The 139,305-nt window shown below is 48.0% G+C and overlaps 2 protein-coding genes and 1 long non-coding RNA gene across 3 annotated transcripts in view; 2 read left to right on the top strand and 1 right to left on the bottom strand.

Annotated features, from left to right (window-relative positions):
- The window catches only part of CNRIP1 (cannabinoid receptor interacting protein 1), an 11,403-nt gene extending 2,714 nt beyond the window's left edge, over window positions 1-8,689 (bottom strand). Inside the window, exons 1-2 of the mRNA XM_065589675.1 lie at window positions 7,790-8,689; window positions 5,644-5,788 (exon numbers count right to left, since the gene is read on the bottom strand). Of these exons, the coding sequence (XP_065445747.1) occupies window positions 5,644-5,788; window positions 7,790-7,968 (324 nt within the window). The 5' untranslated portion in view covers window positions 7,969-8,689. The remainder of the gene's footprint in view (window positions 1-5,643; window positions 5,789-7,789) is intronic.
- A 26,425-nt stretch (window positions 8,690-35,114) lies between these two features.
- On the top strand, window positions 35,115-59,079 carry PLEK (pleckstrin). The gene is made up of 9 exons (XM_008173641.4): window positions 35,115-35,265; window positions 39,852-40,007; window positions 45,454-45,635; window positions 48,946-49,037; window positions 49,874-50,058; window positions 51,963-52,067; window positions 55,145-55,228; window positions 57,549-57,618; window positions 58,565-59,079. The coding sequence occupies exons 1-9, from the start codon at window positions 35,218-35,220 to the stop codon at window positions 58,702-58,704; spliced, it is 1,062 nt and encodes a 353-aa protein (XP_008171863.2). The 5' UTR covers window positions 35,115-35,217; the 3' UTR covers window positions 58,705-59,079.
- A 4,954-nt stretch (window positions 59,080-64,033) lies between these two features.
- Window positions 64,034-85,556, top strand: LOC135982548 (uncharacterized). Its single transcript, XR_010599947.1, has 3 exons — window positions 64,034-64,174; window positions 83,439-83,508; window positions 85,079-85,556. It is a non-coding gene; the product is annotated as an uncharacterized LOC135982548 (long non-coding RNA).
- Window positions 85,557-139,305: the final 53,749 nt, after the last annotated feature.

Genomic DNA, 139,305 nt, shown 5'->3' with positions numbered 1-139,305 from the left:
GTTTGTACACGCCAGCTCCAGGCTCAACAGAGCATTATATTGGTGTATGTTCTATTTGCAGGAGACTAACCGCTGAAGTCAGTACTACTGCAATGGAATAAGTATTACTATGTTTTTAGTGTTCCTTTTAAAATATTCCTATTGCTCATTTTAATAATGACTCTTCTCCATGTGACGGTTTTCATTGCAATCATACATTCAGGAGCTGACCTTTGATCATCCACATACTGTATTCACCACTGGAAAGTCATCATGTAAATCCCTTTTCAGAATGACTCTTTCAGCCAGCCTGAAGAAGCAGAAGCTTCCGTGTCTACACCTGACCGATTACAGCTTATTTCCCGGTTGGGCGGTTATTTTGCTTCTGCCTGCTGAGCAGTTAGTAAGCTGCCACTGCCTAACCTAAGGGACACATTTATTACCTCACCCACCTTGTTGCTGCGGAAGGGACACCTTTTCAAAAGAACTCTGCACCCAGCAATGCCCATTGGTAATTAGAATTTGTCATGATCATAATGGGAGCTACTGGGTTCTGAGTTCTTTTGACAATCGGACTTCAGTCATGGGTGTCGCCTTAATATCTGCACTATTACAGGAAGTCACAGAAAACAGTTACTGAGAATCTGAAGTTACTGTAGCAGCTCTCCCACACTCTCCCCAGTGGCTGTGTTCATTTCCAAGGAACGGACATGGTTTCAGCTACCCAGCCTGGGGGCCACTTGTAACCCAAAGCAGTAGAGGCTGAGAGTGCTGTGTAAGCACCATGCTTAGCCCTGGGGAAAAGGACTGCCTCCTCCTGCTCAAGGAACCCCACTTACCAACCCAGGAATGGCATTGCTAGTGGAGGGAAGTGTCAGCCATCCTCATCTGAGAGGATAGTTAATCTGATGGAGAGCCTTGTGCAATGCACTAAAGGAGTTTGCATGTGTATTTGGGGGAGCAGAGAATGGTGGTGGGGGATGTCTGTGAACTTCCTTGGAGAAAAAAGTCAGTTGTAATACTGTTGATAGGATTAGATGGGATAGGCCAGGAAATAAGTGATGGGGGTATCGACTTCATAGCAACTGTATAGAAAAGCTGGACTGGAGAGATGTACAGGGAAAAGAATCCCTCCCCCCAACCCAAACCCTGCAGAACTACCCTGAATAGTCCTTATGATCTTAATGCAGCCCCACTGTGGGATTCCTGGGGAAGGATAGGATGATCTGTGGACGTTTTGGCCATGCTGTGCCCCAACCCAATGCGTAAGCACAGGCAGCACCATCTAGGTGGCTGAGCAATCCCTACATGGTTCCCCTAAAGTCCCATCACCCTGCAGAAGAACTACCCCAGTTCCACCACCTAGGGACTCTCCAGGACTGCATGGTTAATAGTGGTAGCTAAAGTAAACTTAGAATCAGAAGGTCTTTTCCCTCTCTTGCAGGTATGTGCCATAGTTCTTTATGCAATCACCCATCCATGTGCTACAGGGCTCAGTAGTTAGTTATTCCCTCAATCCCTCTAGCTACCAACAATTAACAAGAGTTTAAGAAGTCACGTAACTGAAATTCGATATATTGTGCTCAAGAAATAACTTCTTGTTACCTGTTCTGAAAAAGGTTATCTTGGCTGATAAATTACTAGGAATTTTCTGGCTTTTACCCATTCAAATGCTAGTTTATGACTTGAGGCCCAGTCCTGCTCTCTTTATTCAAGCAAAACTGACTGCTTTCAATGAAAGTTTAGCTTGGAGTAAGGACTCTAGGATTAATCCCTTACAAGGTATCTTCCTTTCCTAGTGTGCATCAGAACATGACTTGTCTGCTGTAGAATTGGAAGAGCAGGGTAACCATCCACACAGGGATAAAAAAGGGTGGGGGTCGGAGGGTGGGAAAGAAATTAAAGCTGTATACAAGAAGGCCAATTTCTAAAACCTAGACATTTAAATTGGGCTCTATATACTGCTTAAGCACGCAAATGGACACAAAGTAGTTTTTAGATTGGACTGTCTAAAGTTAAGTGCCTAAATCTCTTAAAGATCTACATACCTTTAAGCAACTACATGCTGATTTAAACACCTAATTCCATGTTTAGATACCTATATTGAATACTTAGAAGCCTAAATACAGATTTAAGTACCCACATTTGAAAGACTGAGCTCTTTAGACCAAATCCTGAGAGGTGTTGAATAGCTGCTTACCAATTTCAAATCCTGTTGACTTCACAGTATCTCAGGATTTGATTCTAAAGCTGCTGTTTGAACAAATATTGTTATTGCTTCATTTCAGTACCAAAAATCAGCCTTCAGAAGCCTGGGCCTCCTATGGGTTCATGTTAAAATATGTCCAAAGGAAAAATAAACTACTGGATTTTCAGGGCTCACAGACGTGCTGTGCTGTAGGAGTGAAAACTTCATGGCTAGCAGAATGGAGATACTTTATTCGGTGAAGTTTGATTCTTCTAAAGCATCATTTTCTCCACATTCTCTAAGGGGACACAGCAGAACACGACTGCTACACCTACTGATGGAATTTAGTGGACATTGCCTTTGTAACTTGTACAGAAAATAATCTTGCATCTTAATCTTACACCTTTGAAAAGAAAATACATTCTCAGAATTCAGAAATGATGCTGGGCATTTGCTTTTCATGGGTAAATTCTCATATTAAGCAGGCAGTGGTATGTTGCAGTGATGAATATGGTACAAAGCACTTAAGGGCTAATGAAATTGCCCAGGAAAATAAAAGTGTATCTGCTATTACCTCTCATTATAAGGAGGTATCTCAAGTTAGGATATAGACCACCGATGTTAAGTTACACATGTTGTAGTTATGTGTAAACTATTTACAGTGGTGGCACGATTCTTAAATTACTCAATCTTTTTAGTATGTCACACTAGTAAATAAAAAAAAGTACTTGAAGTCTTAAAAATTTAAACGGGAAACTACTTAATTTAGTACAGTGTTCTGATAAGTGATTTCTTTGAGTGGGACCTATACACCATAAATGGAAAGATTTTACTCTTTAGATGACTACATATATCAAATGAGTGTGTCTATATATAAATATAAATTCCTCTAAACAGATTTTCAAGGTAATCACAAATCAATATTTAAAACCACTTTGAAAACATTTCAATCATTATTGACATGAATTGACGGGGTGGAACCCCTGCGGATAGGGATTGCCATAGTAATGATAAGTGCAACAGAAAATGTAGCCTGAGCACACATCAGGATAGCAAGGGCAGAACCGCAGCTAGAAGTACAGAGAAGAGCAGAAATCTAACACTCTGCGCCAGATCCTCAGCTGGTGTCCATGGAGCTATGGGCAATTTCTTCCAGCTAAGGTTCTGCCCCCTCCCCATCTTTATAGAGGTAAACAGTGAATACCAAGAAGACTCCACCACACAAATGTCTAGAAACCATATAGAACTTTTTCTGAAGAGACCTGTGGAAATCTACTGCTTCTCTGATCTTCCTACATTAAACTGACAATATACCTGCTCCCATCGTCATTATTTCACATTTAATTAACTCTTAAGGGTTCAGTCTTCTCATCCATCTGAGCAAGTAGTTGGAAATTTTACATTCCTTTGCAGTTTTCCTTTCAAACCAAGGTGAACTCAAAAAAGTCATGTGAAAGGTTTAATAAGCACTCAGTCAGGTTCTTTAGGAGGAAAAGTGTATGGATTTTTATTTACTGCACAAGCACTCCATTGATTCTGAGTTAGCTCGGGCTTCAGGAAACATCTAGTTCACACTGGGTGTGCGAAGAGGCTTAACAAAATCATTAGCATGCTCACTCCCATACTCTCATTAATGGTAGTAGTAACTAGATATTCTTAAGGAATGAAGTTGGCTTCTGATTTGTAATAGTTTTAGCTTTCCCTTAATAGTCTATCAACTTTGAAGCGTGCTGCTTTACCCCAAATGCAGTGTAGAACAGAAGTGTCAGGATGCCTCAGTGGGATTTTTTCCTATGCACAATAAAATATTACAGCTAGGAAGCAACGTTGTTGGAAACCTATTGGTTGAATTCTGCTTTGCTGCTTACAACGCATGTACACTTTGCAGCCAGAGAAGGGAGTGCTTTGAAAGATTTAGAAGTGATCTATTCAGACAATTCCAAAGCCATGTATATGGTCTCCTGCCCCAAATTCTTCATCTGGAAATTGCTGGCTAGGTGAAAGGCCCCTTTGGGAACGGTGCCTAGCTAGGGAAGGAAGCTATGGAGCATTGTCAGATCCCCATAGATGTCTGAACAAGAATATTTAACAATTAGGCTGGTCAGACCTCAAGGTTTCCCAAAATCTTTAAATGACATCTCTTCGTCCCCTGCCCCCAATTGCTTAGCAAATTTCAGTCTGAGCAAAAAAACCTGAGAGACGAAGCCTGAAATGGAAGTGTCTACCACATTCCATATCCTGCCATTATAACTGTTAATGGTGATTTTCCATTTGCACTACTGGGACTATAAAATGTTACTATGTGATCACGGCAAACTCTTCATATATGGTTTTTAGAAGTGTAACATGTTTAATATGACTGTCTTTGGTCTTGAAGCAATTACAACATGCATAATAGCACTCCTTTCCCTAGGCTTTTTATGTTACTGTGCTTGGATAATATTGGTGGGGCTGGTAACACCACCTATTATGAAGGTTGCCCAACACTTTCCATTATTAGACCCTGTGTTTAATTGCTCACAACTTTCCCAAACTTTAACAATTGCTTTATAGGAGTGGCAAAATATTTACTCTACAAGTCTGTATTTTATAGACTAGCAAGATATTACTTGAAATATAAAGCCTCTCAAGGAATACATTATTTTGACTCAATTTGTTTATATCTAGGCGTCCAGTCCCACAGCCTTTAGATATGCAAAACGTAAGGGTAGCAGGATTGGGCCCAGAAGAGCAAAATAAAGCCCCCATCCTGCAGTCACATACAGCACATGCTTAATTTGATGGGTTTTGTTTGTTTGTTTGTTTTTTGTTTTTTGTTTTGTTTTTTTTGGTAGTTCCATTGGCTTCAGAGGGAGAAATGCCATAAAGTTAAGCCAGTGCGTAAATGTTTTCAGCACTGGCACCTAAGAACCTGAGTGCAAGGCGAGAACCCCATTGACCTCAGTAGGTGGAGGGGCTGGGTCCTCTCTGTGGATCTGAGAATTACTTAGAAGAATAAAATTGATTTTCCTTAAAAACAAACGAGTATTTGTTATACCAGTGTCCACACGGAACATAGAGGGAAGGTGTGGCATGCTATTTGAAACATGGTTTGTTAAGTTGGGGGCACTTTAACTCAGGAGCAGCTCCGTGAATTGAGCAATGCAGGGGGTCAGATAAGGTCATCCCTTTGCAGTACTTCTCAGTGAGACTTGCAGGTTACTGTGGCGAAAGTAACAGTGATTTCAGTGTGTGGTTCTGCTATGGCCTCTTTCACATTTTGCAAGGATATTATACGCAACATCTTAAAGTCTACACTTTAAAATAAACAATGACTGAGCTTTACAACAACGAATCCTTTCTATGTTTTCCCATTTACCAGCTGCCAGAATCTCACCCTCCCCAGATCTGATTCAGTTCTTGACTCCATTATCTCCCTTGCCTCTGTACGCACTATAGTGTCCAGCATGTGCTGCCCATGCTCAGAGGGATGGTACCTGTATGTTGACCTGTAAAGGCTGTCTTTGCCCACTTTTGGTGTGAGGCACTCCTTCTGTATCGTAGATTCCTGTGTAACAGACGACCTGGGGATCTCTTGATTTCTCTTCCAGGGGGATGTTCACTCCTCCTATACCCATAGTCCTGAAATAGACAGGCCTGAAGCAGTTTGAAACAACCCTTGACCCCAAAACAATTACAAACACAAACCCTGGACACTTGCTTTTATCACTCAAACTGATGAAATCAACATGAAGGTGGAGTGCTGTGGAAGCAGAGAAAGAACTGACAGGAAGGGGATGCAATGCATGACAGTTCGTTAGCAAGAGTCAGGCTAACTGTAACCCTAATAACGCGAGATTTGTAGAAGCGAGGAATGTGTGAGGCGAGTGGGAAAGAACTGTGTGAGAAGTTGTTGCGACCTTGTGTAGATAATGTGTAGATAATATGGAATGTAGACTAAGAGTCTACATTAGTGAGCAAAACAAAATATCAGAATGACCTATGTATAAACAAAATGCAGCTGTTGCTCAGTATTGCCTGTAACAAAAGGTATAAATGCTTGCTGTAATTGTTTACCTGTTGAGAGACCTGTTTAGCTCTCTCCCTCTATGCAATTGATAGAGAGATAATAAAGTATCTGATTTGCTGTACCCAAACAAAAAGTGAGAACTCTGTTATTCTCTGACAGTGCCCAGAAACTGCACAGACACAGTCTGGGAGGAGTGGGGTCACTCATGGGCTTTTACAGAGATTATATTCCATACAGGAAAGCACAGAGACGCTTGTACCTCCTGTCTCTGCAGAGGCCTGTTTTATGGCATTCTTAATAATAAGAATAAAAAAATTGTGCGGCTGACTCATTTTGGCTGATGGTGCCTGATTTGGCAGGCTGAGTAGTAACCCGGAGAAGAGACATGGAGTATAATTCAAAGGTGAATTATTACAGCTGGGCGTTTTCCATTTTAATGGGCTTTTCAGCGTGAGGATCGCTTTTCCTGGATAGCTGTGCTTGTCCAGCCAGAGGCAGCGCCCACTCCCCAGCCCCCAACACACATCCCTTCTTCCTTCCCACTCCTCCACCATTGGTGAGCAAAGGACTGTAGGGCTAGTAGAACCGCTTCTCCTTCCAGATCAAACACCGGGAAAACCCCAGGAGGGAGAAGTGGTGCAAGCCTGGGAGGCTTCTTAATTGGGCTGATGTCGAGGAAGCTGCACCGTGAGGGTGGGGCGGGAATTCTCCTTCCCTATCTAAGGAAGGAAGATGTATCTCTTCGGAAAGAAAATACACACACACACCCTTTGCAGCGATCCACTGTAATTACACACACACACACACCCTTTACAGCGATCCACTGTAATTACACACACACACACACCCTTTGCAGCGATCCACTGTAGTAACAAACACACACACACACTTTGCAGAGATCCTCTGTAATTACACACACACACACACACACACAGCCTTTGCAGCGATCCACTGTAACTACACACACACACACACAGCCTTTGCAGTGATCCACTGTAATTACACACACACACACACACACACACAGCCTTTGCAGCGATCCACTAATTACACACACACACACACACACACACACAGCCTTTGCAGCGATCCACTGTAATTACACACACACACAGCCTTTGCAGCGATCCACTGTAACTACACACACACACACACAGCCTTTGCAGTGATCCACTGTAATTACACACACACACACACACACACACAGCCTTTGCAGCGATCCACTAATTACACACACACACACACACAGCCTTTGCAGCGATCCACTGTAATTACACACACACACACACACACACACAACCTTTGCAGCGATCCACTGTAACTACACACACACACACACAGCCTTTGCAGCGATCCACTGTAATTACACACACACACACACACAGCCTTTGCAGCGATCCGCTGTAATTACAAAGGGAGGATGCTGAGGTTGCAGCCGGGGAGAGAAGCGCCCACCCAGACACAGGGCCCTCCAAGTAAAGGAGGGGACGACAATGGAAATCCTGCGCTGTCAGCTTGCCAGGAAAAAAATATCCGCCTTCTACAAATAGCCAGTGGGCAGGGGAGGGAGGGAGGCCGGGAGCAGCGACAGACCCGCAGTGCGGCGCACTTACGTGGCATGCACGACCCCTGGCTTCAGCACCACCTCGACCGTGTACTTGGCCCCTGTCAGGAATTTGATGGTCCTGTTCTGGTCGAACCGCTGCCCGTCCACCTTGAAATAGACCGGCCCGTCGTTCGGCTGGATTTTCAGGGAGACGTTGATTTTCACCAGCTTGGGGATCTCGCCCATGGTGTCCCAGCAGGGGCCGTGCGGCTGCCCGGGACTGGAGCGAGCGAGCGGGGGATGGAGGGAGAGAGAGAGGAAGAGGGGAAAGCAGGAGGAAGAGGAGGGGCCGCGTCAGACCCGAGCCAGCCCAGCCCTTCCCAAAAGCAGCTGATGAATTTTTCTAATGGGGGGGGGGGGAAGCATCTGCGCTGAGGCTCCCCCCCCTCGCCCCTCCGCCCTTCCCTTCTCCCAGCCGGATCCCGGCGCCGCGCAACGGGGGCATTTGCAGCTGGTCACATTTCAGCCCCTTTCCAGGGAATTAAACCGGCCCTGATTGCACCCGCCGTAATCCACATTTCCTGCGGGAGGGGCCAGGCCGCCCTCGCCCAGCGAGCAGCAGCCGGCGCGGCAGGAGATCGGGAATGGCACAGAGGGAGAGTGAAACCGGAGCGGAAATGGGGGAGCAAAGGGAACGGCTCCGCGCAGGGTTTGTGATTCCCTAAAGCAGAGCGGGCCTCCTCCAAACTGCAAAGCGTGCGAGCAGCTGATGCTTTCTGTATTACATCCACACACAGAGGCTGCGTGTGCTCCGTTTCCCTAGTGCTGGAAAGGACTCCAGAGATGATCCATGCACCATATTAATGGCACCCACGTATCTCCAGCTTCCCTGGAGGACGGTGATTAACCCTGGGGAAACAATCTAGCCCAGACACAACAAGACCAGGTCACACACGACAAAGAGAACGGGGAGGGGTGGGGGAGGGCTTAAAGGGACTGGACTAATTCAGAGGAGGTCTTTTTACCCTTCAAAATCGGGCGGGAGCCCTTTTCAAGTGAGGGGAGCTAGTTTAATTGATGAGACTTTTAAATCTAGTTCCACTGCTACAGCATTAACTGAGTATTAGGTCTAGTACAAACTGCACTTCCTGACTAATTCCTACTCTGGTACAGTCAACTGAGTATTGGCTACTTTATCTTATGAATATCTTATCAGGAGAGGAAAGATTCCAAAGTATGAATGCAGTGCTTCTGATCTTACTGCCCCGGCTAACTCCCTTATAGTTAGATTTCTCACTCACTTGGATGCTGGGGGATCTAGCTGTGTCCAATCAATAGGTAAAGCGTCCCTCTTAAATCATCTGCAGGCAGAAAAGAGCATTTGAATTCTACAATAAAGCTAGTTTGGGGCTTGAAGGTGTTTATATGCATGTGTGCGTGTTGGGGGGACTGTTTGTACAAGATAAAAAAAAGACTGGGTCATGATTTGTGCTTGGCATAGTTAATAATCTTGGGGATCCCAAATGAGGCCTAGGACTGGGGTAATAGTGGTTTCTACTTTCCACTTTCCAGACTGTTACTCGGTACCCAGCAAAGGGATGTCTAGCTATATAGTTCAGTGCTGGCTATAGGGCAGTGGCTCTGCAGGGGGAGCTGGGACCTGCTTTCAGCACCATTGCAGCGGACAGTTACCGGCAGCAGGTCTGCACCTGGGAAAACTTGGCTGATTTTACACAAATTGTGTCCATGCAGCGATTTAGACGTTTTAACCCCTCTGGCTCTGGGCCCTGAAGTCCTAGTCTTTCCTCCACTAAAACTCCCCCTGAGTGAGAATGGATCAAAAACATCAAGGTTGGGCCTATGAAACAATTGTTATTTTGTCTCCTTAGACTGAAAACAAGCCAAAGCAGGACTGCAAGCAAGACACAAGAAGGGTTTATTTGTGGCGTTGGTGTTTGGATAGCCCCCTTTCCTCTCCAGCTGGGTAATAGGTGTAACTTCAGGTGTTTGACAGCGCCTGCCCCTCTTTTAGAGATGTGACTTCATGTGGAGTTTGCATCACATGTGATGCAGCGTGGGAACAATGCACTTGGTCACCCATTCAGCAATGTAGACTCTGGCTGCAGAAAGCCAGGCCCAGCATCTGCTGCTATCCCCATCCACACTAAGACTTCCAGACCAATTTCCCGTGTGATGTGGATTCCTTTCATCTGATCTCCAGGGGACTGGGGGAGCTAATCAGCAGGCAAGCCAGGCAGAACCACGAACTTCCAGCAGCCACGCAATACATTGTTGCATATGCACTTTTATTGAACTGAGAGATCTGTAGAAGTGTAAGGATAATCTATAGAAGTATAAGGATGATCAAATGCCACAACTCATTCTCTCCAGTAGCAAAATGCAACACTGGAAAGTTTGATGAAGGTAGTAGTGCTGCATGAGGCCCAACTCTTCGTATAGCCAATGATGCCTCAAGAAGGTGCATTGTTACCATGGCAATTTACCAGGCCCAGGAGTCACTTGGCAAGGGCGTGACTGTGGTAACCACTGCTTGGTGAGGACATGGCAGGATTGTAGTAGCTAAGCCTGGGCTACAGGGGGTTTGCAGGGGGGTGGGGATGTGGCCTATGTGTTACCTGCACACATTAGGGCACCCCACCTTTTCCCAGTCTGTAGGGCTCCTCGAAAAGCACCTACCCTTACCCAATCCATAGGGCTCAGGGTGTAACTAACCTGGTCAATTTAAGTACCCACAACCTTTCCCAATACGTAGGGCTCTGAGTGTATACTGCTTCTGCAGGTCTGCAGGACCTTTTACCAGTGAAAGAACCTTACACAGTAATTTACTACATAACCTCTATTTATTAACCATCACCAAAAACAGACTGCACACGCTACACATACAGTGCTCACCACTCCCAATAAGACAGATGAATTTTTCTTGATGGCCAGTCAGGATCAGGTCCATCTGGAGGACTCCAGTTTCTGCACTGGCAGCTCTGATCTTTGAGGCTGTGTCCTGGAGTTGGTTCCCAAAGAACTTCCTTTTGGACCCCAGTTTATATAGTGACATTTGAGTCCTTTTTAGTTATACCTTAACCAATTATTATACTAAAATTCTACTAACCAATCCTAACATAGTGTAACAAAATTCTCTAACCAATTATATCCCACTACCCTAATTAACTTACACCAAGTCAAACTAATTATACAGCAGACAAACAATTAAAGAACCAGATAGAGACCACACAGATAAACAATAGGGAAGTGGGGACCATAATGATAAAACAATAAAGAAATGAGGCTTTCACAACCACAACTATTGATAAGTGATTTCTTGACAGACAGAATGCTATCAAACTAAGTTTTTTTTAAACCATCTTAAGATCTGTTTCTTTATCTGGTGATAGTGGGTGCCATTGGGCGGGGTCTCTTTCTTAACAATATTACATTGTTTTAATGTAATTTAGATGGAATGTGAGGATGTGACTTCCTGCTTCTCAGCTAATGGCCGCTGCTTGGCTGCTATTTTAATCTGGCTGCAGACGAAGGCCTTAGGCTTTAGGCCTTACAATATGTCTGCAGACAAAGGCCTTATCCTTACATATGCCCTGCACCTCCCCAGCCCTTCCCCCATGGCGTGGGCTGTGTGTGCAAGGAACTTCTGCCAAGCCCCAGGCCCAGCTCATGCACCACTCCCTGCACTAGCTCAGCTAGCAGTGATGGTGGGAGCTTCAGCTCCTGGGTTCACTTGCCACATCTTCACAATAAATAAGGCTATGCTATTAATAGCTATTCAATTATACAGTGGGTAGGGTGGAAATAACTGTTTTGTAGTTTGGGCCTCATCTGTCAAAAAGACCACCACTGGACTTTGGTGAACTGTGAGAGAATCTGCGACTGACTGTAGTGTGGGAGGCCTCACCCCCAAGCTGTCTGACACGACTGGTGAGTAGCCATTATACCGGAAAGCCTCCAGTGCTTTGTCTTAGCTCACATCTTTAAAGAGCTGTAGGTAGATGGGCTTCCAACAAGGCACCCTATGACTCTTGCACTGAACTGGAGTACAAGGTCAAGAGAGTCTTTCTGACTCATGCTCCAGCAACCCATCAGAACAAGCACACCAAGCCAATCAGTCAGAAGGGCCCCTTGCTCAAAGCAGAATAGAGACAGATGGAAGAAGAGATGCTTGAAGACAAGATGCATGCTTGTGTGGTGGGGTATAAAAACATCACACAGGAACTGAAGGGGTTAGGGAGCAACTCTGGGCCCAGGTGACCCTGCCCATCCCCATCTGCAGAACATGCTCCAGCTGGAGGTGGAGCTTAAAAGGGAGCTAGACAACTCACAAGGGGCTGTGGTAGGGCAGGGCGAAGGGTCTATCCTAAGTGCTCTGGAAGAAGGATGCTGCAGAAGCCTTTCTCAGGGAGCAGGCACCTGCCTGCTGAGCCCCAAGGGGCTGAAGGTTCAGTTACTCTCTGTTTTGTTACTACTTTGTCTCATGATGTAAGATATTGGCAAGGTAATGAGTGGTAGGAAGAGGGAGAGGGAGGCAGCCTTAAGGCACTCCCATGTGTGGCCATTGTTGCCTCTTACAGGGCCCTAGGCCAGAGCTTGGTGGAGTGGGAAGGCCTGGACTCCCCTACCAACCACCCTTATTATGAAAAGCATGAAAATCCTCACTTCCAAACTCCCTCTTGGGAAGCTAGGGGAGGGAAAAAACTCTGTAAACTCTGCAACTGGGACTGGACATAGGCAGGGGCCAAAAGACAGACTGAAGTTCCCCCTAGTTGTGAGGGTATAGGACCCAATATGTTCCTTGGGACTCTGTTACTCCACGGAGGGATAAGGCTAATTGGTGACCTGACCAGAGGATTGAGTCAACACCCACCAAAAGCCAGACCACTGCAGGGCGTGACAATGGCCAGTGAGAGACATTGGAGGTGGGGAAAGTAGCGACCTAGTGTTCTAACCACTAGGCAATGTTGCCAATGAGCACTGCCCATAACAGCTTGTGTGCCCCTTTCCACACTGTGCATGCTTCAAGAATTTAGGAAATAATTTTGTAATCCAGTACACTCCCAATTCTACATAAAGGGCCAACTTCTTGCGCCGTTGAGGTCAATGGCAGAATTCCCATTGACTTCAGTGGCTCCAGGACTTAGCGCCACATTTCTTTTAGGAAGCTGTGTGTATAGATAAATACTTAAAAATTCTGTTAACACAAGACACATAGGAATTGTCATACCAGCTCAGGCCAATAGACTCTCTAGTGCAGTGGTCCCCAACCTTTTTTGTCTGGGAGGTGCCAGATGACAAGCCACCGTGGATCATGGCCGGCGGACAAGCATCTGCCAAAATGCTGCAGAGAAGTGGCAACATCAATAGGCGTCGCCGCCGAAAATCAGCGGCATTTCAGCAGCGACGCCTCTGGATGACGCTGCTTGTCGGCGGCATTTCGGCGGATGCTTGTCCGCCGGCCAGTACGCAGGAGCACATAGATGCCCCGGCGGGCGCCATGGCACCCGCGGGCACCGCATTGGGGACCACTGCTCTAGTGCAATATCCTACTTCCAACAGTGGCCAGTATCAGATGATTCAGAGAAAGACGCAAGAAACCCTGAAACTAGCAGATGAGCATAATCTGCCTCTATGAAGGTCTCCTCCTAATCACTAATAGTTAGAGATTGCCTGAAGCAGAAGGTTTTATATCCCTTCCAATTTTTTGGTTAGCATTTACTATTGTGACTCTGAATATTCTTGCATCTGTATAATTGTCCAGTCTGTCAAACAGAGGGTACTGTAGTGGGTTCAAGTGGTTCCTCCTTGTCAGGCTCAGTGGGAGGCCACTCCGCCTCACTATGCCACCTAGTGGCTCACAGCCAATTGACAAAGGATTAGCATGGTATGTGTCAGTAAAGAATCTAGGGCCCTGGCCCCTTGGGGCAGGGCAGGGGCAATTAGAGTCTTTAGCCCAGGTCCTTGGCTGGGGCAGGTACAAACACAGTCTGGCTCTAGCTCTCTGGGCAGGCAGAGCAGTAGCAGTCTATTGTGTAGCTCCCTGGCTGGGGCAGACAGCAAACACAGTTAATCCATGGCCTAAGGTGGGTAGGCTGCCACCCCAGGAGTGAGATCAGCAGCAGGAGGTAGGGGGACCTGGGCCCACCCTACTCCACTGGCTCCCAGCTCAGGGCCGTATCAGTGGCAAGTGGCTCCACCACTGGGTTAGCAGGGCTCCTACCAAAACACGCTGGCTGTGGTTTCAGCAACACAACCAGACTAATGTCTGGTTTCCCTGGTCTACTTCCTATCCCTTCTTGTTTATAGGGTCCTGTGGCTCATGGGTCCTCGATCTCCTCGGGGTACTTGGCAGCCAGCAGTCCCGGCAGCTCCTTGGGGTACTCATCTGGTGACAGTCTCAGTAGCTCCCCTCTCTCAGGGTTGTCCTTCAAGGATTGGCACTGCTTTGTCCTTGGTCCAGGAGCTGGCAGCAAGGCAGAGGCATCTGACTTCTTCCCTGGCTCTGGCCCAACTGAGCTAGAGGCCTCGCCTCTTATATTTCCTGTTATGCCCCTCTGCTTCCAGCGTGTGTGTGTGTGTGTGGGGGGGGGGGGAGGGGATTGGGACTGGTCTGGCTCCACCCACCAGGGGGTGGAGAGTGATTCCTCCCTGTCAGCCTTGCAGTGAGGCCACTCCACCTCACTACAGTACATTAATGGCATAGCTCATGAGTAACAGCCATGAAAATTTTTCAGCCTATTCACCTATTTTAGCACTAAAATATATCCTCTTTCTATTTTTAAGGCTTGCCTGCTCACATTCCAGTGCAATGTAGCACCAGGCAAACAGAAGATCAAATAAACTGTGTCCCTTTGTGTGTCTAATTTATTTAGCAAAGTGTTTTCATTGTAGTATCCTTGGAGAACAACAAGAAAGGGTATTGCTGAACACCTGAACAGATACAATGAAGATCTTACAGTCACATGTGACCACCATACAATACACTTCTGCATCACATAATGTCATGTACAGTTCTAGGTGTGTGTTCTGAGTTTCCATAGAGAAGAGATGAATGGGGCAACTCACACCTCTCAGAGCTTATTGCCACATTCAATTACACTAGCAGCACTGCAGTCGACAAATGACTGTCACAGACAGCAAGAGCTCCAACATGGGGAAGTTGTTACATGGTGAAACAATGGCATCTCACAATGGACAGTTAGAAGACTATAGAGCAAGCTAAAAAGGGGGAAAGGTTGGTTTATCCTAAGTATAATGTGGTAAGAGGGCACAGATATTCCTATGGATATTAAGGAAGGTCTTGGTGAAAAAGCATTTTAAGAGTGTGGGATTTCCAAAAGTGCTCAGCGTTGGCCTAACTCAGCCCCCTTTTGAGTCAATGTAAATCTCCCATTTATGTCAATGGGAGAGGTTTAGCCAACACTGAATAATCTTGGAAATGCCATTCTAACTATATGAAATGCATCTTTTTTTTCAGGTAGGGGATTAGAGTAATATGATAACAGTTATTACGATCAAATCTTCTGCTATATCCCCACACCAATATTTTATAGCTCTACAGAAAAGAGACCTAGGGAGAACACTCTTTCCTGTCTCATTTGCCCATTGTAATATGAGTCTCTGTTTTCAGAGTTCTCTGCATGGGATTTCATGCATTTTGAGGATTGCAGAAAGTTTTGGTTGTAGCGAGTTACACTCTTGTGGGATTAAATGTAATTAGGGTAAAAAAAATACAGTAACCTTATGTTAGAGAGCTGGAAAGAGTGTGACCTCAAAATGGGGTATCTAATAATGGCTGCCCTCAGGAATCAATTATAACTGTCTCTAGAACTGGCCATATCATGTTGTGGTAAATTGTGTGAAATGGACAGCATTGATTGGAACTGGTTTCCTTACTAAATGATAGGTCAGATCTATAAGTTAAGCCTGAGGACAGTTTTTCATGTTATTTCTGTATGAATGAGCATCGTCTATAGCCGTAGTTAGGGCTGTGATTTTTGTCCTGTCCTTTTAGGAAAAGTCATGGGGAAATATGGCAAAAGTCATGGGAATGTATTAAGAAAATATAGAATGGACATGTTTAACAGCCAACATATTTATTTTTTCCATTTTGATTATAAAATGAAAAGTGCCAGTGATGTTAGAGCCATTTTAATTTAGAAGTTGCCTTATTATCTTGCTAATCTACCTATTTTATCTTGGAAAACTCCCAATCCTTTATGGAATTAAAGCTGTCACAGTGTCCACACGTCCAGTTCTGCTCAGTCTACTGATTGTTCTTCATCTGTAGATCAGAGTTTCATTTTGCCTTTCTCAAGGCGCTCTGCGAAGTTAATGTGGCTGTTACCATCCCAGCATTCACTCACAAGAATTACCCAAATGTCAAATGTTATGGCTGTTCGTGTTATAAACAGGACAACAATCTGGCCCACACCCATTAATTAACAACCTGCTCCACATATCCTAACAAAGCAAAATATCTGCAGAAACAGGGATCCTATGGTTCTTATCACCAGTAGAAGAGGCACAGTATGCATGAATACCACCCTTTTGGGCCTCTTTTAGGCATAATAGGCTAATACACATGCAAATACTGGCCAAAAGCGGCTGAGAAGCGTGTAAGAGGGGAGAGAAGTCTTCATGGTATCCCATTGGAACCCATAAAACCCCTCCTGGTGAATGCTGTGTGGATGTGCTCATCAAGTTATGGGGGAGGTGTGGCTGGGCAGGACCAAAGAAGACCCATTCTATGCAGCATCAGCACACAGCAAACTCACAGGGAGATACTCATGTGACACATGGATGTGGTCCATATTAGCTCCCATGGGATCCCACTCTGCACCCTGATGGAGTGGGGAGTTTGGCCCAGATGCGGCAGGAAGACCATAGCCTTGTAGCACTTGTGCATCTTTTAATACCCTGAGATCTCTGTATTTAGAGGGCCATGCCACACTCCCAACATAGCCCTGTAAGCTTGGCTTCTCCCTGACCTCATGATGCAGCAAAAACGCCAGTAGTCTCCAAACACCTGACTCCCCTGTATCTTTGCCTTCCCCACCCAGGAGCATTTCAATTTTATCACACATATAGTTATGTATTTCTGGAGGGCTCAGTACTTGTTCCAGTCAATGCATCAGTCCTGTGGCATACAGCTGCAAGAAGTAAAAATAGCGATCATGCAGGGGGCCCAGAACGAAACAGCCGTATTCATACACTGTCTGCCCTGCAGCTCAAACTACTGACAATTCCAAGGCGATAGTCAGCGACGTGGCTAATACCGATAATAACCATTTTTCTTATCTTAATTTTTTTTTAAGGATTTGGGAAAGCGTTTTGTTTTTATTTGAATCAGTGAAGGCAGCGCCAAAATCCCATGCTTTCAAAAAACAGCGCTATGTGAAATGCTGAGTTAGCACCTGACACGGGGCTGGTTAATGCTGTACATTCCTTTGAGGTCTTTCGCTTCTGCTTTTAGACAGTGAGGTGGCTGTTTCATTGTAATATTACTTGTTTCTTTTATTTAACACCTAGACAAACAATGTATTGACATTTTTTCTGTCTACACAGTAACTTGAATAAATAGTGTTTGATGGGTAACTCCCCTTAAGTGTAGTTTGATTTGCCTGAGTGCTGTAGGCATCTAATAGAGCACCCCAGCTGTGTTGCTGAATGGACGAGGTATATCTTCATGCCAATGGTACTTGCGGCAGGTGCGGTGGAGGGCTGCCGTGAAAGAGTTAATGTTGGCAGTGCTGTTGGTGCAACATCAGAGATTACATGCAGCTTTCTTGGGTATGAGGCGTTAATGCAGAGAATCTAATGCTGGGTTATAGGGTGGTGGCAGAAATGTAATAGCCCATGTTGGAGTATGTACCTCATCAGGCCCTGTAGGGGTTAATGTGGGCCCGAGAGGCCCATTTACATTCCTGGTAGCACCTCTGTGTGTGTGTGTGTGTGTGTGTGTGTGTGTGTGTGTGTGTGTGTGTGTGTGAGAGAGAGAGAGAGAGAGAGAGAGAGAGAGAGAGAGTGAGTAAGTGAGAGTGAGAGTGAGAGAGAGAGAGAGAGAGAGAGAGAGAGAGAGAGCAAGTACCAGACTTACCTGATCATGACTCATGAGGCCCAGCTGGGCGGGAGCAGTCTGGTTAGTATAAAGCCAGGAAGTTGAGAGCAGAAGAGGGCTCCAGAGAGGGAATCTGCCTTCACTCTCTAGGAACAGAGAGGTGGGTAGGAGGAAACCCAAGGGAAGAATAAGCCATGGGATCCTAGCCCTGAAAGAAGGATCAACCCAGAGAAGTTATGGGGGAGAAAGGCTGGCTAGGAAGAAGTCCAGGGAAACAGCAGCAGGGAGGGGTTCCTGATATAGAAGAAGGGCTGGAGAGGGGAACTGATGAGAGGGCATGGTAGACCAGGCAGCCTGGAGGAACTAGTGCACTGGGTAACGGAACAACAGAAGGAGTAACCAAAAATCCTTCAAGAGTTTCAGCAGACCCAGCTACAAAAGAAACAGTCCTTGTTATCCTGACAGCCAGCAGTTTCGGTCGGCAAGGTGGTTGGAGGGGACACAATTTTGGGGCAAAGGTTCTAAGTCATCAGATTGGGCCGCAAGGTGGCTGAGGCCAGGTGACTGAGGAACTAGGGAAATCATGCACTCTATTATGCTTGAGCAACTGCTACAAAGTCTCCCTGGGGGGCACTAGGGTTTGGGTGTGGCGACACCAACATGTTATGTTAGAAGCAGCCAAAGGCATTCCAGGCACTCCTCCTGCAGATCCTAGAGAACCAAAAGAGGCAGTGGGAGACAGTTATATCTGCAGGTGCAACTGGCAAGGCTGGAAGAGCGGCAGCAATATTTGCTTGGGATTCTGCAGAAAGAAATCATCAGAGGTCACAGGACAGGTGAGAAAAGGAGGTTCAGGGGCCAGGAGGCCTGAGATCCAGCCAAGAGGGTGTTATGCCTGTGGGAGGGGACACCTGAAGACAGCATGTCCCTATATGCATTGCAACACATAGGCTTGCCCTGGGGGACAGAACAGGGGGAAATCAGCCCGTTGTCAAAACGTGGATGGGAGGGTCCCTCTCTTGCTAGTAGGGAAGTAGGACATTGAAAAAGGTATTGCCCTCACAGGGTGGTGAACCACACCCAGAGAAAGGGCAACAACCTCAGCAATGAGGACAAATGGAGGAGGTGTCCTGTGGAACAAGTACAGTGGCTGCAGGAAAAGCCAAAATGGCAGCAAGTTGGGGATGGTCAGACCCTTGCCTCAACTGGTATTAATCATGACACATGGGAGCCATTTTCCTTTAGGGAATGGAAGGAATGCCTGGAAACCCAAATGCCCAGAAAGGGCAGGACCAGGGTGGGTGAGGTGTCAAGGAATAGATCAAGAAGCCGAAGGGAGGCTAGAGAAAAAAGAAATGGGACATAGTTGATGGGAAACAAGCCAAGAACTCAAAGACCTGGGAGAAGACCCCAAGGTAGTGGGGAAAGAAAAGGATGCAAAAATAGAACAGGATTTATTGGAGAAAGAAGGCATAAGGGGATGTAAACAGCATAAGGGCTAGAGAAGCCCAGGATGTCCAGGAGGTGAGATCTCTTCCCACTCTTGCCCTATGCCTAGGGAGAAGGTAAAAGCCTTAGAATGTGGGGGGACAAGGACTGGTATAGTACATTGTAAATAAAGTGCCCAGTGCTGATCCTATGCAGGAGTACGTGAGGACTGTTTGTAGCGAGGAATCAGGTGAAAGAGGCCCATCTTGTGACAGCACCCCATCTGAAAACACATGGTTTATCACATGCTCATGTGTTTGCAAGATTGGGCCCTGAAGTGGCATTAGGAATATAGTCTTCCGATTAAATCCTCCGGTAACTAGCCTTCGGCAGGTTTGCTTTTGCAGGTGCAGGAGACCACATTATGAGCCGGTTTGAGCCTGTAGCTTCAACCCTATGTAGGGGAGGTGAGACACAGCTGAGCCACCTGATGAGGAGCTTTGCGACCCTGAATCACGATCGCTTGCCTGCTCCTCTCTTACTGAGTGTGGGGATGGGGAGAGCAGTGTAAGTTACTGAAGTCTTTTCCTGGTACGGCTCACTTCCCCCTCTGCTGCCTGGCGTGTAGGGTGGGGGAGTCCTGGCTGCACCTGTTCTCTGCCCCCGTGTTTGCAGCCCTGCTTCCCCCCATGCCCAGAGCTGCAATCCAGGCAGCCCCAACACAGCGTCCCCTTACATCCCTCTCTGGCCACCTTAGGGCTGGGGACAATCTAGTTCTCCATGAACAGTTTAACGAGTCAGCCAAAAAAATCACTTGTTTGAAGTGCTGTTGCCTGTGTGGTAATGGGATATAAATAGACCCAAACTGCTCCCTCTGGAGCAGCAGACCTAGAAAGCAACACTGGAAGAGGAAAAGAAGTATTTGTGAGCTTCTGGGGGTGAACTACAACCAATGCAGAGAAAAGAAATGGAAAGCAATTGGGCACTTCCTCCTAATATTAGATGAATGCAATTTTATGCTTAAACAGTTTAAGTTATTTTTTGTTTTGGGTCATGAAAGTCTGAATCCCAGACTTACCGGGAACCCCGGTTAATGTCGCGATATCAATAACTGTGACGGTGGCAGGGTTTCCCTGGTGATTATATCTCCCTCCAGGTGTCTAAGGGTTTGTTGAGCAATTAGTAAGAGGTTGAAACTGCTTGGTTTAGTGGTTACAGAAGAACACAAATGCAGTAATCCACTGCAAAACTCTTCTGCTGTTCATTAAAAATCCTTTACACATATCAGGAAACAAATACTAAACTCATGAGCAGCCTGAAGAGGAATTGTTTCTAGAAATACAGCAACATTCTGGGCTTTTAGTCGTGACTCACCCAGTCCTGAGTCCTGGTCTACACTTACATATTAGATCGCTCTGACTACATTGCTCAGGGCTATGAAAAATGTCATGCCCTGTGTGACCTACTTACGTCCTCCTAACCCCCACTGTAGACCCAGCTAGGTCAGGGGAGAATTATTGTGTTAACCTAGCGACTCTCTCTTGGGGAGGTGGATTAACTACGTTGATGGAAAATCCCCTTCTGTTCATGTAGGAAGCATCTACTCAACACGGCAATAGTGGCAGGGGTGTAGCTATGCTGCTGTAGCCACTGTTGTGTAGATGTACCCTGAGTCAACAGGAGTAGACACTGAGAACTGAACTGCCCCCTCCTGGGAGAGAACTGGTGGGAAGGCTGTTTGTGGGGAGGAACATGTTGGTAGATTCCCCTCTCCGAGTTCTGCATAAATGGTTCCATGGGGGAGAAGATGTTTGTCTCTCCAACTCCCAGTGCTCCAAGCTGTTGGTCCAGTCCTCCAACACCAGAACCTGCAGGAAACACAGCCATGTGGGAGGAACGCAACCCTCTGACTGTATGACAGCTCTTGGTCCCTGCGGCTTGGCTGTGGGACTCCAAGGCAGCTGCACTGAGAGTACTCCCTTGTCTGCTGCTGCTCCTATAAGCCCTCTTCCTCCCCATAAAAAGGGTTGCTCTGCATAACACCAGCCCTGCACTGGCCTGTTCCCATTCAGCAGAGGTTTTCCATTTCCCACCCTCTCAACCTGCATGAACCCTGGGCAGGGGTGTGACGTTATCCGATTAAAATATGGCCATATAGATCATTGTTGCAACCACTGTTATATATTTGCAGCAAATATTGTGCAAAGGTTATCGAGTGAGGTGTCTGTGAAAAGGTTATGATTGCTGGTTATGATTATGCTATCTGTACGCATATATCATTTTTGTATGTGACATTATAAGTATTGGAATATCCACCAGCTTTATGGGGATTGTCTGCCCCACTCTTTGCAGTTCACCCTAATTGAGTGACCACAGCCATCCCCCACTGGGACACCGGTCACAGCCAGATATGCCATGTAAGATATCTGCAAAAATGTTATAATTTGCTAGCTATGATAGTCTTGTTTATATGTTTGTATCACCTTTGTATTATGAGTTATAGATATGTATGAATGTCTTATTTCAAACTTGTGCTATGCTTCTGGGGGACACCCCCAGACAGTTTGGCATCAGCACTGCCTAGCCCGCTTGATGGCACATTAAGGACCGTCAGCTATACAACTGACCCATTGAGAGAAGGCAGATACACCTTATGACGCAGCAAGGCATGCAGGCACATGCCCGTGGATAGAACTCTAATACCTTTTCTTCACTTGCAAGTTTAGAGCGCATTAAATCAGCCCCCGGCGCCCTAACTCCTGAGGTGTCCACACTGGCAAGGCACGTAGAGCGCCCGGACTCCACGGCTGGAGCGCTCCTGGTAATCCACCTCCACAAGAAACGTAAAGCTTGCTGCGCCCCAGCTGGAGCGCCGTGGTGCCAGTGAGGACGCCTTGGTCTATTAATGTTCTCTGATCAGCCTCCAGAAGTGTCCCACAATGCCTGTTCTAGCCACTCTGGTCATCACTTTGAACTCTACTGCCCTGCCCTCAGGTGACCAACCGTCAGACCCACCTTTTAAATTCTCTGGGAATTTTGAAATTTCCCTTCCTATTTGCTCATCCAGGTGTGGAGTGCTCTCAGCGAATCTTTCCAGGTGACCATGCCTCCATGCGCCAGTATAGAGCAATGACGAGGTGCTGGACCTCATCAGTGTTTGGGGGGAGGAAGCTGTCCAGTCCCAGCTGCGCTCCAGCCCTAGGAATTATGATACCTATGGGCAGATATCAAGGGCCATGATGGAAAGGGGCCATGACTGGACGCAGTGCAGTGCAGGGTTAAAGTGAAGGAGCTGCGCAATGCCTACCGCAAAGCGCGGGAGGCAAACCGCTGCTCCAGTGCTGCCCCCACAACCTGCCGTTTCTACAAAGAGCTGGACATGATACTTGGGGGCAACCCCACCTCCACTCCGAAGACCACCATGGACACTTCAGAAGCCGTAGCAACACAGAGTTCAACAAGGCAGGAGGAGGAAAGTGGGAGCGAGGGTGCTGAGGAGGAGGGTGGCCCAGAGCCAGAGGACGGCCCAGCATCCCTAGATGCATGCAGCCAGGAGCTGTTTTCAAGCCAAGAGGAAGGTAGGCAGTCGCAGCGGATGGTGCTTGGGGAAGAACAAACAGCAAAGGAGGTGCCCGGTAAGTGGCTTTTATTTTGGGAAGGTAGTTGTTTGGTATGGGCTCTTGGGGCGAGGAGGATTAGGGCTGCGTGCATGCCTAGATGCAGAATAGGGTGTTGATGTGCTCTCTCACATCACGGTAATCGGCCTCAGTGATCTCTTCAAAGATCTCATGCAGAAGCTGGGCAATCCGCTTGCGCAGGTTCCTTGGCAGAGCTACTGTGCTCCTTGTCCCACTAAGGCTAACATGTCCGCGCCACTGTGCCATGAGGGGCGAGAGGACCATTGCTGCACACAGGCAAGTGGCATAAGGGCCAGGGCGGAAGCCGCATTGTAGTAGAAGACCCTCCTTTGCTTCCCAGGTCACCCTCAGCAGCAAGATACCTTCCAGGACTAACTCATCCTGTGGAAAATGTGGGGACAGTGTTCCGTATAGGGCCCCCCTGCCGCTGTTGGCTCTCCCCCAGGCACAAAACCATCCCCAGAGGACACTACGGCCCTGAAACAATCATTCCCCCTTGCCCCTGTGCTTACTCACCATTTGGGGCTCCTGTGGGTTACGTGCGCTCGTTTTGAGACCGGTACTTTCTGCTATTGTGTACACTGTACTGGTCTTTAAGTACGGCCGAATCATTGCTCTGTATAGTGTGAACAATGCTGCCTCTGTTAAGTGTTGCAGTTTGGCTTTACAGATGCAACCTTGAGATCCCAGCCGTCCTTGTTATCAACGGCCGAAAGACTACAAAGAATCAGGAAGTGTACCAAAGAGGACCTGCTGCATGAAATCATGAAATCATGCAGCAGTCCCTTACTGAAAATCAAAAAGTACAGGAGCAGCGGGAGACTGATAGGAGGCTCCGCCAGCAGAATGCAGATTGCTGACACCAAAGCCCGGAGCGTCTCATAAGCATTATGGAGCGCCAAGTGGACTCGATACAGGCACTCGGACCAGATCGGCGCCTCCCCCCCCCACAGCTCTTGTCTCAAAAATCTTTCCCTTGTGCCCCCATGTCATCACGAACCCACTTCCCCCAACATCTGGTTTCTTACCGCCACCAGCTGCCTCCAACCCCTGTAGCTTCACTACCCAGCCCTGCAAACTATGACCCTTACCCACTGCACTCAACCCCCATCACCATGCATTTTAGCCAGCCTGAAGTGCCGCACTCATTGTGCGGCACTCCAGACAGGAAGGCTGAATATGATAACAAGACATATGAAAATCTGTGATTGTCCCATTCCCCACCCCACCCCCTTCCCTCCTCCCACACAGCACAGATGTGTCATGCCCTTTCTGTTTCCACAGCAGTTGTGTTTCTTTTCAATAAATGAATTTTTTGGCTTTGAAAACATTCTTTATTGCATTAAGTAAAAGATACTGTAGCCCAGGAAATCAACAGACACGGCAAGTCAGTGCATCATACGTAGCAAACACAGATGCCTACTAGCATTGGAGCCACTGCACTTCACTCCCTTGCAGGGCACCGGACATTACTGGTGGCTTTCAGCCTCAAATTGCTCCCTCAAGGCATCCCTAATACTTACAGCCCCGAGCTGGGCCCCTCTAATAGCCCTGCTCTCTGGCTGTTCAAATTCAGCCTCCAGGTGTTGAACCTCCATGGTCTATGCCTGAGTGAAGCTTTCATCCTTCCCTGCACAAATGTTATGGAGGGTACAGAACGAGGCTATAACTGTGGGGATGTTGTCATCGGCCAGGTCCAGCTTCCCATACAGACAGTGCCAGCGGCCCTTTAAATGGCCAAAAGCACATTCCACAGTCATTCTGCACAGACTCAGTCTGTTGTTGAAATGTTCCTTGCTGCTGTCAAGGCTCCCTGTGTAGATTTTCATGAGCCACGGCATTAAAGGGTAAGCGGGGTCTCCAAGGATCACAATGGGCATTTTGACTTCCCCTATGGTGATCTTCTGTTCTGGAAAGAAAGCCCCGGCTTGCAGCTTCCTGAACAGGCCAGTGATCCGAAAGATGTGTGCATCATGCACCTTTCCAGACCAGCCTGCATTAATGTCCATGAAATGCCCACGGTGATCCACAAGTGCCTGGAGAACCATAGAGAAATACCCCTTCCTATTTATGTACTCGGAGGCTAGGTGGGCAGGTGCCAGAATTGGAATATGCGTCCCATCTATCACCATCTATCACCCCTCTGCAGTTAGGGAAACTTTCCCACTCTGAATTGGTTAGTGATTGATTGGTAGCTGTCTGGAGTTGCCAGCTTCCAGATTGCAATAGGTACCCACTTCTCCACCGTCAGGGCAGCTCTCAATCTCGTGTCCTTGCGCCGCAGGGTGGGGGCGAGCTCAGCACACAGTCCCATGAATGTGGCTTTCCTCATCCGAAAGTTCTGTAGCCACTGCTCGTCATCCTAGACTTGCATGACGATGTGATCCCACCACTCAGTGCTTGTTTCCCGAGCCCAAAAGCAGCGTTCCACTTGTGATGAGTTGAATCACAGAAACCCCCTGGGAGCTGCTACCTGTTGTGCCAAGACTACTTCTGCCCCTGCTTTCCTGCACTGGCAGCTTAGGACTTCCGTACCCTGCCCGGTTTGAGCCAGACCCGCTAGCCTGCTGCAAACCCAGACCCAGGTCTGAACCACGTCCCCTAACAGCTGTAGGCTTACCTGAAAGCAGCTTACAGAAGTGTTCTTGTCTTTAACACTCAGATGCCCAACTCCCAGTGGGGTCTAAACCCAAATAAATCCGTTTTACTCATAAATTATTCGCCCTCTATAACACTCAGAGAGAGATATGCACAGCTGTTTGCCCCCCCCTTCCCACAGGTATTAATACATACTCTGAGCTAATTAATAAGTAAAAAGTGTTTTTATTAAACACAGAAAGTAGGATTTATGTGGTTTCAAATAGTAACAGACAGAACAAAGTGAATTACCAAGTAAAATAAAATAAAACACTCAAGTCTATGTCTAATACAGTAAGAAACTGAATACAGATAAGTTCTCCCCCAGAGAGATATTTCAGTAAGTCTCTTTCACAGACTGGACATCTTCCTCGTCTGGGCACAGTCTTTTCCTCTGGTACAGCCCTTGTTCCAGCTCAAGTGGTAGCTAGGGGATTTCTCATGACTGCAGCCTCCTTTGTTCTGTTCCACCCATTTATATATCTTTTGCATGAGGTGGGAATCCTTTGTCCCTCTGGGTTCTCCCCCCTCCCCCTTCTCAATGGAAAAGCACTAGGTTAAAGATGGATTCCAGTTCAGGTGACATGATCACATGTCACTGTAAGACTTCATTACCCACTTGCCAGCACACACGTATACAGGAAGATTTACAGGTAAAACAGAGCCATCTGCAGTCAATTGTCCTGGTAAATGGGAGTCATCAAGATTCCAAACCACCATTAATGGCCCACATGTTGCATAATTACAATAGGCCCTCAGAGTTATATTTCCTATTTCTAGTTTCAGATACAAGAGTGGTACATTTATACAAATAGGATGATCACACTCAGTAGATTATAAGCTTTGTAATGATACCTTACAAGAGACCTTTTGCATGAAGCACATTCCAGTTACATTAGCATATTTTCATAAAATCATATAGAATGCAACATCACACCACTGTGGTAAGCATGTCCGCGAACGCCACAAGCAATCTCGTGCCGTATGCGTTATGCGAGTCGATATCATTGTTGGACTCCTCACTGTCAGTTTGTAGCTTAAGGAGTAACTTGACTGCAATTTGTGACGTGCTGGCGAGACCCATCAGCACATTCCTCACAAGTTCAGGATCCATTCCCACAGACTGAAAGGGAAGACAGAGTGCGCAGTACAAAAATTGTTGAAAGATGGCGCCAAATGTGGATGGAAGCACAGGGATTGCTGGGATGCGAAACGATGCATCACGGGGCATTGGGACAGGACCCAGAATGCCCCGCATCCCCCACCCCTTCCCACAAGCCACAGTGCCAGAATGGGAAGAGGCGCTCTGTAGGATAGCTGCCCATAATGCACCGCTCCCAATGCCGCTGCAAGTGCCACAAATGTGTCCACGCCACTGCGCTTGCAGCTGAAAGTGTGAACACATGGCAGCGCTTTCCCTGCTGCGGTCTCCGAGGGCTGGTTTAACTCAAAGCGCTCTACATCTGCAAGTGTAGCCATGCTCTAAGGCTTCCAATCCATGTGCTGGGCAGCTTGTGTTTGAAACAAAGGAAGCACCGACCACATGGCAAAAGACTATAAAAGGCAACTGCATCGTCTCCATTTGGTCTTCAGTCCTGCTTCTTACCTCTGGAGGAAGGAACCTTGCTACAAACTGAAGCTGTGAACAATGGACTGAATGACCCATCCAAGCTGTGGATGTACTCCAGAGACTTGACTTAAGCCAGCAGTTTATTCCACACTACAAGCCTGAACCAAGAACTTTCCCATTACTGTATGTAATTGATTCCTTTAACCACTTTTAACTTTCTTTCTTTCTTTCTTCCTTCCTTTCTTTCTTTCTATAAATAAATCTTTAGATTTTAGATACTAAAGGATTGTCATCAGCATGTTTTTGGGTAAGATCTGAGTTATATATTGACCTGGGTGTGTGGCTGGTCCTTTGGGATCAGAAGAACCTATTATTTGATGAGACTGGTTGTAAAGAACGACTCATCTCTGAATCCAGTGTTTTTGGTGGTGATATAAGAACTGGAATGCCTGAGGAAACTGCCTTTATGTTTTCTTGTTAGCCAGTGTGGTGAAACAGAAGTTCATTTTTGTGGCTGGTTTGGTACCTCTTATAAAAGAATAACCACCAGTTCTGGGTTGTGTTTGCCCTATTTCTCAGCAGTTCGTCCTGAATTTGGCATTCTCTGCTGTGACCCACTAAGGCACGGTTACATTGTACTCCCTTGTCTGCTGCTGCTCCTGTAAGCCCTCCTTCCCGTCATAAAAAGGGTTTCTCTGCATAACAGCCTTACCCTGGCCTGTTCCCATTCAGCAGAGGCCTTCCCATTTCCCACCCTCTCAACCTGCATGAACCGTGGGCAGGGGTCAAACTGGGAAAAAGACTATAATGGCGATGCTCTGCCAAGCTGTGCCCACGTGTGCTGCCAAAATGGGGCATCGTGACAGTAGACTGGGCAGATCTGTGAAACCGCCTCTCCTTTCTTACCGGCTTTCCGGGCTAATGAAATAACTCACAATGTTGCCATTTACACTGGCATCTGCATGACTATTTTGCTGATGTGAATGGGGCAATCCACATCTCTCAGAGTTGTTAGCCATGCTCAGGCAGACACTGCTGCATTGGTTACACTTGGGGCACATTTCTGAAGCATTCTTTACAAGCAGAACAGCTACTGACTTATCAGGTTTTCTAATGAAGGCTGAGATTCTGGAGCAGCCAAGGCAGCTTGGGAAGAGACACTGGTACCCTGCACACTGGCTCAATGCAAGTCCTCATCCTGATGCCACATGTGGCCTGCTGAGATGTCCATGGAAAATGGGAGATGGTGCCAGGGAGACAGCCAGCTCCTTTGTGATCCAAGTGCAAAGGGTACGCTCTGGTCTCAAGGAAGGATTTTAGGAGTTGGTCCTCTCTTATAATGGTAGCATCTCTGCTTTAGTCTTCTAGGTCACTTAATTATTGATCCAGTGTAGAGATTGATTGACTGATTGATTGATTAAACACATTGCTTCAGTTTCTTAGAAGAATTAAGGCTTAGTTTGACACTATTTTTTGCTCCCCTCTTAAAAATAGTGAAGGAGGCAGAACTGGAGTGGACTTTGGCTTTGGCTAGGGTTACCATACGTCCAGTTTTTCCCAGACATTTCCTCTGTTTTGATCCCCACCCTCGGTCTGGACGGATTTTTTAAATAAGAGGAAATGTCCAGGATTTTTGCAGAGCGGACATTGCAGGCTCCGTGTCCTGATTGATTCCTGGAGCATGTTTTCCACTGCATGCCAGATGGTGAAGACTGGACATGCAGAAGGTACCTAATTAAAAGCACTAAATTTGGGAATAAAAAACGTCAGTCACAGGTTTTTTGATATGCCCTGAAGTTTGTCAGAGATTTATTTGCAAAAACTTTCTGGTAAGGGCGAGTCAGCTGTCTTGCTGAATACAACATTAAATATTATGGAATAGATGATGCAGCTCTTCTCTGTTTTACATTTTCTTAATCAGTATTTCTAAGCTGATTTTACATTTTAAATGTACTCTTAAACCTTCATAGAGTAATTATTCCAGATTACTACATATTTAACTCACTGAAACAAAGACATTATTTTCAGGGCCGGCTCTAGGATTTTTGCCGCCCAAAGCAAAAACAATTTTGGCCGCCCCCCCCCCCCGCTTCTTTAATTACCCCACCCCCGGCCTCGCCTCAACTCCGCCCCTTCCCCAAATCCCCAGCCCTGCCTCCTCCCCCCAGGCTCTCAAGTCTGGGAGGGAGGGGGAGCAGCGACGCGCGAAACAGCTGTTTCGCGCGCCGCAGCCACTCGGGATCTCCCCCTCCCTCCCAGGGTTGAGAGCCTGGGAGGGAGGGGGAGACTCCGAGTGGCCGCGGCGCGGGTGCCGCTTCTCCCCCTCCCTCCCAGGCTCCCAAGCCTGGGAGGGAGGGGGAGCAGCGGCACGCGAAACCGCCGCTCGGGATCTCCCCCTCCCTCCCAGGTTTGAGAGCCTGGGAGGGAGGGGGAGACCCAGAGCCGCCGCGGCACGTGAAACAGCTGATTCGCGCGAATCAGCTGTTTTGCGTGCGGTGGCAGCAGCAGCGGAGGTGAGCTAGGGCGGCCGGGGCACATTTTTAGGGGCGGCATTCTGGCGCCGGCCATGCCGCCCCTAAAAATGTGCCGCCCCAAGCACCAGCTTGTTTTGCTGGTGCCTAGAGCCGGCCCTGATTATTTTAAATTAATCAGTCACAGAGGTTTAGTATGGTTTCAGAGTAGCAGCCATGTTAGTTTAGTATGTTCATTGCTTTTAGTAAAAGGGAACACTAATTTACTTTGTGTGATCTCCATAACAATAGACATGTTTGAAATTTCACCAACTTCAAAGATTTTAGGCATAACAAAGGATTTTATATCTTGCTAGGTACTGATTTTGCTGGAGGGTTCTCTTAAAACTAGTTCATCAGATAGTCAGAAGTAAAGAAAGGAAACTCTTTGTCCAGATATCTGAAAGGAAAGGGGTGTTGTTCCTTTAAGGGCTCTCTTCAATGGTGGGGAGGTGAGGGGATCAGGGAGGGGAGAAAGGGATGGACAGAAAGGACAGGAAGACTTTGGAAGCAAGTTTTTTTTACAATAGTAATTAAAATTAAAATGTGTATTTTAGATAAGGGTGGTCTTTTGAAGGATTCATTAAAAAAACGATATGTCTGAAGATCCAAGCATTTAAGGCTAAAGATGACTGCGCATCTAAAAATCTATGCAAGGATTTTTTAGAGATGTGATTTTATAATCTTCACCAACTCACTAATGAAATATTTTTAAAGCAAATTTTAAACTAAGGTCCTGTGGACTAACATGTTCTGAGTAAATATTACGGTAATGCACAGCTGTTTTTGTCAGTAAATTCAGAAACTGGCAGTATATACCTGGGGGTTGGCAAATGCCTGTTAAATGGCTTCATTACCACTTGAGAGGCTCTTTAACAGTTTCAATGTTGTGCTAATAGGTCTGGCAGGCTGGAGGCTTTTTCACTTTTAAGTTACTAGATCCCTGCAAGGACAACAAGACTCCATTCTGGGGGTCAGGAGGTGAATCCATCCCTCAGAGGTGGGCAGGTGCTGGGTGGAAATGCTGCTGGTTCCAGGTGCCCTTAATTCCCCGATTCCTTGGCGCATTTGAGTCTCTGACAGGTTCTCGTTCCCTTGCAGCAGGAGGATGTCACAGCCAAATTGATGTACCAGCTCCGCATCATCTGGCACTTGCACCAGGTGCCTGAGACACTGCAGGGGCTGTGCCTCTGAGGCCACCAGCAACTCCCACTCCCTGCTGCAGGTACTGCTCTGGCTCACTGTAAATGGGGAGCTAGTGGAAGGGGAAATGGAGTTCTCTGGCACTCACTAAAAGTGAAAGTGGTGGATTCTCCATCTCTTGATGTCATTGAATTAAGACTAGATGCCTTTCTGGAATGTGTTTGCTGAAAAAGTAACCATTGTGCTATACAGGAAGCCTGTGATATTCAGGGGGTTAGATTAGATGCTCTAAAGGTCTCTTCTGGCCATAAAGTCTACTAATTTCGGAAAAACTGAGTGTAGCATTGGGAGCAGCCTCTGATGTTTTACTGTCTAGCCGGCTTGCTTCCTAGAATGAACACGCATTGAGTGGGGTGATCTACAGGGAATAGCTCAAACCTTCAATGTGTCTGGCCAGCGGCAGGACATTAGCACTTCAAGGGAGGGTTGTGTGTGTGGCAGTGACATCACAAAGGCCTTTTGCAGGACCTCAGTCTATTGGTCAAAGGTGGGGGGAGGTGGTGACCTCACAGAAAGATGCTGACATCAGCCAGGCAGGACAGGGGCACAGGGCCAGGGAAACCTCAGAGACCCCTGTGGCTTTGCTTCAGCAAGTCTCCTTCTCGAGGTCTCTCTTTGAGGACTGAGAGAGTATTAGGGTTCATGTACATGAGCGCGAGGAGGAGCCTCTTTTGAGTTTTCTCCTTTCCTTTTACTGATTTTACTAGAAAACAGACATCCCTGTTTAGAAGGTAAGAGCCTCCGAGAGGTTTGGAACCTGTTCAGTCTGATCCACCTGGTGCCAGCTGAATTCTAGGCATGGAAAACACTAGTTTAAGGTGGCAGAATTTTATTACCCCCCCTGGGATTTTGTCCCGTAGAATCACTGGGGACATTAGGGTTTGTCCTTTTTGTTTTACCTTTTCCTCCATCCCTCCTTCCTTTCTCTTCATCTCTAACTTCTTTTGTCCTTTCTCCTGTTCCCCTCCCATCACCAGGAGGTGTGAGTGTGTGTGTGTGTGTGTTGCTGTGGGTGCTCTGCATCTCCCATTGTGGGAGGTCCATCCAAAAATGTTGGGCTGAAATAGTGCTCGGACAGTGATCCTCACCGTTGACCTGGGCCATCCTTTGGGCTCTCTGGTGAGAATTCTCAGCCTCCCGCCCCTCAGTCTCTACCCTGATTGGCTGAGCAAGGGGTTATTGACAGGGAGGAGACTCAGGTCCTTGTTGTTCTCTTTTAAGACCAAGTAAATGAGTCATAACCAGTCATATGGTTGATGAATTTTGCTGCTTCTCTGCAATAATTGTCTCTGAGCAGTTCATGAACTGTTGTTGGTCTGGAGCTCATTTGAGAGTCCCTGCAGCAGCCACCTGTGGGAGCCTGCAGGAAGGGTCAGAACAGGGATAGGAAGAGCTGGGAGGGTGGACACTAAGACCCAATGGTGTCCCAAATTTTCAAGTGCCCTACACAGCTGCATATTCTGCATATGTCTAAGGACGGCCCTGATTCCAAGGTCTTGAGCCATAACAGAACAGGTCTTTCTGCTGCTTATTACAAACTTTACCAGAGCGTCTGAACTCTTAGAAGGTCCCTTTTCACAGGTGTGTGACCTTCAGAGACAGACCTAAACAAGCTGAGCTTCCAAGGCCTCTTGCCACTTTGCCAGCTCCTGCACACAGAGGGCAGGAACTTCCAGTGATGAAGACAGCAGGACCGTTTCCCACCTCAGGAGTGCCAGGTTCTCCTTTATGGGTGGGAGGAGAACGACAGGCCTTTCTTTCGTCGGGTGAATGCAGACAATAGAGCTAACTGTCACATACCCCTCTTCTGCCAGCCTGTAGAAGCAAGGTAGTCTGGGTTACAAGTCAAGGGGAAGCTCCAGAGGGAAGCCATATTTGAAAGAAGTAGCAGAAAGACCCAGGAGATTATATTGGCTCTAGTGATGGGGTGTACCTTCATGGGCCTCTGCTGGAGGCTCCACTGCTTCGCTACACCCCAACCCGGGAAACAACTTTCTAAGAGTTAAAGAGACCAGCACTTGGGCACTTGGAGTTAAAGAGCAGCACTAGAGAGGCAATTTTGGTCTTTCAGCAGCCATAAGGGCTGGAGATCAGATTTTGCTGATCTCTGGTCAAGGCCCAGCAGGCTGAGATAAAAATAGCTGCCTTCCAGTAGCAAGGCAATTCTGGAAGCATAGAGATGGGATGCTCCCTATGCTGTAGTCAAAGGGCTTATTTCAGGCCACAATCAGCAGCAGAAGTTCAAGAAGAACCCGGCTGATTTTATTCTAGAAAGGGAATTAAGTCCCACAAGGGAAGGAAACTGCTATTCATCTATAACTGGCCCTGAAGGATAAGGAACTTCTATTTATTATACCCTGGAAGAGGTTTGAAGTGTATGACTCAACCAGAGGGCTGAGCCACAGAAGACTCACAGAGGTTGAGTGACAGCCTGCAGAGGGTGCTGAGAGCAGCAGAGAGTGGAAGCACTGCGCTCAACCACCAGGGGGCACTCAAGGGGGTGAGTGCAACTCAGCACAGCGTCATTACCGCATCACTGAAATTAGGGGGCCTGGGAGGGGCCTGTTTATTTGAACTTAACTGAACCTGAAAAACCCCCAGTTGTAAGGACTCATAATATTATCAGTGCAGTTGTATATTAAAATATATTACAAAGTTATTGTATTTGTGCAGCAGGAGAACTGGAAATTGTGCATTGTTTTTAGAAAGTTTTTTTGTAGCTTCCCAATGGCCAAATGAATCAGTGTTTTGTTTTAGAATAACAACAGGCTGGGGTCTAAGGCCCAAGTTTGAATCAAGTTCCTTGTGTCACAAACGTAATCAGATTTTTATAAAAATCTGAGTGAAATATGAGACAGACTGAGAGCTCTAGAGGCCAAAGCCTTTGCACTGGATGAAATTCACCTGTGTTGAGAAAGGATTTCTGTAACGTGTAAGCCTTTCGCTGCCCAGAGCAGGGGAGAGCTACAGACACAGGAGCCACTCATTGGCCATCTCCAGTGCACAATTACAATTTAAAAGCAAGTGGAGCCCTGCCCCCTAGTGCTTACAATCTAAACAGACAAAGGGTGGGAGGGGAAACAAAGAATCAGGGAGCAGAACTGACTGGCCCAAGCTCACAGTGCAGGAAAGCAGTGGCGCTGGGAACAGAACCCACTAAACCACGTTGCCTCTCGGAGAAAGGGGTCTCCATGGTGGTGCTGTTTGGTTCAGGGCAGAGGCACCAGTAGGGGTGGGCCAGGGATGGGGTCTTGGTTTATGCAGATTCAGTGGTTCCGTCACATTATGTAAGTAGGGCAAAAGGCTGCAGCTGCTAACTCCAGTTGGAGTCGGTGTTTTGTGGGGGCTGTGCAACCACTTACCTGTACATTCAATGAAACCTGAAGGGACCTTGTTATCAGTTTGAAATCTGGGTTATTTAAAATAAATGAGATTAACGTGGTTGCAGCTGCTACATTTGCCCACTGCATGTGCTTTCAACTTCTGTGCCCGAACAATCCCTTCCCCACCCATTGTTTTTACATGTTTTTCTCTCCCCTGTTGCTGGCGAAAGACACACAAACAGCAGCAGAAGCTGATCGATTGACTCAATATGGGAAATTGGGAAAGTGGCTGTACGTCAAGTGCTGTCAAGGGCATGATGCAAACAACAGGAAAATGATGTTTTCTTCTAAGCCAATTCATATGTAGTCATCTGAGTGGTGTTACTTGTAACAGTGACTAATTAAGTTTCAAATAATGTGTGTGATTGTTTTTTTAAACTGCGTGCCTTTAAAAACGTATGTGATCACCAACCCCAATGGCAAACTATAGCACTTTTCCATCAACAATAACAACCATTTATTGTAAAAATCAGATTGCTTCTGACATCAGGAGAGGGCACTTTCTCATTAAACTAGATAAGTTGTGCTTATTGCCAAATGTACACTTGTCTTTGTAAAACCCAATGAATCGACATTAAAACAGAGCTAATAACATGGTAAGTTATTCATAAGATCCTTTTGTCCTACATTAAACAGTGACATGGTACATTGCCTAGTTCATTGTTATAGTACAGAGTCATATACCCTCAAACGGGGCATGAGCATGCAGACAAATTTCAAATCTTTGGATCTGTGTTTAGAATGTTCTATCCATTTTATAGGATTTTTCCTCTGTTTGGGAGCATTTTACTGCATTTGGACTTTTGATAGATCTGCTCTCTACAGTATTGCAAAGAAGACCTATAAATAAACACACAGTTCTGCATTTCCCTATTCTAATCTCTTGACCCATAAGAGGAAATAGACTTGTTTTCATGTGATTAACAGACAGAGGAACTTACGACAAGTGACACAGCTGTAGAAAAGGCAGCCCACAGGAGCCTTTATAGTCAAACACGTTGCAACTGCCAGCGGTGTCAGTACTGAAAAACGGATTGGCTTGAGCATGGAGAGAGAACCAAAGCGAATAAGAGAAGGCTATCTGGTTAAGAAGGTAGGTGGGCAATTCTAAACAGGCAACGGGCAAATGTTAGGGCTGACACCAATTGAGCAGATGGGGAAACTTAATTTTGCTTTTAAAAAAAATGTTTTCCGTATTATTTTTCATGAAAAATGCAAACAAGTGATCAACCAATTCCTCTAGCAGGGCATTAATTCAGCATTACTTACTTGTAACTATGTAGTAGCAACTGTATCGTCTCAGCCTACTGTAAAGTACGACAAACTCATTAATATGCATTTTATATGTATTAATGGAGCATTCTAAACACAGATCCAAAAAAAATTTGGCTGAATGCTCATGCCCAGTTTGAGGGCATATGACTCTGTACTATGAGAATGAACTCGGCAAGGTACCATGTCATTGTTTAGTGTAAGACAAAAAGATCTTATGAACAACTGTCCATGTCATTACCTCTCTTACAGTGCTGATTTTTTGGGCTTTGCATTGGGTTTAACCTCAAGTACACCCTGAGGTTAAAAGTTTTTCTGGGAAAGTGGACTCCTTTGTTACAAAGAAAAAAAATGTAATGAAATGAACATACCCCACTGAGTCAAGTAAATGGGCTTCATGTGGGAAACTTTTTGGGGAGCCGGTGAGATTGGACCCATTCCCCACCCCAGCCTCAGCAGAGCAACTGGTCTGAAATAGCAGCTGCTGCTCCTCTGAGCAGGGATTCTTGGCCATGGAATCCACATCATAAGGGCAGACCTCTGCTAAAGTGCCCTTGCGAGATCAGACTAACTTAAAGCAGTTTAGTTAAGCAACTGTGACCTCCTAAGAAACTCTGGCTAGAGGATCTCTGCCCTATGGAGCATCTCGGCTCCACAGGTCTTCAACCCAGGAGAAGAACTTGGGTCTGGTGGAGCCCCTAATCTGTGTGGGACCAGAGCTCTGCTCCTGGTGAACTGAGCTGCCTGGATGCTTCTTCTCCACCTCTCACCTTGGCTCTTTCATTTTTGTTGTAAATGTAAGAAAGTAAATACCTAAAGCAACCTTAAAGTGGCACTGTTAAAATCCTAAGGAGGCAGGGGGCCAGGTTCATTGCTGGCAGAACCAGCCTGTCATCCCCGTGGCAAAAAGTGTAGAGCAAGCTACCCATAACCCGTACTCCACCAGAGGGCCTGGAGCTGGCCAATGCAGCACACTAAGTGGGTGGGGCCAGCTGGGGAATGGGTAGGAGCAGGACACCCAGGAAATGTGCTGATCCCGTAGAAGTCCCAAGTAGTCTCCATTGGTGAGGAGTTTAGCTGCCCTTCCCTAGTGAAAGACAGCAGTGGTACTTCTGTTTGCCATGTAAGAGGTGTGCATCTCTGCCTACGTGTAGCTGCTCCTGGGAGTACAGCAGGGCGCAAATAGCACTCCCTTGCATATCGATGGGTAACTCAAGGCAAGAAAATCTTTCTATTGGGCCAGTTGCCAGGGTATATCACTGCTGGTCATCATACAGTAGAACTTCAGAGTTATGAAGGCCTGGGGAATGGAGGTTGTTCGTAACTCTGAAATGTTCATAACTCTTGTTCTTTCAAAAGTTTACAGCTGACCATTGACTTAATACAGCTTTGAAACTTTACTATGTAGCAGAAAAATGCTGCTTTTAACCATCTTAATTTAAATGAAATAAGCACAGAAACAGTTTCCTGACCTTGCCAAATCTTTTTTAAAAGTTTCCCTTTATTTTTTCAGTAGTTCCTGTTTAACATACAATACTGTACAGTATTTCCTTTTTTGGGGGTCTCTGCTTCCTGATTGCGTACTTCCGGTTCCAAATGAGGTGCTCATGCCACCCTCCATTAGCCTCCGTCCCTCATTCCTTGCTATCAGCTATCAATACTGTTGTGGGCCAGAGCCTCAGCTGGCATAGCCCCATTGACGTTAGTGCCAGTTTACACCAGCCAAGGATCTGGCCCTGTATCTTTAAGTTTGGTAGTGTAGAAGTTGTGAATTTCTGTGGGTTCTACCATTCTATCAGGAGAGGATAATCATTTTCTATCATTCAGTGCTACAGATGTTAAAGAAAGGAGAAGTTCAATTAGGAGGAAGTTGCAGGAGACTGTTTTTCAAGCTGCTATTCATCTTGCAGGGATATTTGGGAAATAACCATCTTAACTGTGGTCTTTGGGTAACTGAAAGAATTCTCTTTAGTTTCAAGAGACTGTGGGCCAAATCCTGCTTGCCTTTATCACCTGAGTAGTCACAGGCAAGAAGAATTGTATCTTCTCTGTGTTTGCTGATTATGGACCTGAGTCTGATATTCTTACTCACACTAGAATATCAGGGTTAGAAGGGACCTCAGGAGGTCATCTAGTCCAACCCCCTGCTCAAAGCAGGACCAATCCCCAGACAGATTTTTACCCCAGATCCCTAAGTGGCCCCTTCAAGGACTGAACTCACAACCCTGGGTTTAGCAGGCTAATGCTCAAACCACTGAGCTATCCCTCCCTCCTGCTTGGTGTGCAAGTAGCCCCATTGTGTAAGAGGGGCAGATTTTGGTCTTTGCCAAACACTATGGTCTGCTTATAAGTAAAAGCACTGGGGTTGGTACCACTTTGAGTGAAGATATGACAGTGGACAAAAGGCTACTCAAAGTCATGGATCTTAACTTTGCATCCTAAGTTGACTCTGATTTATTCCCCATCCAAAAAATCAGCCAGCAGGTCAATTTGGCTCTTTGTACAATCACTAAATTCTCTCCACTTATTTATATTAGCCAGAATGTGGTGGCCTGTTTCGTTCTTTTTTTGTAGATCTCTGCGGAGCCTGGACTGAGGAGAGCAGCCCACACAAGGGCTATTATATGAGCCATAGCTGTCCATACCAGGAACATGTTGCTTCTGCAGCAGAGTACTGGATGTGGAAGAAAGTCCCATTGTCAGCAGGCACAGAAAGTCCCATGATAATCAGCTCCCACCCCGCTATGGAACTTCATGTCTGATTCAGAGTACAGCAAGCTTTCTGAGGGTTAGGGTGGGCAGGGGAGGGGAGGGTGTTATGTTGGAATGCTTTGTTTTAAAAGAAATTCTTGTCCAATCCGCTGTCACAGACACACAACATTTAAATGAGGCAGCACGACATGCAGCTGTCAAATCTAACGAATCCAAATGCGCCCTCTACTCTCGGGCTCACACTGCACAAAGGAAGTGGAAGCCACCCCTGAGAGTTCCCCCGGTGCGGGTGTGATCTGTGTCTTGGGGTCTATCGGTGGCAGTGACTCAAGCTCTGCCTCAGGGCCAGACTGCACATAACAGGCTATAGTCTCCTCTTCAAAGAGACTCAAGCCAACTTTTTCAAAAGTGGCTTGTGATTTCATGCACTTAATTTTTGGGTTTCCATCTTTAGCTCTTCAGTGGGAGCTGCGGGTGCGCAGCCCATCTGAAAATCAGACCCGGGGTGTCTCAAGTTGGGTGCTCAAAGACTCAAGCATCTCTACTCTGTGGTCACTTTTGAAAAGCTGGCGAGCCATCTCTGCCAGACAACATAGCCTGCAACAATGATAGGGGCCTATAAAATTCCAGGATTGATTTTTAAAGTCCATACAGCACCTGATCTTGCACTGTGAGAGTCAATGAGAGTTTTGCCATTGATTTCAATGTACATTACACCAGGCCCTCGATAAACATCCAAACTTCTAGTTACAAACCACACATCATCTTTGTGCGTTACTATTGGGAAATAGAGCTTTAAAAGCTGAAATAAAACCCTAGAGCCAAATATTCCTCTTCTTTTAATATGGTCAGATGAAATTTCCTTTTCCGGTGATGGTTTGGGTACAACAAAAGTGACAAAATATTGCTAATGGTTAAGCAATAACCAGTGGGGCCGGGCTATCTGAATAATTCATGTCTGTTTCTGTGCAAACGACGGTTTTCAAACTGGGTGACTCAAGTCCAGCGCTTGATTTAGGTATACGATTTTCCAGAGCTGCTCAGCAGCGGTACACTCCATCAACCGCTCTGGGTATCGTGGTGTTCAGCATCTCTGAAGATCCATCCACAGAGGCCTTGATCCTGCCAGGTGCTGAACACCCTCCCTCTCACTGTCTTCAATGGGAACTGAGAGGCCCCAGCAATTTGTATTATTAATTATTATTATTACTTATTAGCTGTCTTATTGTAGCACCCAAGTGCCCTCGTCGTGGACCAGACCCCCATTGTGCTACGTACTGTACAAACACAGGACAGAAAGAGCCCCGAGGTGCTTACAATCTTGTAGCATCAAGCCTTCATTTCAGTGCCTAAACTGTAAACCAGCCAGGGGTGGAAATGTTGAATGTTGTTTAAAGTATTGCAAAAGATAGCATCTGAAGAAAGGCATTGGTCTGTGTGATAAAATCTCATGGATACAGGGAAAACATGCAGGTTGGCTTGTTGGATGCAATTTTGGAGAAGCATGTTAGTGGGATTACAGGCAGGAGGAAATAATGGTTGTAGAAAGAGAACAATTCATGGATTTAAAAAGGAGAGCGTGATGGGGGTTATGATAGATCTGCCTTGGAAGGGCATTTAAAAGTGTCTCTTTCTAGAAGGTCAAATCTTGAATGGAGAAAATGTAATATAACTGGCTTATTTGATCTAATGCAGGGAAGTATGTTTAACACCTGGAAGCCAATGTGGGTAGTGCTCCTAGACGATGGAATTGAATTCTATAAGAAGAAGATTGACAACAGTCCCAAAGGAATGATTCCCCTGAAAGGAAGCTCTATCAATAGCCCATGTCAGGATTTTGGAAAAAGGATGGTAAGTATTTTTTACAGCCACTGAATAATAATTTTATATACACCTCTACCCCGATATAACGCGACCCGATATAACACGAATTTGGATATAACGCAGTAAAGCAGCGCTCGGGGGGGGGGGGGGGCGGCCTGCACACTCCAGCAGATCAAAGCAAGTTCAATATAACGCGGTTTCACCTATAACACACTAAGATTTTTTGGCTCCCAAGGACAGCGTTATATTGGGGTAGAGGTGTGTATATATATATATATATATATATATATATATATATATATATATAAAACGTACAAAGAACTTTTTCATCAGTAGATCTCAAAGAACTTTACAGTCTTTAGCCTCACAAACCTGCTGTGAGGTAGGGCAGTGATGTTATCCCCATTTTACAGATGGGGAACTGAGGCACAGAGAAGTTAAGTGACATGTCCCAAGTCACACAGGAAGTCTGTGGTGGAGCAGGGAATTGAACCCAGTCTAGGACTAGGCTAGTGTTCTAACAACTGGGCCCTCCCTCCTCCGTAGATGGCTGACAAAATGTTTAATGATATTCCTTTCGGCAATAAAATGTTACAAAGCTATGTTATTTTGGCTGTGATTTTGTCACATCTCACAAGCTACTTAAGCAGGGTTGGGCCTGCTCAGTATGTGAATGGGAGATGTCAGAGGAAAACTCAAGAAGTAATGCTGGTGATTCAGTAAATGGTGGTCTGAATGTGTACTGAAGTGGTGCTGAAACATAGGCTGCGTCTACACTACAAGCTAGAGGTATGATTCCCCTGCTCATGTCCACGTACGAGCCCACCTGAAACCGGTGGGCATGTACTCTGCTCAGCTGTGCTTCTGCTGCTGCTACCCATGCTACCACGGCAACACTGCTATTTATGCTTGTGATAGCTCGATGGGTGTATGAGCAGGCAAATCACCTCCCCACCCCCCACCCCCAGCTTGTAATGTAGACGTAGCCTTATAGTGAAGGGGGCACTCTGCTGCTGGAGGTGTCGCCTCTCTGACTGAATGTGAAACAAGTCTCCAGGAGCTATAAAATACCCCAAGGGTCTTTTTTAAGAGCAGGGGTATTATAAATTAATTATTGCTAAAGAGACATGGCTGATACACCAGCTACCTGAAACAGAAGGGAGATAAAGGGGTTTTTCCTCATGGGTAGAGATGTGATTTGGGTGCCTGTGAGAAGCAGTGATTGTGAACTCTCCACCTTCCAGTATAATTGTTTGAGAAGTCATCTTTTCTGCTAACTGTTTGTCCCCAAAGGTTTGCCATTCGTGCACTATGGGTTAGTGACAGACTGAATTTTTAATTGGCTTTAGCTGGATCACCTGCTTTTCAAATAGGGGATAAAGCCAAACAGTCTGAAAATGTACTAATTGGTTGCACATGTGACTAGAGAACAGGATGGGAGTGTTAGAAAAGATCTAAATTAATTAGTAAGCATCAGAGAGAAGAGAAAATAATGGATCCTCGGATGTATGGCTTTTTAATGGTTAGTTCTGCTGCTTTGAATCTGTGTTTTTGGATTAGCACTAACATTTTCTCCATTGGCACAACTCCACATCCTCTACCAGGAGGTACTGAAATGGTGAGTTATAGCTCACCAGGGAAACTGGGTTCATGCCCAGTGCAGATGTTATAGTGCCATGCTAGAAGCTACATGTCTCTCCTGCTTTAGGGACATACATGTTTGCAGAATGAATGGTGTGTTCAGGGCCAGATCCAAAGGCCACTGAAGTCAAAGGGAATCTTTCCACTGATTTCCCTGGGCTTCGGATCAGGCCCTCAGTGATAGTAAGCAGATGAAATCCAGGCAGTATGCTATGTCCAAAAAGCATGAGTCCTGTCATTGCATGGATAGCCCTTGAGGTTTTTACTCAATTTGTTTCTCAGTCCTTCCTCTGGCAAAGCCCTAGTCTAGTCACTGAGAGTTTGCCTAAGAGAGAATGGAAGAAAAATTAGTGAGGATTTGGGCCGTTGTACATAAAATGTCCTGGACAGGACCTGATCCAAAGCCTGCTGAAGTCAGTGGGATTCTTTCCATTGTCTTCAGTGGTCTGTAGATCAGTTCCTGGCCCCTAAATCAGCCAGAGCCTGTGGTAGCTTTGCAGAGCAGCTCACGGAGGACATCCCACGATGAAATCTGACACAATTCAAATAGCTAAATAAACAACAAAGGGCCAGATTGCACACCCTTTACTCACAAGAGCAGTCCCAGCTTACCAATATGATCAAAAGTTAATCATCTGGCTATAAACACTTAGCTCTCCAAATGCAACATTTTGGAGAACGTGCATTTTGTAGCTTTATTATCCATAAAAAGAATTGGACTAGCCCTGAGTTTCCCCTCCAATATTTCATCCTTTGCCTAATTCCAATTGGCTACATGCATTTATATTTTCTGTGTGAATCATCCTCGTGCATAGTGGCTGATGACTTTGCTTGCATCCACTCACTTCAGACAGCTCAGACAGCTTAAAAATACTTTGGGGGATTCAGGGACAACCAAACTGCTGTAAGTCATGGAATGAGTTTATTCTGATTCCCAGCTTATACCAACTTCAAGTCAAGTTCTATTCAGTAGGGCCCGATTCAGAACAGCACATAAGCATGTGCTTAAGGGTAGGCAGGTGCTTATGTCTCAGGGACTCCTATTCAGCTGTTCTGAATAGACAGGCTTTCCCAAATCAGTGCCTAGAAAGATGAAATCCATTGATTAACCTCAGTAGCTTAGCAGCACACTTTATTTTTTTCAGTTTATTGATTCTTTATTGGCATTTGCCAATATGTGAAAGGAAAAATCTGCCCTGAATGGGGATTTACCATGTGCTTTGAGATTTTATATCATAGAAATATGAAATTGTAGGACTGGAAGGGACCTCGAGAGGTCATCTAGTCCAGTCCCCTGCACTCACGGCAGAACTAAATATTATCTAGACCAGTGGTTCTCAACCTGGGATCTGGGACCCCTGGGGGCCCACAAGCAGGTTTCAGGGGGTCTGCCACGCATGGCCAGTATGAGATTCTCTAGGGGCCAGGGCAGAAAGCCAAAGCCCCACTAGGCGGGAATGTACCATGGGGCCCTGAGCCCCACTACCACGGCTGAAGCTGAAGTCTGAGCAACTTAACTTCTCCGTGTCCTCTGTGATGTGGGGCCCCAGGCAACTTCCCTGCTTGCTACCCCCTAATGCTGGCCCTGACTTTTATATGCAGAAAAACAGTGGCTGTGGCACAGCTGGGCCATGGAGGTTTTATAGCATGTTCGGGGGGGGCTCAGAAAGAAAAAGGTTGAGAACCCCAGATCTAGGCCATCCCAGGTACTCATTCACCATTATTGACAATCCTGGTTTATTGGCACATTGTTTCTTATAGTGGTGCTATCTCTGCTGTTTCTCTTCTTTCAAAGTTATATCAAATTTTTCTTCATTGCTTTCTTATGAGAGGCCTTCCCTCTACTGATAATCTGGGAAATATTTTTTTCATCCTCCTTCATACTTTATACACTGGAGTAGAAAATGTCTCTGTTTCAAACTCTCCGCTGTTTAATCGATTGAACAGCTGTTCCTCTCTGGGATGACACCGGGTACATTGAGTCTCCTAGCTTTCTCCTCCAGGTTATGGTAATTGATTCTCTATTTGGTAAGAGCCTGCCTTAACTTGGTATGTTATACTGTGGGCGCTAGTTTGCTAGTGTGGCTTTTCCATACAGGGATCTGTAGCCGTCTAGCTTGTTGTTATTTTTGACATGTACTGTATATTGCTGTTGGGATGTGGCTGTTTGTTCCACTGCTCTGGAGGTGAGTACTTTGAGACCTGGGAGTGATGTCATATAGGAGAGGATAATGTTTTTGTTTGGATTTAGGGCTTGTCTACACTTGAAACGCAACAGCGGCACTGCTGCAGCCCTTCAGTGTAGACATTACCTACGCCGAGGGGAGGGAGTCTCCCATCAGTGTAGGTAATCCACCTTCCCAAGAGGCAGCAGCTAGGTCGTTTACACGTGTAGATTTCAGTGGACTACATTGGTAGATGTGGATTTATTATAGCATTTACTATAGTATATTAATTTCATTTCAGTGGATTCACTGCACTTAGCGGTTAGATGTGCAGTTTTAGAATCATAGAATATCAAGGTTGGAAGGGACCTCAGGAGGTCATCTAGTCCAACCCCCTGCTTAAAGCAGGACCAATCCCCAGACAGATTTTTGCCCCAGATCCCTAAATGGCCCCCTCAAGGATTGAACTCACAACCCTGGGTTTAGCAGGCCAATGCTCAAACCACTGAGCTATCCCTCCCCCCCTTTTCAGTCTGTACTTTTCTTTTCGAAGGCACCCAGTACTGCCTGCTCATTAATGTAACATAGTTTAATGTAGATGGTTATTAATAAATCCGATTGAGCACCCATTGTATTTACTCTGTAATTAAATTATGGGAAACCAGATTTTAGAGGAAATGGAAACCTTGCATGACTGATGAAATACCTACAGAATATTGCTGGATAACCATCAGGTTAATATCTCTTGGGAACATTGACCAGAATAAATATTTAAATTGATCAATTAAACAATCCACTCTTGAGTTTTTTCAAACTGATGTTATTACTTCTACCTAACTGTGCTGTAAGGAGATCTAGTCTCCCTTTGATGTGACACTTAAGTAACTATATAGTAACTGCATTAAAAATTAGCCCTACACGTTCCTAAAGGCAGATAAAAGTCTAGGGCAAAAACTGCTTTTGCTGTTACTGAGCTATTCATGGTGGGGAGTGTGAAACGAGGCTGGCTGTGTAGAAGATCCCCGGGCAATCCTGCCTGCGCAGGCTCAGGGGAATATGTTCTGTTGCACATCTTTCTGCTCCTTTCAAAAGGCACCATGATTCTACTACCCCATTATTTCCTGCTAATAGTACATAATATTGAAGGTCAGGACCTAATAATTCCTTATGGCAGCAAACGATGGGCCTGATCCAAAGCCCACTGACACAAATGGGAATCTCCCCATTGAGGTCGATGTGCTCGAGATAAGGCCCTATGTGTCTTGGGGCTGTGATGCGCTGGTGGGCATGCTAGACAAACCCTCCATCTGGTACTCGAAGGAGTGTTAGTCTGGAATCTTCTCCAGCTACTTTATAGATGCACAGGGTGGTGGGGAAGGATTTCTCTGCACCTATAACATAGCTATAGCACCTGGCTAGTTATGTCAGTACTACATAACCTGGTTCTGGTAAGAATGTCAGGAATGCTCAGTCTATAACAATACAAGGAGCTGATTACTTGCACTGTCTGCTTAGCTATCTCTTCAGAGTGTTTCTGCTTTAATCATGTGTTCAGGACACTATACTTAGCTCCTGCTAAGGGAGGCTGTACAGTTTGTTGATGCTGGTGTAATTGTAACCCACTGGTTCCATAAAGACGCCTTTCAAAATCCTTATTCTTGTTATAGTTTGTCTTCAAGCTCACCACAGCCAAACAGCAGGACCATTTTTTCCAAGCCGCCTACCTTGAGGAGAGAGATGCCTGGGTGCGGGATATCAAGAAGGCTATTCAATGCATCGAAGGAGGCCAAAGGTTCGCCAGAAAATCCACCAGAAAGTCCATCAGGCTGCCTGAAACAATCAATCTGAGGTCTGGTATAATGCCTCTCTTCCCCCATTCCCTTCCGTCAGCGGGGAATAGACAGTAGAGTCAGATAAAGGAACATCAGCCTGAGCTCTTTGGAAGGGATTCATTACCATGTAGGCAAGGCTGGTCTTCTGTCTCCCTGACCCGCAACTGTAATCGCTGAAGACCACCTCCTAGGCAATAAGGCTCACTGGAGGGTCATTTCTAAATCATAACGAGACTAAAACATATGTACAGTAGTCACTGAAACATAAGTAACATGCACATGTAGCATCCCAAAGCAACGCTAAAACCTTTCCAGGGACTAGGATGCACGGCAAGCAGCTCTATTTTGCATGCTGCAATGCGAGATCGAAAGCTGATTTCAAATGAAATGAATTACACTTGCCTGACAGGTCAAGTAACGATAGAATTAACAAGGACCACAGAGTTGTCAAGTTTACAGCTGTAGGCATCAGCTCAGCAAAGCCTAGAAAAGGAGTCTAGGGGATAGAATGTAATGGTCCGTCATAGTTTTTCCATTATTAAAATAGACCATAACTTTGAAAATAACTTATTAATATTATTTACATTGTCTATCACAGGGGTCGGCAACCTCTGGCATGCAGCTCGCCAGGGTAAGCGCCCTGGCAGGCCGGGCCGGTTTATTTACCTGCTGCGTCTGCAGGTTTGGCCGATCGCGGCTCCCACTGGCCGCAGTTCGCTGCTTCAGGCCAATGGGAGCTGCGGGAAGCGGTGCGGGCTGAGGGATGTGCTGGCCATGGCTTCCCGCAGCCCCCATTGGCCTGCAGCGGCGAACCGCACCAGTGGGAGCCGCGATCAGCCAAACCTGCGGACGCGGCGGGTAAACAAACTGGCCCGGCCCACCAGGGTGCTTACCCTGGTGAGCCGCGTGCCAGAGGTTGCCGACCCCTGGTCTAGCACCTAGCCCCCTGAATCGGGTCCGGGGCCATTGCGCTAGGCTCTGTAACACACAGAGTAAATGACAGTCTCTGCCCTAAAGAACTTACAAATGAAAGGGTGAAATTTTGGCCCTTTTGAAGTCAATGACAAAACTCCCGTTGATGTCAATGGCCCCTAAAACACAAGATGTAGCAGGTGGGTGACCCAAACAAGTGTGCAGCGGGACGGGGAAGGGGAAGATGGGATAATGATCATAATAATAATAATAATTAAAGGATGTATTTAGACTTGTTTATTACTCATAACCTTTAGGCTCATATTTTTACAAGCGGCCAGTGGTTTTACGTGCCTTGTTTTTTGGGAACCCAGCTTGGAGGCACTTTGAAGGGGCCCAATTTTCAGAAAGTGCTGCACACCTGCCAGCTGAAAATCAGGCATCTTTCAAGGTGTTTCAGCAATGGAGGCACTCAAAATCACTAGGCACTTTTAAAAATCTTGGCTTTAAATGAATCTGCTGGCTTAGCCAGGCTGCCACTGATTTGGGCTCTAGTGATGTGCTCTGTGCCTGCTGCTGAATACCAGCCGCTGAGTTCATTTATACGTGTATGTTGCATTATGGACCTTTGCAAACGCTGATTAAGAGTGCAGCATAATGTACTGTGGTAGCCTACATGCCTCTGAACTGTGAGGATGGCACTTGGCTTGTGATAAGTTAAAGATGGGTAGGGAATTGTCATGGCAGGGGACAAGGAAGAAGGAGGTGCTTTGCACTGGTGGAAGAGGGAGCCACTTCCAGGAAAGGAGAAAGCCAAAGGCAGCAGCGGTGCAAAGAGAACTGGAGTAATAGGAATAGAGGACAGGGAGAGGAGAGGAGATGGTGACTAGATATTTGTCTGGCCAGTTCCACTGCAACTGGGGCAAAACTCAAATTCCATTGAAATTAGCCGAGACATGGGGACTGCACTACAAAAGCAGGAAAATTCCAGTAAACCTTATTTTCTGATCAACCTAATCATGGAATATTTCATATGGTCTGTTTTACATGCCCTAACAGATTAATTAAGCTCTAGCAGCTGATGATGATTGAGAGAGTAAAACATAGGAAAAAGGAAGGAGTTTCTGCATCTCTGGTTTCTTGCTTATTCATCTCCCTGGAAGAGCTATCTTTAGTTTAGTCTTTACAGTTTATCTAACAACCAAGCCAAAGCATAAAGCATAAAGCACTGCAGAAATGGGCTAGCAATTAGAGTTAGTTGGAACATTTTCAAAGTACTGATTTCAACCATTTTTTTGATGGGAAGGTTTCTGAGGTCCAGGGTGGATGCACCATTCACTTGAGGGGGTGGGGGAAAGGAGAGAGGGAGAGAGAGACCTAAATCAAAATCCTAACGTTTCAATACTATTCCATTTTGCAAAAATGTTCACAAGTTTTGGTTCCATGCGGAACAGTCTCCAGCCTGCTCTATTAGCAATACTTTCCAGACTAAGCGGCCTGTCAGAGAACCCTAAATCTAGTGAAAAGTAAAAGATATGCGAAGGCCAGAAAATACGGCATCCATTTGTTAACGTTTAGAAAACTAAGGGAAACAGGTTTTGTCCCAGAATATAATCTTCCAGAAAAATAAATACAAGGCCCTGTCTGCTGTGCTGAGGACATTCTTTGGTGGGAGACAAAATTGCACACGGCCCAATCCTGAACTTACGCTAACTTCAGCTGGCTTCAGTGGGAGATTTGTCTGACAAAGGACTGAATAACAACTGAACAAGAACCTCAGGACTTGGCCCAGAGAATTTAATTTCCTCTGCTAGCGGGCTGGCTCTACAACCCAGGGGCCTAAAGCAATGGAGCTATCTAGGGCATGCATATAGGTGCTCTGGAGGAGGGAAATCAGACCATGAGTTGCTGAGGTTACTGCAGGGCCCCCTAAAGCACGAGGATTCTGCCAATAAATCAAACTCATAGAGTTCTTGATCCTCCAGTTCCCAGACAGGACAGGAAGAAGTTGCAGGAGGAACTTAAAACAAGGAGGGATGTCCAGGAAGGAGGCCATTCTGTGAAGCTTTGCTACAGTGCTTGGAGTGTGTTGTGTCTCTGCTCACACTATCGATTCCCCATTTTGTTCTGTCGCCCAAATGGAACGTTGAGCCTTGTGGACTTTCCTGTCCAGACCTGCTGCTGAAGACAGCACAAGAATCAGATTGTGAGCTGGGGAGGCCTCCAAAAGTACTAGGCTCCATGCAGTCATTTGTCTTCCTTGGGCTTAAGCCAAGTAAGCTGTTGTGTTGGAGAGGCAACAGTGCCAAGAGAATGTGAGGCACTTCCCCAGAACAGAGTGAGCACTGCATTATTATGCCAAATAGTTAAAAGCTGCCTAGTTCTTAACAATTCCCATGGTTCTTTTTTACACAGCGCCTTGTGTCTCTCAATGAAGGACTCCAACAAAGGAATAAAAGAACTGAAGCTGGAAAAAGACAAAAAAGTGTTCAATCACTGCTTTACAGGTAACGAGCTCTTGTTCCCCATTTGCCATTTAAAGTGCTCCAGGCAATGAAATATACAGTAGGGCTCAAGTCATGACACTGCGGGTGTACATCTCTGAGCTGCATAGGGCCCAGCCAGAGCCATATAAAATTCAGAGAAGAACAACTGGTGGAAGCTTTCTCCATCAATAGAAAGTGGGTTTCTGTAGAGTGTTCAGAAGCGTCTGCCATAGGCCAGGTAGGAGATGGTTATGGATGGAACAGATTGGGCCTGTTGTTCTAAAATGTGATCAGAGAGATGAAAGAATTGAAGCAGCTCTTTTCATCCAGCGTGTCATGAGATCCTTAATACCACTGAAATATTCTTAAAGGGGTACTGTGCGGTATTGGCTCCAATCAGCAAAACGACCCTGTGAGTAGGCAGGGCTCCCATCCTGCTCCAAGACAAAGACTATAGTGTGCTGGAAAGGGTCAAAACTCACCCCCGCCCTGGGGTACTGCTTTATTAACGAAGTAACTGCAAAGAATCTTTTTCCCTAGGCTGGGCTAGTCCTAGGATTCCTCACTTAGGACTTATCAGCTCCACCCTGTCTCCCCTGACTAGTCCCACTTCCTTTCTGTCTAGGGTACAGTTACCCTTGCCACCCCGAGTCAGCCGGTCAGCACTAACAGTGTGGCTCAGCAAGGGAATGCTGCCACATACCCAGATTAACCTGTCATGTTTGTCATTTAAAATATCAGATTCATGAACACAGAGAGCAGGCCAATTGCCTCTGTATACTTAACAGGTCTTGTCATGGTTATTTTCTTGGGTAATGGCTGTTAATACACATCTTGTTCTATTATCTTGTGACTAGGCAGCTGTGTGATTGATTGGCTAGTGACGAACAACGCTATCCGAAATCGCAAGGAGGGTCTCATGCTAGCCTCTTCCCTATTAAATGAAGGCTACCTGCAGGCAGCTGGGGACACTTCTAAGTGCGCTGCCGAAGGATTGACGGACACCCCCTTCCTTGATCTACCTGATGCCTATTACTACTTTGTGAGTATTGTGGCATGTTCTTCTATCTTCCAAAGTTTGAACATGGGCTTCTAGACTTACTGCTGTCATCAGTCCCACAAATCCTGTGAAAGTGACTATGTAGAGATGGAGGTCGATGTTTATTGTCTCTCTCTGTGGCTTCCAGAATGAAATTGCCCAATATAAAGGTTTTTTTTAAATAGTTGTCCTAGCAGCCAGCTCAGTAAACTCAATCTGAGATCTGAAAGTCAAGCTGGGTTCTTTCTGATTTACACATCCTCACTAGTAATAGAAATACTGCCACTGGAACTTAGCTAACAATTCTGCTGATGATACATGAGCCTGAGAAGAATCCAGTTCACTGATCTCAGGGCTGGACTTGCTCTGGAGTTTCTCAGAGGAGTGAAGTGTTACAAAGTGATTTTTGTCAGTAAAGTCACCGGATGTGACTCAGTCGACACAAGGAGCAGGTCGCACCCAACCTTTAGCGGGCAGGAAAGCTTCTTTCTTTAATATTTTGTTTCACACACACACACACACACCCCGATGTAGCTTGGATCATCACAGCTGAGCTAGATTGGTAACCATACATTTGATGGATTTAATTTAATAGAGTACTTCAGACATAAGCTAGTTATCTGAAAAGCATGAAATACCACTCATGTTAGACAAATGTTTAAAGTCATTGGTGTACTGAGTCAAATTATTGTTTCTATTAAATAATGTTATTTAAAAGCTCTTACTCCTACAAGTTCTGTTTACACTAATCATATCTGTGGTGGAAAGCTTGACATCAATAAGAGTTTTGTCTGAGTAAGGACTGTGGATTTGGCCAATTAATTCATTTATCCTCATAAAGTGCCTATGAGGTAGGGAATTTTTACAGATGGGGAAACTGAGGCAGAAAAGGTGTGTCTTGCCTAAGGAAATGTTAGCAGTCAAATTCCTGGCTCCCAGGCCTGTGCTCGGACCACACCTGTCTCACACTGTTGCATTCTGTTTCAGCTTTTTTCCAGTTCTAATACATGCAAGTAGGTCAGGGCATCAAGAAAGCCCGGTATCACAACATGTCAGCATTTAACTTGACATTGCATGAAGTACAAAATGTAATAGTTGTCTATGAGCCACATAACTATTTCTCTGCAACTGCATCTTTTGAACTGTGCAATGTTTCAGTAAACTGCATCACACTGATGTGATTGCAGGGTTGCTGTGGAACTTGCAAATATTGCAGGCATCTGGAGACAACTAATGTCAGCGCTGGCTACAAAACCTCACAGAGGGAATAGAAAAGTGCAGAATGTGGACCCCAGTGCCCAGTTCTTGTTGGTGGAAAGGGGGTTAAGCCAAGGCAGCAGCATTCCCTGCTTTTTCCAAATTTCGTGAATGCCTGTGGAGGAGGGAATGGGCATGGCTGCGTAGTGGAGCCAGGTGATGGTAGCTCTCACTGGCATCCTTCCTTCTCAAGCCTGCAGAAAATGGCTGTGTCAGCACTTACATGAGTTCCACTCTGCACACTGAAAGTCATTGTAAGGGAAGGTTTGGAGCAGTCACTGGTTGGAATGGTGGGAGCCTTATTATCATGGGGAAAGAAAGGGGTCAACAGGGAGTAGTGTATGGGCACTGAGATGCAGAACAAAGCTCCAGCTTTCTCCAAATGTCCTGAGATCCATGGGAAAATCGCAGAGAGAACCTGGCCCTATGCCCATTTGGCCCCCACATTCAATGGATGACTCTGTGGGAACTCTGCTGGCTGAAACTCAGAGTTTCTTGGCTTTTCTGGGAGATTTTCCAGAGGAAGGGTTGTTTTGGCCTCATGGCTAGCAAATAATAAGCCAAGCACAAGCTGACCTCCTTTCAGTAGGAAAACAAACCCCAGCAGCACGTGGTTACTGAAGGTTGTCCTTTTCCTTGTGTTCATACAGGCAGACAGTGGGTTCTTCTGTGAAGGGAATTCTAGTGATGATGACGTGGTCCTGAAGGAAGAGTTCAGAGGCACAGTGGTCAAACAGGGCTGTTTACTGAAGCAGGTCAGTATTTCACTCGTTCTGCTGTTTTACAACAGGAATGAAGTCAACGAAATACAAGAATAAAATATATCCAGCAGCTTCTCAAGAGCTTGGAGCTAAGCTGGGCCATCTGAATGTAACACATTATGAGTGTGTGTTACAGGCCCGCCCCATGTCAATCCACAGAAAATATGAGTTAGGCTAGCCCAGAGATCGGCAACCTTTGGCATGCGGCCTGCCAGGGTAAGCACCCTGGCGGGCCAGGCCGGTTTGTTTACTGGCCGCATCCGCAGGTTCAGCTGATCGCGGCTCCCACTGGCCGCAGTTCGACGCTCCAGGCCAATGGGGGCTGCGGGAAGCGGCGCGGGCCGAGGGAAGTGCTGGCCGCTGCTTCCTGCAGCTCCCATTGGCCTGGAGTGGCAAACCGCGGCCAGTAGGAGCCACAATCGGCCGAACCTGCGGACTCGGCAGGTAGGCAAACCTGCCCAGCCCTCCAGGGTGCTTACGCTGGCGGGCCACGTGCCAAAGGTTGCCGATCCCTGGGCTAGCCCCTAGCAACAGTGTTTTAGCTCAGGCTGTAGCAGTTTGTGCTTTTAGCTCTGGAGGACTCTGGTTCCATCTCCAGCATGTTGGCCAAGGTGGTGGCTGTTATATGAGTACTTAGCAGCTGAGATCATTCTCAGAATGTTCTTGAACCCCCTCACTTTGTACAAAGATGCTTTCTGCTGAGATTAACTGGTACTTTTGTCCAAGTTACCGAGGTTTACTGTTGTTATTTACATGACAGTAGTGCCTAAAGGCCCAATCAAATTTGGGGCCCCATCATGCGAGGTGCTATAAATACACATAGAGAGGGACAGATCCTGCCCCCAAAAGTTGATGATCTAATGAGACAAGGTAGGCAAACTGTGTGAGGAGTAGCCACAGCTGGTTAGTGGAACACATGGGACTAGAACCCAGGTTTCCAGTCTCATTATACAGCACTGTACCTACTAGACCACACTGCCTTGCAAACGGGGGGGATCATATCCCAGCTCTGCTGGAGACTTCCTATGTGTCCCTGGACAAGCCACTTACTTGATCCCCTCCTCTGAAAGGGAAATAACTTTCCCCAGGATACCTTCCTTTCTATACACAATATACAACCTAATTACAATAGCTTTTCATAGAATTATAGAATCATAGTGGAAGGGACCTCGAGAGGTCATCTAGTCCAGTGCCCTGCACTCAAGGCAGGGCTAAGTATTATCTAGACTATCCCTGACAGGTGTTTGTCCAACCTGCTCTTAAAAATCCCCAATGATGGAGATTCCACAACCTCCCTAGGCAATTTATTCCAGTGCTTAACCACTGTGACAGTTAGGAAGTTTTGCCTAATGTCGAACCTAAACCGCCCTTGCTGCAATTTAAGCCCATTGCTTCTTGTCCTATCCTCAGAGGTTAAGAAGAACAATTTTTCTCCCTCCTCCTTGTAATAACCTTTTCCCTTTTGACATGCCTGAAGGAACACGACGGCAATCAGAATACTAGCAGAACAGTCAGGGAGGATCAGGGTTCTTCAGTGACATTAACACTGTGCAGCTCACAATGCGACAAGAGACACCAGGGTGGGAGTAAGATATTAGGTATTGATCGTCCCCAGCTAACTGACTGAAACCAAAAATCTTAGTTTGGCCAACATTTAAAATATGATGCCCTGTCCTGGAGCAATGTGACATGCTCCATACATGTATGAAAGCCCGTGCAGATTTCAAAGGAAGATAATGTGATATTTAGTCATAGAAATGGGTAAGCCAAATAAGTTCCAAGGAGTGGGGGTTTGGTGGGGCTGCAGGTAGGGTAAGTAGCCAGTGCTTCTAGGAGTGACCTAGCATTATCAGAAGCCATGGAACGTAGAAGCTAGAATTGTACAGATCTGTTACATCCTCCACCCGCTCTGGGCATATAGGTTTAGCTGCTACAGAGTCGTTCATAGCAATATCTTTTGAGACACTGAGGCCCCGATGTTGCAATGAACTCCCTGGGGGCGGACCACAGCACCCACCCAGAGCCCATTGACTTCACTGAGGCTTTGTGCAGGTGTAGTATTCTGCTCACACAGAGCTCATTGCAGTATCAAGTTTTAGGTACTAGAGTGGTGGACTCTATAAAAAACAAAAAGATAGGTAGATGGATATCATTGCTGGGTGGTATAATGCCTCTTCTTTGTCTAGGAACAGTCCCTCGTCTCCTCTCTGGAGGAACTGAGACAGAAATACCCCTTTTATTGTCACCTTTTCTGCTCCCTAATTCTATTTGGTCTTTAGATCACATGATGATAGGTGTCATGATGATGATGATAATGAATGCATAGATAACATGGATACACTACTTGAATGTCTGAGTCTGTGAATGATGCCACAAATCATCTGCAGGGAGCCCGAGTACTTATTGGCCATGTCATTTGTACTCTTCCTGTTAAACTGCATCCACTATTTAAAGGGATGTGACTCTTCACCACATTTCTGCCATTATTCACTTCCCCGCCCCCACCACCGTTGGCCCATATCTAGTGAGTAAAGAACTTCCTTGTGAATAGCAATAGTTACTTGAGAAACTGAAATATTTTTGAAATAGTGGGAGGAAATGATGCCTGACAGCCCCTTTTGACTAATATTAATCTGGTTTTGATCATCCCACTCAAAGTCACCGTTTCTGAGTGTTGCTGCTTCTGCCTTGAAAGTCTATTTTTCAAGACTGTAGTTATGGCTGATAAAAATGCTGATCTATTTTAAGTGAATAATAGTATCTACTTGTGTGACTTTCTTCATGTACAGGCAGGAAAACTAGCTACCGAATTAGATACTGGGTAAGATTTTAAAAAGTGCCTAAATGAAATCTTGAAATCAAGCCTCAGTTAATTTTGGTGCCAAATTCACTTAGGTGCCTAATTCACTTAGGTACCTTTGAAAACATTATCTAGTGTGAGTTCCTTCATTGAAGGCACCCATATATCAAGGCCAAAACATTAGTTTTTCAGCTATATTTTCCTATTCTTGTGTGTGTGATTCCCTTTAAACAAAGCAGAATATTAGGTGACTTTTTGTAAATTTGCTTAGGGGCATCGGAGGAAAAACTGGAAAGTGAGAAAGTTTATCCTAAGAGAGGACCCTGCATATCTTCACTACTATGATCCTGCTGGGGTGAGTGATTTTGTCCATATTTTTACCAGCATCATTCAAGAGCTTCTTAAAGACCTGATTTCCAGGTGGACTGGTGACTGGAATGTTCCTTTGCGAGTGTTTGGGCAGCATGTGTGTATGGGGGAAGTACTTGTGTTGCTTCTGACTAACTGTAGCTGTTCTCTAGATAAGCAAAGAACTCAGGCTCTACATGTGCTGGGTGGGCGTGGCTGAGTGAAAGTTCCTGGACCTGGGAAAGAGGCCGCCATGAGTGCCAATCTGTGCTTCCCTGCATCCGTCCTTTTAGCCAGTGATTAATTACATTAACAGTACTGTCAGGCTCGCTGCAGTGGTTCATGACTGGGAGTGCCAACCTCAGGGCAGATTGTCAAAAAGCAGGACAGACACTCCAAACTGGTGGTGTGTTCTACAATTAGATTTCACCATCCCAGTAACAAATGTGAATTCCTGGGTCACAGTAACAGTCTAACCATGGAGTCACAGAGAGTCCCCTTACGCACTCCAGTTTCTCTTGCCATCCAGGCAAGCTGGACTTAGTGATAAATGGACACTTACACCAAAAATCACAAAATATTAAGGTTGCTCCCAGTCCCAAGAGACGAGTCACTTACCCCAGATCAATTTGTACCTGAAATCTCACACCCACACTGATAGCTAGTCTTATAGTAAACTAATTAAGGATTTATGAACTACGAGAAAGAAATGAGTTATTTACAGATTTGTGCTTATATGTTGCCTGCTTCAATGAGTTACAATCTTAGGTTCAGAAAGGTGACAGAGATGTAGTAATCTGTCCACTGAATGTCATTTAGGGCTAACCCAGGTTGATCCTGGGGATATTTGCTTTTGTTTCTCAGCTCCAGCCCTTGTGAAAGTCCAAACAGCAAGGAGATAACCAGTCCTTCTTGTGAGCATCTTTATATGCCCTTCCCCCAGAGTTCAAAGTGATGGGACAAGCATTCCCGCACATAACTTTTTAAAATGGCCTATTTAGTCTTGATCGTCCTTCTTGAAGGGCAGGGAAAACACTCTTCCCGCCTAGATTCACAGATTCAGAGGAGGCATTCTTACAATTATAAAGAAAAATGTTCATATTATCTTATGGCAAGGGATACAGACATTACAAGTAAGATTAATGCATGCAGCAACTTACAAGCATTTTATAGAGTCTAAACACTAAACACATTGCTATAAGTCTAACACCTAACTTGAACAATACTAAGTTACAGGTGAGCTGGTCTAGTTTCCAGCTATGAATTCGTCAGTGCTCAGCTGATGCCTACAGCCTTGGCAAGAGCTGGCACCTGATTTACCAGCGTCACAATACACCTTTGTTTACATGCTCAGACTAGATTAAAATCTGTTAGGCCATAAAAACAAGTTAATCAAATACAGTCAGCCTTTTTATTGTTATATTTTCTGTGTTAGCCTGAGCCAGGATACTTTGTCCCTTGTATAATTACAGTGGGAAAAATTCTTCCCACATATAAGTAGATGCCTTGATGGAGCTGCACCTGCTTACATCAGGGATTAATTTGGCTCCTGGGGACTCAATGCTTCCCTGCATCTGCGCTCAGTGCAGGGGTGGGTCCAGTAAGGTGCCAGTTATGTCTGTTTGAACCTATGCTGGCCAAGCCCTAGTGGTGGTGTCAGGGTGGCCTAGAGCCAGTGAAGATCGGCATAGAGGAGTTTTGCTCTGCCACACCCCCAGCGCACTGCCAACCCCTTTGCTGGAATGGGCCTGTGTTAGGGCACAAGAGCTGCTACTTTCAGGTTTGTGCCAGCAGAAATTTTCTCTCCACAAGGAGAATTCTCCCCTGACCACTTGCAGCCACAGTCCTGAGCTGCACAAGAGAGCTAGAGTGTAAACAAGAATCTGGCCTAGCATGTCTGTGGTGGTGGTTGTCCTTCTGTAGAGAAGGCCTTTTTGGAACAAGCCCCCTTCTCAAACAATGTTGAGTGGAACTGCATCTGCTGGCTGAATGTTGCAGGTGCGTTGCTTCTATTCGCTGAAGGAAGGGCCCAGTCAATCCAGATCTTGCACTTTGTACAAATCTCTACGTTCTTCTTGCACACTGAGCTCAGAATGGATCCTCCAAAATATCTAGCGGAGCCTGTATTCCAAAGGGGCTCCCCCATCCACATGCAGATTTGCCTCATCCCACTGTGCCCATTTCTCATCGATCTGTGCCATACTTTTGCATCATACATCCCTGCTTCCAGTGAAGAGCTCCAGTCAGATATATCTGGACAGTTTTAGAAGCAGACGTGTTGGATTTTAAACCATGCCAATGACTGTTTTGTTTGGCATTTCTGTCAGGGAGAAGATCCACTTGGAGCGATTCACTTGAGGGGTTGCGTGGTGACAGCTATCGAAGACATACCAGATGGTAAGGAAACACACAAACAGCAGTGTGGTGTTTGCAGTACACGTACACATCTAGATGTAGTCAGACAACATCCTGGCTCAGAAATAAGCCATTCAGAATTCATCATGAATGGATCAGGTCAGCAGCATTAATCCCAGAACTGGGTCTCCACAGCTATCCTGATTTGTCTGCAATGAAGAAAGACTGAGCTAAAGGGAGTTAGGGAAATGCATATTTTACTATATGCTTAGGCTAACTCTACTTGGCTTCTATGCTGAGGTAATCTGCACAAGGCCCCATGAACTTTGGGGCTACTGCAGGCCATGACTCTGGAGGGGAAGTGTTGTAGCAAGAGGGGTTAGGCCAAGCAGCAGTCAATCTATACCTCATACTCTCTTCTGAAATCAGGGAAAATGCTCATGGGGAACAAACCACCATAGTTAATCCTGCAAGGACTAACATTATCAGCCACTCCATAAGTTTTCCTCTCCTTTGAGGGATGGATTGTTTGTAACAAAGCAAGGTTGGCTATTGGGTACTTGATTCCTGAGAGAGCTGTGCTGCCACGGGTGAAGGATGCATGGAGGCATCACAATCTGGGGTGGTTTGAGCTTCCTTTCTTTGCAGATAGCTGTGCTCGGCTGATTTTGGAGGCTGCACTGAGCCCACACCACAGCTGTGACTTATGGGAGGGTTGGACGTAGCCCTTAGCACTTGATAAATGTGTCACTCTCATTCTATAGTGTTGGTAGTTCCTGTTCCTGATTCCATAGGGGGAGGCTTCTATTCACGGATGTGATTTTTGGTATTTGAGAAATCTTTCTTATAATGGCAGAGTCAGTGATAATGGTAGACAGGAAGGAAATCCCAGCATAGTTTTAGAAGCAGAAACACTGTAAACATGAGCGAAAATTTCTCCATTCGCTTCTGTAATTTGCTACTTTCTTCCCTCCCCCGCACCCCTTAGCCAAGAAGCATGACGTTGACACCAACCTGTTTGAAATCATCACAGCAAATGAAGTCCACTATTTTTTGCAAGCAGCCACACCTGTGGAGCGTACAGAATGGATCAAAGCAATTCAAGTTGTTTCTAGGACTGGGAAATGAAGACCAGCCTCCAGCAAAGAAAACCAAACTGAGAGCTCCTAGCAAAAGGGAATTTTAACATGTAGCCCAAGGAAGTGATTTCATCCAAAGAGTCTCCTCTCCCTGATGCTTGTGGGTAGAATGGGCAGTTTCATTTCTGTCAGGGCTTCTAACAAACTAATGAACTCTCCACTATTGTAACCAAGAGATTTTACTAATTTATAGTATAAAATATGTCTTACTAACTTGTGTTTCTTTGTAATTATTAGCACATTCTGTGAAGGTAACACCTTGGGCCTTTTTGTTCATATTGAAGATAGTGAGAGTTTTGTCATTAACTTAGCGGAGGGCAAGATCACGCCACTGATGTAAATAAAAGTAACTCAAACTGTCAGATAGCAGCATTCTTTTGTTATTCACCTACATTCCAACGTCTTCAAGTAAGCTACATCTACGCCACGCCAATATTTGGACTACAGGGGGTGTGAATAGTATTGCGCACCAAAGTGCTGCACGGTCACTTGAAAGAGTGGACGCTGAGGGCGTGAACTAAAAGGTTTCTACTTCACATTAATGCAGTCCTGTTTGAAGAGCACTACATTAATACAAACTAGAAACCTTTTAGTTTGTGCCTGCAGCATCAACACAAGGGGAGTTACCGGGCAGCATTTTAGTGCACACAACTATTCATACCTCGGTAGTCTGAACTGTTGGGCAGTGTAGACAAGCCCTATAGTATTTATTTATGGGAGAAACATTTTTGCACCTGCTGTAACCAGAATAAATACTAACACTGGGGTGGTTCTGCTTATCTGATCAATTACATAATCTACATGTGTCCACAAAAGGCTACTAGGAAGATGACTTGGACAAGGATTAAAACTAGAGCAGTGTCAGATTCTGCATGTAGCCCTGGTTTTGGCTACCATTTTCCTATCTGCAGGAGAACCTCAAAGCTTAGACAGTTTGGTTTCAATAACCAAAAACTCAGCTACTTATCCAGACCACTTTGGTCAAGAAATCAGCCGGGGTGGCAGCATCTCTATATTTTACTCTTTCCATTTCTGAGCCCAGATAAAACCAGGAAATGAAAATATAGAAAAGTGGGGGATGTGCGGTAAACGGAACATTTAAAAACTGGTTTGTGTTCTGGGCCAAGATTTGGGTAGTTCTTGAAATATAAACGATACTCTTTACATTTTGAGAGCCCCTTCAAGGCCCTCAAAGGCAGTCCTTGTTTTATCTGACCTGCTTTACCAGCTCTACTTTATGTAGGACAGATCCTGCAACACTGATGTGCATACTCACTTTGAAGTGAATGGGACTTATCATATGATCAAAGATTGGAGGATTGGACCCCAGAGCCTCATCTTTCTGTGAAAGGACCTATGGGCCTGATCTCCTATCCTGGTATCAGTGGCAATTCAAGAAAGCACATGCTAAAATCCATCCCTGTTCAGGGATAGCACTTAAACCTTGAAAGCATGAAAATAGGAAGCTACAGGAAAAGACTCCAGCATTCCTTGTCACCTTCATATCACCTAATGCATTGTTGATAACACACTCCATAGGGCAGTTGCTGCAATTTCTGACAAATACTAAAATTCCACAACTGCATCCAACTCACTCTGTTACACAGAACCTTACCAGTGACCTCATCAAGGTGAAGGCGGAATAACTTTCCACATGAATGGAGCCTGTGGCAGTCAGATGTGCCAAGCTGTTGATACAGCTGTGTTGGAGGTCACCATTTAGGTTTTTGTGAGGACTCAAGTATGAACTACCATGCAAATTTACATTTACCAGCAGCAAGTATCAGAGGGGTAGCTGTGTTAGTCTGAATCTGTAAAAAGCAACAGAGGGTCCTGTGGCACCTTTAAGACTAACAGAAATATTGGGAGCATAAGCTTTCGTGAGTAAGAACCGCACTTCTTCAGATGCAAGTAATGGAAATTTCCAGAGGCTTGTATAAATCAGTATGGAGATAACAAAACTTCAGGACCAGACTCCAAAGAGAAACTGCTGAGCTCCAGTTCATTTGCAAATTTGACACCATCAAATCAGGATTAAACAAAGACTGTGAATGGCTATCCAACTATAGAAGCAGTTTCTCCTCCCTTGGTGTTCACACCTCAACTGCTAGCAGAGCACCTCACCCTCCCTGATTGAACCAACCTCGTTATCTCCATACTGATTTATACCTGCCTCTGGAAATTTCCATTACTTGCATCTGAAGAAGTGAGGTTCTCACCCATGAAAGCTTATGCTCCCAATACTTCTGTTAGTCTTAAAGATGCCACAGGACCCTCATTTACCAGCAGGGCTATACACAGGGCAGATCATCCCCTGTGTGGGTTTGTGGCCCACATGGCACCATACATTCTGTGAGTCCTCTTCATTCTTCCAGAGGAATAGTTTGCCCCACCTCCATGCCGGAGAATGGGCAAGCAGTTCACACTAAAGAATATCTAAGGAGATCTGCAAGAGTCCATAGTCATCTGCTTGCAGGCCACGTGCCTCAGTATTGCCTGCCTTCTGGGCAGCATCAGTTCCTGCAGCAGGTCCTCACTCCAGTGACTGCCTTTGGAAGATGCATTCATATCATGGAGCTGCAACTTGACTTTGGCCCTGAACCTGCACGAGATTGCACGTGGAGGACCCCTGCACCATGCAGAACCCCACTGACTTCAGTGAGACTCCACATGGGTACAGGGATCTGCAAGTGTGGAGTCATGGGATCTGGGCTTAAGAGACACTTTTGCTAGGTTAGAAGGGGAGGGGATGATACTGTGGTGACAGCATTTCCCCCTTTCACACTCTGTTCCCTCCTCATCTGCAGCCACAAGTTTTTTGTCCCTTCCACCTGTGAAGACAGTAGGGACAATTTGGCCTACAACATTTTTTTAAATATCTGCTTAGATTCTACAGGTAATGCTGTGACCCTAGAAATGTTCATGACCCCAAGGCTGAGGATGGTCACCCTATGAACACACTTGGCTCTTGCCAGTTATCACAATCAAAATATGACCCCATGCTTGGGAAATGTGTTGTTCCTGTATATACAGGCTGAATCTGTGTTTATATACAAGTAATGCATTCCCAGTTTTCATTACCTATATGAATTGTCCCAGTGAGGTCAGCTTTTGTGCTTTGACAATTGTCTTCCATCGCAGAAATAAACCAGAAGACACACGCCTGCAGGAGCAGCAGTCAGGGACGCGTGTGTCGGTTCGTCTTCGTCTCCCTGTAAAACGCCTCACGGGAAATCAGCTTGCAACAAGCACTTCCTGTAAGCTGACAGGATTGCTGATGTTTGGCCCATTCTGCTGCTAAAGGGAAGCCTGAAGATTAAGATACAGGCTGCTCACTCAGCCATGCCTTCTTGATAATGTTTTTGTGGCTGCTGGCTTGTATAGTTTGAGCTCACATATCTGAAAACATTTTGTAGAACTGCAAAACCACAGAACAAAAACTCACCCCATATAAGTCAGTGAGTGAAGCAACTGGTAATTCTTAATAAAGTCACTGTTCTAGCTAAGGAAACCTAGATTGGCGTCTGCCTTTGTTTGTATTACCTAAATATGGCTGGATGATTCAGCTGCCTATATTTCAGAGCTGCTGTCTCGGGTGGGGGTGGGGTTGGTGGAGGTCTGTGCAGTGTAAGCCTGTGGAGGCCATGCAATTTGTATCTGACCTCACATGCAGGAGGTCTCCCTCTCTAAAGGGATTCTTCCAAGTGTATCTCCCTAGTGTGTGTGTCCTAGAGGGAGTAGCAATAGTGGCCGTGTACATGCTAACCCACTGCACCCAGATTTCTTGTCCTAGGTTTTAGCTAACCTGGTGGTGCTGTGAGTGACTTCAATACCCTTGTAGTTTAATACAGGATCTCATGGCCTTCATGACAACCATGGGATAAGCCAACGTGATTACTAGCTCAACACTTACAAATGAGAATGGTCTGGACCTCATTTTTGGAATGGGATTGGAAAGAGCAAGAAGTATATCATTGCCATGACCAACATGGTTTTCTCTCTGAGGACAGGCCTCCCCTTTCATTCCTTTGGGACTCAGGGGTATAGTTTTCTCTGGTAGGTACTCTCCAATGGATGGATCCACTTGGGTTTCCAGTGTTCTCTAAGGGCCAGATTTTCAAATGTATTTAGGCACCTAAAGAGGAGACTTAGGTGCCCAACCTGGTTAATGCTTTTCAACATCCCACTAGACACCAATCTGCATCTTTTGGCACATGAAAAATCTGGCCCTATTGAAGTTGATGATGGCTGTTGAAAGGGGATCTGTCACACACATGGTTTTGTTCTCTCCTGTCAGCTGGAGGAGCTGTGTAATCACTTACTAGTCCCAACTGCTCTCTCACCTGGGGCTCTGAAAGGGTCTGTTCTGGCACAATACACAGGAGACAGTAAGAGAAATTGGGCTATAATGCCATTAACATAGAACACGCAGCTCCACTAGAGAATACTTAATGGATAGGGTAACTATGCTTCCCAAAGGGCATTTGTCCCACTTGCTCTCATCAGCTGATCAAGTTGGCAAGAACAAACAGGACAAATACCCACTTTTGCCAAAAAAGTCAGGACGGCCAGGACAAGGCTTAAAAAGGGGACTGTCCTGACCAAAACAGGACATATGGTCACTCTATTAATGGAGCCACAAACACCAGTAGAATAAATTCATCCATAGCACAACTCCCACAAGTCTTTAGAACCCATTCAGTGGAGACAAAGGCCACAAAACAAGTGTAAAATAGTTACTTCACTGCTGTAGCATTCAGCAGGTGTGCAAGAAAAGTAGTTTACACACTGAATGGGAGATAGAAGGTGTAGCAAGAAAAGCAACTAAGTAAAAGATAGCATAGTGGAATACCTATTTTAACTTATACCATCCTGAATAGTGCTTTTCCCCCCTTCCACTCTCTCATTGTTGGTTACATTCATTTTGCTCAACCACTGAATACTAAATCACTGCAAATTATACTACCATCTCTAACTAGCCTAATACCTCAGCTTAAACAAAAACATAATGAGCAATCAGAAATAAAAGGCATATTATAAGGCTCATACAATAACATGTACCATAACAATCATCTTTCATTACATTCAGGGACATTTTATAGGGGTCTGCATTGCCCTCCAACCTTTCACCTGACCTGGAAGTGCTCATTGAATGCCTAGCACAGTCCAGTTTTAAGACAAATTTATTAACCACACCCCCCCTACAAATCACACATATACATAAAGGGGAGCTTCTTCTTCCATGAATTAAAAAACAAAATTACACATAAAAAATACCTTCTTTCTTCCACAGTAGAATGTAAACCCCAGCTGAGTGCTTCCTCTAATCCTCTATAAAGCTTCCCAGGTGAGGCAGGATTTAGTTCTTATTAAGGGTTAGTTATTACTGCTTTTCTACCAAATGAAAGCCAGCTCTTTTCACCTCTCCAACTATACTGCACCCTACAGAATAAAATTAGGTTAGTACTGTTATATAATCTATATTGTACTTTTCTTTTGAATGTTTTCTCATAATTATTGGTTTTCAGTTACATACATTTCTAAGAAATTTTTAAAACCTACTAAGAAACTCATAATGGGCTACTCCCTGAGCTTCTTGGTTATTTGACTAAGAACAAAAAACAGATGAACATCAGTGGGAGTTTGCTTTAGAAAGGATCCAAGTGGTTTTTTCTCAGGGAAACTCCCACTGATGTTCATCTGAATTTATTTGACTAAAAACAGAAACTGACCAGGGAATTCAGGGTTTGGCTCAATGCATTTTGTCAAAGTAATCTTCTATCAAATCAAGGTTTATATGCTACCTCTTTTTGCCTCTGCCACTACTGAAAATCATTCAACACAAAGGTCCTACTGCTAATTTTTGTTGTAGATGACTTTAAACAAAATGTCAAAATAATAATGCTATTGTCTCCTATTTACATAGGGCCCTTGCCTCCAGAAGACTTAAAAAGCACTTTATGAATTATTTTAGCCCTATGAAACTTAATGGGTTTAGCATACAGGAATCTGTGCAAATCCTTTTTTGTTTGTAACCTGAGTTTCAGATTTGAAAGAATCTCAAAGCTTAAATAGAGTCTGATGAACACCCCTTTCCCAAGTTTTATTTGATTTTTTTTTTTTTTTTGGTTGGGAACTGTTGCATAACTTCCTCTAAAACGTTAGAAAAGCAGGTGTCCTTACCCTGAGCTTTTCTAAAGCTTGGGGCCCAGGGCCAGGCCACAACATTTTGGCACCTGAGGCGAGGAGCTCAAATGATGCCCCCATGCCCCCTTGTTTGGGCCAAAACTTTGAAAGGTCTCAGTTCTGCGTTCTTCCTGTTCTACTCCTCTCATGGTACTGGTCTGCTACCTACCCCAATAAAGGAGAACTACCAACTTAAAATGCCTTGTTCACAAATTTTAAGTAACACTTAACTTTCAAACGCCTGAACAGCAAATGTAACTTTTCTTATCTGCATAGTAAACACTGGCATTTTTATCTGTTTGAATAATCAAAGTGGTGCTTTCCGTGCCTTCTTGGCTGCAAAGATTTGAACTGCTTCCTGAAGGTCCACAGTCTGGGCCAGCTCATACTCTATTGAGATGGTTGCAAGGCAGACCAGCCTCTCCTGTGTCATTGTGGAGCGTAGAGACGTTTTTATTAACTTCAGCTTGGAGAAGCTGTGTTCTCCACTGGCAACTGTTACAGGAAGGGTTAGAAGTATGTGAAGAGCAACAAAAACATTTGGAAAGAGGGTGGTCATCTTATTTGTGCACATATATTCCAGAACAGCCTTTGGAGTTGATCCTGCTGAAATGTATCTTGAAAGGGCTTTCAATTCATCACCTAAATCACTTGCATCGATATCGTGCAACAAAAACAGTATGCAGCATTCTGGGTTTTTGAGTACATAAGCCATGGCCTCTCCACTTCGTTACCATTGGGGATTTCACGCCAGTAATGTGTTGGATGGAAACTTCTATTTTCATTGTCTTTGGGGAACATGAAGTTTTTCACTTGCTGTGGCCCATGCAGTACAAGGAAGTCCCTCAGGCTACTGCTCAAGCGGGTCCACAGTCCTGGATCATCTAGACTTAAGGAACTAAACTCAGCAGCAGCTGTTTCTTGCTCCTCCACCACACTCTTCTCAGATCTACACTTTTCCTCGGGAATGTGCATGATTACATCCATTTGAGATGGAGATATGGATGCTGCAGTAGCTGCCAGGTCACCTGCACTCTGACTAACTGGAAGATCAGGCATCTCCTCACCACTCTCATCCTCACTGGGGCCGGAAGGCTCACTGTGAACATTTGTGTCTATGTATCTCAGGAGAGCTCCTTCCTGCTTAGACAGAAAAGCTTCCTTTGCTTGTTTTCTTTTTCTGAATGCTGCCCCAGAGGGGCGTTTTCTTCTTTCAGTCATGACTGCTGTTCTGTGCCAGCTATAGTGGCTCTCAACACTCAGTTGAAGGGGACAAATAAGCAGGCTGGTAGCAGGGCCTGAATGAGGGAAGATATCAGAGTCTTAAGGGCCTAACTGGCTCCTACTACTTCAGTTGACTGCCTGTTCTCCCCAAGTGGGTTCAGGGAAGCAGCAGGAAACAGGAAACTCCCTGAGAAGCTGGTGTTAATCAGTCCAGGTTCCTGGGGGTGCTAGAGAGGTACATAAGCAGCTCCTCCTTCTCTCTCTCCCTGCGGCTCCTGCTGCTTTCTGTTATTCCTTCTCACCTTTTCTCCTGCCAGCCTGTTATGTCTCTTGTGCCCTCCTTCCTCCAGCACAGCACTCCACCATCTCTGTGCATCTAGAGCAGAGAGAATACATATGTACCAGCAGCAGACACAATTTTCTACACTCTGGGTCCTAGTGGCGCTCCCCCACAGTCTGGCACCTGAGGCAGCCGCCTCAATTCGCCTCATGGTAAGGCCAGCCCTGTTGGGGCTCTTTGTACCTGCCTGCAGTTTTGGCACAGACCTATCTCTGTGTAGAAGATATGAAAAAGATAAGTAATAAAACATATATTGTTAAATAAGGTAATCCATTTCTATTAGGTTTCTTACTCTTCTTTGGTTCTGTTCCCTACCTAAAGTATAGCGTGAAGAACCGTTATAATGTATTAATTTTATTAGCCAAAATATCTCTGAATGCAAAAGAGAAGATACAGAAAGTAAAACAAAGGTTGTTAGATCGTAGTGTTCATGATGTCAGAAACTGAACTCAACATGGGACATGGCGAATTTCAAGAGATCATAAATCAGTGTAATTCAAGGTCTTACCGCGATCTTGTTACAAAAGCCAATTTTTATCCTAGTTCTAGTCTAGTCTGGACAGGTGATTTTGGTATCTGCATGGAACTATGTATCCTTAAATAGATATCCTTATCTATTTCCAATCAAGCTTGTGCCAATGGAATTATGAGTGTTTGGTTCAATTAACCAATTCTACAGTAGAATTAAAAAATTTAGACAAGTTACTATATTATCAGAGGTCAGTTTAATTCAAAATCACCATGTCTAGGTGATACTCGTAGTCTATGCATACTCAAGTCTATGCATGTATAAGTAGCAAATCTTGGCTATCACTCATTACATCTAGACATAACAGGCAGGTAAGTTATTATTTTGACTGTATTCTTGTCTGGAGTTTCATCAATGCTGTATGCTCTTAGGTAGTTGCCACTTTAACCGAAGGTTCAAACAGTGATACAATCTTTAGTTTACAAGCCAACAGAAAGCATCTTCCTCTTTTTATCTAAAGAGTGGTCTATTCTCTTGACCACATAACCCATGTGTGAATTCTTCTTATGCTGAATTCTTTGAAAGGCTCAGGATCTCTCAACTTCCTTGGCTGTAAGGAAGCATAAATTTCCTTTTACAAATTGTACTAGGCCTAGTTAGTGTAATGAGTTTGACACATAGCTAGAAAGGGTTAAACATCCTGCAGAATAAATAACTCTCAAAAGACATGTGGGGAGATAATGTTTGTGTATTTACATATGTATGAGTAGGGTCAACAAGTTGGTCAACAGCCCCTGTCTTTGCTGTATTCTGGTATCATTTAATTGAATTGTAAACACAGGCTCTCTCTGTATTCATCTTTCTTCTAAATGTACTGTGAATGGCGGAAGAACAAGCAAATGGCCTTCTGTTAATTCGTATAGCTAAGTACTGGTGATGGACCTCATTCAAAGTTCTCCTGATCACCTTCTCTCCCCACCCCACCCCCAGGAAATCCCAACTTGTCAAAGAGGACATGAAATTGTATAAAAGATCCTTGGATCCTGATTCTGTCATCTCAGATCTACTTAAGCTTCTTCAGGGGAAGTTTGAGTCGCAAGACTGAGGTCCCAGTTATGCTTGTACGCCCTGAATGTGATATTTGGACATTGGACTATAAACTATGAACTACTTCTGAAAGCACTCTTTGCAACCACAAAGCTCACCATCTCTGCTATGAATCTGCACCTAAATGAATTGAACTCATGTCTGTATGCAGGGCCGGCTCCAGGCACCAGCTAAGCAAGCTGGTGCTTGGGGCGGCAGATTGTTCGAGGCGGCATTCTGTCCAATCCTAGGGCGGAACGGCCACTTTTTTTTTTTTTTTTTTTGGTTTTGGTTTTGTTTTTTTGTTTTTTTGCTTGGGGTGGCCAAAAAGCCAGAGCTGGCCCTGTCTGTATGTGTATTGATCTTTTAACCATACTCTCTTTTTTGTTTTTCAATAAATTTTAGTTTAGTTAATAAGAATTGGCTGTAGCCTGTATTTGGGTAAGATCTGAAACAGTCATTAACCTGGGAGGTAACGTGTCCGATCCTTTGGGATTGGTAGAACCTGTTATGTTATATGGTGAAATAAGATCTACAGAATTTTTCATCATATTTGATGTGGGTACCTGGATGGAGGCCGGAGGGTGGATCACTTTTAGGGAACTGTTTGGACTTCTGAGTAACCAGTGAGGTAATAAAGAAGCTGTTTAATGCTGGCTTGGTAAATCTAGGTATTGGAATATCCATGAGCTTTATGGGGATTGTCTGCCCCATTCTTTGCAGTTCACCCTAATTGAGTGACCACACCTGGCTCCCCATTAGGGCCCCGGTCACAGTAGTGTAGTCGTGCTTGGATACACATTACCACAGGTTAGTTGGGTTTTTGGATCAGAACCACATGCTTGTCAAAATTTAATTTTGACATTGGAGTGTTTAAGGGTTAAAAATCACTTACAGGGAGTGACCCATAATCAAGATCCTAACAGAAAAGGCTTGGAAGAATTGTGCTCACAGAGGGGGTTGTCTTTTAAGAAAAAGGCCCCAGAGCAGGAACTGAAAAATCTATTAATTGCCAGCGATACGGAAGCAGACCCAGCTAAAATGCTTGCAGTGAGAAACCAGCAGCTAGAACTCAAACAAAAGCAAAAAATAGCTGATATGGAAGGAGAAGCTGCTGAAAGAGAGTGCCTGTGTTTTGAACATGAACAAAGAATGGCAGATATAGAAGCTAAGGCAAAAGTGACAGACTTAAGCTCCAACTCAAGAGAATAAAGGAACAGGAACTGTATCATCCTAGAAAGCCAGCTCCTCTCAACAGCAAAGATGAGGATAGAATCTATCCAGTTTGTAACAATGTTGGTATGTTGTTGGACTCTAAGCAGTTGTATGTGTTTAACTAAATTTACCTCAACACTGCCACCTTTTATGTAAATGCTTTTACTGTGAGCTCGGGTGAGGTAACCCCATAACTTGTGCAGAGAATGTAAAAATCAATTGTAAAAGCTGTTTAGGGCAAATTACAGCTTCTAACATCACTCTTGTTAAAGCAGATTTTGTCAAAGAAGAAGATTATTTACCAGATCTAAGTGTGAATATTGTAATCCTCTGAGTTTACTGTAAGTGTGCCTTTAGCCAGAATCCATCTTGGTGTTAAACATGAAGTTATAGCTGGTGTAAGGAAGTTATTGCCTAAGGATCTTTTGATTGGGGATGATATTAAAACTTTGTTCAGTCAAGTTGATGACCTAAACCAGCCACAGGAAAGAAATAATCCTGAACCTGTGTCTATTAGGGGCAAGGATTTGCCTATGGAGGGTTTCTCCAAATGTTTGTCTGAGGAAGATGGCTGTTTGTCTGTGCAAAGAAGCAGTGCATATGTGGAAAAAATTCCTAAGTGTGTGTTTGGTATCTCAGCAGTGAATCTGGCATTAGATAAGGCTCAGGAAGATGTTTCTCTAGAGCAAATTAAAATTGGTGATCAGGTTAAAGCCATAACGGAGGAAGGAAGGGGTATATTCTTGGTGAGTGATAAATTGTTGGCTAGTAAAGCTTGGGAAAGTAAGTCTGACCCAGGTAAACGATGTACTTAAAGTAGCTCAGTGTAATAAGACACTATTTGTGGAAAACAGCAGTTATCTGTTAAGGGAGGGAAAGGCAAAGAAAGTTTTAGATGAGCATAGGCAGCCTTCTGAGCTGATGTCTTTGTCTAATCAGCAGTTTGGGAAGGCAAGGTTAGTGAAACATGAGTATCCCTATACCTTACCTGTTTACCAGTGTGGAGAATTGTAACAGTGAAGGAAACATTCCTGTGTCTGTTAGGGGTAATGACTTGCCTCTGAAGGGAGATACCCCAGTCTCCAAGCCGTTGTCTGTGAATAGCTGTGTGTGCCGGGACAAAGGAAAAGCTATCCCAGTTGTTTGTCTGTTAAAGGGGAACGTTTCTCCAGATCTTTTCTGTCCGCTCTACAAACAGAAAAAGCCTGTCAGCCTATGATGGTTGAAAATTTATCAGTTGACCCAGAGTTGATTCTGGTTACAACTAAAACCCAGGAAGGAAGTGGTCCTAAATTTGTGTCTGCTAGGGATGATATTGCAAATAAGTTGCATCCAGTTGATGTCAAAAATAGCTCACAGAGACCAAGCGGTTCTAGTGCTTCTATTTTGCCTGTTGCTAGTGTGTTGCTGGATAAAGATACGACAACCTTGTCTGATCAGGGTGATGTGATATAGCCAGGGCACAAGGAAAGCATGAAGGTGATCTGACTGTTACCCACTGACAGTGTGTAAACTTGTAACAAGGAAGAGAGTGCTTCTAATTTTGTGACTATGAAGTCTAGCAGTTTACCTGAAAGGGGGTTTTGTGAAAATCCTCCTGATGGGACAGAGGTGATTCTGGATTTAAGTGAAACCCAGAAAGAGTCTGTTGTTGCTCAGGAAAATGTTCCTTTAAAGCAAACTCTAGATGAAAAGGGCAAGGGCAGAATTTCGGTGAAAAATGGGTTGTTGCTTAGAAAGATTCCTGAAGAGGAAAATCTTCAGGGTAGTTTTTGCAAGCAGTTTGCTGCAACTGGTGGATGTGGAAGTGATTTGATTGAGTTAACTCAGGGTGAATCACTGTATAGAGAAAGCAACATCTTGTTTGGGAAACTTGTTCCAGTTCTTAACTGCCAGTCTTGCTGAGGTGTAGAGACCCACTGACTTTGCTTTAGAAATATGGATAGCTTGGAAAAGGTTTCAAATTAAATAAAAATGGTTACGGAATCTAAACAGCTGTAAGCTTAATCAGCTTTTTGGGGAGACAATATTGTTGGAACATGAATGTCTCCATGTTGATTCTTTAAGTAAGCAGTCTGTGACTCCGGTACCGAGGAAAGATCATGTTACTGGTTAGTGCGTTACAGGGATGCAGGGGAGAGCAGGCAAAGTCACATCTCTAAATATTTTGGATATGACTTGTAGTCTCTTAGTGGACTTAACCTCTGCTTCCACATGGAATCAGATGTCGGTAAGGGAAGGACAAAAGAACCTTGAGTCTAACATGCTAGTGAAATTGGATGGTATCTCTTTAAGACAGAGTCCAGCCTTGGAATTGGTAAAGCTTGAGGATTTGAAAACGAGTAAACAAGCTAGTGTCTGTGTTGATGCAAATTACCTGACTGACTGGGGGGGAGAAAGACTTACCCATAGCCATTAGCAAAGAGGATGTACCCAGCCAACCAATGGAGTCTGTTGCACAAAAGAGTTCATTCTGGACAGGGAGGAAAGGAAGGATTAAACCTTGCAAATAAAAGCCAGAAGTTAACGCTAAAATACCAAAACCCCAAGGAAGTGGTTAAGCTGAAAGCCTATGTTAAGGAAGACCCTGAGGTCAAGAAAAAGCTACAAAGATTCAAAAAGGATATTGAACAAACTGACCTAAAGAATGACTTGTCTAAACCAAAGACTTGGCATGACACACATAATTGTACATGTACACTTGTGATTGAACTGATGTTAATATTATTGCTAATGATTGTAACTAACTTGTTGCTGATACCAAGAACTGTAAAAATGTACAATGTGCAGGGTCTTTTGGAAAAGCCCTTGAACATGTTAAGAGTGGTACATAAGAGAAACCCTTAGGATTATGCTGTTTGATTCAACAAGAACACACTATGTGTTAAAAAGCCTAATAAAGTTGAGGCTTCATAGCTAATGCATAGACCTATTTCTAAAACTTTCTAAACTTTCGTCTCTTTGAAATGTATGGTGAATGGTGGAGGAATAAGCAAATGGCCTTCTGTTAATTCGTATAGCTAAGTACTGGTGATGGACTTCATTCAAAGTCCTCCTAATCACCTTTTGTTCCCCGAGGAAATCCCAACTTGTCAAAGAGGACGTGAAATTGTATAAAAGATCCTTGGGTCCTGATTCTGTCATCTCAGATCTGCTTAGGCTTCTTCAGGGGAAGTTTGAGTCACAAGATTGGGGTCCCAGTTATGCTAGTACACCCTTAATGTGATATTTGGACTTTGGACTATAAACTATGAACTATTTCTGAAAGAACTCTTTGCAACCACAAAGCTCACCATCTCTGCTGTGAATCTGCACCTAAATGAACTGAACTCATGTCTGTATGTATATTGATCTTTTAACCATACTTTCTCATGTTGTTTTTTAATAAATTTTAGTTTAGTTAATAAGAATTGGCTGTAGCATGTATTTCTAATGCATATACAATGAGAAATCAAAATGAAAAATCAAAGAAAATGACAATCAAAGCTATGCAGATGGCTCTAATTTTGCTATTTCCTGACTTTTGAGTGCTTCACTTTCACAATTTTAATGCTCTAATGCAGGGCTCGGCAACCTCTGGCACATTACCCTGGCGGGCCGGGCCAGTTTGTTTACCTGCTGCATTGGCAGGTTCGGCCAATTGTGGCTCCCACTGGCCGCAGTTCGCCATCCCCGGCCAATGGGGTCTGCAGGAAGCGGCGCGGGCCGAGGGATGTGCTGGCCGCTGCTTCCCGCCGCCCCCATTGGCCTGGGATGGCAAACCGTGGCCAGTGGGAGCCGCGGTTGGCCGAACCTGCCGACACAGCAGGTAAACAAACTGGCCTGGCCCACCAGGGTGCTTACCCTGGTGAGCCGTGTGCCAGAGGTTGCCGACCCCTGCTCTAATATATTATTTTCTATGTAACACCAGATACTTTAATACAAACTTAAAATAAAAACGAAGTGAAATATTTACTTGAAAAAGTAAAGCAGATAGTAATCTACAATATACTTAAGGGTGTTTTCATTCATTTCATAGCACGTATTAGCTACTTACACACCAGTATGTATGTTCAGTGCACACAGTTCACAGGCAAAATTACTACACCCTTCAGATATAACCCTTGATGAGCAGAGTGATTTTATATAGACTATCAGTAAACAGCAGAAGTCTCATGTCTTCTCTAGTTTACTTACTTAAAAAGTTTGCTCTTTGTAGTCATGCTACAGAAAGTATGGAGCTTAATTGCCACACATGCGCTGAGAGTTCTGGGCTAAGACTTTAAAGCATGTCAGACAGCAGATGCTATTTCAATGTTTCTCACAGGTCAAGTAGCTAAAAGAGCTAACCAACTAAGCTTAACCACAAACACTTGCTGAGTTGTGAAGTCGCTTCCTTTTTTCTTCTATTTTATATGCTTTACACTTATAGAGTTGTAATAAATACACAGTAGATCAAGATGTGCTGTTTGATATAGTATAGGGTGTAATGTTGTTAGATAAATCTAAAAGGTGTCCATTAAGATTTAATAAACTATATCTTAAATTTTATGATATCCAAAGGCACTCGAACAGACCCCTCAATTTGATGAAACTTCATTGTCTTGGTAACCCGACCATAAAGTATTGCAAATAGTTTGGACCATGCCAATTATTTTAATAAGAAATATACAGCTAATCTTTAAAAAGGGAATCTAACAAGGAATTTTATATTATATTTATATTTTTGTTTTATATGAAAAGAAGTCAATATATTCAAATATTATGTTGAGAAGCCAATGTGAAGTGTAACTCTTTAAGGGGAGGTTTCAGAGTAGCAGCCGTGTTAGTCTGTATCCGCAAAAAGAAGAACAGGAGTACTTGTGGCACCTTAGAGACTAACAAATTTATTAGAGCATAAGCTTTCATGGACTACAGCCCACTTCTTCGGATGCATAACGAAGAAGTGGGCTGTAGTCCACGAAAGCTTATGCTCTAATAAATTTGTTAGTCTCTAAGGTGCCACAAGTACTCCTGTTCTTCTTTAAGGGGAATCAACCAAAATGTCATAAGGCCTGATCAATTCAATGACTGGCAGTTGCAGGGAAGGTTTCAGATTCAGTATTAAGGCTGCTGCTTATCACTGGAGTGTAGGGAATATCAAGTACTGGTATAGAGGTGTGTACAGTTACTTTGTAGTATTTCATTAATTGTTATCCTAGTAGACATGGATCAAGAAAATGAGTCAAATGACTTTATATTGCTGCATGATGAACTACGTAACAATGACAGAACTATTCAGAAGTTTGAAGAGACTTCATGTAAAGACTCCATTCTAACTTCAAGATGGGTATTTCTGCAGATGGCCAAGAGTGCAGAGGGAATAGGGTGACCAGACAGCAAGTGTGAAAAATCAGGACAGGAGGTGGGGGGTAATAGGAGCCTATATAAGAGAGACCCGAAAATTGGGACTGTCCCTATAAAATCAGGACATCTGGTCACCCTAAGAGGGAAAGAGCATGGAGTTGTGCAAAGTTAGCCAAAGGATCACACTGTAATGGGGGCCATGGAAAGTAACTTGCAGAAGTGTTGCTGACTGGAGGTAAGCCAGCATGTGTTCAAAGTATGATCCAACATGTCTCTCACAAACTAGGATGTCACAAGAGGTTTTGCATTAAGATAATATTTTCCAGACAGAGCTGCAAGAAGCTGTAAGAGACACACCTCATTTTCTCATTGGATGATTAGATGGGACACCACTTCTATCCTGGTTGGACATTTCAAATCTTTGCCAGAAACGTGGTCACTTTCTGACTGACCCATATCAGAAGAGGAACCAGGTTGCACCACCCAGCAAAATATGTATGAGAAGCCCTGTGTTGTTCAACAGGTTGTTCCCAAGTCCCATCAGGATGAGAGAGATGGATTTGGACCATTGTTGCCTGGCCAGTGAGAACATCCCCTACTTGGTAACAACTAAAGCCTTGTCACTGACAAGCACCCTATTAACTGTTCTATGAAGTCCTATGTTCAAGACAGCTGCACAATCTAGAAGTACAGCTGTCAACATCTTGAATGAAGAACCTCAACAATCTCCCTCTCTCCCTCGTTGTAACTGTGGAGCTGTGATGGAGAATTTTCCTAAGCTGTTACCATCAAGTTCTGCATGGGTGTAACAGAACCCTATGAAATGTGCATGGACATGGGATATTGAAATAACCCATAACTTTTTGACAAATCACAATCCATTTTCACCAGAGCACTGTCCCTACACTGCATATGTGATTATCTCAACCTAAATGTAAAGGTTTTTACCATCTACCACTAACTTACTGGAAATATTTAAAACCAAGTCAATTTTCATTTTATTTTATTTATGTAATTGAAAAAGTATTTTCACTTTCTTCACCTCAAAAATGACTGAGCTGTTTTGGCTCAAACTTTAAAAAAAACAACAACCAACTTCCTCCCAGATTGATGAAAACCTGCCAGAATCTTTAGACAAAAAAAGTATAATCAGCTCTGATCCTTTATTCTAAAAACTCCTGCAACCTCACCCAAGTGCCTTGATGTACCTTCCACCTATATAAATAATGTATATGCACATATACATAGTAATGACTATTAGATTTTAATGAAAAAAGACTATGTGAACACAGCATATTAAGTCTGTGAATTAAAAGCTGCAACAGTCAGGAAATGTAAATATTAAACATCTCACACCAACAGTAGGTCAACCGCACTAGATGGAATGTAGTATTTGATTAAGCTGTTAAATGTATATCTTAATAGAGCGTGGCAAAACTGTCATGTACACTTTCCAGACAAGGCATAAAATCTACTCACTGCTTTAGCATAATGGAAAAAATGAGTAATTCTTTACTCACCTGTTAAGATACAAATGTATTCTTCTCAGGCAAATGAGTGAGTAGACTCTTGCAAGGATGTGGTATTATATGCAGATTGTGAAATGTAAGTTAAAGCTGCTGTAAGGACTCTTGCCTTTTTATATTTAAGTTCAGTGTTAATGGCTCAAGATTGTTACATATAATTTCATCCTCCTTTCCTTCCACCCCATCCCACTCAGTACACGTTAACTGTCAATTTGTCACTAAGAAGTTTGGCTCCTAAAAGGAAGCAGTAGGGAGAGCAGCATTTTTTGTGGCCTGTTGCATGCACGTCAGTGATACATCACCAAATACAATAGGTCATCTGTCTTGTAGTGCCACCACTAGTCCATGGCATGGAACATTCTAGATGCCATGAAGTAACCAAGAAACTCCCAGCATGCAACATATTTGTTTCTTGTCTGGAATCCATAAAATAGGTCAGCGTATGCTATAGATATATTCGTGTTGGACAGTTTCCTGTTCTGTCTTATGCATGATGTTTAAAAATTGCACAATTCTGTGGTTCTAATATACTAACACTTGTTTTGAACCAAACTTGGAAATCTTTAATCTTTGCGATTAATAAAAAAAGTAAGCGTGATTAATCGCGCTGTTAATAGAATACCATTTATTTAAATATTTGTGGATGTTTTCTACATTTTCAAATGTATTGACTTCAATTACAACACAGAATACAAAGTGTACAGTGCTCACTTTATATTTATTTTGATAACAAATATTTGCACTGTAAAAATGAGTATTTTTCAATTCACCTAATACAAGTACTGTAGTGCAATCTCTTGATCATGAAAGTTGAATTCTACATTTGTAGAATTATGTACAAAAATACCCCTGCATTCAAAAACAAAACAATGTAAAACTTTAGAGCCTACAAGTCCCATTAGTCCTACTTCTTGTTCAGCTAATTGCTCAGACAAACAAGTTTGTTTACATTTGCAGACGATAATACTGCCTGCTTCTTGTTTAGCGTCACCTGAAGGTGAGAACAGGCGTTTGCATGGCACTGTTGTAGCCTGCGTCACAAGATATTTACATGCCAGATGCGCTAAAGAGTCATATGTCCCTTGATGCTTCAGCCACCATTCCAGAGGACATGCGTCCAAGCAGATGATGGATTCTGCTCGATAACGATCTAAAGCCGTGCAGACCGATGCATCATCTGAGTCAGATGCCAACAGCAGAAGGTTGATTTTCTTTTTTGGTGATTTGGGTTCTGTAGTTTCCACATCAGAGTGTTGCTCTTTTAAGACTTCTGAAAGCATGCTCCCCACCCCTTCCCTCTCAGATTTTGGAAGGCATTTCAGATTCTTAAATCTTGGGTCTAGTGCTGTAGCTATCTTTAGAAATCTCATTGGTACCTTCTTTGCATTTTGTCAAATTTGCAGTGACAGTGTTCTTAAAATGAATAAAATGTGCTGGGTCACCATCAGTGACTGCTATAACATTAAAATATATGGCAGAATGCAGGTAAAACAGAGCAAGAGACATACAAGTCTCCCCCCGAGGAGTTCAGTTACCAATTTAATTAACACATTATTTTTTTTTTAAATGAGTGTCATCAGCGTGGATGCATGGCATCTGGAACAATGGCCAAAGCATGAAGAGGCATATGAAGCTTTAGCACATCTGGCACGTAAATATCTTGCGACACCAGCTACAACAGTGCCATGCGAATGCCTGTTCTCACTTTCAAGTGATGTAATTAAGAAGTGGGCAGCATTATCTCCTGTAAATGTAAACAAACTTGTTTCTCTTAGCGATTGACTGAACAAGAAATAGGACTGAGTGGACTTGTAGGCTCTAAAGTTTTACATAACTGCACTCAAAAACAAAACAATGTAACCAAAAAAACCCCCTACATTTGTAAGTTGCACTTTCATGATCAAGAGATAGCACTACAGTACTTGTATGAGGTGAATTGAAAAATACTATTTCTTTTGTTTATCATTTTTACAGTGCAAATATTTGTAATAAAAATAATATAAAGTGAGCACTGTACACTTTGTATTCTGTGTTGTAATTGAAATTGATATATTTGAAATGTAGAAAACCTCCAAAAATATTTAATTTCAATTAGTATCCTGTTGTTTAACAGTGCGATTAATCGCAATTCATTTTTTTTTTAGTTAATCGCTTGAGTTAACTGCGATTAATTGACAGCCCTAATTTAAACAATACTGGATTAGTTTAGATTAAAATTACAATATTTTACAAAATACAATACAAGTTTATTTAGTGAGTAGAACTACAAGATATTAAAGTCAGAAATGGCTGAGAAAAATAAAGATAAGCTTTTTAGTAGCTAAAATTTACCTTGAACCCAATCTAGTATGTGAAAATCCTTACCACGTATTCCCAGCAACATGGCTGGCCAAAATCTCAGATCAAGATCTCACCTTGAAGTCAAGGGGCTGATTCCTTTGTCATCTTAGGTGAAAGAGAACTTTGGGTTTTATACCCCTTTCTTTTATAGTTCAGTTAAACCTTTTAAATGATTTTTTCTGAGGGTATCCCTCAAAGCAAAGCAACAGCAAAGAAGGTGATATAGAGTCTGACTGTGGAGGCTCCATGTTCTTTCTTCTCACCTGTGTTTGCAGATATGCGAATTTGCTTTGTCTCCTGTCATTTCATATCCCTGCTGTCTTGAGGACCCTGTATACTACTGTCAAGGCTGAATCGCCACTCTGTCACTCCGAGTGCAGAAGTGGGGGCCCACAAGGATTTTAAAAATTAATACTTGTCACTCCAGGCTTGTATTAAACTCTGAAGGTTACAGCTTTTCTCTGACCTTGGCCTGGTAAATGCTGACACCGCCCAAATGCAAAAAACAAACAAACAAACAAAAAAACCCTTTGAACCCAGGAAGGAGCACTTGAGAATTCCTCCCTGTGGGGCATCCTCAAGCCCTTTCACTCCCACCTCAGGGAAGAGCTGAGAAAGCCACAGCTAATTTCCTTTGTTTTCTATCAGCTGATCGAACAACCTGCACAAACCTCTTAGGACACCAAAAATCCAAACCTGTTCTTAAAGGTAAATTTTATTAAAAACAAAAAGGAAAACAGTCCATTTGGAACTTAGGCTTTTTGCTAGATCTTAAAAGAAACAATTACAAAAATTAAGCACCCAAAATAGCTTGCTTGGGGGTTCAGCTTAAAGGTTACACGCAAACAAAAGCATCAGGGGTTAGCACAGAGGAGATCCACAAACATTAAAAAATAAACAGAAATAAACCCGATTGCATCTAGCCAAACATTCTGATCGTACACATTTGGAGTTCAGATAAGTAGTTCTAGGCATGATCTGATGATTTATGATCATACCTGGCTCAAAGCTGCTTATAACATGGCTGTTCTGTCCCTCCAGCCCTGAGAACAACAGACAAAGGGAAAGTTTCTTTCTACATTTTAAAAAGTTCTAGCCTTCCCATTGGCTCTTTTGATCAGGTGCCCACTCCTTTTCCTTTACCTGGGGAACTTCGTTAACCTTTTACAGGTAAAGCAAGCAGAGAACAGCTACCAAGAGGGATTTTATAGCTAACTGTCTGCGTGGGTGTCCATAAAAGGGAGCTCCCCTGCACACACTTTATTTATCACAACTACTTATATGTAAATTGAGGTGAACACACATTTCTTCAGCCGGAATAGCCCTGCCCAGGCAGAAGAATGTGGTTTTGAACATGTGCTAAGAATATCAGAGGGGGATTTAATAATTTACATATGTTGCTATATACATTTACTATGCTATCATGGACCAGTGAGTTATTCGTTTTCAGATGATACCTCACAAGGTGTATTTTGTTCAAAGACTATTACAATAGTGTGTCGGGTATGAATACAGACCCATAGATGAGGTTCAGGCTTACCGGTTTGCATTGTGACCTATTGCATTAATACAACTAAGATTAGGGTGCCATTGTGCTAGGTGCTTTCTCATATGATTTTTAGATGGATGTTTTCAAACTCAAAGTGCATTGATGAACAGCAGCCTCAACATTTTCATGGCTATCCAGAGAACTCCAAGAAGCTTGTTACCCAGCTTTGTTGAAAGGATTACAGTTCAAACTTAAAGTTAACATTGCTGGTTCATGAGTGCAGGTGGAACTCTAACCAAGGCTGGTTATGGGTGAACTTGAGTCTTGAGTCAAATGTATTGTATATCTTTAGAAAACTGTACCCAACGCTTGACATGTCAAAAGATGACACCAAATATCAATGTTTCTGTGTATTCAAATGTTTCAGAGATTATTCATTGAGATGTGCTTATTCTTTGAAATTTGAGTGCTAATCTGAGATGCATGAATGCAATTTTCCTTTAAATTGCACATAACATTTGGGAGCAGGGTTATATCTGCCCCAAGATATCATACATTTTAATGGGTACAATAATTGCAGGGCATTCTCCCAAAAGCACATCCCACTCCTCACACTGTTTATATTGGGATATATGCTGAAAGATGTGTGCTCTATCATACAGCAGACTCTTCAGTCTCTTATTCCATCTCAGGTGTGAAATATTCTTTGCACCTTGAAACAACTCTAATTTTAGTCCGTGTCAGGGCTGTAGAATCCCCATTTGGGATGCAATGGATTAAAAATGCCCCTTTCTGACTAAACATCCCACTTGGAAGATCTCTTGATCTGAAGAAGATGTGGCATACAGCTGGATAGGGAACAAGGTAGCATCCACTGAATTGACTTCTCCATGGAATCTATTTCTTTTTCTCTTAAAAACCATTTCTGCTCTGTTTCCTACAGTGAATCTGACTAATATAGAAATTTTCTACTTATTCTCATAGCCCTAATGCCATATACTTGTCACTTCTATGTATTGCTCCTCTGTGGTAAGTGGAACCAATGACTTCAGACCCACATTCTGCATCATAGTGAAACAAACCCATGCTAGCAGCCCCACCCTCGGAAACTAGACTGTCGTAGTAGAGTCATAGACGGAGAGGCACATCACACATCAGCTGGAAATGTGGAAATTAGGGCAAAGACTCAGATACATTCACAAGAAACTCATTAACCTCTGGGCAGCAATGTGTGATACTTCTCACGGAAGACATAACTCACTGACTTCCTTCCCCACCCTACGTGTGTGTGTGTGTGTGTGTGTGTGTGTGTGTGTGTGTAAAAAAGCCTATTCTCCCTGCCTTCCCCAGAAATAGAGTGGAAGAAGTCCTCCTTATGCTCCCACATGTAGCCCCTTTCCTGAGGTAGGTGGTGAGAAGGGAAGATAGCTGAGGGGTGGGTGGGATGGGTTTTCTGGGGCAGCTGCTGAGATGGGAGGGTTGTTGCTGTAATGTAGGCTGAACGATTGGGTGGAGGCTCTAAGGAAGTGAGGTGGAGAGATATTTAGGGTGGTTAGTAGAAGGGGCTTGGGTGGGAGGTTCAGTGATGAGAAGCATGAGGGTTGTCTGGGTGGTGGTGAAAGGCTGCAAGGGAAGCTTGAGGTTTCCTGAAATCATGGCAGGTTGGAGTGCCTAGGCAACCTAGTGTAGGAATGCCTGTTGGTGGGGGCCACCTTCTCTAGGCGTGGGAGCTCTTCCTGTTTCCACCTCCTCAACCCTTTTGTTTGCTGCTCTTCTGGCTGGGAGTGGTGAGAGAGGAAGCTAAGAGGCCACCTGCAGTGGGCTCCATGGAGCTCTCCTGGGTGTGGTTGAGGGTGTAGGAGGTACAGCAGAGCAATCTGTGTGGATGCAGATACTTCTGGGAAATGTGACAGGGTGGCCTCCCTGAGTGACTCTGCTGGGAGTAGAGCACACTTAGCTCTCTGCAGAATCTGGACGGCAGAATAAATGGTGTGAAGGTTGAGCTAATGCTAAGTTTTTCGCTTTTACTTTGTGGGTTTAAAAGAGGAACAATTATTTTGCCATTTTCAATTTTCATAGAGGTCTTTAGTGAAAACGTTAACTTCCCCTTTCTCGAGCTTCTTTCATTTTTCATCTTGCCACTGAAAAGGCGGGAAACCCCCCAAATCTGAACCACCCCTTCTTCCTTTGTCCAACAACTCCCCTGAAAAATCTGAATTTTTCACACAAAATTTCACTTAAAGCCATTTCTCATCAAATTCTGAAAGAAAATTTTTGACTAGCTCTGCTCCAGAGTAGATAATTAGGCCTTGTCTACATATCAATATTACTGCTGTAAGTAAACTACCGTAGTTCATGGCACACCTCCTGGGGTGGATGCAGCTATACTGGTATAAAGGAGCCATATGCCAGTAGATCTATTCCTATACAGGAAGGGGAATAAGATATATTGGTATGATACCTTTATACCAGTATAGCCACATCCACATTAAAGCCTATATACTAATTTGATTGTTTTTAAATCATTCCCCTAACTGAAATAGCTATATCAATGCAAAAACTGTGCATAGACTAGGCCTTAAAGAACTTTGAAAAGCTGTAGGAATGGGGAACTAAACAGCTGTAGGAGAAAGGGTGGAGATGATTGGAGGTGGTTGGCTAAGGATCAGGAAAGAGTGACTAATTTAATTCATTATTAAATAAGCAAGACATTATGAGACTGAATGATAAGTTGGGCACTAATTAGCCTGCATAAACACATAGTCTTATAGATTTTTCCTTTCTCCTTCTCCTTATTGTTAAGGCCCACTTCTTAAAATTTGGGTTGTAAAGTCTTGGGATCAGGGACCATTGCTATATCTTCAATGCAAAAAGTGGTTGTTTTTTGTTTTGTTTTAAATAGCAGGAGAACTGATGTGCATTACCTAGACCAGTGGTTCTCAACCTTTCCAGACTACTGTACCCCTTTCAGGAGTCTGATTTGTCTTGCGTACCAAGTTTCACCTTAAAAACTGCTTCCTTACCAAAGCAGACCTAAAAATACAAAAGTGTCACAGTACATTATTACTTAAAAATTGCTTACTTTCTCATTTTTACCATATTATAAAATAAAACAATTTGAATATTTATATTGTACTTACATTTCAGTGTACAGTACATAAAGCAGTATTAAGTCATTGTCTGTATGACATTTTAGTTTGTCCTGACTTTGCTAGTGCTTTTTACATAGCCTGTTGCAAGACTAGGCAAATATCTAGATGAGTTGATGTACCTCCCTGGAAGACCTCTGCGTACGCCTAGGGGCACATGTATCCCTGGTTGAGAACCATTGATCTAGGCGAGGTCAGCATTATACTGCACCTGTGGTTGACCATGCCCAGCTTATCCTGTGGTAAAACTACTTGGCCTGGTCTCCATAAGGATTTTACAGCCAGATAGCTAGCATGCATTGGTTATCCCATGATAAAAGCACACTTCTTTCTTGACTGCCATAAAAAAGATCTGTCTCTCTCTGTTTCTACAGCAGCTGGCACAACGTGGCCTGATCCTGATTAAAGCTTCCAGCTGCTACAGTACTACAGAGAATGATACAGGTGTGTTGAGTGCAGTCAAATTTAAAGTGCTGTAAAGTCATCTAGAAATGCACACATGCCCAATAACATGCCATGCCACAGAGCCCTGTTGGAAAGATAATTGTGTTAGTTATGGACATGATTACTGCATCATGTAACTAAGTGAAAACTTTCACGTGATCAGCATCAGTACAGCTTGAAAGAATATTTATTTTATGGTAAAAGTGAACAGTGTTTTCTTTCTTTCTTTTTTTTTTTTTTAAGAAATGGGTTGACTTTAGGCCCATGGTCAAAACATTAGCAGGCATTTCAGCAAATAAAAACCCTTTGTATTTTGAGGCCCAGGAAACATCCTATTCTACAATTGCCAGTTTCCCATTTTACTCCCCATTCTGGCATTCATTGTCCTGTTGATATCAGTAGCTTGTATAAGCAACACTGGAACATAAAGCCAGAGTATCCCAAGGAGGGGGAAAGAAAAGCCTAGTTCCAGTCAATATTTGTGTTTAAATTTCTTAATATTCCTATGTTACACCCCAGGGTATGAAGAATACAATTATTGGAAAAATGCTGAATATGGACTAAAACTACTGGTTTCAGAGTAGCAGCCGTGTTAGTCTGTATCCGCAAAAAGAACAGGAGTACTTGTGGCACCTCAGAGACTAACAAATTTATTAGAGCATAAGCTTTCGTGGGCTACTGCCCACTTTTTCGGAAGCATATAAAGTGGAACATATATTGAGGATCTATATATATACACACATACAGAGAGCATGAACAGGTGGGAGTTGTCTTACCAACTCTGAGAGGCCAATTAAGTAAGAGAAAACATTTTTTTTGAAGTGATAATCAAGCTAGCCCAGTACAGACAGTTTGATAAGAAGTGTGAGAATACTTACAAGGGGAGATGGATTCAATGTTTGTAATGGCTCAGCCATTCCCAGTCCTTATTCAATCCTGAATTGATTGTATCTAGTTTGCATATCAATTCCAGCTCAGCAGTCTCTCGTTGGAGTCTGTTTTTGAAGTTTTTCTGTTGTAAGATAGCCACCCGCCGTTCTGTCATTGAATGACCAGACAGGTTAAAGTGTTCTCCCACAGGTTTTTGAGTATTATGATTCCTGATGTCAGATTTGTGTCCATTAATTCTTTTGCTTAGAGACTGTCCGGTTTGGCCAATGTACATGGCAGAGGGGCATTGCTGGCACATGATGGCATATATCACATTGGTAGATGTGCAGGTGAACGAGCCCCTGATGGTATGGCTGATGTGATTAGGTCCTATGGTGATGTCACTTGAATAGATATGTGGCCAGAGTTGGCATCGGGCTTTGTTACAAGGATAGGTTCCTGGGTCAGTGTTTTTGTTCAGTGATGTGTGGTTGCTGGTGAGTATTTGCTTTAGGCTGGGGGGTTGTCTGTAAGCGAGGACAGGTCTGTCTCCCAAGATCTGTGAGAGTAAAGGATCATCTTTCAGGATAGGTTGTAGATCTCTGATGATGCACTGGAGAGGTTTTAGTTGGGGGCTGAAGGTGACAGCTAGCATCATCAGAGATCTACAACCTATTTATTGTTAATTATGCCTCTCCAGACTTCACCTTGAGAACCAACCCCCCAACAGCAGCAGAGCATTGGCGCAAGATAAGAAAATGGCTGAGATGGACCAAGGAACGGTGGTGCTGCAGCTGTCAGAGGCAGAATGCAAGAAGTGGAGGGAAAGCGACTAGCAGGAAAGACAAGAGAAGGATTCTTACAACAGGGATGCCACAGAGAGTTCTGGAGTGTAAAACTGACATGCTCCAGACTCTTGTTACACTCCAGACTGTCCTCCCCTTCAGCACATTCAGAACTCTTTTTCCCATGCACTCCCCAAACTCCACATGTGCATTCCTTTCTGCCACTTTGTGCTTTCCTCTACACTCCACGCCCCCAGACAGCTTTTCAAATAAAAGCTGGACCTATACTCAGCTATGAAAATCAGCCCCCTCCCCCTCCCCCGGTACAGTCTCCCCCTGTGGGTGGGTGGGTGGTTTATTTGGCAATAAAAGCGAAGGTTTTTTTAATTATAAGTACTCTATTTGTTTCACCACAAAGTATGATACCTTGTGGCACCTGCAAATCAACAGGCACTTTCATTAGTTCTTTACATTGAATCCTAGGCCTGAACAATCGCAACTGCTTCCTAGCATACCAAATTCAAATAACCATTGCAGTCCCAAGCATAGCAACAAACATTACTGGTTTTCATCTTTAAAGTGTTGCCTCAAGGCATCCCTGATTCTTTTTGCCCCACATTGTGCCCCTCTAATAACCCTCGTATCTGGCCAGGGGCGGCTCTAGGCACCAGCAAAGCAAGCACATGCTTGGGGCAGCCCATTTGCAGGGGCGGCAGGGATCCAGCATGGGAGCTGAGAACCAACAGGGGCCCCTGGGAGCTGTAGTTCGTTGGTTAGCTCCCTGCCTATAGAGCCAGCCCTGGAGCAGGGAAAGAACTACATTTCCCAGCATTCCCTTGGCCACTACCAACAGGAAAGAGGGGGAGAGAGTGAGGAAGCTGAGACCTCATGCTGTAGCCTGCTGTGAATGGAGAGCTGCGTTGTGAGTAGGGATTCCATATTTTAACATTCAAAAAAAGGACACTCCACGGGGAGGGAGGGTAGCCCTACCCTGCCCCCATCCACTCCCTCCAACTGCCCCCCACAGAAACCCCAACCCATCCAACCCCCCTGCTCCCTGTCCCCTGATCACCCCCTCCCGGGACCACTGCCCCGCAGGACTCCACCCCCTATCTAAGCCCCACTGGTCCTTGTACCCAACTTCCCCCTTCCTGAGACCCCCCCCCGCAACTTCCCCTCTAGGACCCCACCCCCTACCTGTCCCCTGACAACCCCCTGGGACTCCCATGCCTATCCAACTGCTGCCTGTCCCCTAACTGCCCCCCCCAACCCCCTGACCCATCTAACCCCCCCTTCTTCCTGCCCCTGACTGCCCTCCCAAATCTCCGCCCCATCCAACCCCCCTCCTCCCTGTCCCTTTACTGCCCCCCGGAACTCCCTACCCCTTCTCCAACCCCCCAACCCCCTTACCGTGCCACTCTGACCAGCGTGTCTGACTTCGTGCAGCCCCAGACACGCTGCTGCATACATGCTGCCGTGCTCCCCTGCGGAGCCACAGGCTCCCCCTCCCGCCCAGCACCTGCCTTCCAGGTTTGAACACCTCAAAATTCAGGAGTGCTCAAGCTCAGTTTGGGCAGCTGTTACTTCATTTCTCCCAAATCAAATATACTGATCCACTGTAACTTGCTGTAGAAAAAGTAGGATAAAATTGAGCAAGAACTGCTTCTCAGTGGTTATTAGGACTGGAATTGCTATTTTCAACAGCCATTGCCTTTTGTTTGTTTGTTTAAAAGGAAGACAGTGATATTGCATTGGCAAATTCCCCATAGAAAGAAGAGTGGAACAAAAGAATAATAAAGGCACCTTAACTTTTCCTCATTTATGTAGGACAGTCTTATAATATGCGTCCAGATATCCTCCAATCACACAAGCTGAAAATTGATCCACTTTACTGCAGTTCTATAACCATGTGGGAACCAATCCTGTCTGTGTTCTGTGCACATCTAAAATTCCTGCTGAATGACCTGCCGTGGGAGCGAGTTACCAGTGACCCAGGTCTGCGGTGGAAGGAGGGTGCAGGTGGAGTGGGTGATTCCAGGGCTGAGGCAGCAGGGTGTGTGTGTGTGTGTGGGAGAGCCGAGGGCTGGGGCAGCAAGGGGGTGTGGGTGGGGGAGGTTAGAGCCCAGGGCTGGGGCGGCAGGGGGTGCGGGTGGTGGGGGAGAGCCCAGGGCTGGGGTGGGAGAGGGGTGCGGCGAGGAGCCCAGGGCTGGGACTGGGGGCCAGGGCCGGCTCTGGCTTTTTTGCCGCCCCAGGCAAAAAAGCCTTTGGCCGTCCCGTCCCGTCCCCCCGAGCACGGCAGGGGAGGGCGCGGGGCAGGGGGGTAGGGCGGCGGGAGCCCCGGGGGGAGGGGGCGAGCCCCGGCCAGGGCTCTGCTCTCCCTGGTGGCCAGAGCGCCGGGGGGAGGGCGGCGAGTCCCGGCCGGGGCTCCGCTATCCCCGGCGGCCGGGGGGAGGGCGCCGGGTGGGAGGGCAGCTGGAGCCCTGGGAGGAGGGCGGAGTGCCCGGCCAGGGTTCTGCTCTCCCCGGCGGCAAGCCTGGCCGTTGCCCCGCTCTCCCCGGCAGCCGGAGCCAGAGCGCCGCACTGCGCCGCCCCCCTCCAGGTGCCGCCCCAAGCACAAGCTTGGTGGGCTGGTGCCTGGAGTCGGTCCTGCGGGGGGCAGCCAAAATTTTTTTTTGCTTGAGGAGGCAAAAAACCTAGAGCCGCCCCTGATGGGGCTAAATACATGCTAGTGTACGGAGTGCTGGCCACAGGTTACTCTGGATCTGGGGGAGCCAGCCTCAGCTTCTCTCTGGGACCCCACACTGCAAAGTAAAGAAAGATCATCTTTGTGGCGAAGGAGGCCATGAAATTAAAGATAGGACCCTCATTCTCAGCATTGTAAAATGCCACCAGTGCTACCCTAACTCTGGGGTGGCTTACACATATGTACCCGAACCCTAACTCCAAGTGGCCTACCCATAGGTACCCTAACTTTAGGGCAGGGAGCCCTACCCATATAAACCCTAACTCTGGGGTGGAGAGCCCTTTCAATAGGGTGGAGAGCCCTTTCAATCCTAGGCGGGGAGCCCAACCCATACCAACCCTAATCATACGGAGGGGAGCTCAACCCATAGGAACTCTACCCCTAACTCCAAGTAGCCTACTCATAGGATCTGTAATCCTAACTCCAAGTGACCTATCCATAGATACCCTAACCCTAAACTGGGGAACCGTACCCATAGGAACCCTAACCCAAGGACTGGGATCCCTACAGAAAAGAACCCTAAAACTAGGGTGGGGAGGCATACCCATTGGGGGTATGGCTCCCTGACCTAGGGTTAGGGTTCCTATGGATAGGCAACTTGGAGTTTGGGTTAGGGTTCCTATGGATATGGCTTCCCACACTAGGATTAGGGTTCCTGTGAGTAGGGGTGTGACAATGCGGTTCTGGTGGAACCCGACTGAGAGCGCCAACTCAGGACAAATTGCTCAAATAGGGCAGTTACAGCCCAAGGCTGGGGTTTTTTCCACCTCTAAGGCAAACCAACCAGCCAGACTAGGAGGACTTCGGTCTCACCCCCTGGCTAACCGCAAGTCTCACAAGCAATCTCCTTAGACACCCCAGTTTCCCAGTATTACCACCAGTGCCACTCGTTATGGGGACAAATGGTTATGAAAACCAATACCCCAGTAAAAGAAAAAGATTCTCCTGATCCCAAAGGACCAAGCCCCAGACCCAGGTCAATATACAAATCAGATCTTACCCACAAATCACGCTGTTGCCAATTCTTTAGAATCTAAAATCTAAAGGTTTATTCATAAAAGGAAAAAGATAGAGATGCGAGTTAGAATTGGTTAAATGGAATCAATTACATACAGTAATGGCAAAGTTCTTGGTTCAGGCTTGCAGCAGCGATGGAATAAACTGCAGGTTCAAATCAAGTCTCTGGAATACATCCCCCGCTGGGATGGGTCCTCAGTCCTTTGTTCAAAGCTTCAGCTTGTAGCAAAGTTCCTCCAGAGGTATGAAGCAGGATTGAAGACAAGATGGAGATGAGGCATCAGCCTTATATAGTCTTTTCCAGGTGTAAGAACACCTTTGTTCTTACCGTGGAAAATTACAGCAAAATGGAGTCTGGAGTCACATGGGCCAGTCCCTGCATACTTTGCTGAGTTACAAGGCGTATCTGCCTTCTCTCAATGGGTCCATTGTATAGCTGATGGTCCTTAATGGGCCATCAAGCAGGCTAGGCAGAGCTAACACCATGTTGTCTGGGATGTCACCCAGCAGCATAGCCTAAGTTTGAAATGCAGATAGTATAGAGCCAATATTCCTAACTTCAACTACAAAATTGATACATACATATAGACAGCATAATTATAACAAGTAAACCATAACCTTGTCTTAGACACCCCATTTGACCCCCTTTACACAAGATCAGGGTGCCACTATAGGACCTTGGTTGCAACAATGATCTATATAGTCCCAGAGTATATCAATAACGTCACAAGGGGTCCCCACTACAGTGTTAGGGTTCCTACGGTTTGGGCTTTCCAGGCTAGGGTTAGGGTTTCTCTGGCTAGGGCTCCCCTCCCTAGTGTTAGGGTTCTTGTGTTTCGGACTCTTTGACCTAGGGTTAGGGTTCCCATGGCTAGGGCTCCCTGCCCTAGTTTTAGTATTCCTATGGGTATGGCTCCCTGACCTAGCTTTAGGGTTCCTGTAGGTAGGCCAGTTGGAGTTATGATTAGGGTTGCTAAGGGTAAGGCACCCCACCCTGTTATGCTTATAAGAAGCACACGGGTTCTGTTTCAGGGGAAAAGGCATTACGCCGCATTTATTAAAGACACAACAATTAGCATATGTATTTAATCACCACACACACACACACGCACCGCCCCCGCCAGGTGATGTTATAGTTAACAGTCCAGAGTCTGGATCAATCTAGTGGCCAGCTAGGTTGGTCACGGGTAGGTAGGAGCCAGGTTCTGTTGGTCACGATATGATGCCCCAGGGAAGTCTTGGCAAGACAAACCCAAAGTTTCATGGCAAGACACCCTGTTTATACAGTGATTTTCCTTCATTGGGACCAAAGAGTTTTGCACCGTCATGCTGTAATCCAAGGGTCTCAAACACGCGGCCCGTGGGAGGGGTATTTTCTGCGGCCTGCAAGCTCCTCGTGGCCCCCCCACCCTCCCCAACGTTTAACTAGAGTGTCTCTGGCCCAACGCGCACCAGGGGAAGGGCAGGCTCCCTGCCTGCCCGCCTTGCCCCCGCGCCACCCTGGGAAGTGTCCAGAACTTGGGGAAGGGGGCGCACAGGGGTCTGTGTATTGTTCTTGCTTCAGGCAGCGCCCCCTGCAGCTGCCATTGGCCAGTTCCCGGCCAATGGGGCTGCTGGGGGCAGTGCCTGAAGCAACAGCAACACACAGACCCTTGTGCCCCGCCTCCCCCAGGTTCCGGACGCTTCCTGAGTGCCGCAGTGCAGTGCAGCAGGGAGCCTGACCTGCCCCCGCTGCGCGCTGGACCAGAGCCGGCCCCCTGAAGCCCTTTTGCACCCTAATCCCCTGCCATAAAACCCCTGCCACACCCTGCACCCCGCACCCTTCCTGCACCCGACCCCCTGCCCTGAGTCCCTACCACACCCCGCACCCCTCCTGCACCCCAACACCCTGCCCTGAGTCCCTGCCTCACCCTGCACCCCTCCTGCACCCCAACCCCCTGCCCTGAGCCCCCTGCCAAACCCTGCACCCCTCCTGCACCCCAACCCCCTGCCCTGAACCCCCTGCCACACCCTGCACCCCTCCTGCACTCCACACCCCTCGTGCACCCCTACCCCCTGCCCTGAGTCCCCGCCACACCCCACACCCCTCCTGCACCCGGCCCCCTGCCCTAAGCCCCCTGCCGCACCCCGCACCCCTCCTGCACCCCACACCCTGAGCCTCCTGCCACACACTGCACCCCGCCCCCCTGCCCTGAACCCCCTGCCGCACCCCGCACCCCTCCTGCACCCAAACCCACTGCCCTGAGCCCCCTGCTGCACCCCACCTGAACCCCAACCCTCTGCCCTGAGCCCCCTGCCGCAGCCCGCACCCTGACCCCTGCTGTACACCACTCCCATATCCCCGGCCGAGCCCCCTGCCGCACCCTGCACCCTGACCCCCTGCTGAACTGAAGATTGCAAACCCAATTGCCTGGGCATTGAAACCTAGCAACAAATGACCCAGAGATAAACCTAATAGCGTCTTCCTAGACATTTCCTGATCTACTTACATATCTGGGGTTTCAAAAGAGTAGTTTCTAGGTATGATCTGATGCTTTTCATACCTGGCACAAGCTTTTACAGCCTAGTTCCAGCCCTGTCCCTGCTTTCCGGGAGAACAAACACAGACAGACAAAGAGAAAGTTTTTTCCCAATTTTAAAAAGTTCTAGCCTTCCCATGGGCTCTTTTGGTCAGGTGCTCACTCTCTTCCTTTAACCTAGGGACTTTTTAACCCTTTACAGATAAAGCAAGTAGAGAACAGCTACAAACAGGGATTTCATAGCTAAGTGGCTGGCTGGGTGTCCATAAAAGGGAGATACCCCCGCCTTCATTTATCACACGTGCCTAGGGGGCAACGCAGTCGTAAATACTGATACGTTCACTTGAAAAGCAGACCTGGCCGTTCTGAAGTTGGGAGACCTTCCTCAGCCACCAGCCTCTGCCCTTCCCTGAATATAACCGTGAACATGACACTCTTCAACTGAGGGTTTACAATACAATTGTATGTAAAGCACGGAGGGAAATGTCTCTCCAGATACTCTGGATAAGATAAAACATTAAAAGAAGGCAATAAATCAAAGCTCCAAAACAGCCCTGCTAGCCGCCCAGAAACAACCCTCAACCCTCCCCTGTAACTCTATCAAACAAAGAAGGACCTGTTAGGCTCTGGTGAAGGGGCTGGTCCCCTCTCTTGTACTGGGGAACCAGTCAGGGCCTTTCTGATTAGAAGCCAGGGCAGAGAGCTCTGGAGGACGGCGGATATTGGTTGGGTTAGAGCACATGCAGTGGGAGTATGCCAGCTGCTGCACCACTTCATAGGGCTCCCTGCCCTGCAAGGGCAGCTCCAGGCACCAGCGCAGCAAGCGCAGGCAGTCTTCAGTGGCAATTGAGCGGCAGGTACGTCGAAGGCACGGGACCGTCGGATCGCCCGCAGAAATGCCGCCGAATCCACGTGACCAGGTCTGATTGGGGTATAATGAGTTCTATACATGTACTGGAAATACGCCCCCTGAAATATGATGAGGGGTCAGTCTTGATAAACCAGTTTGGCTTAGAGATAGAGAAGAAGTTCCTGTTTGTTTCATGTTCATAGAGCCATAGCCTAATAGCCAAGGCAGGAGGGGAGAAGAAAGTGTACCAGGGCAAGTGCAGGGGTAGGATCCGGTGAAGTTCCCAGCTCTCTCCCAGGTTTGTGGGTGAGAGCTAGGACAGGTCTCTGTTGGATAAAGGACAACGCCCTGCTCCTTACAATCCTCTGTGTCCATGGGAGAGAAGGGATGAATCCCTCCTTGAGAATCTCAGCAGCTTCCTAGGAAGGAGCCAGTGTTCTTCTCGGAGGGCCTTCTCCTGGACCTCACAGGGGTCTGATGCTCTCACTCCACAAGCCTGCCTGGGGCCTTGGAGTTAGTGCTCAACAGAACCAGGCAGAGCCCTGTTGTCGAGCACTAGCGCCTTTCCTCTATCCCTGAAGGTGGAAGGGCCCCAACACTGCCCTGCACTCACTGCTCTGACCACAGATGGCTCTCAGATAGCAGTACACAATGGAAATGTGGATCATCCAGTCTCTCATTTCCAGGCCTCCCCAGGGCTAAGGTAAAATTCCTGCTCCCCCTGACCATTATGCTCACCTCCAAGATATGCTGGAGATTGTCTGTGCTGGGGGTTGCTGTCAGCAAGCTCTTCAGCATGGCATACATGTCTCTGGGCAGGCCTTCTTCAGAGCCTGCCACCGGAGGGAGACCATGGGTCAGGGTTATGGAACCTGGGGCTACACCTGCCACGATGACAGCTGGCTCTGCAGTCCTTGCCCAGAGCAGCTCTCTGCAGAGGGCCTGGTGCACAGCAGGTAGGAACAGCCAAGCTGCTAGGGATGGGAGCTGGGCTTCCTGGCAGAGTCCAGCATCTGCAAGGAAGGGATTCCCCACAGAGGGGCAACATAATCTCCCGCAGAGGGGGAGTCTCCCCCTGACACTTGATTAAATCCTGTGGCCTGTTCCCACCTCTGCCCACCCCACCCCCAAATCAGAGCAGCTCCAGCTACCGAAGAAAGCAAAAACCAGAGGCCTTCCTTGCCCTTGGGACAGAGGAGTAGGTTGATGATCTACCTGGATGTGAATTTTGGCCTTCCCCATGCCTATGCTCTATACTCCCTTCAGGGCAGTGCACAGGAACCCACTATGGACTGCTCCATCCACGCGTTTGTCCCTACTTCAGTCTGCCTCATCTCTGTGCCAACCGTTTCCTCCTTCACCTCCCTACAGCACCCAACAGGGGGTGTGTGTGGAGAGTTAGCATGGTCCCCTTAAAAGCCCAGTCACCACTTAACCAGGACAAGAAGAATTTGACTCCAGCCAAGCTCGTTCTCTGCTCTGCCTCCCCAAGAGGAACACTCCTAACCCACAGCCCCTGCAGCAGCAGATCCTACAGCCAGTTGGAGCCAGCCTGCCTCACCCCTCCTGGTGGTGGGAGGGGAATAGGAGAAAGGACAAAAGAAGTAAGAGATGAAGAGAAAGGAAGGACGGATGGAGGAAAAGGTAAAACAAAAAGGACAAACCCTAATGTCTCCAGTGATTGTATGGGACAAAATCCCAGGTGGGGAATAAAATTCTGCCACCTTAAACTAGTGTTTTCCATGCCTAGAATTCAGCTGGCACCAGATGGATCAGACTGAACAGGTTCCAAACCTCTCAGAGGCTCTTACCTTCTAAACAGGAACGTCTGTTTTCTAGTAAAATCAGTAAAAGGAAAGGAGAAAACTCAAAAGAGGCTCCTCCTCGCACTCACGTACGTAAACCCTAATACTCTCCCAGTCCTCAAAGAGATACCTCGAGAAGGAGACTTGCTGAAGCAAAGCCACAGGGGTCTCTGAGGTTTCCCTGGCCCTGCGCCCCTATCCTGCCTGGCTGATGTCAGCATCTCTCTGTGAGGTCACCACCTCCCCACCACCTTTGACCAATAGGCTGAGGTCCTGCAAAAGGCCTTTGTAATGTCATTGCCACACACACCCCTCCCCTGAAGTGCTAATGTCCTGCAGCTGGCCAGACACTTTGAAGGTTTGAGCTACTTTCTGTGGATCACCACACTTAATGCGTGTTCATTCTAGGAAGCAAGCCAGCTAAATAGTGAAACATAGGAGGCTGCTCCCAATCCTACACTCAGTGTTTCCCAAACTAGTAGACTTTATGGCAAGAAGAGACCTTTAGAGCATCTAATCTAACCCCTTGCATGATCACGGGCTTCCTGTATAGTACAATAGTTACTTTTTGGGCACACACATTCCAGAAAGGCATCTAGTCTTCATTCAATGACACCAACAGATGGAGAATCCACCACTTTCCCTTTTAGTGAGTGCCAGGGGGCTCCATTTCCCCTTCCACTAGTTCCCCATTTACAGTGAGCCAGAGCAGTACCTGCAGGACAGAGTGGGAGTTGCTGATGGCCTCAGGCACCTGGCGCAAGTGCCAGATAATGCGGAGCTGGTGCATCACTTTGGCGGTGACGTCCTCTTGCTACAAGGGAACGAGAACCTGTCAGAGACTCAAATGCCCCGAGGAATCAGGTGGAATTAAGAGCACGTGGAACCAGCAGCATTTCCACACAGCACCTGCCCACCACTGAGGAATGGATTCACCTCCTGACTCCCAGAATGGAGTCTGTTGTCCTTTCTAGTAACCTCCAGTGCCAAACCCTGTTCCTGAAGGGGGAGCTCCTGACACCTCCCCCTCAGTGACCTTGACAGCTGATCCACCTCCCAACCACAGCTCAAGTTCTCAGAACCCTCTCCTCCCACCCCCACCCAGGTTGGGCAGGGAGGGGCCTCTAGCAGGTGCGGGCAGGAGGGATTCTGGCAGCAGTGAAGTGGGTTGCGGGGAGTTTGAGATCTTGCCCCACGTTATCCCAGACACTAATGCTGAAGCCTCAGGATGGCAGGACTGGTGAATGGGGCAGATCAGCAGCCCCTGCTGACTGAATCCTCCCATTGTCTCTAGGTGGTGGCTCGGGTGACACGGACACTAGGCCACTGGCAACTGGGTGAGGCCCTCTGGGAGAGGAGAGGCTCGCAGAGGGCACTTAGGGGACTCCTCTGCTCTTCCCAAGAGCAAAAGCACCGTGCGCTAAGAACATAAGTCCGTGATGAGGTAACGCTTGTCATTAATTAGCCTTGCTAAAGAGCTGTGTTGGAGCTGCTCCCACAAGCTGGTTCCCTCCTGCTCATGGAGGTGAATTCATCTCCCTTCCCAGTAGCACCTGCTCTCGCTCTCATTCCCCACCAGGCTTCTCCCTCCCAGGCCAGCAAATGGCAATAGAATGGGAATGAGGCCTAGGCCCCGCCCCAATCTCCTGAGTCTAATGCAGCTGCTTACCTTGTCCACCATCAGCTCTTGGGCTTCCCCAAGGAGGGAGTAGGCCAGGACCAGCCCAGCCTGGCTGACTCGCAGCAGGGGGTTGTGGATGGCCAGCACTGCCGTCCGGAGGAAGAGTCTTCTCTGCCCTTCCAAGAAGAACTTTCCGAAGACCTAAAACCAAAAAGATGTGAGGCATTAGCAGATTGCCCAGATCCAGGCTCCAACTCCTGGGGCTAGAACGGCATCTCCATCTAGTGGCCCCTGGAGGCAGCCACTGCAGGGGACCCAGCCAGCCCCACTCCCTGAGCTGTCTCATGCCCTGGCAGAGTGTCCTTACCTCCCCCACCCTGGCTGTGTTCCTGTAGCCCAGGAGCCTGGTGCCAGTCCCAGCACCACAGGTCTTCGGCCTCATGGATGCTCAACCCTGGGAAAGAGACACACACACACACATTTGTCATTCTGGTTGCAGTGCTTGTGTCCTTCCAATCCCATTGGTGGCTGCACAGTGGGCAGAGTCCTCGCTGCGTGCCTGGCCCAACAGAATTGCAGGGGAGGGGTGTAGAACAGAGAAAGAGACAGACAGAGACTCATCCTCCAGCCGGGGTCAGTCTGAGAGAAATTGGCTGGGGTCCCAGTCTCACTCTTCTATCGGGTGCCATTTTCCAGCTGGGTTCCTTACCCTTCTGGTGCAGCAGCAGCTGGTAGAGCCGGTAAACCCCCTCCCTGCCCTGCCGGCTGATGTCCTTGGCTGGGTCACTGATCAACAGAGCCAGCTGTGCCACGTGGTGACCCATCCTGGGGAATTCTGCTCAGTTCTAATGGAAGGGAGAGGGAGAGGGGACTCCATCAGCATTTTCCTGTCAGCTCCCAGTCCCCCATGGGCCAGGACTCTCTTTTTCCCGTCAGCCCCTCTGCAGGAGATGCTAGAGGATAGAAGCTAGAGCTAGACCCTTAATTTCCTCTGCCCCCAAGGGAGCCTGGAGAACAGGGATATGGGCAGGGCCCTCCATGAGGACTTGCTTCCCCAGCTGCTCCAGGATGACAGGAAGGCATGAACCTGGAGCATGGTCCCCTTAAAAGCCCAGTCACCACTTAACCAAGAGAAGAAGAACTTGACTCAAGCCAAGCTCATTCTCTGCTCTGCCTCTCAAGTCCTTGGTTGGGTGAAGGGACTGAGTGTCAGCACAATCCCCCCAGGAATCTCAGGGCCCGTCAGAGAGAAGGGCTGATTCTCCTGGGTCCTTCTGTTTCCCTAGGAAGGAGCCTGTGACTCTTCTCTGAGGACCATCTTCTGGATCTCACAGGAGGGGTTCAGACTCTCACTCCCCAAGCCAGCCAGGGGCCCAGTGGTTAGTGCTCAACAGAACCAGGCAGAGCTCTGGCTTGAAGTCCCAGCTCCTTCCTCTATCCTTCACTAGGAAGGGCCTGACACTGCATTGCACTGACTGCCCTGACCGAGGACGGGCCACTGGGGACCCAGCTAGGAGGACAGAGTGGAAAATGGATCTAAGACTTAAGGTAAAGTTTCCCCCACCTCTCTCATCGGGTTCACCTCCAAGATGTAGTGGAGCCTGTTGGTGTGTTGGGACTCTACCATGAGGTTCAATGTGAGCCATGGGTCAGAGTTAGGGAAAGTGGGGCTACACTGTCAGAGGATGGGAAGAGGGGTCTCTGGGAAGCACTGGTGAGACCCCCAAACACATATCGCAGCCTCTCTCATTCACATTCCTCTGCAGGCAATTAGCAAGGATTCATGGCAGGATGACAGCTGTCTCTTCAATTGATGACTTTAGCATGATCTACCTGGACTTGGGTGGTGTCATTCTCGGTGCCTAGGGTGAAGACGGCATGCAGGGCAACTCGAAAGAGATGGGTCTCTAGCTCTGGCTCAAGGGCAGGTGTCATGGTGCTGGAAAGAGAGAGGAGCCCGTAATAGACTGTGCAGTGTGGGGGTGGGACTGGCACCAACATGGCCGTGAAACAGCAGGGAAACTGAGGCACCGAGCCAGGGAATGACAAAGCCAAGGTTTCCCAGACAGACAGTGGCAGGGCAGGAATAGCGCCTGTTCCCTGGACCCTGCTGTCCCTCCTGTATCTGATCCTGGGAGTGAGCCTCTCCCCAAAGCCATTGCAATGTTACTGGAGTGAAAATAACAGCCCAGCCAGGAGACAGTGAAACTTTCCACCACCTCTGCCACAGGACCCACCCTCGGCTGCCCCTGCAGCACCAGCCATCCCCCATCCATTGGCCCGGGGAGACCCCTGCCCCTCCCATGACTCTGTGCTCCCTCCAGCAGCTGGGCGCCATGTCTCACTCACCATAATCCTCTCCGCCACAGCCGCCTTGCAGCAGTGCGGCTCCAATGTGTCCTGCCCTCTCTGCTCTGCAGCGAGACACGCGGGGTGGATGGAGGGCCCTGAGCTTCATCCTGCACCCACCAGGAGTGGGGTTAGGGGAGAGAGAGTGTCTGTTAGCCAGGGACCTCCCTGCCCCACCCACAGCCACTGCAGGACTCAGGCCTGAATGGGGGATAGTGGGGACCCGCCCACTGTCCAAATCACCCACAACTCCTACACAAGCAGGGTCAGGAACTGGGACAGTGCCTGTGGGGGTGGAGACCCCAGCTGGTGGGTGAAAAATACCCCCATCTTGGGGTCCCAGATCATGGTGGAGAAAGGTCCCCATTAGAGCTGGTGGATCATCAGAGACAAGACCCTCTGCAGGGGGTCAGGGTGCTGGGAAGGGGCAGGACAATCTCGCTTCCAGCACAGCTGGGGAACCTTTGTACCTTTTCTCGGCCCTGGAGCTGCTCTCGGATGTTTTTGAGAGCAGCCTCCTCCGTGGCCAGGTCTACCTATTCCTCCTCCGCGTCCTCTGAGTCCCTGGGGGTCCCTGCACCAGAGAGAGAAGGGGACAGGGTGACGCCACTCAGGGGAAAGATGGGGGCAAGGTGGGGAAATGTGCCCCCTTCCTCCGGGACCTAGGGCAGCTTGGGCCCCACACTCCCCCCTCTCAGTGATGCCTTCAGCCCCCAACTCCTTCAGGAGCCCATAGCAAAGAGACCCCCACACACTATCCTGGACTCCCTAGGAGGGACCCCCACCCTCCACCCAATTGGAGCATCAACAACCACAGTGGCAGAATCTACTGTAAGTGGGGTCCAAGCACTATTTGAACCCCACATTTTTGGATGGACCTCCCACAAAGAGAGATGAAGAGCACCCCCAGCAACACACACACACACACACACACCCCTCCTGGTGGTGGGAGGGGAGACCTCGAGAAGGAGGCTTGCTGAAGCAAAGCCACAGGGGTCTCCCAGGTTTCCCTGGCCGTGCGCCTCTGTCCTGCCTGGCTCATGTCAGCATCTCTCTGTGAGGTCACCACCACCCCACCACCTTTGACCAATAGCCTGAGGTCCTGCAAAAGGCCTTTGTGATGTCACTGCCACAACCACCCATCCCCTGAAGTGCTAATGTCCTGCCACTGGCCAGACATTTTGGAGGTTTGAGCTAGTCCCTGTGGATCACCCCACTCAATGAGTGTTCATTCTAGGAAGCAAGCCGGCTAGACAGTGAAACATCAGAGGCTGCTCCCAATGCTACACTCAGTGTTTCCCAAACTAGTAGACTTTATGGCCAGAAGAGACCTTTAGAGCATCTAATCTAACCCCCTGCATATCACAGGCTTCCTATGTAGAACAATAGTTACTTTTTGGGCAAACACATTCTAGAAAGGCATCTAGTCCTCATAAAATGACATCAATGAAATTAAGTGATGGAGAATCCACCAATTTCACTTTTAGTGAGTGCCAGGGAGCTCCATTTCCCCTTTCACTAGCTCCCCATTTACAGTGAGCCAGAGCAGTACCTGCAGCAGGGAGCGGGAGTTGCTGGTGGCCTCAGAGGCACAGACCCCGCAGTGCCTCAGGCACCTGGTGCAAGCAGGGGCAGCTCTAGGCACCAGCAAAGCAAGCACCTGCTTGGGGCAGCCCATTTGCACGGGTGGCAGGGATCCAGCATGGGAGCTGAGAACCAACAGGGGCCCCTGGGAGCCGTAGTTCATTGGTTAGCTCCCTGCCTATAGAGCCAGCCCTGGAGCAGGGAAAAAACTACATTTCCCAGCATTCCCTTGGCTACTACCAACAGGAAAGAGGGGGAGGGAGTGAGGAAGCTGAGACCTCATGCTGTAGCCTGCTGTGAATGAAGAGCTGCGCTGTGCGTAGGGATTCCATATTTTAACATTCAAAAAATAGGACACTCCATGGGGAGGGAGGGTAGCCCCACCCTGCCCCCATCCACTCCCTCCGACTGCCCCCCACAGAAACCCCAACCCATCCAACTCCCCTGCTCCCTGTCCCCTGACCACCCCCTCCCGGGACCCCAGCCCCAACTGCCCCCCAGGACCCCACCCCCTATCTAAGCCTCACTGGTCCTTGTACCCAACTTCCCCCCTCCTGAGACCCCCCCAACTTCCCCTCTAGGACCCCACCCCCTACCTGTCCCCTGACAAACCCCTGGGACTCCCATGCCTATCCAACTGTTGCCTGTCCCCTAACTGCCCCCCCAAACCCCTGACCCATCTAACCCCCCTTTCTCCCTGCCCCTGACTGCCCCCCCGAACCTCCGCCCCATCCAACCCCCCTTGCTCCCTGTCCCTTTACTGGCCCTACCCTGGAACCCCCTACCCCTTCTCCAACCGCCCAACCCCCTTACCATGCCACTCAGACCAGCGTGTCTGGCTTCGTGCAGCGCCAGACACGCTGCTGCATACATGCTGCCGTGCTCCCCTGCGGAGCCACAGGCTCCCCCCCCCCGTTCCCCCAGCACCTGCCTTCCAGATTTCAACACCTCAAAATTCAGGAGTGCTCAAGCTCAGTTTGGGCAGCTGTTAATTCATTTCTCCCAAATCAAATATACTGATCCACTGTAACTTGCTGTAGAAAAAGTAGGATAAAATTGAGCAAGAAATGCTTCTCAGTGGTTATTAGGACTGGAATTGCTATTTGCCTTTTGTTTGTTTGTTTAAAAGGAAGACAGTGATATTGAATTGGCAAATTCCCCATAGAAAGAAAGAGTGGAAGAAAAGAAATAATAAAGACACCTCAACTTTTCCTCATTTATGTAGGACAGTCTTATAATATGCATCCAGATATCACACAAGCTGAAAATTGTTCTACTTTACTGCAGTTCTGTAACCATATGGGAACCAATCCTGTCTGTGTTCTGTGCACATCTAAAATTCCTGCTGAATGACCTGCCGTGGGAGCGAGTTACCAGTGACCCAGGGCTGCAGCGGAAGGATGGTGCAGGTGTGTGTGTGGGGGGGGTGCCCAGGGCTGGGGCGGCAGGAGGTGTGTGTGTGTGTGTGTGTGTGTGTGTGGCAATGGTAGGGGGGGTAGGGGGAACCCAGAGCTGGGGCAGCAAGGTGTGTGTGTGGGAGAGCCCAGGGCTGGGGCGGCAAGGGGGTGCGGAAAGGAGCCCAGGGCTGGGACGGGGGGCACCCAAAATTTTTTTTGCTTGGGGCGGCAAAAAACCTAGAGCCGACCCTGGTCATTGCAGACTCCAGCATGGTCAAGGTCACTGCGGCTACAGCATAGATGCTGGAAGTCAATTGGTTAAAGATTGAGTACCCTGGCCCCCAGGAAGTCATCCAGCAAAACCTGGGAACTCTGGGTTCAACATTCCTGATTTATCTCTAAGATAAAAATGAGTGGAGAAAATATTTTTGACAAGCCCTATTCAATCTTTCCCTCCAGAAAGGTTCACAGATTCATATGTTTTAAGATCAGAACAATGGGTTTCTGACTTCCAATGGCATCTGTGTTCCTGCATCACTGAGGTGCTTCTCAAAATCCCACCTCATGCCTCTTCATAGCAGATTTCCTCTTGTCTCACATGAACCCTGCCAGGGATAAACTTATCTGGAATATAATCCTTGATTCCCAACTAATGTGAATCCTGGGTTGTGTGTTTCAGGTTCCTTTTCCCTGCGAGTCCCTCCTTGGATGAGGGATAAATATGCCTTGCCCTGGTGGTTTGTCTGTTCAAAATACAAGGTAAAAACCACTAATGGAGAAAATGTGAAGAGTGTGATTCAGCATAGGACTCCCCAGCCTGAATCAGGGCCAAGGTCCATCTAGCCCTGTGTCCTTTCTCTGACAGCGGCCAGCACCAGAGACAAGATGCAAGAACCCCACAGTGGTAGATGTGGATTAATCCCCCCCCCCCCAAGATGTCATCCTAACCTCCAATCAGGAGAGATTGGCTTGCACCATGATGCCCAAGATTTTATATCCCTTTTAAATCATGTTAGTATTAACTATTATAATGGGATAGTCTTGTTAGCCATTGAAATGTCTAATCCTTCTTTGAATCTTGTAAAGTTCTTGGCCTCAGTGACATCCTGTGGGAACGAGGTCCACATTAGTATAAAAAGTGTCACTCGGGAGAGATTTTCTTCCAGACATAACACAGTGGTAGACGGATGGTGAGATAGGAACAGGTAGGTGGGAGGAGAGGGCTAGAGAAATAGACTGAATCAGAGACACAGCAGAAAGGTAAAATGAGGATAAACTTTAAAGGCTAGATTTTCATATGTTAGGTGTGCACTAATGCTCTTAATTTGTATATGCAGTTTCCTTTGTTGCACAAATACAGACCAGGTAACTGTACATGTAAATGGATCATTAGATTCATTTGCACATATAATTACCTGATTTGCATGTTCACTACATGTGTATGCAAATGACCTGCTCCAGGGGCTTGCCTGGAACTCAGTCCTACAATACACTGATCGCTCATTCTGCGCTCCTGCAAAGCATCTCAGCAGTGTGTATTTACAGTGAATTTAAATACTGAACCCAAAGCCTGTGTGCACAGTGCAGGAGCAGCGCCAGGGTTTTTGCCACCCTCGGCGGCACCGCTCCTCCTCAGTAATCGGCGGCAGCTCCTCCTCTGAAAGTGCGTTCTCGGTGGCGGGGGTCCTTCCGCTCTGGATCTTCGAGGCACTTCGGCGGCGGGTCGCGGAGCAGGTGAAGGACCTGCTACCAAATTTCCGCCGAAGACCCGGAGCGGAAGAAACCCCTCTGGGCGGCCCTGGTTCTCAGCGGCGTTTCTGCAGCCGCTTTTCTTCCTGCCCAAAGGAATCGCCGCCAAAATTCCACCGAGGGTGGCGAAATGCCGCCCCCCACATCCTGCCGCCCTAGGCAACTGCCTAGGATCGCCTAGTGGAAGCGCCGGCCCTGCGTAAGTGCTGTATGGGGTCGGCGTTGGAGAGATCAACCCCTTGCTGTGTGCAGCCTCCAGTCCTGTTGGGAAGTCTGGCCAGAATGAGGAACTGAGCAGTTTTCACCTGGTAGCTGAATGAACTTTGCACCCTAGTTTGAACGGGGACTTGGCACCAGATGTCCAATCTTCCAACCCCCCCATGACAAGCGCCCACAGTCCAAGCAGCTCATCTTTCCTGACCTCTGGGGGTGTCAGCTGCCTGGCTGTGGCCTTCTGATGGGGTTTACAAACCCTGCCCAAGCTCTGAAGCTGGGAAGGGCTGCAGCAGTAGTGGCTCAGGCAGCCCAGGCACCGCTGAGCATGCTTCTGGGGAGATGCCCAGCACAATGGGAGCTTCAGCAACCCCAGGCGAGGAGGCAAAGAGAGAGGCCATTACCTGGAGGAGCATGGCTCTGCAGCAGCAGCAGAGGGCACTTCTCCCGAGAACATCCAGCTGGGAGTCTCCCAGAGACACCCCCAAGAGGGAGGGAGAACCTCGGGCAAAGGGGTACAAGAGGGTGCAGTCATCTGCCCTGCACTGGAGTTTTGAAGCAAAGACTTTGTCAACTCCAAGCACACCCCGAACTGAGAGGCAGGGTGGGAGGAAGAGGCCCAGGAGAAGCTGAGCAAGGGGCTGGCCAAACCTAGGCTGTCTCATGCTGCTGCACTCTCAGGTCCTGGGCTGGGACCTAGTGGAGAGGGAGGGCCCAGGTCCCCTCCCCACCCAAGAGTTACGATTTCTGGCCCCAAGGAGCAGGGCCGGTGCAACCCATTAGGCGACCTAGGCGGTCGCCTAGGGCACTAGCATTTGGGGGGCGGCATTTCGGGTCCTTCGGTGGCGGCCGGATCTTCGGCCGCCCCGGTCATCATCGGCATTTAAGCGGAGGGAGCTGGGGCAGGAGGGTGTGGGGAAGGCCGTTTGCAGCAAGTGGGGAGGGAGGCGGCACGCAGGGGAACTCCCCACCCCAGCTCACCTCTGCTCCGCCTCCTCCCCTGAGCACACCGCCCCGCTCTGCTTCTCTCCCTCCCAGGCTTGCGGCACCAAACAGCTGATTGGCGCCGCAAACCTGGGAGGCGGGAGAAATGGAGCGGCGAAGGCGTGCACGGGGAGGAGGCGGAGCACAGGTGAGCTGGGGCGGGGAGCTGCCGCACGGCTCCCCGGGGCGGAGGGAGCTGCCATGGGGGGGGCACCTCAGGGTGGGGGGGGGCAGCTGCCACGGGGGGGGCGCCTTAGGGCAGAGGGGGGGGCGGAGAGCTGCCACAGGGCTCGGGGAGGGGGGCGCAAGGTGGAAGTCTCGCCTAGGGCGCGAAATGTCCTTGCACCCGCCCTGCCAAGGAGGCCAGTTCAGCTGGGATCTCATCCAGCGGGCTGGGATTCCCTGAACTGACAGAAAGATGGGAGGCAGAGGCCCAAACCACGAGGCCAGCTGACCCCCCAAACAGCCCTTCTATAGGCTTTTACATTGTGCTTCAAACAGGACCTTTATTGAAAATGCATTTACTGTTGCTGTTTAAAAATAACATTAGTTGTGATGACACTATAGAAATCCTCGATGTTAATTCTAGTAAATGCCATCTCCCCAGCGTGGACATCGCTTTCCAAACAGCTCACCAGGTGTAAAATACACCTTCTCACCAGGGCTGGAACAGTTTTTCACTCATGCTTTATACTAAGGTTCCATTTAGAAGCTGTTTATAAACTGATGACTAGATGTCATCAGCATGTTACAGGTATGAGCAGTATATGTCAGAGATGGTTATAAGCTCACTAGAAGTTGCTTAAGGTGGATGTGAACTACCTATTGACCTGCTGGACTCGATTTAATTACCCTCTATAGCAATTTAATTATCCTCTATTAAAACACCTCTTACTCATTTATTATAAACTAGTTGTAAATTGAACCTACATGTACAGAGTGACCGATTTCTAATGAGAGTTTTGTTGAAAAGCCTCTGAGCTGAGACCAAGCATGCAAACAGAGCAGCAAGGGATAAAGAGAGAATCCAGAGTCTCTGAACCAAACGCTAGAAAAGAGCGGAGTCAAAGGAGGCGCTTTGGAGGATTTCTTTTGACATTGTCCCTACGGCAGCACATTCCCCCAGCAGCGCAAGGACTAGGCAGAGGCAGGAACTGGCCTTTCCTCTCTCTGCTCCTCACCTTGTCCCAGGAAAGTGAATTCTCAAGTAAAACAAACTTTAAGATTCAGGAGTTAAATGTATCAAGTACCATCAATTGCTTTTGGTTATGAAATCAAACCACTCTTTTAGGAGAAAACAAGTCATTAAAACCAACCAACCTGCAGCACAACCCCCTCTAGTGTAGTATACTGGTATAAATATGCTTATACTGATATGCCTTCTTCCGGTAGGGACCGGGAATAAACTATACCAGTATAAGGCCTCTTTATACCAGTGTAACTGCATCCACACTTGTAGCAGTGTAACTCTATCAGTTAACAATCACACTCCTGACACAGTTCTACTGACACAAGCACTGTGTGTAGACCAGGCCTCATACCATCATTTAGATGTACATTCCAGGAAAAAGAAGTTCTTATTAACCATAATAAATTTATTTCTGTTTCTTTTTTAGGGATGTATACCCCAAAATTTGGTGAGTTGAAGTCCTCCTCTCCTCCCCTCACATCACATGTAGCCTGTCATACAAAGCTGTGTCCTGGCAGGAGTTTTTCATTTAACTGCTCATACTGCTAATTAAGCCTGTCAGCCTGTCGAGGCCTAGAGGGAACGAACACCTGTAGACTGACTAGCACGTGTCTAAACACCGCTGTCTTTGTTTAGGTTTTGCGTTTGTTTATGCATGACAACGTATCGCTTTAGCTGTGCCAACATGGTATAACCGTTCCTAGTGTGCAGATGGCTATGCCTGTACCTATATAAAGGTGTTTTTCTTGGTTCTGGAAGCCAGATAAGGTGTCCCAATATAAGGCACCTTCATACCAGTATAACTGTGTCCAAATTAGGGGTTGTACCATGTAACTGTATTGGTAAAAAAATCACACCCTTAACCAAAGTAGTGATACCAGGCCTTATTCCTGTAAAGGAAAGGGAATAAGCTAGACAGGGCACCTTTATAATAGTATAACTGCATCCACACTAGGCGTTGTATAGATTTAGCTGTTTCAGTAGAAAACTGCACCTCTGAATCAAAGGAGAGAAATCAGTACAAAAACTGTCTAGACCAGGCCCATGTGGGCTTTAAAAACACATGTTAAATAAAAGGTGGCCCCTTATGGCCTCAGAATCTATAAATCTTGGTTGGGACCTCAAAGTGCTACCATAATACATGTAATAATAATAATATAAGAAGTAATGATCTGGCGATCTGCCTGTCTCAGTGGAACACATGCATCCTATGCCCTAGACCACTCAGCTTGGAAGGTTGAATACCAAATACCATCATCGGATTCCTTCCAAATAACCCACTGATAGCTGTGCCAACTTCAGAATGAGAGCTGGGTGGGTTTTCCCCCAGAAACCAGCCTCTTTTCAAACACAGGCATTTTTATGAAAAAAGAATTGTTTTCAAAAATTTCCAGGTTTTATTGTAACTAGAAGAAAGTGTGAGCTTGGGCTTTTTCTTTTTTCTATTTTTTTTTTTTTTTTTTTGCTTTTTCGGTGGTAAAAAGGGAAGAAAATGAAAAAGAAACCTTTTAAAAACTGAACATTTGTCATGACATCTTTTAATATGTGTAGAATCATTCCGTTTTGAACCCTGCAGGACACAGGCCATTTCAAAATCTCCCATGAAAAGTCTTTACTATTTTCCCACCAGCTACTCTCCATGTGGTTTCACACACCAAACAGGAACTACACAGGTACCCGGGCTGCTTGGCAAACGCTTCTGGAAGCCAAACAAGGCTGGCTGTGGCAAACGCAGATTGCCCAGCTCCAGTGGCCTCACCCACCCAATCCTGTCCCTAGCCCATCCCTGCCTGTGGAGTGGGCCTGGTGGGCACTTTGCAGATCTTTGTTCTGAGTCAGGTCCATTCCGGATCATGCCGGGCCCGGGTTTCTAACACTCTGATTCTCTCTCTCTGCATCCAATGTGGACCTGGACACAGCAAACTCCAAGCTCATCCTGTCTGCAGATGGGAAGGTTGTGAGAATGGGAGACAGCCCCCAACGCCTGGCCAGGAAGGCCAGCAGATTTGATCTTGAGCCATGTGTGCTGGGTGCAGAGGGATTCAACTTGGGGAGACATTACTGGGTGGTGGAGTCCACAGGGGGGTAGGGCTGGGCTGTGGGGATGGCCAGACAGTCCGTGCTGAGGAAGAGCAGTTTGAGCTTTAATCCTGAGAAGCAGGGCCGGCTTTAGGAAGTGCGGGGCCCGATTCAGACAGTTTCAACGGGGCCCCGACAGGGATGACTAAAAAAAAAAAAAAAACCACGTTAAAAAAACCATGTGGGGCTTGTACTCACCGGGCCGCGCTCCTAGTCTTTGGCGGTGGGTCCTTCACTGACTCCGGGTCTTCGGCGGCACTGAAGGACCCGCCGCCAAAGTGCCGCCAAAGACCCGGAGCGAGTGAAGGACCCGCTGCCAAAGACCTGGAGCGCCGCCGGGTGAGTAAAAATTAAAAAGGTGCCTCTAGCCAGGGAAGGGATTCTCTGCCACTTGCCCCCCACTCTGGGCGACCCTGCCACTGGGCGCGGGGCCCTCTTAAGCGCGGGGCCCGATTCGGGGGAATTGGTGGAATTGGCCTAAAGCCGGCCCTGCTGAGAAGGGGATCTAGGCTGTTGGTTCAGTTTCAGACTCGCACCTCCCCTGAGAACACCCTGCCCCTGAATGGGAGCCCTGCTAGGATCTGGGTTTACCTGAGGGAGCCTGGCCGGGGCAGGCCCTGGCCTGGCTGATCGTGCCACTTCTAAGGGGCCGGAGCGATTCCCCACCCTGGGTGCGCAGCCGGCTCAGCCTGGCAGACACAGTTGCCTCTCAGCAGTGCCAGGAGGCAGGTCATGGGGGAGTGGGTCTCTGGGGAGCCTGGGGGGGTGCTGCGCTGTGAGGGGGCGGGGAAGATCTGTGTGTGTTGGGGCACTAGGGAGTGGGGGTTCTGTGTGGGGTGCTGGGCAGTTGTGGTGGGGCTGTGTGCAGGGGGCCGTTGGGCAGGGGTGGTGTGCAGGGTGCTGGGCATTTGTGGTAGGGTCTGGGGGGGTGCTGGGCATAGCGAATCCGGGGGTGGGGCTCTGGCCATAGGGAATCGGGAGGAGGGGGGGAGTGTTATGGTGTTGGGTGGGGTGGATGTGTGGCATGGCATGGCATGGGCCTGCCCTTGAGGGGAAGAGGCATGTTGGAAGCACAGGGCCAGGCAGGCCACCGTGCGTTTGGCAACTGCCAGTTTGTAAACAGTGCCCTCTCACTGGGATGGGCAGAGTGGGGCTGCCCTCTCCATGCCATGCCCCATTGCCCGTGGCCGGACCCTCGCTCTGGGGACCGACACCCCCGCACCACTCCATGTTCCATTGCCCCCAGGGGGGCCCACAAATATGTTTGGAGCCAGGCCCATAAAAGGTTAATCCATCCCTGCCCCTCCCCAGACACCCTGGAGGGGAAACATTCCAGAGCGGGAGGGGAGGAGCTCGCCCTGTCCTGTCCTGTCCTGCCCACCTAGTTACAGCTGTGCTCAGGTACATGCCAAGGAGAGGCACTCACTAGAGTTGCTCTGTTTGCCGCTGCCTGCCTGGTGAGCCAAAAGTGGAGCTTCTTTCTTGCAGTGATGGGGCAAAATGGGAGGGCTCAGGGGAGGGCAGAAAGGGGGGCGCCGGGGGACACTGGATGATCATTATGGGGATCATGGAGGGGGGACATGGAGGCAGCATAGGCCAGGACTGGGAGTCTGGTGAGGGGTGGCCACAGCAAGGAAAGAGAAGAGCCATGTGGCCTGGATGGTCACTGGGAAGGCAGGGGGAGCAGCAGGGCCAGGGGCTAGCAATGGGGGGGATGTTTGGGGGAAGCAAAACCCATGGGGGATAGGTGGGCTCAGGGGAGGGAGGAAGGGAGGGAGCAGGGAGAAAGGGGGGACTGCTGGGGACACTGGATGATCATGGGGTTCATAGGGGGAGGGAGGCAGCATAGGCCAGGGCTGGGAGTCTGGTGCGGGGGGATGGCCGCAGCAAGGAAAGAGAAGAACCATGTGGCCTGGATGGGAATCTGGGGAGGTGGCAGGAGCAGAAGGGCCAGGGGCTAGTGATGGTGGGGAAGGTGTTTGTGGGAGAAATAAACCCATGGGGGATGGGGGATTTCTGTGGGAGGCAGCATCAGGGCAGGGAGGTGAGAATTTCCAAGCTCTGCAGTGCTGAAAACTATTTGGCCTCTAGGTCAGTCAGTCTGGCACTTCTTGCCTGCACTGAATTCACTGTTTTCTTAAAAGATTGAAACAAAGAAAAGCCCCGAGCACCTCTCTGGCTTGTAGGAAAAGAGTGGGGTAGAGTCTGTGTATGTAGTGGTAGCCCAGGGGTGAATGCTTGCCCACTCACTACATTGCCCTCCCACCCAGAATCCCAGGTCAGAATTAAAATGTCCTGGATTTCCTCCCTCACGTGATGAATCCCTTGGGATTAATTATGGTAGGACCACAATTCCCAGGGATTTTCTGTTCATGCTATCGTGTCTGCAGACAAGTGAACTTCACCTTGCTAAGGTCCCTACTATTGGGGTTGACAAGAGCAGCTCAAGGCCAACTGAGTTCTCTGGGCTGGGGTGTATCTCCTTGAGCACTCTGGTTGGATGCTCAAGTGGTTTGAACTGGAACTTTGTAACATGCAAGTGCCCCTTCCTTGTTTCCTTCCCCTCTTCTGAATGGGCAGGTATAAACTGGGAAAATAGGCAGGGTGTAAAAATGTGTTAGCTAACATGCTTGAACTATCATGTTTTTCAATACAACCTATTTCGTAGTCTAGACAGGGTGGGTCAATGTCATATCCCCAATTCCATTCTTCCCTCAGGTGGGCTTTAAACAGGGGAAATTGCACTATTGTATAGTAAGCAGGACTGTGGGTGTTTTCCAGCAATGTGTCTTTTGGTTTTCATTAGTCAACCTCTCTCATAGCCTTGAGACAGAAGCAGTTGATGACCCTAGGCTCCTCAGAGAGCCACAAACCCCTCTCCTGTTTTTGCTGGGAGTGTGAATTGTATCTAATGATGGAAGAGCTGTACGGCATGGTTAGCTGATGGCCTCCTTTCACACTATGCCCTTAGCAGCACGTTCTGAAGTGACCCCTCATTAGATTGGTTTGCTGTAGGTCTACAGCATATGTGCCCTATTCCCAGAGTAGCATTTTGGTGGTCTTGCTATGTAACAAGAGAGCTACTTCCAGCTCACACTGGAAATACAGAAAATAGCATTGATGGCAATGTTTTCACTGCATAGAGCTGGCCAAGAAAGGATAAGGACAAAGTGTTGTTAGCTGCTCTCTCCAACCAGCTGCAAAGTACACAACAGGTGTGCAGCGATCCTGAGTGTCACTTTACTGCACCCATCCCTGCAGTGGCTGAATGTTACATGGATACTTCAATATTATTTCTTTACAATACCTGGATACCTCACAGGGGCTTATAAATTACAAGCTCTGAAAATACTGTATCCAAAGTGGGATATTAGAAGGTGTGGTGTATTCTATACAGTGGTGGATTAGAATATATGGCATATTTGTGTACAGTGGGATATTGGAAGGTATGCTATACTGTATTGTATACAGTGAGGTATTGAAAGGTGTGGCATATTGTTGCACTTTGAATGCTAGGGGTATAACTAATCTGTTGTGATTCCACTGATTCCAGTGAAATTACACCGGGGTAAAATTGGCCTAGTAAATTGAATTCTTTGTCTGTACTGCTGCAAAAATATCTTATGGCCTACACTGTTCCAGAAATCCTCAGCAAACAGTTCTTGTTTGTTCCCTGCACTTTAGTGTAACAAAAACTAAAATGAAAATAGAAATTTAAGGCTTAAGCCATAAAGCAAGCAGGTCAAATGTATCATTGAAGTGACTGAGCAACGCAATCCAGGTCCTATTGGAACTGAGCACATGCTGTCCTAACCTTTCCAAAGCACATTTCGAATGTGTCTCTTGAGAAGGTAAAATACAAAGGTATATTTTAAAAATATATACCGGGTGTCATTTAATTACACCAAATGGTACCTGGCCGATAGTCAGCAATTGAGCAATCTATCATTGATGAGTGTTATGAAAAAAACAATGCAAAAACCCTAATAAATAATCCTCATAATAAATAACATGGCACTTTAGCCATATAGCAGTTTATTCATAGGAGTGCAACAGGCAGCAGAAGCAGCGTTGGTAACAGACACTGAGTGGGACAGATCACTGAATGACTCCGTTTAGCAAATTAGCGAGTAAGTGAACCAACAGAATAATCATAATAAACAAGCATGAGTAGTGCCTGACAAAATGTACTTTATTCATTTATTTGGCGTCATTTTAATTATAGTAACTCCTCACTTTAAGTCATCCCGGATAACGTTGTTTCGTTGTTACATTGCTGATCAATTAGAGAACATACTCATTTAAAGTTGTGCAATGCTCCACTCCATTCTAGGAAGCAAGCCGGCTAGATAGTAAAACATCAGAGGTGGGGGGTGTAAAGTTGTGCAATGCTCCACTCTTATGTTGTTTGGCTGCCTGCTTTCTCCACAGCTGGCAGCCTCCCTATGCCTAGGCTCCCCGTCCCTCCCCTGCCTCCCGAACGCTGCAAGCCAGCTGAGTGCTGCGGGCAGGAGGCGGGGTGGGAGGGAGGGGAAGCCTGCGTGCCCAGTCCTCACTCCTCCCCGTCCCTCCTGACCCCTAAACACCGCAAGCCAGCTGATTGCCCCAGGCAGGAGGGTGGGGAGGAGGGGGAAGGCGCTGATCCGCGGCAGGAGGCACTGTAGGGATAGGGGGGGCATAGGGAGGCTGCCAGCTGTGGAGAAAGCAGGCAGCAAAACAACTTAAGAGTGGAGCATTGCACAACTTTACACGCCCCACCTCCGATGTTTTACTGTCTAGCCGGCTTGCTTCCTAGAATGAACATGCATTGAGTGGGGTGATCCACAGAAAGTAGCTCAAACCTCCAAAGTGTCTGGCCAGTGGCAGGGCATTAGCTCTTCAGGGGAGGGGTGGATGTGGCAGCGACATCATAAAGGCAGGACCTCAGCCTTTTGCAGGACCTCAGGCTATTGGTCAAAGGTGGTAGGGAGGTGGTGACCTCACAGAGAGATGCGGACATGAGCCAGGAAGGATAGGGGCACAGGGCCAGGGAAACCTCGGAGACCCCTGTGGCTTTGCTTCAGCAAGTGTCCTTCTCGAGGTCTCTCTTTGAGGACTGAGAGAGTATTAGGGTTCACGTACGTGAGCGCGAGGAGGAGCCTTTTTCGAGTTTTCTCCTTTCCTTTTACTGATTTTACTAGAAAACAGACGTCCCTGTTGAGAAGTTAAGAGCCTCCGAGAGGTTTTGGAACCTGCTCAGTCTGATCCATCTGGTGCCAGCTGAATTCTAGGCATGGAAAACACTAGTTTAAGGTGGCAGAATTTTATTCCCCACCTGGGATTTTGTCCTGTGGAATCACTGGGGAAATTAGGGTTTGTCCTTTTCGTTTTACCTTTTCCTCCATCCCTCCTTCCTTTCTCTTCATCTCTTACTTCTTTTGTCCTTTCTCCTGTTCCCCTCCCACCACCAGGAGTGGTGCGTGTGTGTGTGTGTGTTGCTGGGGGTGCTCTTCACCTCCCCTTGTGGGAAATTCATCCAAAACTGTGTGGTTGAAATAGTGCTTGGACTCCACTGACACTAGATGCTGCCATTCTGTGACTTAGCATTAGTGCCTGGGATGACTTGGGGCAAGATCTCACCCTCCCCGCAACCCACTTCACTGCTGCCAGAATCCCTCCTGCCCACCCTGCTAGAGCCGTCTCCCTGCCCAACCTGGGTAGGGGTGGAGAAGAGGGTTCTGAGAACTTGAGCTGTGGTTTGGAGGTGGAACAGCTGTCTAGGGCACTGAAGGGGAGGTGGCAGGAGCTCACCCTACAAGGAGGGGGGTTGGCACTGGAGGTTACTAAAAAGGACAAAAAGACTCCATTCTGGGGGTCAGGAGGTGAATCCATCCCTCAGTGGTGGGCAGGTGCTGGGTGGAAATGCTGCTGGTTCCAGGTGCCCTTAATTCACCCTGATTCCTCGGGGCGTTTGAGTCTCTGACAGGTTCTCGTTCCCTTGCAGCAGGAGGACGTCATGGCCAAAGTGATGCACCAGCTCCGCATCATCCGGCACTTGCGCCAGGTGCCTGAGGCACTACAGGGGCTGTGCCTCTGAGGCCATCAGCAGTTTCCGCTCCCTGCTGCAGGTACTGCTCTGGCTCACTGTAAATGGGAAGCTAGTGGAAGGGGAAATTGAGCCCCCTGACACTCACTAAAACTGAAAATGGTGGATTCTCCATCTCTTGATGTCATTGAATGAAGACTAGATGCCTTTCTGGAATGTGTTTTCCAAAAAAGTAACTGTTGTGCTATACAGGAAGCCCGTGATCATGCAGGGGGTTAGATTAGATGTTCTAAAGGTCTCTTCTGGCCATAAAGTCTACTAATTTTGGAAAAACTGAGAGTAGCATTGGGAGCAGCCTCTGATGTTTTCCTGTCTAGCCGGCTTGCTTCCTAGAATGAACACACATTGAGTGGGGTGATCCACAGAGAGTAGCTCAGATCTTCAAAATATCTGGTCAGCGGCAGGACAATAGCACTTCAGGGGAGGGGTGTGTGTGGCAGTGACATCACAAAGGCCTTTTGCAGGACCTCAGCCTCTTGGTCAAAGGTGGTGGGGAGGTGGTGAACTCACAGAGAGATGCTGACATAAACCAGGCAGGATAGGGGCGCAGGGTCAGGGAAACCTCAGAGACCCCTGTGGCTTTGCTTCAGCAAGTCTCCTTCTCAAGGTCTCTCTTTGAGGACGGAGAGAGTATTAGGGTTCACATATGTGAGTGCGAGGAGGAGCCTCTTTCGAGTTTTCTCCTTTCCTTTTACTGATTTTACTAGAAAACAGACGTCCCTGTTTCGAAGGTTTTGGAACCTGTTCAGTCTGATCCATCTGGTGCCAGCTGAATTCTAGGCATGGAAAACACTAGTTTAAGGTGGCAGAATTTTATTCCCCACCTGGGATTTTGTCCCGTAGAATCACTGGGGACATTACGGTTTGTCTTTTTTCTTTTACCTTTTCCTCCCTTCCTCCTTCCTTTCTCTTCATCTCTTACTTCTTTTATCCTTTCTCCTGTTTCCTTCCCAACACCAGGAGGTAGGTGTGTGGGTGTGTTTGTGTGTGTGTGCTGTGTGTGTTGCTGGGGGTGCTCTGCATCTCCCATTGTGGAAGGTCCATCCAAAAATGTGGGGCTGAAATATTGCTTGGACCCCACTGACATTAGATGTTGCCACTTTGGTCGTTGATGCTCCAGTTGGGTGGGTGGTGGGGAAGGCACCTCCTAGGGAGTCCAGGACAGTGTGGGTCTCTTTGCTATGAGCTGCTGAGGGAGTTGGGGGCTGAAGGCAACACTGAGAGCGGGGAGCGTGGGGCCCAATCTGCCCTCGGTCCCAGAGGTGGGAAGGGGGCACATTGCCCCACCATGCCCCTGTCCTTTCCCCAAGTGGCAGCAGGCATCACCCTGTCCCCCTCTTTCCCTGGTGCTGGGACCCCCAGGGAATCAGAGGACGAGGAGCAGGAATGTGTGTACGTGGCCACAGAGGAGACTGCTCTCAAAAACATCCGAGAGCAGCTCCAGGGCGGAGAAAAGGTACAAAGGTTCCACAGCTGTGCTGGAACGGAGATTGTCCTGCCCCTTCCCAGCACCCAGACCCCCTGCAGAGGGTCTTGTCTCTGATGATCCACCCAGCCCTAATGGGGACCTTTCTCTACCATGATCTGGGACCCCAAGGTTGGGGGTATTTGTCACACACCAGTCGGGTCTCCTCCCCACACAGGCACTGTCCCAGTTCCTGACCCTGCTTGTGTAGGAATTGTGGGTGATTTGGACAATGGGCGGGTCCCCACTATCCCCCATTCAGGCCTGAGTCCTGCAGGTGGTGTGGGTGGGGCAGAGAGGTCCCTGGCTAACTGCCACTCTCTCTCCCCTAACCCCACTCCTGGTGGGTGCAGAATGAGGCCTAGCAGCTCATGTTCCTGAACGACATCCACCCCGTGTGTCTCGATGCACAGCAGAGAGGGCAGGACACATTGGAGCCGCACTGCTGCAAGGCGGCTGTGGTGGAGAGGATTGTGGTAAGTGAGACGCGGTGCCCAGCAGCTGGAGGGAGGACAGAGACATGGGAGGGGCAGGGGTCTCCCGGGGCCAATGGATGGGGGATGGCTAGTGCTGGAGGGGCAGCTGAGGGCAGGGATTGCTGGGGCTGACGATTGGGGAGAAGAGATGGGAGAAATTCTGAGATTGGTCACTAGTGGGCAGGAATCGGAGGAGCGGGAGGCAGGTTGGGGGATCCTGCTCGCTGTGTGGGGTGCTGCCTGTGTAATCTCCTCACTGGCAAGTGTCAGTGAGGCCCGAATCTCACACGCTCGTTTGTCTCCTTTGGGTCTCACAGGAGCTCATTGAGGAGCTGCCTGATAACTCTCCACCCAACGGCGTCCTCGCTAATTCCCTGATTGCTGTGGGCAACCTCAGGTACCGAGACCCTCCCGCCCGGTTCCCCTAACCCCGGTGCTGCTCAGACACAGGGCAGGGAGTCATTGCCCCTTCCACTCCCAGCTCACCTCCCAAGGGTGACAGCTGTGGCAGAGGTGGTGGGAAGGTTCACTCTCTCCTGGCTGGGCTGTTCTTTTCACTCCAGTAACATTGCAATGGCTTTGGGGAGAGGCTCACTCCCAGGATCAGATACAGGAGGGGCAGCAGGGTCCAGGGAACAGGCGCTATTCCTGCCCTGCCACTGTGTGTCTTGGAAACCTTGGACTTGTCATTGGTGCCTCAGTTTCCATTTTTGCCAGCCTCTGCCTAGTTCCCTGCAGCTTCACGGCCCTGTTGGTGCCAGTCCCACCCCACACTGCACAGTCTAATACCGGCTCCTCTCTCTTCCCAGCACCATGGCACCTGCCCTTGAGCCAGAGCTAGAGACCCACCTGCTTCGAGCTGCCCTGCATGCCATCTTCACCCTGGGCACGCAGAAGGACACCACGCAAGTCCAGGTAGATCATGCTAAAGTCATGGATTGAAGAGCCAGCTGTCATCCTGCCATGAATCCTGGCTAATTGCCAGCAGTGGGATGTGAATGCGAGAGGCCAGGATATATTTTTGGGGGTCTCACCGGTGCTTCTCAGGGACCCCTCTTCCCATACAGTGGCAGGTGTATCCCCACTTTCCCTAACTCTGACCCATGGCTCTCCCTTGCTTTGCAGGATCTGCATAGGGTTTTGCCACACCTTGTGGATGCCATGCTGGGGAACCTGCTGGCAGAGTCCCCAGACACCGACAGGCTCCACTACATCTTGGAGGTGAGCCCGATGAGAGGGGTGGGGGCAATTTTTCCTTCACTCTTAGATCCATTTTCCAGTCTGTCCTTCTAGCTGGTCCCCAGTGGCCCGTCCTCGGTCAGGACAGTCAGCGCAATGCAGTGTAAGGCCCTTCCTCCTTGAAGGTCAGGGGAAGGAGCTGGGACTTCAAGCCAGAGCTCTGCCTGGTTCTGTTGAGCATTAACCACAGGGCCCCTGGCTGGCTTGGGGAGTGAGAGTCTGAACCCCTCCTGTGAGATCCAGAAGATGGTCCTCAGAGAAGAGTCACAGGCTCCTTCCTAGAGAAACAGAAGGACCCCAGAGAATCAGCCCTTCTCTCTGACGGGCCCTGAGATTCCTGGGGGGATTGTGCTGACACTTAGTCCCCTCACCCACCCAAGGACTGGAGAGGCAGGGAGGGGTGGGGATCTGTCTCCTTCCTGGTGAACTGTTCAGGAATCAGGCATTCCGGGAGGATGGGACCAGCCCCGACACCGAACATTGTTCCAATCTAGAGAGACAATGAGAAGTTATGACCTGCAGGATACAAGCCTAGTCCTGGGGTCAACAATCCCCTTCTAAAGCTCTGTAATCAATTAATCAGATATGGCACCCTGTGCACAATGTCTCAGCCCCCTGGAGATTGGGAAGAGGGGGGTTTCATTTGCACAACACGTGCACCTGCCCATTGATCCTGAGCTGCCTCCTTTCCCCACAGCACATAACTACTGGATGGTGTCCAGGGTGTCGCAGAAGAGAGCCAAGACCATTAGGAACAGCACGGCCCTGCTCAGATTCACCCTCCCTGAGTTGAACGTACGTTACCTCTGACCCCAGCTTCCTGACTCCAGGCGTCGGCGGGCTGGCTCCAACTGGCTGTAGGATCTGCTGCTGAAGGGGCTGTGGGTTAGGAGTGTTCCTCTTGGGAAGGCAGAGGAAGAGCAGAGAATGATCTTGGCTTGAGTCAAGTTATTTTTGTCCTGGTTAAGTGGTGACTGGGCTTTTAAGGGGACCATGCTCCAGGTTCATGCCTTCCTGTCATCCTGTAGCAGCTGGGGAAGCAAGTCCTCATGGTGGGCCCTGCCCATATCCCTGTTCTCCACTCTGCCTTGGCGGCAGAGGAAATTAAGGGTCTAACTCTAGGTTCTATCCTCTAGCGTCTCCTGCAGAGGGGCTGATGGGAAAAAGAGAGTCCTGGCCCACGGGGCACTGGGAGCTGGCAGGAAAATGCTGATGAAGTCCCCTCTCCTTCTCCCTTCCATTAGAACTGAGCAGAATTCCCCAGGATGGGTCACCACATGGCACAGCTGGCTCTGTTGATCAGTGACCCAGCCAAGGACATCAGCCGGCAAGCCAGGGAGGGGGTTTACCGGCTCTACCTGCTGCTGCTGCACCAGAGGGGTAAGGAACCTAGCTGGGAAATGGCACCCGATAGAAGAGTGAGACTGGGACCCCAGCCAATTTCTCTCAGACTGACCCCGGCTGGAGGAAGTGTCTCTGTCTGTCTCTTTCTCTGTTCTACACCCCTCCCCTGCAATTCTGTTGGGCCAGGCACGCAGCGAGGACTCTGCCCACTGTGCAGCCACCAATGGGATTGGAAGGACACAAGCACTGCAACCAGGATGACAAATGTGTGTGTGTCTCTCTTTCGCAGGGCTGAGCATCCATGAGGCCTGGCACCAAGACAGCAGGCTCCTGGGCTACAGGAACACAGCCAGGGTAGGGGAGGTAAGGACACTCTGCCAGGGCATGAGACAGCTCAGGGAGTGGGGGTCGCTGGGTCCCCTGCAGTGGCTGCCTCCTGGGGCCACTAGATGGAGATGCCGTTCTAGCCCCAGGAGTTGAAGCCTGGTTCTGGGCAATCTCCTAATGCCTCACATCCTGTTGGTTTTAGGTCTTGGAAAGTTCTTCTTGGAAGGGCAGAGAAGATTCTTCCTTCCTATGGCAGTGCTGGCCATCCACAACCCCCTGCTACATGTCAGCCAGGCTGGGCTGGTCCTGGCCTACTCCCTCCTGGGGGAAGCCCAGCAGCTGATTGGGGACAAGGTAAGCAGCTGTGTTAGACTCAGAAGATTGGGGCGTGACCATGCCTCATTCCCATCCTATCGCCATTTGCTGCCCTGGCAGCAAGGAACCTGGTGGGAATGAGAACGAGAGCAGGTGATACCGGGAAAGGAGTTGAATTCACCTCGATGAGCAGGAGGAAACCAGCTTGTCCCTGGAGCAGCTCCAACACAGCTCTTTAGCAAGGCTAATTAATGACAAGCATTACCTCATCATGTACTTCTGTTCCTAGGGAATGGTGCTTTCGCTCTCGGGAAGAGCAGACGAATCCCCTAAGAGCCATCTGTGAGCCTCTCCTGTCCCAGAGGGCCTCACCCAGTTCCCAGTGGCCTAGTGTCCATGTCACCCGAGCCACCACCTAGAGAGAACGGGAGGATTCAGTCAGCAGGGGCTGCTGATCTGCCCCATTCACCAGGGCTGCCATCCTGTGGCTTCAGCATTAGTGTCTGGGATGACTTGGGGTAAGATCTCGACCTCCCCACAACCCACTTCCGTGCTGCCAGAATCCCTCCTGATCCCCTTGTCAGAGCCCCCTCCCTGCCCAACCTGGGTGTGGGTGGGAGGAGAGGGTTCTGAGAACTTGAGCTGTGGTTTGGAGGTGGAACAGCTGTCAAGGGCACTGAGGGGGAGGTGGCAGGAGCTCACCCTACAAAGAGGGGGGTTGGCACTGGAGGTTACTAGAAAGGACAAGAAGACTCCATTCTGGGGATCAGGAGGTGAATCCATCCCTCAGTGGTGCGTTGGTGCTGGGTGGAAATGCTGCTGGTTCCAGGTGCCCTTAATTCCCCCCAATTCCTCGGGGCGTTTGAGTCTCTGACAGGTTCTTGTTCCCATGCAGCAGGAGGACGTCACGGCCAAAGTGATGCACCAGCTCCGCATCATCCGGCACTTGTGCCAGGTGCCTGAGGCACTGCAGGGGCTGTGCCTCTGAGGCCATCAGCAACTCCCGCTCCCTGCTGCAGGTACTGCTCTGGCTCACTGTAAATGGGGAGCTAGTGGAAGGGGAAATGGAGCCCCCTGGCACTCACTAAAAGGGAAAGTGGTGGATTCTCCATCTCTTGATGTCATTGAATGAAGACTAGATGCCTTTCTGGAATGTGTGTGCCCCAAAAGTAATGTATGTGCTATACAGGAAGCCTCTGACATGCAGGGGGTTAGATTAGATGCTCTAAAGGTCTCTTCTGGCCAGAAAGTCTACTAATTTTCGAAAACCTGAGTGTAGCATTGGGAGCAGCCTCTGATGTTTTCCTGTCTAGCCGGCTTGCTTCCTAGAATGAACACGCATTGAGTGGGGTGATCCACGGAGAGTAGCTTAAACCTTCAAAGTGTCAGGCCAGCGACAGACATTAGCACTTCAGGGGATGGTTGGGTGTGGCAGTGACATCACAAAGGCCTTTTGCAGGACCTCAGCCTATTGGTCAAAGGTGGTAGGGAGGTGGTGACCTCACAGAGAAATGCTGACATCAGCCAGGCAGGATATAGGCGCAAGGCCAGGGAAACCTCAGTGACCCTGTGGTTTTGCTTCAGCAAGTCTCCTTCTCGAGGTCTCTCTTTGAGGACTGAGAGAGTATTAGGGTTCACGTACGTGAGTGCGAGGAGGAGCCTCTTTTGAGTTTTGTCCTTTCCTTTTACTGATTTTACTAGAAAACAGACGTCCCTGTTTAGAAGGTAAGAGCCTCCGAGAGGTTTGGAACCTGTTCAGTCTGATCCACCTGGTGCCAGCTGAATTCTAGGCATGGAAAACACTAGTTTAAGGTGGCAGAATTTTATTCCCCACCTGGTATTTTGTCCCATGTAATCACTGGGGACATTAGGGTTTGTCCTTTTCCTCCATCCCTCCTTCCTTTCGCTTCATCTCTTACTTCTTTTGTCCTTTTTCCTGTTCCCTGCCCACTACCAGGAGGTGTGAGTGTGTGTGTGTGTTGCATATTGTGTGGGGTGCTCTGCATCTCCCATTTTAGGAGGTGCATCCAAAAATGTGGGGCTAAAATAGTCCTCGGACAGTGATCCCTGCCGGTGACCTGGGCCTTCCTTTGGGCTCTCTGCTGAAAACTCTCAGCCTCCCGCCCCTCAGTCTCTACCCTGATTGGCTGAGCATGGGGTTATTGACAGGGAGGAGACTCAGGTCCCTTTTGTTCTCTTTTATGAACAAGTAAATAAGTCATAACCAGTCATCTGTTTGACAAATTTTGCTGCTTCTCTGCATTAACTGTTGTTGGTCTGGAGCTCATTTGAGAGCACTTTATTCAGGTTATTTAATGTATGAAATTCAAGATCCAATGGTTAGATTGAAAGTCAGGGCTCTTGGGTCCTATTCCCTACTTTGCCACTGACTGGCTGTGTGACCTAAGACAAGTCAATTCTCCTTTCTTAGCCTTAGCTTCTTCCCCTTTCAAGTAGGGGTAACAATCCACTTCTATCTACCTCATGGTGGGCGGAGGACGGGGATTCATTGGAGAGTGTCACTAGGAGCACTGCATAATATGAGGTGTCCTATCCCGTTTATTCAGATCAGATTATGACAGAATATAATAGCTGAAATATTTTTTTTTTTTTGTATTTTATTATTTTGAAATTGTTAAGTGCAGCAGGCTCCAGGAAGGTGTGTAAAGTGGTGGGATGTCAGGAGCTGGGATGCGCTGTCACCCCTGCACTAGGGCAGTGTTCTGCACCCCCTGCTGCTGGCTGAATTTCTCTGTCCCTTGGCAATAAGACAGACGCTTGTTTTCACAGCCAGACGATCGCCCAGTGTCATCACCCTGTCTGCTGCTGGGCAGGGTAACTCCTCAGGTCACCACCCTCTTGGGCTTGGAGAGTGAGGAGGAGGGCGAGGGACAGCTGGCAACCCTAAACATCCACCATCCATCGCTCCATCACCCAGAGCAAGTGAGTGTCATTAGGGTTCCTCTGTGGCGTCCCCTGTCTGTCTGGGGAGAGGAAGAAAGAGGGGGAGAGAATCTCTCCCAAAGGAAATTGGATTTGCAATCCATGGGAGCAGATCATGCAATGAACTCCTGCCAGTGTGTTTAGATTTCACTCCCTGAACCCCTGTGCGGGGAGAAGGAGCTGCTCTGGCTTCGGCAGGGATGGGGAGGGACCAAAAAGGCTGGTTAGTGAGAGGCTGCCTTGACCCCAGACTCACGCCTGCTCCCCGCTCGGTTCCAGGCTGTCCAGACTCCTGAGGAGGTTCAGGAAGAAGGCTCTGCAGGTGGTCCCAGAGCCTGAAGGAAGCAGCTGCCATCTTCCCCAGGAGCAGAGCGGCCTCTCCGTGCCTGCTGGCGGGGAAGGAGCTCCCGGCCGAACGAGGAGGTGGAAGGGCCCAGCCTTCTGGCAGAGGAAACCCCCTCCCGGCGCAGGCACTGAGGTGAGAGAGCCACCAGCCAGGCCGAAATGGAGCTGGCCCAGGATGTGGGTGGGCAGGCAGGACCCAGCCCAGAAGGGGAGCAGGGCAGGATGGCTCTGGGGCTTGTTGTGTGGGAAGCACCGGCCCCAAGAGCCCAGCCCTGATTTCTAGCAGAAGGCATCGCCCTTCCCGGTCCCTGAGGACCTTCCAGCCTCCACACGGCAGGAGGTGGAAGATCCCTGTCGCAGCACCAGCAGCTCGGCCCACTCCCCAGGGGACAGCAGCAGCGCCTGGGACTCAGGCAGTAGTGAGGCCAATGGACGCCGCTGCTTTGTTCCAGGTGAGGAGCCAGGCTGGGCTCAGGGAGGTGTGAGGAGGATGCTGTGAACACCCTGGGCCATGCACTCGACCAGTGCTATGGATGCGGGTCCCCAGCCCAGGTGTCTGGCCTGAGCCACGTGAACCCCACTGACACTAGATCCTGTCACTTTGGTGGTTGAAGCTCCAGTTGGGTGGCGGGAGGGGAAGGCATCCCAGGGAGTCCAGGACAGTGTGGGGGGTCTCTTTCCTATGGGCTCCTGAAGAAGTTGGTGGCTGAAGGCATCACTGAGAAGGGGGAGTGTGGGGCAAAATCTGCCCTGGGTCCCGGAGGTGGGAAGGGGTCACATTGCCCCACCATGCCCTTGTCCTTCCCCCGAGTGGCAGCAGGCGTCACCTTGTCCCTTTCTCTCCTTGGTGCAGAGACCCCCAGGGATTCAGAGGACGAGAAGGAGGAATGGGTGGACGTGGCTACAGAGGAGGCTGCTCTCAAAAACATCTGAGAGCAGCTCCAGAGCACGAAAAGAACCTCTTTTGAGTTTTCTCCTTTCTTTTACTGGTTTTACTAGAAAACATACGTCCCTGTTTAGAAGGTAAGAGCCTCCGAGAGCTTTGGAACCTATCCTTTTTGTTTTATCTTTTCCTCCTTCCCTCCTTCCTTTCTCTTCATCTCTTACTTCTTTTGTCCTTTCTCCTGTTCCCCTCCCACCACCAGGAGGGGGGTGTCTGTGTGTGTGTGTGTTGCTGGGGATACTCTTCATCTCCCATTGTGGGATGTCCATCCAAAAATGTGGGGTTGAAATAGTGCTTGGACTCCACTGACACTAGATGCTGCAATCCTGTGGCTTAGCATTAGTGTCTGGGATGGCTTGGGGCAAGATCTCAACCTCCCCGCAACCCACTTCACTGCTGCCAGAATGCCTCCTGCCCCCCTTGCTAGAGCCCCCTCCCTGCCCAACCTTGGTCGGGGTGGGAGGAGAGGGTTCTGAAGACTCAAGCTGTGGTTTGGAGGTGGAACAAGACTCCATTCTGGGGGCTGCAGTTGGGTGGCGGGTGGGGAAGACACCTCCTAGGGAGTCCAGGACAGTGTGTGTGGGTCTCTTTGCTATGAGCTGCTGAAGGAGTTGGGGGCTGAAGGAATCACTGAGGGGGGGAGAGTCGGCCCAATCTGCCCTGGGTCCCGGAGGTGGGAAGGGAGCACATTGTGCCACCATGCCCCTGTCCTTTCCCCAAGTGGCATCAGGCGTGACCCTGTCCCCTTCTCTCCCTGGTTCAGGGACCCCCAGGGACTCAGAGGAGGAGGAATGGGTGGATGTGGCCACAGAGGAGGCTGCTCTCAAAAACATCCAAGAGCAGCTCCAGGACCTAGAAAAGGTACAAAGGTTCCCCAGCTGTGCTGGAACGGAGATTGTCCTAGCGCTTCCCAGCACCCTGACCCCCTGCAGAGGGTCTTGTCTCTGATGATCCACCCAGCCCTAATGGGGACCTTTCTCTACCATGATCTGGGACCCCCAAGTTGGGGGTATTTGTCACACACCAGCTGGGTCTCCTCCCCCACAGGTACTGTCCCAGTTCCTGACCCTGCTTGTGTAGGTATTGTGGGTGATTTGGACAATGGGCGGGTCCCCACTATCCCCCATTCAGGCCTGAGTCCTGCAGCTGGTGTGGGTGGGGCAGGGAGGTCCCTGGCTAACTGACACTCTCTCTCTCCCCTAACCCCTCTCCTGGTGGGTGCAGAATGAGGCCTAGCAGCTCATGTTCCTGCACGCCATCCACCCCGCGTGTCTCGCTGCAGAGAAGAGAGGGCAGGACACATTGGAGCCGCACTGCTGCAAGGCGGCTGTGGTGGAGAGGATTGTGGTGAGTGAGATGTGGTGCCCAGCAGCTGGGGGGAGGACAGAGACATGGGAGGGGCAGGGGTCTCCCGGGGCCAATGGATGGGGGATGGCTGGTGCTGGTGCTGGAGGGGCAGCTGAGAGCAGGGATTGCTGGGGCTGACGATTGGGGAGAAGAGACGGGAGAAATTCTGAGATTGATCACTAGTGGGCAAGAATTGGAGGAGCGGGAGGCAGGTGGGGGGATGCTGCTGGCTGTGTGGGGTGCTGCCTGTGTAATCTCCTCACTGGCAAGTGTCAGTGAGGCCCGAATCTCACACGCTCGTTTGTCTCCTTTGGGTCTCACAGGAGCTCATTGAGGAGTTGTCTGGTAACTCTCCACCCAACGGCGTCCTCGCTAATTCCCTGATTGCTGTGGGCAACCTCAGGTACCGAGACCCTCCCGCCTGGTTCCCCTAATCCTGGTGCTGCTCAGACACACGGCTGGGAGTCATTGCCCCTTCCACTCCCAGCTCACCTCCCAAGGGTGACACCTGTGGCAGAGGTGGTGGGAAGGTTCACTCTCTCCTGGCTGGGCTGTTCTTTTCACTCCAGTAACATTGCAATGGCTTTGGAGAGAGGCTCACTCCCAGGATCAGATACAGGAGGGGCAGCAGGGTCCAGGGAACAGGCGCTATTCCTGCCCTGCCACTGTGTGTCTGGGAAACCTTGGCCTTATCATTGGTGCCTCAGTTTCCATTTTCGCCAGCCTCTGCCTACTTCCCTGCTGCTTCGCGGCTTTGTTGGTGCCAGTCCCGCCAGTCCCACCCCCGCACTGAACAGTCTAATACCGGCTCCTCTCTCTTCCCAGCACCATGGCACCTGCCCTTGAGCCAGAGCTAAAGACCCACCTTATTTGAGCTGCCCTGCATGCCGTCTTCACCCTGGGCACGCAGAAGGACACCACGCAAGTCCAGGTAGATCATGCTAAAGTCATGAATTGAAGAGCCAGCTGTTATCCTGCCATGAATCCTGGCTAATTGCCAGCAGTGGGATGTGAATGCCAGAGGCCAGGATATGTTTTTGGGGGTCTCACCAGTGCTTCCCAGGGACCCCTCTTCCCATCCCATGGCAGGTGTAGCCCCACTTTCCCTAACTCTGACCCATGGCTCTCCCTTGCTTTGCAGGATCTGCATAGGGTCTTGCCACACCTTGTGGATGCCATGCTGGGGAACCTGCTGGCAGAGTCCCCAGACACCGACAGGCTCCACTGCATCTTGGAGGTGAGCCCAATGAGGGGGGTGGGGGCAAGTTTTCCTCTACTCTTAGATCCATTTTCCAGTCTGTCCTCCTAGCTGGGTCCCCAGTAGCCCGTCCTCGGTCAGGGCAGTCAGTGCAATGCAGTGTAAGGCCCTTCCTCCTTGAAGGTCAGGGGAAGGAGCTGGGACTTCAAGCCAGAGCTCTGCCTGGTTCTGTTGAGCACTAACCACAGGGCCCCTGGCTGGCGTGGGGCATGAGAGTCTGAACCCCTCCTGTGAGATCCAGAAGATGGTCCTCAGAGAAGAGTCACAGGCTCCTTCCTAGAGAAAGAGAAGGACCCCAGAGTATTAACCCCCATCTCCGACGGGCCCTGAGATTCCTGGGGGAATTGTGCTGACACTCAGTCCCTTCACCCACCCAAGGACTGGAGAGGTAGGGAGGGGTGAGGGTCTGTCTCCTTCCTGGTAAGCTGTTCAGGAATCAGGCGTTCAGGGAGGATAGGACCAGCCCCGACACCGAACATTGTTCCAGTCTACAGAGACAATGACAAGTTGTGACCTGCAGGATACAAGCATCGTTCTGGGGGCAACAATCCCCTTCTAAAGCTCTGCAATCAACGAATCAGATATGGCACCCTGTGCACAATGTCTCAGCCCCCTGGAGATAGGGGAGAGGGGGTTTCATTTGCACAACACGTGCACCTGCCCATTGATCCTGAGTTGCCTCCTTTCCCCACAGCACATAACTACTGGATGGTGTCCAGGGTGTCGCAGGAGAGAGCCAAGATCATTAGGAGCAGCACGGCACTGCTCCGACTCACCATCACCCTCCCTGAGTTTGACGTAAGTGACCTCTGACCCCAGCTTCCTGACTCCAGGCGTAGGCGGGCTGGCTCCAACTGGCTGTAGGATCTGATGCTGAAGGGACTGTGGGTTAAGAGCGTTCCTCTTGGGGAGGCAGAGGCAGAGCAGAGCTTGGCTTGAGTCAAGTTATTCTTGTCCTGGTTAAGTGGTGACTGGGATATTCAGGGAACCATGCTCCAGGCTCATGTCTTCCAGTCATCCTGGAGCAGCTGGGGAAGCAAGTCCTCATGGAAGGCCCTGCCCACATCCCTGTGCTCCAGTCTCCCTTGGTGACAGAGGAACCGAGCTGGGAAATGGCACCCGATAGAAGAGTGAGACTGGGACCCCAGCCAATTTCTCTCAGACTGATCCCGACTGGAGGATGAGGCTCTGTCTGTCTCTTTCTTGTTCTACACCCCTGCCCAACAATTCTGTTGGGCCAGGCACGCAGTGAGGACTCTGCCAACTGTGCAGCCACCAATGGGATTGGAAGGAAACAAGCACTGCTACCAGAATGACAAATGTGTGTGTGTCTCTTTCCCCGGGCTGAGGATCGATGAGGCTGAAAACCTGTGGTGCTGGGCCTGGCACCAGGACAGCAGGCTCCTGGGCTACAGGAACACAGCCAGGGTGGGGGAGGTAAGGACACTCTACCAGGGCATGAGACAGCTCAGGGAGTGGGGGTGGCTGGGTCCCCTGCAGTGGCTGCCTCCTGGGGCCACTAGATGGAGATACCGTTCTAGTCCCAGGATTTGGAGCCTGGCTCTGGGAATCTGCTAATGCCTCACATCCTGATGGTTTTAGGTCTTGGCAAGTTCTTCGCAGAAGTGCAGAGAAGATTCTTCCTCCGGACGGCAGTGCTGGCCAACCTCCTGCTACATGTCAACCAGACTGGGCTGGTCCTGGCCTACTCCCTCCTGGGGGAAGCCCAAGAGCTGATGAGGGACAAGGTAAGCAGCTGCATCAGGAGATTAGGGCTGTGCCCAGGCCTCATACCCATCCCATCGCCATTCGCTGGCCTGGCAGCAAGGAGCCTGGTGGGGAATGAGAGCGAGAGCAGGTGCTACTGGGAAGGGAGATGAATTCAACTCCATGAGCAGGAGGGAACCAGCTTGTCCATGGTGCAGCTCCAACACAGTTCTTTAGCAAGGCTAATTAATGACAAGCATTAACTCATTATGGATTTATGTTCTTAGGGAATGGTGTGTTCGCTGTCGGGAAGAGTAGACAAGTCCCCTAAGTGCCCTCTGCGCGCCTCTCCTGTCCCAGAGGGCCTCAGCCAGTTCCCAGTGGCCTAGTGTCCATGTCAACCAAGCCACCACCTATGGAGAACAGCAGAATTCAGTCAGCAGCGGCTGCTAATCTGCCCCATTCACCAGGACTGCCATCCTGTGGCTTCAGCTTTAGTGTCTTTGATGACTTGGGGCAAGATCTCCACCTCCTCACAACCCACTTCATTGCTGACAGAATCCCTCATGACTTTCCTGCTAGAGCCCCCTCCCTGTACAGCCTGGGTGGGGGTGGGAGGAGAGGGTTCTGAGAACTTGAGCTGTGGTTTGGAGGTGGAACAGCTGTCAAGGGCACTGAGGGGGAGGTGGCAGGAGCTCAACCTACAAAGAGGGGCTTGGCACTGGAGGTTACTAGAAAGGACAACAAAACTCCATTCTCGGGGTCAGGAGGTGAATCCGTCCTTCTCAGGTGGGCACATGCTGGGTGGAAATGCTGTTGGTTCCAGGTGCCCTTAATTCCCCCTGATTCCTCGGGGTGTTTGAGTCTCTGATAGGTTCTCGTTCCCTTGCAGCAGGAGGACGTCACGGCCAAAGTGATGCACCAGCTCCACATCATCCGGCACTTGCGCCAGGTGCCTGAGGCTCTACAGGGGCTGTGCCTCTGAGGCCACCAGCAACTCCCGCTCCCTGCTGCAGGTACTGCTCTGGCTCACTGTAAATGGGGAGCTAGTGGAAGGGGAAATGGAGCCCCCTGGCACTCAGTAAAAGGGAAAGTGGTGGATTCTCCATCTCTTGATGTCATTGAATGAAGACTAGATGCCTTTCTGGAATGTGTGTGCCCAAAAAGTAACTATTATACTATACAGGAAGCCCGTAACCATGCAGGGGGTTAGATTAGATGCTCTAAAGGTCTCTTCTGGCCATAAAGTCTACTAGTTTTGGAAAATCTGAGTGTAGCATTGGGAGCAGCCTCTGATGTTTTCCTGTCTAGCTGACTTGCTTCCTAGAATGAACACGCATTGAGTGGGGTGATCCACAGGGAGTAGCTCAAACCTTCAAAGTGTCAGGCCAGCAGCAGGACATTAGCACTTCAGGGGAGGGGTGTGTGTGGCAGTGACATCACAAAGGCCTTTTGCAGGACCTCAGCCTATTGGTCAAAGGTGGGGGGAGGTGGTGACCTCACATAGAGATGCTGACATCAGCCGGGCAGGATAGGGGGGCAGGGCCAGGGAAAACTGGGAGACCCCTGTGGCTTTGCTTCTGCAAGCCTCCTTCTCTAGGTCTCCCCTCCCACCACCAGGAGGGGTGTGTGTGCATGTGTGTGTGTTTTGCTGGGGGTGCTCTTCATCTCTGTTTGTGGGAGGTCCATCCAAAAATGTGGGGTTCAAAAAGTGCTTGGACCCCACTTACAGTAGATTCTGCCACTGTGGTTGTTGATGCTGCAGTTGGGTCGGGGGTGGGGAAGGTACTTCCTAGGGAGTCCAGCATAGTGTGTGGGGGGTCTCTTTGCTATGGGCTCCTGAAGGAGTTGGGGGTTGAAGGCATCACTGAGAGGGGGGAGTGTGGGGCCCAAGCTGCCCTAGGTCCTGGAGGTGGGAAGGGGGCACATTGCCCCACCTTTCCCCCGTCTTTCCCCTGAGTGGCAGCAGGCGTCACCCTGTCCCCTTCTCTCCCTGGTGCAGGGACCCCCAGGGACTCAGAGGACGTGGAGGAGGAATAGGTAGACCTGGCCACAGAGGAGGCTGCTCTCAGAAACATCCAAGAGCAGCTCCAGGGCCGAGAAAAGGTACAAAGGTTCCCCAGCTGTGCTGGAACCGAGATTGTCTTGTCCCTTCCCAGCACCCTGACCCCCTGCAGAGGGTCTTGTCTCTGATGATCCACAGCTCTAATGGGGACCTTTCTCCACCATGATCTGGGACCCCCAAGATGGGGGTATTTTTCACCCACCAGCTGGGGTCTCCACCCCCACAGGCACTGTCCCAGTTCCTGACCCTGCTTGTGTAGGAATTGTGGGTGATTTGGACAGTGGGCGGGTCCCCACTATCCCCATTCAGGCCTGAGTCCTGCAGTGGCTGTGGGTGGGGCAGGGAGGTCCCTGGCTAACTGACACTCTCTCTCCCCTAACTCCACTCTTGGTGGGTGCAGGATGAAGCTCAGGGCCCTCCATCCACCCCGCGTGTCTCGCTGCAGAGCAGAGAGGGCAGGACACATTGGAGCCGCACTGCTGCAAGGCGGCTGTGGTGGAGAGGATTGTGGTGAGTGAGACGCGGTGCCCAGCTGCTGGAGGCAGCACAGAGTCATGGGAGGGGCAGGGGTCTCCCCGGGCCAATGGATGGGGGATGGCTGGTGCTGCAGGGGAAGCCGAGGGTGGCTCCTGTGGCAGAGGTGGTGAGAAGGTTCACTCTCTCCTGGCTGGGCTGTCCTTTTCACTCCAGTAACATTGCAATGGCTTTGGGGAGAGGCTCACTCCCAGGATCCGATACAGGAGGGGAGCAGGGTCCAGGGAACAGGCGCTATTCCTCTCCTGCCACTGTCTGTCTGGGTAACCTTGGCTTTGTCATTCCCTGGCTCGGTGCCTCAGTTTACCTGCTGTTTCACGGCCATGTTGGTGGCAGTCCCACCCCCACACTGCACTGTCTAATACCGGCTCCTCTCTCTTTCCAGCACCGTGACACCTGCCCTTGAGCCAGAGCTAGAGACCAGTCTCCTTCGAGTTGCCCTGCATGCCGTCTTCATCCTAGGCACCGAGAAGGACACCACCCAAGTCCAGGTAGATCATGCTAAAGTCGTTGATTGAAGAGACAGCTGTCATCCTGCCAGGGCCAGAGAAACCTCAGAGACCCCTGTGGCTTTGCTTCAGCAAGTCTCCTTCTCGAGGTCTCTCTTTGAGGACTGGGAGAGTATTAGGGTTCACGTACGTGAGTGCGAGGAGGTGCCTCTTTCGAGTTTTTCCTTTCCTTTTACTGATTTTACTGGAAAACAGATGTCCCTGTTTATAAGGTAAGAGCCTCCGAGAGGCTTGAAACCTGTTCAGTCTGATCCACCTGGTGCCAGCTGTATTCTAGGCATGGAAAACACTAGTTTCAGGTGGCAGAATTTTATTCCCCACCTGGGATTTTGTTCCGTGGAATCACTGGGGACATTAGGGTTTGTCCTTTTTGTTTTACCTTTTCCTGCATCTTTCCTTCCTTTCTCTTCATCTCTTACTTCTTTTGTCCTTTCTCCTATTCCCCTCCCACCACCAGGAGGGGTGAGGCGTACTGGCTGCAACTGGTTGTAGGATCTGCTGCTGAAGGGGCTGTGGGTTAGGAGTGTTCCTCTTGGGGAGGCAGAGGCAGAGCAGAGAATGAGCTTGGCTGGAGTCAAGTTCTTCTTGTCCTGGTTAAGTGGTGACTGGGCTTTTAAGGGGACCATGCTGACCCTCCACACACACACGTTGTCGGGTGCTGCAGGGAGGTGAAGGAGGAAACGGTTGGCACAGAGATGAAGCTGATTGAAGTAGGGACAAACACAAGGGTGGAGCAGTCCATGATGGGTTCCTGTGCACTGCCCTGAAGGGAGTATAGAGCATGGGCCTGGGGAAGGCCAAAACTCACCTCCAGGTAGATCATCAACCTACTCCTCTGTCCCAAGGGCCAGGAAGGCCTCTGGTTTTTGCTCTCTTCGGTAGCTGGAGCTGCTCTGATTTGGGGGTGGGGGTGGGAGGCAGAGGTGGGAAGAGGCCATAGGATTTAATCAAGTCTCAGCGGGTGATTATGTTGCCCCTCTGTGGGGAATCCCTTCCTTGCAGATGCTGGATTCTCCCAGGAAGCCCAGCTCCCATCCCTAGCAGCTTCGCTGTTCCCTACCTGCTGTGCACCAGGCCCTCTGCAGAGAGCTGCTCTGGGCAAGGACTGCAGAGCCAGCTGTCATCCTGGCAGGTGTAGCCCCAGGTTCCATAACCCTGACCCATGGTCTCCCTCCGCTGGCAGGCTCTGAAGAAGGCCTGCCCAGAGACATGGATGCCATGCTGAAGAGCTTGCTGACAGCAACCCCCAGCACAGACAGTCTCCAGCACATCTGGATGATCCACGTTTCCATTGTGTCCTGCTACCTGAGAGCCATCCGTGGTCAGAGCAGTGAGTGCAGGGCAGTGTTGGGGCCCTTCCACCTTCAGGGATAGAGGGAAGGCGCTGGTGCTCGACAACAGGGCTCTGCCTGGGTCTGTTGAGCACTAACTCCAAGGCCCCAGACAGGCTTGTGGAGTGAGAGCATCAGACCTCTGTGAGGTCCAGGAGAAGGCCCTCCGAGAAGAGCACTGGCTCCTTCCTAGGAAGCTGCTGAGATTCTCAAGGAGGGATTCATCCCTTCTCTCCCATGGACATATAGGATTGTAAGGAGCAGGGCGTTGTCCTTTAACCAACAGAGACCTGTCCTAGCTCTCACCCACAAACCTGGGAGAGAGCTGGGCACTTGACCAGATCCTACCCCTGCACTTGCCCTGGTACACTTTCTTCTCCCCTCCTGCCTTGGCTATTAGGCTATGGCTCTATGAACATGAAACAAATAGGAACTTCTTCTCTATCACTAAGTCTGACCCCTCAACATATTTCAGGGGGCGTATTTCCAGTACATGTATAGAACTCATTATACCCCACTCAGACCTACATCACACAAGGTTATTCATTACCAGAGTGTTGTTAGCTTTCCAAACATAAGAGTGGCCATACTGGATCAGACCCAAGGTCCATCTAGCTCCATATCCTGTCTTCCAACAGTGGCCAATGCCAGGTGCCCCAGAAGAAATGAACAGAACAGGTAATGATCAAGTGGTCCATCCCCTGTCACCCATTCCCAGCTTCTGGGAAACAGAGGCTAGGGACAGCATCCTTACCCATCCTGGCTAACAGCGATTGATGGACCTATCCTCTATGAGCTTACCTAGTTCTTTGTTGAACCCTGTTATAGTCTTGGTCTTCACAACATCCTCTGGCAAGGAGTTCCACAGGTTGACTGTGTGTTGTATGAAAAAATATTTCCTATTTTTAGTTTTCAACCTCCTGCCTATTGATTTCATTTGGTGACCCCTAGTTCTTGAACGATGAGAAGAAGTAAATAACATTTCCTTATTTACTTTCTCCACACCAGTCATGATTTCAAAGACCTCTATCATATTCCCCCTTTAGTCGTCTCTTTTCTAAGATGAAAAATCCCAGTCTTCTTAATCTCTCCTCATTTGGCAGCTGTTCCAGCCCCTCCAGATCCCTTTCTTGAGTGGTAACAGCTAATTTAGATCCCATCATTTTATATGTAGAGTTGGGATTGTATTTTCCAATGTGCATTTCTTTGCATTTATCAACATTGAATTTTGAACATTGAACATTGCCATTTTGTTGCCCAGTCACCCAATTTGGTGAGATCCTTTTGTAGCTCTTTGCAGTCTGCTTGGGATTTAACTATCTTGAGTAGTTTTTTTATCGTTTGCAAATTTTGCCACCTCATTGTTTACCCCTTTTTCCAGATCATTTATGAATATGTTGAACAGCACTGGTTTCAGGTCAGACCCCAGGGCGACACAACAATTTTCTTCACACCATTCTGAAAACTGACCATTTATTCCTACCCTTTGTTTCCTATCTTTTAACCAGTTACCAATCCATGAGAGGACCTTATTAGGTACCTGTATGGTACAATAATTCTGCACTGAATCAGTTGATTCAATTGCTTATTCTTTGGCATGCAGAGACCCTCTGTTCTACCCCTGGGGTGACAGAACCCCGATTTTCACATCTGTCTTTCAGGCTCTGACCCAGCCTCTCAGAGATGTATCCTGCAGCCAACCCAGCTCAGGGAGCAGTGAGGACAGGTGGTCTCATCCTGTCAACCCAAGCAACATGGGTCTCATTGAGGCTCAGATGGAAGATCCCATGCATCTCCTGGAGGTAAGAACCGTTGACTCTTCCTGCCACTTGGGGCTCTTGCAACAAACGGGGCAACTGCTACATACCCTGGTTGGAAGCTTTCCCTGTCCCTGGATCCCAGCCCTGGTTACAGAGACCTATCTCTCATCATGATATCCTCCTTTTATTCTCAGAGGATGTGTCCAGAATCCTGGATAATGTTTTCTGCAGGAGGTTTGAATGGGTAGAGATCACTCACTGTCACGACCCAGAGGTCTTCAAACCAGGGCTGTAGGGTTCATGAAAGCAGCCACACTCCAGCCCTCCACCTGGAAGCCTGCTGAAAATTCCTTACCTATGACCCATGAAGTTCAGCCCGAGTTTGAGGCTCCACTCCTGAGGTCCTATTGGAGGAGCCCCAGAGAAGCTAATTGGCCCTCTGGCCCTGCTTAAGGCAGCAGCAGGAAAAGGAAGCTGACTGAACACCAGGGCTGTTCCCTGTTCTGGACCGTGTGCTGCTTGTTTCTGCCACCGCTCCCCTGGCTTGATTTCCTGCCATCTGATTTGTGGTTGTGATCGCAAGTTTGTCTTGTGCTTCTGATCTTCCAGTATCCTGACCCAGCTGAGTCTCAACTCCTGTCATGTGAGTGTGGACTCTGGCTCTGACCAGTAGGTCTGGCTGCCCTTGACCCAGCCGTGACATTGACTTTGGTACAATTTCTCCAATGCTCTTTTTTGCTGTCCAGAAAGATACACCAGTACCTTGGCACCCAAAGTCCTGGTTGCCTGCTATTCCAGGGCTGAGGGGTAGTGCTTGTACTGCCTCCACCCCCACCCCAGCTGATTTTCCTATGGGAATCTCCCTAGAGCAGAGGAGAAATCTGCTCTTCTCTTAGGATCAGTCCCAACAGTAATTCCACCCACCCTGGCCTCAGCTCAGCTACTTTGTTGACCTGGGATCAGGGACCACTTTTGAAGCCCTTAGCGTGTGGGTGGAGGTGGGAGCAGAGGCTGAAGCTCCAGCAGTTTCCACCAAAGAACACCACCTTGTCTTTCTATGGTCTGACTAGGGCTCACAATCCATCTTGGAGCTGACCACCAGATGGGAGCTGATAGATTGTCCTTGGTGGGCCATGTTCTTGTGTGTGATGGAGCTGTGTGCCAGAGAGGGCCAGGAGAAGATGCACCACGTATGGCCAGGACCGGGCTAAACAGTCTGTAATGGGAGGTGAGTCAAACCATGGCCACATATAGATACCTTAGGCATCCGTGGGGACTGAATCTGTGCCCTTCGCTGCCAAGAGCACAACTCACTCCAATTTGAGTCATTAAGGTAGTGACTTCTACCAGCCACTGTGAGGGGTTCAGTATTATCTCTGTTAGCTGGCGCACAGGGATGGAAAGCAACTGGCTGGAAGGTCACACACAACATCACTGCCAGAGACAGGAAGGAAGCATGGTACTGATACCAGTCCAGCTCCAACCACTAGCCCCACCCACTTCCAAAGCCAGAGAACCCCAGGAGCCCTTACTCTGACAGCTAGGCCTTAAATGACAAGACCAACCTCCCTCCCACTCAGGAAGCCATAGAAAAATTGGAAAGAGTCCAGCGGAGGGCAACAAAAATGATTAGGGGTCTGGAGCATATGACTTATGAGGAGAGGCTGAGAGAACTGGGATTGTTTAGTCTCCAGAAGAGAAGAATGAGGGGGGATTTGATAGCAGCCTTCAACTACCTGAAGGGGGGTTCCAAAGAGGATGGAGCTCGGCTGTTCTCAGTGGTGGCAGATGACAGAACAAGGAGCAATGGTCTCAAGTTGCGGTGGGGGAAGTCCAGGTTGGATATCAGGAAAAACTATTTCACTAGGAGGGTGGTGAAACACTGGAATGCGTTACCTAGGGAGGTGGTGGAGTCTCCTTCCTTGGAGGTTTTTAAGGCCCGGCTTGACAAAGCCCTGGCTGGGATGATTTAGCTGGGAATTGGTCCTGCTTTGAGCAGGGGGTTGGACTAGATGACCTCTTGATGTCCCTTCCAACTCTGATATTCTATGATTCTATGATTCTATGAAAGGTACCATCTGCTGAGCTCCCCTTTGCAATGCCACTGTCAGAGACCATTGCTAGTGGGTGCCAAGTGACTGAGCAGGGAACTCCTTGAGAGACTCCTAGAGACTTGCAGGTGTTTCACTGTGACCCTCTGGGAGCCGTGGAAAGAGAGCTGCATTGAAGAGACTCTCCTGCTCTAACAAAAGGTTTCTATGCTCCTAGAGAGTCAGCCAGTGAGGCCAGTTTTCACAATGTGGAAGAGCTGTTTGGCGATGGGTTGGAGGATTCACCATGTAGGTGGCAGCAGCTGCAGTGCCTGGGGTCCCCATAGGCCAAGCCTCCATTCCTGACACACCAAGCTAATTTCCCACTGCTCTCAGTGGGGCTTTGGCTTTAGCTGCTGGGCCTGCGTGCCTAGACAGAGGACTCAGGTATTTCCATCATGCTGCTCAATGGCAAATGCAGCCATCCACAGAAGTGAAGAAGAATGGAAGTGAAAGAGTAAAACTGGAGCATCCGCTAAGCTGCTGCAATCAAGTGAGCAGAGCTGGGGAGAGAAGAGGGAGAACGCGAAGGTGGCTGGTGGCAGTAAGGAGGAAAAGCAGTTTGGGAGCCAGGAGCGTAGAAATAAATAGTTAATGATGAATATTGTGGGCTTTGTCTTGTGTGGTGAAAGGTTGAAAATGGGTCTCTTCACTATCACACTCAACTTTAAAATAGCCTTGTACGATGAAAGGGCAGGTCTATAAAGGTAAGAGGTCACTCTAGGGGCTTGACATCCTAGTTTCTGTCACTACTGCATGCTTCTATCAACATGATGTCAAGCCAACAAATCCCTGGGGTGGTAGCAGTAGTGAGCTCTTCTTCTCTTTTTCTGGACTAGCCACCAATAAAAGGACACGATACATGTGGCCAAGGAAATAGAGAGGCATGGGGGTCAGTCGCAGTGTTGCCTGTTAATATGGCTCTTGTCAGGGAGCACGGCAGGTTACTTTGGACTAGGTAGGAGCCACATGTCTCCAAACCTGCACATCCCGAGGCTCTGGAGACCTCTCTTCAGATCCCAGAGCTTATGTCATGTGTCCTCTCCTGCCACACTCACCTGTTGGTGACTAATGCAGTCACAGAGTTCAGGGTCAGTGTCATGCATTCCTCTGGGCTCCGACAAGCGGGAGGACTTGAACTGCAATGGATCCTCCTGTGCATGGGCTGAGTAGGCAACCTCCCTAATGCCATATCTGGTTTTCAGCCCGTCTACGCTAAGGAGAAGGTGATGGACTTACCCCAAAGGTGGGTGTGGGAAGAAGCAGAGTGAAGCCGTGATCAGAAAGCCATCCCATAGCATTCCACCTAGAGTCATTCCAACAACCACCTGGCTCCTTCCTGCTGTAGGCCGCAGCCCCTAGGTTCCATAGGGAATTTCTGAATGAACCCTCTAGAAAGCTGCCTCTGGCTCTCTACAAGCTCTTACGCAGCCCTATCATGAGAGGTAAGGAATAAGGTCCTGCCTCCCACAACTGCTCAGGGGAATCTTCTCAGAGAAATCACTACAGGGCATTATGCATCTCTACAAACAGATCACTTTGCATTGTGTAGTCAAGAAGCTGCACCACTCTTTTTAGAGAAACATTAACATCCACAGGGATTTCTGCTCTAAATACTCTGGGCCTGAGGGAAGGATTCTGTGGGAAAAGAGGCCGTTCCCTTGCTCCAATCCAGGCTCTGCTGTTCTGATGCTGCAGAACAGATAGGGAAGGCTTGAGGGTTCCTAGAGAGCATGCTGCAATGCCAGCAATCCCATGCTGCCTCAGCCCTTGGGACACGTTCTCTTTCTCCCCCGGCACCTTCCAATGAAGGGAAGAAAGCAACACGTAAGATGAACTCTCTCCCTGGCTTACAGATAACCCAACCTGCAGTAACCCAAGTGTGGACTCAGAAGAATGCTGTGGTGCAGTGTATGTGCCCTTCAAGACATCACTCATGAAGGGAAGCAACACTGCTCTTGGCACTGGAACCTGGGCAATAAGGAAGAGGAGCTGGAAATTCTCCCTGGGGTGGGGAAATGGGGAAACCCGGTGGGACGATGTGTATGACTGGAATGTTAATGTCACTGGTTACAACCCATTGAGGTAGGGGAGAGAGGATAAAAGTGGTGGGCAGGGTGGCACTTTACATTAGACCAGCGGTTCTCAAACTGTGGGTCAGGACCCCAAAGTGGGTTGCAACCCCATTTTAATGGGGTCACCAGGGCTGGCATAGATTTGTTGGAGCCTGGGACAAAGCTGAAGCCCAAGCTCCACTGCCTGAGGTTGAATCCAAAGCCTGAGGGCTTCAGCCCTGGGCAGTCAGGCTCAGGTTGCAGGCCCCTCGTCTGGGGCTGAAGCCCTTGGGCTTCGATTTTGGCCTCCCCACGTAGGGTGATGGGGCTCGGGCTTTGCCCTTCCCCCCACACCTGGAGCGGAGGGGCTCAGGAGGGCTCAGGCTTTTGTCTCCCCTCCTGGCGTCGTTTAGTAATTTTTGTTGTCAGAAGGGAGTGGGAGTGCAGTGAAGTTTGAGAATCCCCACGTTAGACACATCATTACCTGTTTTATGTTCTTGGTTATTGAGAACCCTAGGACCTCAAATGGATGGGGATCAATCTGGTAACTAACACAGCCCAGCAGATGAACCGGTGTGGGGCTGGCACAGTTCACTGAACCCAAACCAGAGAGCAGGAAACGTTTCTCCTTTTCCACCTGTCTGTGACTTGTGGGAAGAAATTAGGTCAGCACGGGGGACTTCCTACTGGGAGACAGACCGGGAGGTCTCCCGTAGCCAGGAGTAAATCATCCTTGGAGATTTTGAAGCTTCCATATCTATGCTAGTGCCTGTCTCATCCCCCAACTGCAAGGTCTCATATACGGTCTCCTTCCAGCAAGCTGAAGGTGCCCCTGGCTCTGGTGCTGGAATCGCATGTCCTGAGAGCTTCCCTTGCATGGTGGATTCACCGTGGGCATGAGAAAGGACAATACCCATATGCAGACAGAAGATCAACCTCCACCTCCGTCCCAGCAGCAGGTTGGCCTCTGGTCCCTGCTCCCTCGGACAGCTGGAGCTATTGAGAAGTGGGGTTGGAAGAGCATGAGAACAGCCCATGAGGTTAAAAAATGGCAGGGAGAGCCTCTTCCCTCCATGGGACATTACGTTGTCCATGCGTGGGCAGTCCTTTCTTTCCGCAGGCTGTGCTTTGGTTCCTGGACTCTGCCCAGAAGCCCAGCTCCCATCCCTAGCAGCTTGGCTGTTCCCTACCCTGCTGTGCATCAGGCCCTCTGCAGAGAGCTGCTCTAGGCAAGAACTGCAAAGCCAGCTGTCATCCTGGCAGGTGTAGCCCCAGGTTCTATAACCCTGACCCATGGTCTCCCTCCGCTGGCAGGCTCTGAGCAAGGCCTGCCCAGAGAACATGGATGACAAGTTCTAGATCCTGCTGACAGCAGCCCCCAGCACAGACAAACTCCAGCACATCTTGGAAGTGAGCAGAATGGGGAGGGGCAGCAGGGGTTTTAGCTTAGTGCTGGGGACTCCTAGAAAGAAGAGACTGGAAAATCCATGTTTCTATTGGATCCTTCCGAGTATGCATTCGTGATATAAACTCACTGAGTGACCTTGGGGTTAACTCACTTCTCCCTTACGGCATCAGTCTTCTGCCCTATCAAATCTACCCTGGGGAATAAGGACAGAAGCCCCGACAATCACCTTCACCTGTGGGTGTTTGGCCCAGGGAGCCTAAACCAACTGGACTATCTGCCCCATCACCTAAACTGCCCTGTATTTTCCTCCTAGGGCCTTGTCCTAAATGCTCAGCCTGACCCCTTCCCGGCTTGTCCCTGACCTTTAAAGAACTATCCAAGCCCCCCCCACCCCATACCTGGTCCCCTTGGGGTCTCTCTCCTGGCTGAGCACAGGCTGCCCTTATATCTCTCAGCAGGCCTGGGTCCCAGTCACATGCTGATTCTTGTCACGTGACC

The sequence above is a fragment of the Chrysemys picta genome, chromosome 3 (genome assembly GCF_011386835.1).
Source record: "Chrysemys picta bellii isolate R12L10 chromosome 3, ASM1138683v2, whole genome shotgun sequence".
Classification (NCBI taxonomy): domain Eukaryota; kingdom Metazoa; phylum Chordata; order Testudines; family Emydidae; genus Chrysemys; species Chrysemys picta.
The sequence above is the reverse complement of the archived record's forward strand: the minus strand, read 5'-3'. Positions and strand labels throughout refer to the sequence as shown.

Excerpts from the sequence above, each read along its gene's own strand:
- PLEK (XM_008173641.4), top strand. The coding sequence starts at position 35,218 with ATGGAGAGAGAACCAAAGCGAATAAGAGAAGGCTATCTGGTTAAGAAG. Across the intron at positions 50,059-51,962 it reads CTGATGCCTATTACTACTTT|GCAGACAGTGGGTTCTTCTG; the intron begins GTGAGTATTGTG and ends GTGTTCATACAG. Across the intron at positions 57,619-58,564 it reads TATCGAAGACATACCAGATG|CCAAGAAGCATGACGTTGAC; the intron begins GTAAGGAAACAC and ends CGCACCCCTTAG.